At 36.6% G+C, this 144,179-nt stretch overlaps 3 protein-coding genes across 3 annotated transcripts; all 3 read left to right on the top strand.

Moving 5' to 3' along the window:
• The first annotated feature begins 61,496 nt into the window (after nt 1-61,496).
• LOC149784004 (rho GTPase-activating protein 19-like) lies at nt 61,497-71,796 on the top strand. Its single transcript, XM_089932930.1, has 12 exons — nt 61,497-61,663; nt 62,991-63,228; nt 64,186-64,275; nt 65,156-65,365; nt 65,816-66,036; nt 66,533-66,619; nt 67,133-67,264; nt 67,650-67,811; nt 68,632-68,706; nt 69,071-69,166; nt 69,841-70,143; nt 71,253-71,796. The coding sequence occupies exons 2-12, from the start codon at nt 63,006-63,008 to the stop codon at nt 71,331-71,333; spliced, it is 1,680 nt and encodes a 559-aa protein (XP_089789056.1). The 5' UTR covers nt 61,497-61,663; nt 62,991-63,005; the 3' UTR covers nt 71,334-71,796.
• Nucleotides 71,797-81,811: 10,015 nt separating this feature from the next.
• On the top strand, nt 81,812-87,460 carry LOC149784003 (rho GTPase-activating protein 19-like). The gene is made up of 9 exons (XM_089932929.1): nt 81,812-82,034; nt 82,382-82,471; nt 83,301-83,510; nt 83,959-84,179; nt 84,693-84,779; nt 85,408-85,545; nt 85,922-86,110; nt 86,895-86,969; nt 87,342-87,460. The coding sequence occupies exons 1-9, from the start codon at nt 81,812-81,814 to the stop codon at nt 87,447-87,449; spliced, it is 1,341 nt and encodes a 446-aa protein (XP_089789055.1). The 3' UTR covers nt 87,450-87,460.
• Nucleotides 87,461-123,492: 36,032 nt separating this feature from the next.
• Nucleotides 123,493-125,533, top strand: LOC149784002 (uncharacterized). Its single transcript, XM_089932928.1, has one exon. The coding sequence runs from the start codon at nt 123,551-123,553 to the stop codon at nt 125,531-125,533; it is 1,983 nt and encodes a 660-aa protein (XP_089789054.1). The 5' UTR covers nt 123,493-123,550.
• The last annotated feature ends 18,646 nt before the right edge of the window (nt 125,534-144,179 follow it).

Raw genomic sequence — 144,179 nt, 5'->3', positions numbered from 1 at the left:
CATCGACAAACAAAACCCTAAAGAAGCCTTCATGAGGGCAGGCAAAAATGTCTTGCTGCAAACGGGCAAAGACATTTTGGGCCGACGAGAGACACCTATAAATGCCCTGCACGCTACCGAGTCTGGCATTCAGCAAGGACAAGGCAGAAAGAGACGACGAATAAGAAAACACCCTTTCACCAGACTTCAAGCGAGAAAGGCCAAGAAAAGAAGAACCGTTCGAGACTTAGACGTTTTCGATTATTGAAACACAGAACAAAATGATGCACCGAGAGTCTTGCGCCTGTTCCAAGACGGAACTGGATCTGTTTGCCATGCCCCCTACCATGATGACGATGCAAGAATCCCAATGGGTGGAATTTAATCCCGTCTCCTCATTGATCGATTCCGCTCCCATCGAGTTTGAAATCAAAGGACAGCCCGAAGATTACATCGATCTGAATAGCAGTTACTTGTACTTGAAAGTCCAAGTTCTAAAAAATGATGATAAAGGAGTAGAGGACACTGACGAAATAGCTCCCGTCAACAATTTCATGCATTCCTTGTTCAGCTCAGTGGATTTGTACTTGAATAACAAACTAGTCAGCAGCAGCATGGATACTTACCCTTACCGTGCCTACTTGGAAAATCTCTTGACGTACGGAATAGATGCCAAGGATAGTCATCTCAATGCCTGTGTGCTGTGGGTAGCTGACGAAGTGGGCAAGTTCGAAAACACAGATGGAAGCAATGAAGGCTTTGAGGCAAGAGAAAACAAAATCCTAGGTAAAAAGAGTTTAGAACTGATGGATCGTTTGCATTTGGACATGTGGTTGCAAGAGAAATATTTGCTGAACGGGGTGAATGTCCGCTTGAGACTGAATCGCAGCAGTGCCGCTTTCCATTTGCAGGCTGCTGATCCTGCTAAGGCTCCTAAAAGCAAAATCCTAGAAGCCAAACTCTACGTACGACGCGTAGAAGTGTTACCCAAAGTAGGTAACGAAATCAGTCAAACGTTGAGCAGAACGACCGCCAAGTATCCCATACGACGTGTGGAAGTGAAAACGTTCACCATTCCCGCTAACCAGCAATCCATAACCGAAGATCATCTGTTTCAAGGACAGCTACCCAAGCGTTTAATCCTTGGTATGGTCTCGAATTCAGCCTTCAACGGAGCCATCAAAGAAAATCCTTTCAACTTTCAACACTTTTTAGTGAAGAAAATCGAAGTCAGTAGGGATGGCAAGACCTTGTGTACCCGACCTTTCGAACCTGACTTTAAAGAGAAGAATTACTTGAGATCGTACTTGTCCCTGTACGAAGCCGCCGGCCAGTTAGGAACCAACACCAGTCACGGCATTGAGTACGAAGATTATGCAGGAGGCTATGCTTTGTGGGCTTTCGATTTCACTCCAGACCAAGGCAGCGACGAAGGACATTTCCACCCTATAAAATCTGGCCAGATTCGTGTGGAACTTCAGTTTGCAGAAGAACTGAAACAGACAGTGAACGTCATCCTGTATGCAGAATTCGATAATACCATAGAAATCAACAGTTTGAGAGAAGTCATTCTAGATTATTAGAAGCTATGGAAGACTGTTATCCCTCTTTACCTAGTGGAGAAAGTTTGGAGATGGAATGTGAGGAAACTGTGGAAGAAGAAGTGATCATGATGAAGTCGAGATGGCCAGAACAAGAAGCCCATTTAGTCTCCTGTTTTGCCAAACACTTGGTCGACAAAATGACGGAATTGATCAAGAAAAATTGTTATGGATGTCAAAACGATCATCCCAGTCAAATTCAACACGATAAATGCCTGATGTTAAGTCAAGAAGAAAAATTGGACGAGTATCTGGACGAAGCTTGGAGTCTCATCTCGAACAAAGACGTGTTGCACCAGTGGTATAAAGACTTGCGTGAACATTCTTGTCCACCATTAACCACTCAAGAGATCCATCGTATCGAAACTCTCCTGAATCAGAGTGAGGAAACAGAACGAATAACCGTTTATTCGTCAGACATTTTCAAGCAAAAAGTCAGGATCGAATTGACGACTTATTATTACCTGTGAAGAAGAAAAAAACACACAAAACAATGGATACCTGGGAACTTTATTACCTTTTGAACCACAGTTCGTATACGTCTTCTTGGAATCCTGTCGTCTGTGCTAAAGATGAACTCCCTCATCGCAAACCTAAAGACCATCAAGCTTACGTGATCAACACGGACGACAGTCATCTCCCAGGAACCCACTGGGTAGCCGTCTACTTTCCTCAAGAAGGATGTGTGGAATATTTCGATTCGTACGGATTGCCCCCTTTGGAAGACGATATCATCGACTTTATGAGAAGAAATGCTCAAACCACCCGATTCAATAACGTGAAATTACAAGGCACAGATTCCTTGGTGTGTGGACAGTACTGTGTGTATTTTCTGCATCATCGCAGCCTGGGCTATTCCTTAGAACATTTAGTGACTCATTTCGATCCTCGTTCTTCTGCTAGAAACGATGTGAAAGTAGATCGATGGTTCTGTGACCATTATGCTTATCTTTTGTCTCAAGCTAGGAAACGTAGTGTCCATCAATGGCCTAATGATTTCCAACAGTGGAAATCACAATTTCATTCACAACGTTGTCATCCCTGTTCAAAGTAGATTGTCCATTGAGAAAAAAATGTTTGTGATTTGAATAATAATTGTTTGATGTTATAGTGTTGGATTATTGTTAAAAATGTTAGAAATTTTGTTGTTTAGTGTTAAGTGATTGTTGAATAAAAAATGTTGTGTTTTTTGAAAAATATGTCTTTGTCTTTTGTTTAGCTAGAAGAATGTTGGATTGATGCTCTTTGATTTCTTACTATCCCTCTCATGACACTCACTAAACGTTGCGGCTCGAAAACCGTGTGGGGGATGTTTTCCTTCACGTCCGCGCTTTGAATTTAAGAACGGGGGTTGTTTCAAGTCTAACCATCCATTGTCGACTCATCCTCCTACGAAGATGTGCTCCAAACTAGCTAAGCTCAACGAAGCCTACGTGAATTTGCATAGGGTCAGACACAGTCTGATACCGAAGCCAGAAGAAATAGAGAATGTGAGAATGTTAAAAATGACTGAAGACCTGATAGAAGAGCTCTTCAGAGAAGAAGTGAACAGGGAAAAAGAAGAATGGACAGAGAAGTACAGACTTCAGAAACAGCAGCAACAGCAGCAACAACAGCAATAGCAGCAGCAGCAACCTGAACCTGACAGAGGCTTTGTCGATTGCCGTATCGACACGAAAGAGTTCTTCTTCTCTTTTCGAAGAAGCAGACCTATCGCCAGAAAGTCTATCCTCAGAGGACATCGCATTCTTAGAAACTAAAAAAAGAATGCCATAGCAAAACAAAAAAACAGCCCTTTTCAGGGCTACCCAATACTCTAGAAAAGAAATAACCATCAATTTGCCAATGTGTGTAGGTAGAGTAGTGTGAAAATAAACACTAACTCTTGCTTTTAAAAATGTGAGGGTATGTGTTGGTGTGTTGGTGTGTTTGTAAGAGCTCACGTAAGTTGGTGTGGATAGTAGATTAAAATGATGTCTTTTTTGGTGTATGAGGTGTATATTTGGGGTTAGATTGGATTGCTTTGCGTATGTGGATAGTCTATTGAAGTGATTTATGAAAAAATTTAAAATAGTGATGGGTAGCATAAAAAGTGAGTGAGTGTTTCTTTTAGGTCCGCGCGTTGTTTTTTTTTTTTGGTCATGATCTAGGTAAGATGAATTTTATGTTATTAGGGGGATGTTTTCCATCACGTCCGCGCTTTCAGTATAAATTGAAACTCGTTCGGCAGTCCAGCTACCCTTGTTGATTGATCAACACAGCCAGAAGAATGACTAGCAGAATAGTGAAACTGTTAGAACTCCAGATGCACCTGGAATATGCCAGGCGCATAGTAAACGAACTATCAGCGGAGGCTATCGTAGAAGAAGCAAGAGTAAAGAAGGAAAAGGAAGAGAGAAGAGAGAGGGAAGAAGAGGAAAAGAAAAGAGAAGAGAGGATGTCGTTCAATATTCCCGAGACAGAGGATTGGGGTGTTGAAGCGAATCATCCTCCCTCTGCGCTCCCCAGAAGAAAGGTGAAAGAAGACTGGGGAAGAAGATGCGTGTGTGGCGCAAGGCCAGGACGGTGCAACCATTAGATAGGTGCATCAGGAGTTCAAAAAACAGCCCTTTTCAGGGCTACCCAATACTCCAGAAAAGAAATAACGATCAATTTGCCAATGTGTGTAGGTAGAGTAGTGTGTATATAAACACTAACTCTTTTTTATTAAAATGTGAGGGTATGAGTTTGTGTGTTTGTGTGTTTGTGTTTGTAAGTGATAAAGTAGGTTGGTGTGAATAGTAGATTATGGGTTTCTTAGCGTGTCTGAAGAGTATAGTTAGGGTTAAATTATATGAAATGAGAAAAGTAGGGGATGTTTTCCTTCACGTACGCGCGATGTTGGGTCATGATCTAGGTAAGATCAATTTTATGTTTTTTAGGGGATGTTTTCCATCACGTCCGCGCTTTCACTATAATAAGCCACCACGTTCGTCGTTCGAACCATTCTACGGAATAAGTAAACAAGAAGATGGTGGTTGCAAATGACTTGTTCAACAATTTGGTACATATATACAACTGGATAATAGATGGTATCTATGTAGTGGAGAGACTGGAAAAAGAATGGAAGATAGCAGAGTACCTGGACTACGCTAAATGTCTAAACATAGCCAAATAACTGATAGCAGGAATGATTGAAGAGGAGGAAAAAAGATTGAGAGGTATGATAAATCCCACCTATGTCAGAGTGGGAAGCCTAAAGGAAGCACCTGACAATGCAAGCAAAGTCAGGTGCTTTCTTGAAAAAATGTCACATGGGACAGAGTGCTCTTATGTGGAGAGAGGCCAGGAAAGACTGAGGAAAGGAGAGGAGTTGATGAGAAAAGTGATGGAGGTAGAAGTCAAGAAGATTAAAGAGAGATGGTATAAAGAAAGAAAAGAAGAAGAAAATAGAAAAAAAAGGGATGAATTTGAAAAACTGAACACAAACTGGATGAAAATCCAAGAGAAGTTCCGGGCCATGGGCCACCCGGACTGGTTGCCGGAAACAGAAAAGAAAAAGAAGAAAGGAATGATGGACAAAATAAGAGGATGGTGGAAGAAGTTAAGAAGTTAAAAGAAGAAGAAGAAAAAACCCAAAGGCCCTTTTCAGGGCCAGCCATATTTCTCGAAAAGAGATAGTCTTTGAATTGCCTACCCCTTTTTTAAAAAAATTTTAAAAAAAAAATCCCATGTTAAATTCCCCTTGTCCGTAGAGTGACCCACGATTTATCGCCATGTTAAATTCCCCTTGTCCGTAAAGTGGCCCACGATTTATTCCCATGTTAATTCCCCTTGTCCGTAGATTTGCCCACGATTTTTCTCCATGTTAAATTTCCATTGTCCGTAGATTTGCCCAAGGGGTTTTGTAATGCTAATTCCCATTGTCCGTAGGGTGCCCCCCTTCACTACTCACGTTCCATCTTGAATTTCTTCGGGAAAAAACTTTTCATTGATATGACTAGTGTTTATAATTCTTGGATTATTTTTGGATTTAATTCGCAATACCGTAAGTTATTTGTTTCTTCTCATTTTTCACTCTGTAATCTAGGGAAATAAATGATTGGTTAAATTTTTCAAGGCTTGTTGTCTTCACTCTTTTCTGTTATTTATTGTAGGAGCATAGATTCGTTTCAAAGGTCTGCAAGAAATACAATTATTTGGCATTAACAAGCTGTTAATGTAAGTTATACAATGACATGCATAGGCGTGCACTCAATACATACCATGTGAAACATACAATATTGATACATCTTTTCTAACAAGTGACTGAACAAAGGATGAAATACAATATATACAGGTGAAATATAAGGGATACGTACGGTATATTAGTTGTAATATTTATTGAAGGCTGATATCTATTTATAATTCGAAATTATTCAAGGAGCATGTGTTGTGATGTGATTTGGATTTTTAACGTAGCTTTAACAATTTTTCAGTCATATCGCTACGATGTCTGCAATGTGGCAGTTTATAGTGATGTCTAGCATGATGTCCCACCCAGTCACATTATCCTGACACCGGGCCGACCAGTCCTAACACTAACCTCTTAATGCTGAGCGCCAAGCGAGACAGCTGTTAATACCGTTTTGTAAGTCTTTGGTATGACTCGGCCGGGGATCGAACCCACGACCTCCCGCATCCGAGGCGGACGCTCTAACCACTAGGCCACCGGAGCGGTTATTCAAGGAGCAGAAAAGTTCAGCGTTAAAAATTGATCGACCATTAACTCCGCATGTCTGATCCAGGTGGGTAATTTTTGACATAATATTGAATATACTGTTCGTAATAATTTTTGTTAAAATTTTGTAATCCCAAGTCAATAATGAGATAGGTCTCCAAGTTTTTTATACTGCAATAATATTGGGATTCTTTGCATAATAGTGTGCTATACAATAGTTTTTGAGAATCAAAGTGTTTGATTAAAAAATTTGTATAAATTTACAAGAGTATCGCCTAAAAGTTATAAAAATGTGGCTTCTTGGCCTTTTGGGAAATGTATCAAAACGCATCTATCCTTATCCTTGGTCTTATCAGCAGCAATCAGTTTCTTAGCTTCTGAGTTTATTGGGGGCCCCGAGTGGCCGAGTGCTCTAAAGCGTTCACCGTTAGGGATCATTGTCATTTCACCTCTGTCTGCGTGGGTTCGAGTCTTGGGATCAGCCAGTGTGGGTATGTGGGAAATCTTGCTAGTAGCTTCTCGTGGGTCGGTGGTTCTATTCGGGGTTTTCCCGGGTTCTTCCTCCGCCATTTATACTGGCCGCCATGTATAGCCTATCCAATGCTGAAAAATGGCGTTAAACCCCGAAACAACCAACCAACCAAATCTGAGCTGATTACCACTGAAAATGGATGTCCGCTTCGAAATGCTTCTTTCAAATTTTGCCGACACAGGCGTGCATTATCGTACGATTCTAGTCGAAGGGAGACTATTCAGAAAAGAAACTTCACACGCCTGACAAATGCTGCGATTTTACCAGTTGATGTAAAGGGAATGTATAAAGAGGGAGATAACTCCCCTTGGTACTTTGTTCTCCGTACAAAGGGGCACGCCGCCAACATTAATGTCGGAGGCATTGAATATATTGAAAAATTGATTATTGACCTAATGGTACATTGGATGTCACTATTCATTAATGATAATATCATCAAAGAGGTCTTAGCTCCATACAGAAAATTTTAGATATCTGTCGAGGCAAGATTATTCAGTCAAAGACAAAATGGTCCAAGTTTATCATTGTGGACACTTCCGTGCTCAAGTGAAAACAGGTGACAATGTTTTCAACTCTATGGTGCATCCCTTCTTGAATTACAGAACAGCGGTAGATGCAAAAGTAAGTTTTTTTTTTACTTACCGTTAACTCGATTCAACTTTAGGAATCCTGTTCCATGCAAGAATTATACATTGTCTTCTTCACTGCACAACACATCGTATACATGCATCTCTATTTTCAAAATAGGCAAGCTATGCGGCACTAACGTCAACGCTGAAACATGAATGGCTCAAAAGGTTATACTTATTATCATAGAAGCACGGAAGTGTCCACAATGAAAAACTTCGCGAAAATCGCACGTTTCGGAGCCCGTAACTTCAGTTTGCTACAACGCAGAAAAGTCAATGATGGCTTGATGGATAGACAAATATCTCAGAAGTAAAACAAGCCATATAGTATGGTCGTGCGCCTTTAAAGACGGAAATAGCAGAAGGAAATTGAGGGTCATGGGTGGAGCGAAGTATTTGGAAGTTCCGTACCTTCTCTCTTATATATTATGATAGAGAGGGTCCTATGCCAAAATGGGTCATTTCCTTTAGATGATTGTTTTTTATCTTAACATCAAGCTCGCGTCGAGCACCTGTGATTTTACCTTGTTTGTAATTAGGATTATGTTGTATCTTGATTTTATTCTATTTAGTATGCATCACCTTTTATTCATCAAGCCAACCCCTTATTTCACCAGTCTATAAGCCGGTTATATACATTGGTTTTAACTCACCAGGAACCCACACTAGCTTGCTGCTTGCTACAACACTGCATGAAGTGGCAGTGTCCCACTTGTTCGGAGGTGCACATCTCTCTGTAAAGATATACTGTAATCAAGTCTATTCATTTTACTTGTTTACAATTGATGTTATACTAGCATAGTCTTCCATTTTCTAATTTGTCACATATATTATGCACCAATCTTTATGCTCACACTCTCCCCTTCAGTGTTTCACTCAACAACTCAGCACTGGTATCGGAAATATTCTCACGTATAATGCCTGTCACTCGTCAACAGCTAGCGCTGACCAGCTTCCTGGAAAAGCCAGTGGGGCGCCAAAATGATCATCAGAAAATACAACTAAATTCACTTTCGACCATACGTGCCTAATAAATCATAACTATGAGGCGCCGTAGCAGACAAAAGCTGGTCCAATCAGAACGTTTCCGTTGAACTTGTAATGTCATACTTTCAGAATTCAAATTTCACGTGTTGCATCAAAAACGATTGTCCTTAAAATTCCATTTTCTTGGTCGAGATTTTAGATTGTATCTGTTGAATTAGACAGTAGTGGTTGAAAATTATATTTTCTGTGTCGAGGTTTTAGATTGTGTCGTTTGAATTACACGGCAGTGATTGCAATTTCAACGTCATACGTCGAGAATTCCTAATTTACGTATTGGTTCAAAGAGTTTATATTGAAAGTTCCATTTGGTATGTTGAGCTTTTAGATTGTATTTGTTGAATTACACAGAGGTGGTTGGATATTTTATTGTACTGGTCAGAATTGCTATTTTTGTATGGTGAAATGATGTATTGGTGTTAAAAGTAACATTACACAATATCCACTTTAACAATTCAATATAATATCGAGTATTAAGATATATGATTTGTGTATTCAAATACGATGAGCATTTACATTTCATGCATTTACAGTTTGAAAGGTACCATTCACAGATCGAGAATTACTATGAATTTCTTCGCTGAGGTCGCTCTCATGAATAGACCGCATTATTTCTAAACAAGGAGGCGGCTTCTCGTTGCTGTGAAATTCTACAGACGAAATCTAAATACTCGCCATATGAAATGGAACTTTCATCACAAACAGTTACATACAACGTGTGAGTCAGGGATTCTCGATATATGATATTGAAATTTCAACCACCGCTGTGTAATTCAAAATATACGATGTAAAACGTCGACATAGGAAGCAGAACTTTACACCACCACTGTATAATTGAACATATAAAATCATAAGTCTCGATCTAGAAAATGGAACTTTAAGTACACGAAATTTTATCCAACACGTGATATTGGATACCTCGACATTCAACATCGAAACTTCATCTGCAACTTTCTCATTGGACCAGCTTTTTTCCGCCTCATACTGGCAAACAAAATAAGCAACGTCGCTTTAAATAGTAATAGCCTTCGAGTCAACCCATGCCAAAAACGTTTCGAGATTACAAAAATTGTAAAATCTAACTATATTGATCTTTTATTCCTGCAGGAAACTCACGTAGACAATAGAACGTTAGCTTAACAAAATTAAAGATATTTGAAAATGTTCTAATACACCTTGGATTTTCGTCTCGAGTCGATCTTCAGGAGTAGCTATTATTAATTAGATAATAATATTACCTTTCCTAAATTCGAAACACACTTTGACTGAAGAATAATTTACGTAGACTTGACATTTAATAATACATGTTACCGTGCGATCAATATCCATGCCCCCCATCTCTGATTCAGATGAAAGCACATATTTCACTTAGTAATATCCGTTCTTAACAGGACAACATAATTTTATTCTTGTTGGAAACATCAACGTTGTCCTTATTCCATGATTAGACTGGATTGGCTATTTAATGAACTATAGTGACACCTTTATCTGAACACTAAATTCTATAATATCAAACTTTAATCTTCTAGACTCCATTCGCAAGTTAAACCCCTCACGTAAAATGTACACTTGCTATAAGAGTACGCAAGACCCTCCTTATCTATAACTAGCCAGCCGAACTGATAGATTCTACATCTCCAAAACTGTACCAAATTTCCTCATAAATACTAGGATTGTTAGTTACACTCAATCCAACAATTATGCAATAATCTTATCTGTTGTAGTTAACTCTTCGTCAGCCTATGGTAAGGGTTACTGGAAATGAAACAACTCACAGTTAAGCCATAACATATTGCAAACAATGAATGCAGACCTTATCAAAAGAGAACTAACATGCCACGACTTTTCTTTAACATTTTGGGAGGACGTAAATAGTGAAAGTAAAGAAGAAATTAATTGATATTCTAAGAAATTTTTAAACTTAAAAAATGTTCTGAAAATAATCATTAAAGAAAGAGTACAACAAACTAAAACAGCAATATGACATAAACAATAATGTGGAAATCATCCGCTAATTACAACAACTAAGTCATGTCTATAAAGGAATAACAAAATTAAATTAATAAAGGTTTAATTATTTGGAGTAAAGCGAAATTATTAGAAAATATTGGACGCCCGAACGCCTCTGAAGCGGGAGGTCGTGGGTTCGAACCTCGGCCGAGTCATACCAAAGACTTACAAAAATGGCACTAACAGCTGCCTCGCTATGCGCTCAGCGTTAAGAGGTTAGTGTTAGGAGTAGTCGGCCTGGTGTCAGGATAATTTGAGTAGGTGGGACATCATGCTATATGTCTGTGGCATGATGGTCCAGTGCTAGACATCACTATAAACTTCCACACTGCAGACATCGAAGCGATATGACTGAAAAAAATTGTTAAAGCTACGTTAAAAATCTCAGTCACACACACACACACACACACACACACACACACACACACACACGAGCGCCCGAGTCAATTCTTTTTTCCAGTTAGAACATACCAAGTTGAATACTACAGATGGACATAACTCCAGCTCCGATATCTTAAACTGTTTTACAAATTTCTGTTATAAAATAGATACATCCAAACAAATGACGATAATCTATTTGACGCATTTCAGAGCAGTTTAGTTCGACCAACCGAAGAGGATAACCACTTTCTTATTGAGCCCAAAACGGAAATTTGGAAATCTATAAGTAAGATGGAAAACAATAAATCCCCTGGACCTGACGTGTTAATAAGAGAGTTTTACAGGCAGATTATCTTGTGAACGTGTATTCTATTTTATAACGATAATTCTCTCTCTCTCTCTCTCTCTCTCTCTCTCTCTCTCTCTCTCTCTCTCTCTATATATATATATATATATATATATATATATATATATATATATATATATATATATATATATATATATATATAACACTGTAACCGAAGTAATTTTTTCTTTTGACTGCATGATTCTGACAGTAATATAAATAAAGTCCTATATAAATTAAATAAAAAGTTCATAATTTTATGTTTTTATGTTATATATTTATTAAACATGTTATTATACATTCTATGATATTGTTTCTATCGTTTTTTTTAAATTTTATTCAATAAATTTGGACATTATTTAATTCTTGCTAAATAATTTTACAAAGGGATACAATTTCAAATTCACTCTTTTAAATACTATAGTTGTAAGAACGTAATACATATTGCATTTACTAATTAGATACTGACATACACATTAAAAAATTAACAAATTTGATTTGTAAAAGTTAATGTAAAATCTTTATTAGTCTTAGCAATTCAAAATATTATATTATAAATAAAATATATAATACATATAAAAAGTAATAAAATTATTTATCTATATTTATTCATAATGTTCTACCTTAGTTATCAGTCGAGACATGTATATGTACAATTCAGATTCATGCATTTGTATGTGTCGAAATGTAATTTATCTATACTATTTATGCACTTTGTCATTCCAATTATTCATGTAAAATTATAACAAGAACGTATTATAACGACTTTAAGCTATCACGTCATCTTGTTTAGGTCATGTTGTTTATGACTGCATTGATGACGAATGTATTTCATGACGTAAACAATACTATTGAATTCAGTTTGCTTTCAGTCACAAGAAACAATCGTGCGAAACCAGTCACTTGTTGGTGTTGTTTACTTTGTATTATTTAACAGCTCTTGAAGAGAGACGTTATTGGCCTTTTGGCAAATAACGTCCAAAGATGGTCTAATGCTATGCTATATTAGGAATGGAAGAGAAATAAGCTTACTTATGTATTCATATATTTCGCCTTATCTATTATCTTCTTCTGCTTCTCTATTTTCGTCCTGCTGCACCAATATCCCAAACACCAGCGTCTTCATTTGAACAGATTACATATCTTTAACCCTCAAATTACCGGAAATATTGAAGAGAGCATTGAATTGTGGTAATAAACGAAACCACAATACTACACTCATGTTTAATCTGTTTGTTACACGGATCAATCCATCTACTATTGTCAGGCTTGGAATGTCAGGGTATGGACAACTTTGGTGTTTCGTTTAGTACGTTGGCTTGGTGTTTTGTGTCCAACAGCATTTTGAATAGATTTTCTGGTAGATACGCTTGTATATGAATCTGAACCATTTTGGTGATGTGCCTGGCAATTTTGAAGTCTCTAGTTTAGTTGTATGAGATATCTATTAAAATGGTGAGGATGAATATTAATTGTTTAGATCAAGTTAGAGTAATTTGTAAAGATTTATTCTAGCTGTCATTGACTTTTACCTTTATTGTGAAATACGATTGGATATTCTCTATAGGTGACAAGCAGGTTTAGTCACATTCAGTCCAGAAAGCTCTTTAATATATTTCCCTGCATGTTTGGAGGAATAATATATACAGAACAATTAAAATATCTTACAAATATGATATTATGACTCAACTAAAACTTGTATATGATCTTTTAAGCTCATCCTGCGCAATCAGGACTCAGAGAATAAACTACTGTAATATGGCATATATAAATTGATGAGGCATACAAGGCTGTATCATTTTGTAAACTCATCCGCTCTTTCATTTGTTGGGTGAGATTGGTTTGTCATTATCTATGCATTTTGAAAAATACTGACATCTAAAGAGGTCTCCCAGTGTCTGTTGCTCAAACTTGAATAACCAGTGTTTACTGCTCGTATAACATCACGGATGTAAATACTATTGCTTCTTACATAATGTGCATATAAGTTCTATGTCTTAGTAGCATTTGATGTTGCTGTGGTACGTTCTGGGAATCTGGAAAACGGATTTATTATTTGACGATTATATAGACTAGTATGAGATCTTTTAGTGGATGCTTGCTGCACGCACAACAATAACTTCTTTATTTTAGACGTCGCTGACTATAAATGTAATTCTGAGCTGCAGGATTAGCTGTTTGTTGGGAAGATGCCTTTTTTGACCTATCTCATTGTTGTCTAGCTATGGATTGTTGCGTCCAATGCATGTGTGGAATTGCCATTATCAGATATGACGTATATATGTCATATCTGTGCAGTCGGTTGCCTTTTCGTAATGTTTGCGATATTGCCCAAAGAGGATGCCGTAAGTAGTGTATTTATTCTCTGGTTGTTGATGTGTTAACGCTAAGGAGTCTTGTTGAGGTTTTAGGCCTAAGGCATATTTACCTCCTTTTTAATTGTGAGCTTCTAATGACAACTGCAGAGGAGTATCCTGTTATTCATACATGTTATGTTGCAGATGATTGGGCTGCTAATGTTGATTGTGATACTGATATTGGTTGGTCTACTGGTGAGATCATACTGCGTTGTCACTGGTAGATGTTGGTATGGGTTAGGGCTGTTTCATTTGATCCATTTTTGTTTGGATTTTAGGTAGAAGCTGATTGTAATGCATTGCAACCTTTGTGGTATAATAGCAAGAGCTTTTGCTACAAACTGCATGCCTGACTTTTAAGCCATGAGGTAAAACAGACTGCACTTTGCTAATAATTGGTGAAAGGGGCTGTGCTAAGAAGATGATGCTATTATCTGGTTTCTGTTAGGGTTCTTAGATCATGGAATATTGATATCTGGTTAATGGTTTCTGTTGGCGGATTTTGCAGCATCATGAAAAATTGGTCTTCACGGATTCTAGCTGGTTGTGGGCATTGAGTTACGAGTGGTGGAGTGTGTGTGCGAGTCTATTGTCTGTTGCACTACGTTGCTGATATATATATTGGCATCATAAATTTTCTATTCAAGTGTCAGCTCAGCGACTTACATACAGATTTTAAACATCTCAGTTTCAGTGCGACATGTACATCTGTAATTTTGGCCATGTTGCTGGTTGTCCGACGTGCTAGGTTTGATTATGCAGTATATTGTAATTTCTAGGTTAATATAGTGTTCAGCAGCTCTCTGTTCTTATTATCCAGCATGAATATACGTGCTTGAATTGCTGCTAACTGTTTAACGAGAAATTTGAGAATGAAGTCTTTTTCCCTCTTGTTATCATAAAGGGTTGGAAAAATGTCCAACGGCCATATTCAGTTATGTGAGGACTGCTATCTGTACCACATAGTCTGTTGGCACATGTAGACTGCTTGATTTGATATCCTAGTTTTGGATTTTTAGCATCTTGAATGTTCCTTCCCAAAATTGTATAGATATATAGCTTGATCATATATTTTTTAAAAAATAAAACAAAAATGAAAAAAAAAATAAATAAATAAAACTTGTAGGCACAGAGTCTGCGTAATCAGTGTGAGTAATTAATAAACACTTTTGCATATTAAGTATTGGCCAAAAAGTGTCAGGCCGTGCTAGAATCCACGAGAAAACAATCGAAATTCTTTTTTTCCTCAAACGTTTTTTTTCTTCTTGCAGGAAAGCAAATAAGTTAAAACGAAAAATGTTATCTGCACTAACTTATATTAGAGCTCTGCAGGCTAAGCGTCCTTTTTAAGAGTTAAGACGAAGTCGTTTGATAAGAACTATTTGTTGAGGCATTTCGCTTTCATTGTCGATACATAAAGAGCTATTGTAAACGAAAAATGTGTGTGTGTGTGATTTGGAATGTGAACATAACTTTACATTGTTTTCCAGTCATATCGATATGCAATTTGGTGGTTTATAGTGACGTTTAGCACCGGGGAATCATACCGCACACATGTAGCATCATATTCCACCCAGACACTTTATCCTGACACCAGGCTGATCAGTCCTAACACTAACATCATAATGCCGAGCGCCAAGAGAGGCAGCTGCTACTACCATTTTTAAAAGTATTTGGTATGACTAGGCCGAGATTCGATACCACGACCTCTCGCATCCAAGGCGAATGCTCTGACCACTTAAGCCACCGGAGCGGCTTTCGAAAACTTTAATATCATTTTAAATGTCATTTATCGAATTGATTTTTCTATTCTGCCAATTGTGTTTTATTTTGCAGGTAAATATCTTATGCAATAAATGACTGTCTGGATCGGAAATTGTCTCACTGTTAGCGTTCCAGGATCGCGACTGCAAGGATGAAGCTTCGAATCCTGCCAACGGATTAGCCTAAGTCGGCTATACTCGTATGTCTTTGGGCATGGTAAAGTTTAGAAACGTCCCGACTAATTGTAGCTGCTGACATTAGGAGCAAGAACACACACACATATCTATATTTTTTATTCTACACCTTAACTTGTATGATGTATTTGCGAAGACACTATTCAGTAAACCACCGGTTCAAGAAGGACGATGACCATAGAAGAAATAAGATCAATGTATTTGAAGGTAAGTATTAAAAGCATGTAATTTGCTGCTTTCAACGTTTTCACTCATGTCTTCGCCATTATGTTCAGTAACTTGGAAAGGGGCTGAATATCTTTTATTAAAAAAATCAGTTTTTCTTTCTTCGAGATTGGAAAACTATTTTTCTATTATAATGTAATTTTTGTGAAAGACAGTCGGATATTGTCGGCATATCATTCTATTTACATTGTATCTGCCTGTGGCATACAACTCTAGTATCATACTATTACGGTAAACCGTCCTTTTTGAAAGTTAGAATGTCAGTCAAACACGATGTAGTATTTCACTTCAGGAAATAAAAACAGTACATATTACACGTATAGACGAAGGCCACAATTATCACTTCCGGATCAATACTGAAAAATGTTGCCCCAGACTATTTTCAGCGCATTGATTCTTCTCTCGTTTTGGTGTGATGCTTGACTCGAATTACATCCATTATTGTTACTTATTTAAATGAAAATGTCTATTCTCTGGTTTTGGTGTGATGCTTTGTAGAGACAATGATGCTTGCCTACAAATTAAATATTTGACCCATTGCACCTTGATTTGTTTAAAGGTAATTTTCTCCCAAAAAATGACCTTCGTCATGAGTTCATTGTTGAAGCTGTTATAGATTACAATGTGACTTATCACGATTTTGACACAATGGAAAATTCAATACGTTAAAAACAATTCTGCTCTTATCAGTATTGCAAATAAAAAAAAATAGTCTAATAATGAGAACGATCTAGCCTTCTCTAAAAATTTAGGAACTGTGCAGATTCGATTATAATGAAAACTTGGAAGTTGGCATTGACCGACCAATCGAGTATGCCCTAGTCCAATAGTAACAACAACGTCATTCAAGCGAAGAAATATTTGTGAATTCGCTGCCTTAATAGTTACTTACAGGAGAAAATATAGGTGTTGTCCTATCAGGGTTATATAATGGTTTAATATTAACGATGGCGACTGCTAAAACAAAGACTGAAGAATGGCCGTGCTATCCAGTTTGTTTAGAACAGGTCAAAATATTCAGACAGCTGTTGCGCGACCCCTCAATTTGTGGAAAGTGTTTACAGTCTCACATAACAACTGAGGATACCATGCATACGATGCTCTGGTATGTTATGTGTCCATTATGTATACATTCTGCAAGTCCCTCCATTAAGAACAGACCAACAAGTGAATGAGCGTCTTTGTTCCCGTCAACAGAAATTTACAATCATTCTTGACAGCGCCACCTCCCACTCACCCCCGGCTTTACGCGCCGGCCCCCCAGTGAGCAGTGTTACAATCAGTCTTTCCAGCTCCACCCACCCACCCCCGCGTGAGCACGGCATTTGAAAATAAAATTTTCAACACTTTTATATAATACTGAACTTAAAATGTTCTTCCATCGCAATATAATTACTTTCTGTCTGTAGATATATATTTTTTTTTAATTAAAAAATTACTAACGCGCAGGGCTCCTGAGAGCGCTGTGTAGACAGTTTGATTGACGCTTGTATCACTGAGGGTTCCTCTGTACCGGCCGAGGGGTTCTGTGTACCATGCAAAAAAGGGTATTCGTGGAGATTGTTTCCATGTACATAGGAAGCAAAATATGTCCAAGAATCATAACATTCTCAGTACGGAATGCGATGAAACTTGCCGAGGGCTGTGCTTGTTCAGAACATCATGGAGGATATAAAATAGCATTGCAAAGATCATAACGTCCTCTGCCGTGTCACATGCTTCTTCAAGGGCCAATCAATTTGTTCCAAAGTGATAGACTTAAAAAGAACTGCCTGCTCTGCTTAGTGAAAGCAAGCCAGACGAAATAATTGATGATATGAAGAAAATCGAGAACCATTTAAAGAAGTTTGTGGAAGCGAATGAAATCTTCGTTAGTAATCTTCAGCCCCACGTTAATAGGATGACCGACAAAATCAGAGAAGTAAGAAAGAAAATTAGTTAAGTTTGAGACGAATTAGAGAAGCGAGAGAAGACCTAATGAATCAGAAATATAATCTTGTTATTGGCAAAATTATTCATTCGTGCTATACGATCTCTAAAACCTTGAGGCAGAATCAATTGTATTATGTTTTGTCTAGCAATTAATTTGGGCTGGAATTTATTGCTTCTAAATATATAATTCAAGTGATTCGTCTCAGAAATTACAAAGCGTTCTTCAAAAATAACATTCTTGGAAATATAAATTTGAATTAATACTGAAATTTTAAATAACGATTTAATTACTTGATTGTATTATTATGATCCCACAAAAGATTGTTGACACAAAATCATTACAAGGGCCACCACATGTACATCAGCATTATACAGGCCACCACAGGCACATCAACAACTTCTCTTTTCCACTAATTATGTTAAGACCATAGAGTCGTGATAATGCGGCGACTAATTTCGATCAGAGTATCAGATCTGGCGATGGATTCATTGGAGTATAGGCCGTTAAATCATCCCGTCCCCCGTGATGATATTCAGTTTGGTTTAAGGTCTGTAATCACCTATTCATTAAAACACGCAAAAGTCTGCAGACACGTCTGGCTGCACACATCGGTGTACAATTTTATACACTTGCCACTATTTCTCGCGGCTGTGGAGCTCCCTTCTCCTGAAGGGTTCTTTTGATGGCATGTACGTTATATTTCCGGAACAAATCCTATGTTTGGTGACTTGTAAATCCACGTGGGATAGCACAACCCTCCTCTATCATTTGGCCATTTTAAAATTTGCGCTCGATATGGCTATTACCAATGACCGGTATGTGTCTAAAGTGTACACATATTTGTTCCGGAAATATTTGCAGGCAAGAAAATTGAACATTTTAATGAACAGGTTACATCAGGCCTACATATGGTCTATTAACGTTTCGTCGTTAAATATGTGATTAAAGAGTTCAGCGAAAAATATTGCATAACTATATAATTGAATCAATCAACGAATTGTTAATTTATAGTGAAAACCAAATTCAAAGATAGATCATCTCTCCCCCCCCCCCTCCAGCCTCGGTGCCTATAAGCTTTGATGAACTTAGAATTTTAAGGATGATTTGGTAATATGGTGGTTTTTTAATACCATGGCATTTAGATTCATCATATTACTTTAAGAAAAAAATATCTTGAGGTAAAAGAAAGAAAAACACCCTGATCTGAACTCCCATTAAATGGTCGATCCGTTATGGATCATCCAACCAATTTAATCATTACAGTGTATTTGATCCTGTGGCGTAAAACACAGCAAAATGTATACACTGTACAATATTATATCTGCTAGAACTATATATATATATATATATATATATATATATATATATATATATATATATATATATATATATATATATATATATATATATATATATTATAATAATAATAATAATAATTGCAGTATTTTTAATTATGTAGCAAAATATATTTAACAACCTCCCACCATAGCAATCAAATTTCGTTAGTGTCTTGAACTTCACCAAATTTTGATCTTTGTAATAGATAGCTTCGGAAAAACATTTGATTTTTGAATGACCTTGTTAAAGAGAATGGTTCCTAACTTGTGTTTGTTTAAATTAGATTTTCTGCTCCATGAATTTCATTAACGTGCAAAACAGATTTAATACAGACCATTGATACATTTTGTTCTGTATATTATGACATCATAGATATGCTTATGTGGGAAAAGTAAAAACAAAGCGAAATGACAAGTATTATTGTGATAATTACTTGCCTGTGGCCAGCTAAATACTTAAGTAAAGTGTAAATCATATTATTTGTATAATAAGTTTGCTAAGAATAAAGGTCCATTTTCCACATTCGCAGAGCACAAATTATTGAATAGGAAATCAGAGCCAATGCGAACTTCGCAATTCCAATGAATAGTTTAAATTAACAATTCCTCTCAAATTGTATCTGAACACAACCATTGATCTACATTCTGATCTTAAAATATAAATGATAAATGTGTTTACCAAACCCATATATATATATATATATATATATATATATATATATATATATATATATATATATATATATATATATATATATATATATATATCATCACGACTTGACACATGGCACAATAATAGTTCTGGAAATCTAATGCAAAATTTCAGTAACTCTTAAACAAATTTGGGCCTGGAATCCAAATTTTAATAAAAGTCTTGTTTACGAATTACAATCATGACAAAAGCCAGGCATGGACAACCGTCATTCAGAATCATGACAAAAGTCAGGTATGCGCAACCGTCATCCAAAATCATGACAAAAGTCAGGTATGCATAACCGTCATTCACAAACATGACAAAAGTCAGGTATGCACAAGCGTTATTCGCAATCATGATAAAAGTCAGGTACACAATATAAACTAAATATACATGATACATAATCAATAGGATTTATCATGGATGGATTGATGTTTCCACAGACTGTGTTACACACTGTGTTGCTAAGGCAGTTTAGGCATACGTGATAATGATGCCGCGTCTGCTGCTACTGATGGTTTCCTTGTTATGGTGTGTTATGACTACTTGGGTCTGCTAAAGAGAATGTTGATTTATTGAATTATGTTAATTCTGACAGTGACAGTTGACACTGTCACATCTGTGATGTCAAGAATAAAATTTGTGATTGTTAGGAAGCAACTGGAGTTTCTGATATAAAAAGTGAGGAGGATGGCAATACAACGATCTATTATTACCAGTCATTGTATATAGAACAAGCATAGCACAATGGAATAGACTATGACTTGAAAACTACATGTCCTTACATTATGACTCCCACCTACCTAGCAATATCAATGATCTGTGCTATGTTGGAATCCATGTTAATCAATGGTAGTAGTAAATGGGGTGAGATTAGCGTCAATGGGAATTAGCATTACAGAGACCCCTGGGTCAGATTAGCGTCAAGGGAAATTTAACATGGAGAAAAATCGTGGGTCAGATTAGCGTCAAGGGAAATTAACATGGAGAAAAATCGTGGGACGGTTTAGCGTCAAAGGAATTTAAACAGGGTGGGACTTTATAGCGTCAAGGGAAATTGAACATGGAATTTTTTTTTTTTAAATTTTTTTAAAAAAGGGGTAGGCAATGGAAAGGCTATCTCTTTTCGAGAAATATGGCTGGCCCTGAAAAGGGCCTTTGGGTTTTCTTCTTCTTCTTCTGCTTCTAGTTTCTTCTTTTTCTCCACCAAGTTCTTATTTTATCTCCAACACTCTTTCTCTTCTTTTCTTTCTTTTTTTTCTCCTGCTCTTCTTTCTTCTTCTCTTCCTCCTCTTCTTTCTTCCTCTTTTCATTTTCTTCTTCTTTTTCAATTTTTTCATTCCATGCTCTCATCCTTATCCTTTCCTCTTCATCCTCCTTCTCCTCCTTTATTTCTTTCAACAGATCACTGATGATTACCTTCATTTTTCGTAAATTGTTTATCTCCATCTTCACTCGATGGGGACTATAAGAATAGTGATCCTCGTTTAGGTTAACCAACATTTGCTCTATCATTCCTAAATTGTCGAGGACGCTTTGCAATTTTTCCATTTTGTCCATTTGGTTAGAAGCCATCTTCTTTTTTTATTCTTTGCAGAATGGTTTGAACGACGAATACTGTGGATTCTTATACGAAAAGCGCGGACGTGAAGGAAAACATCCCCCCTACTTTTTCATTTCATATAATAAAACCCAAACTATACTCTCCACATACGCTAAGAAACAATAAACAAAATCCATAATCTACTATCCACACAATCGTACGTGAGCGCTTACAGAACCCTAACTATACTCTTCACCTACGCTAAGAAACAATAAAGAAACCCATAATCTACTATTCACACAAACATACCTTAGCTCTTACAAGCACCAACACACAAACACATACCCTCACACTATCTTAAAAAAGAGTTAGTGTTTATATTCACACTACTCTACCTACACATTGGCAAATTGATGGTTATTTCTTTTCTAGAGTATTGGGTAGCCCTGAAAAGGGCTGTTTTTTTGTTTGGAACTTCATGGACACCTGGTTAATGGTGGCACCTTCCAGGCCTGGCGCCGCATACACATCTTATCCCCCAGTTACTTTTTACCTTTTTAGGGGAGAGAGCAGAGGCAGGATATGTCGCTTCAGAATCCCAATTTTCGCTCTCTGGGATTCTGAAATTTCTTCTTCTTCTCTCCTTTTCCTCCTCCTCCTCTTCTTTGTATCTTCTCTCCTCCTCTTTGTATCTTCTTTCCTCCTTTTCTTTGTATCTTCTTTCCTCTTCTTCTTTATATCTTCTCTCCTCCTCTTCTTTGTTTCTTCTTTCCTCCTCCTCTCTTATCCTTCCCTCCTCCACAATGGCTTCCGCGGCCAGTTCATTTAATATGCGCCTGGCATATTCCAGATGCACATGAAGTTCCAACATTTTCTCCAGTCCCGTGTTCATTATTGGTGTTGATCAATCAACAAGGGTAGCTGGACTGACGAACGAGTTTCAATTTATAGTGAAAGCGCGGACGTGAACGAAAACAGCCCCTAAAAACATAAAATTGATCTTACCTAGATCATGACCATAAAACAACGCGCCGACCTAAAAGAAACACTCACTCACTTTTTTATGCTACCCATCACTATTTTAACATTTTTTATAAATCACTTCAATAGACTATCCACATACGCAAAGCAATCCAATCTAACTCCAAATCTACACCTCAAACACCAAATAAAGACATCATTTTAATCTACTATCCACACCAACGTACTTGATCACTTACAAACACACAAACTCACAAACACATACCCTCACATTTTTTAAAAAGAGTTAGTGTTTATTTTCACACTACTCTACCTACACACATTGGCAAATCGATCGTTATTTCTTTTCTAGAGTATTTGGGTAGCCCTGAAAAGGGCTGTTTTTTTGTTTGCTATGGCATTCATTTTAGTTTCTAAGAATGCGATGTCCTCTGAGGATAGACTTTCTGGCGATAGGTCTGCTTCTTCGAAAAGAGAAGAAGAACACTTTGGTGTCGGTACGACAATCGACAAAGCCTCTGTCAGCTTCAGGTTGCTGCTGCTGTTGTTGTTGTTGCTGCTGTTGCTGCTGTCTCTGAAGTCTGTACTTCTCTGTCCATTCTTCTTTTTCCCTGTTCATTTCTTCTCTGAAGAGCTCTTCTATCAGGTCTTCAGTGATTTTTAACATTCTCACATTCTCTATTTCTTCTGGCTTCGGTATCAGACTGTGTCTGACCCTATGCAAATTCACGTAGGCTTCGTTGAGCTTAGCTAGTTTGGAGCACATCTTCGTAGGAGGATGAGTCGACAATAGATGGTTAGACTGGAAACAACCCCGGTTCTTAAAGTCAAAGCGCGGACGTGAAGGAAAACATCCCCCACACGGTTTTTGAGTCGCAACGTTTAGTGAGTGTCATGAGAGGGATAGTAAGAAATGAAAGAGCATCAATCCAACATTAGTAGTGAATGGGGTCACCCTACGTACAATGGAAATTAGCATTACAGGGACCCCTGGGTCAATCTACGTACAATGGAAATTTAACATGGCGAAAAATCGTGGGTCAATCTACGTACAAGGGGAATTTAACATGGGAATAAATCGTGGGTCACTCTACGTACAAGGGGAATTTAACATGGGATTTTTTTTTAAATTTTAAAAAAAAATTTTTTTAAAAAAAGGGGTAGGCAATGGAAAGGCTATCTCTTTTCGAGAAATATGGCTGGCCCTGAAAAGGGCCTTTGGGTTTTATGTTAATGTATTCATTAACATAAATGGCACCGCATTGGTCTTCTTCTTGTCCTTAGGCTGCGTCTTACTGTTGGTCCGTACATCAACACTCTTTTCAGGCATCCTTGTCTTTCGACGTAGATCCTACGTATCCACAGGCTGGTGTTTGTCCTGTGGACAACGGTCCACTTCGATCGGACATACATGAGCAAGTCTGTCCGAAACATCATGGAAGACACAAGGGTGGATGACTCAACTGTAGTCCACATCTTGAAGCGACGAGAACAGGTGAATCAATGCATTGAACGGCGCTTATTTATAGGCGGAGGAAGGATTGAAACGGATTGAGTTCATTTACCAATCCGAACACGCGTTACAGAATTCAGTCAGCTCGCATCCAATCCGAAGAGAGCAGTCTGTGACGTCACTTAGTCAATATAGATTCGCTAGCACTTGTGTGCAGTCAATCTATGCGACAGTGATTCAACATGACGGAAACTCAGAAAACGATCCAGTGGGGTGCACCAGCAGGGGAGACTGCCCAAGGGAACCCGGACTTACTTTCAGAAGAGGTGAATTGGGATTTTGTGGATTTTCTCTCCTCGCAAGAATTTGTTCCGGAACCTTCGTTACTTTCTTCATTACCGCAAGTGGAGAATTTTAGACAGAGACAGAAAGAAGAATTGGAGAAATTTATACAACGACAAAAGGAAGCGGAACAGACTTTTCTCCTACAGCAACAGCAACAAGAAGAAGAGGTAAGAAAAAAACAACAGCAACAACAGCAAGAAGAAGTAGCAGCAAAGAAACAAGAGGGTGAAAATCAAACGGTCACGGTACTGTTAGACATTTTAGCGGAGTTAAGAAGTCTGAAACAAATGTATCAGACTTCTTTATCACGACCGAAGAGAATACGACCTTCCCGAGCCAAACATGTCAACCCTGTGACTAAGCCTACCGTACCACCCTTAGTGATTTCAACCCAATCATCATCATCATCAACATTACGCAGTCCAGAAGTAGGCCTTGGCCGTGGCAAAGGCTTAAGGCAGTTAAAATTGATTGCTTAAACTCACCCCTACACCATGAAGAAAAAAGGCCCTTTTCAGGGCCACCCACATTTCTCGAAAAGAAATACAATTTCAATTTGCCAATAACTCAAAAAAAAACTCACCCATGTTACCCTTTTAATACGTGTCTGTGTATGAGTGCGTGAGTGTAGCTTCTTATTTTAAAATCACAACTCAAAGACACTTACCTTATATCATTCATTTATTCTTTTCTCCATTTTTTACAATCCAATTCGCAATTTATAACACAACACTTTAATGAAAAGTTCATTAATTTCTTCTTTTCTCCTTGTTTAGTCTCTCTGTTTTTTGAATTTCTTCACCGTCACACTCTTTTCCTCTTCTTCCTCCTCGCTTTCTTCCCTTCTTCTTTTTTTCTCCTGTTTCTTTTTCTTCACCTGTCTTCTTTCTTCCTCAGAAGAATCCCTCTCTTCCTCTGAAGAATCCCTCTCTTCTTCAGAAGAATTCATCTTTTCTTCTGACTCCTCTTGTTTCTTTTTTGGGCAATCTGGAGACCAATGTCCTTTTTCTTTACAATAATAACAGGTATCTTGACTTTTGTCTTTTTTATCCCCTGTTTTTTTTCTTTTTTGACGGTCTGGACACTCTGAAGACCAATGCCCTTTCTTCTGACAGATATAGCAAGTATCTTGACTTTTATCTCTAAAGGAAGGAGAGTAGTCCGTAGGCTGGTCTGAAGAGAATTTTCTAATGACCCCTCGCAAAGCTCTGACGAAACGTTCCATCTGGTCAGTCTCTTCCATCGTTGTGCTCGGCTCGAGAGTGAAATGAATAGTGAAAGGACAAGACACACACCCTTTTATATACGCTGGTCTGCTATGACTATAAAGTAGTTTATGGTGTTTGAACTTGAGTCATTTGACTTTTTGCTTTCAAGATGAAACGATCCCATTCATTCGAGAAGAAAGAAGAAGAAAGTAAGAGGCAGAAACGTGATCTATCGCCTCGTACCAGGGCTGAGATCTTGGCACAAATTCATGCCAGTGATTTTGAAGAGGACATGAGTGAACCAGAATCCGAACCCTCTAAACCAAGTTCATCAACCTTAGTTAACCCTGAAAAGTACTATTCCATTCGAGAGACGGAAAAGCGCTCCTCTAGAAAATTTAGAACCACGGCTTACAAATACACGGTGAAGTTTAAAGATTTCAAGGCTGAAGTGCCGTTAGAGAAAGCAGAAGGGTTCATCACTGAGGTGTGGGATTCTTTGCTCACTGCACTCAAGCGACAATGTCAACCCAAAGAAGACGATCGCTTGAGACTTTCCATACAACACGACGGTTTGAAATCCCCTGTTTGGATCGAGTTTAGCACCCCTGCAGAATTAACTGCTTCCAAAGTCATGGACAAGATTCAACACGTACAACAATCTAATGATCAGTTTGACATCACCGATGGTAAAGCCACACTGGACATGACCCACGTCTCTCCTCCTCAAGGGACTGGACGCAAAAAGATGTTATTGGTGGACGACCTTCGCAACACCAAAACGAGTCTCGTCCGAATTAACAACCCTCATGACCAGATGTGTTTAGCCCGTGCCATCGTGGTGGGACGAACCTATGCCAACAAGAACGACACGGTAGAATGGAAAAGAACCTGGAACACTATTCAACGTTCCGACCGAGCCAAACAACGAAACGAAGCAGAACTCCTGTTACAACAAGCCGGACTGCCCAAAGACACACCCTGTGGCATTCCCGAGATGCAAAAATTGCAAGATGTCCTAGCTCCACGATACACCTTGAAAGTGCACCCTCAAGAAATGCGCGGGCCTCTATTGTTTCGAGGCCAAGATTTTAAGGACGGAAAATACATTCACCTTTATCATCACGATGACCATTTCGATACCATTACCAGTATCACTGGATTCCTGGGATATGTTTATTATTGTGAGAAATGTGACTATGGTTATAATAATCGAGAGCAACACAAACATTGTGGATGGAAATGCTCAGGATGTTTGGCCTCTCCACCCTGTCTGAGCGAAGAACCAGTGCCTTGTTCCACTTGTCTGCGCACGTTTGTCAGCCCTACCTGTTACCAACAACATCTGAAGACGCAAGGTTCACAGAAGAAATGCGCTTGTCAACTGCTGAGATTGTGCCCCGCGTGTGGACAAGGCATACGTACCAATAGTACCAAGGCACACGTATGTTCAGGAGAAAAGAAATGTCACATTTGTCATCACATCGTGGACTTGAACCACCAATGCTACGTGCAAAAATACCAATCCTCACCAGAGAAAGAGGACGGTCACAAGAAGAAAGGCAATTTCATCTTTTTCGATTTCGAATGCATGCAAGAGACCGGCATTCACATTCCTAATTTTTGCGTGGCTCATCGAGCGTGCGAGAAGTGCATTCAAGAACCTATCTTCAGTCATTGCCCTCACTGCAGCAAGATTCCTGGAGGACGTGAAAAAATCTTTCGGGGACCGAACACGTTAGCCGATTTTGCACAATGGGTCTTAGACCCCATCGACAAGACGTGGAGCCAAGAGGACATCGAACGTTACGGAGATTGTCATCGTCATGCCACGGTGATGGCTCACAATTTCTCCGGATACGATGGACAGTTTCTTTTGAGGTACTATACGGAACAAGGCACCGAGCGTCCTAAAGTGACTTTGAACGGAGCCAAAATCATTTTCATGCAAGTGGGACAAGTACAGTTTAAAGATTCGATGAGCTATTTGGCCATGCCTTTGAGTCGAATGCCTAAAACGTTTGGAATGACAGAAATGGCTAAAGGGTACTTTCCACACTTTTTCAATACGGAAGCCAATCAACACGCCGTTCTACCCCATTTACCTGAGGCTCACTATTACGACCCCGACAACATGCGTACCGAACAACGAGAAGCTTTCTACGCTTGGTACCAGGCTCACGCCTCGGACCCTTTCGACTTTCAGGAAGAAATGCTAAAGTATTGTCGTTCCGACGTGGACATTTTACGGCGTTGCTGTGGAAAATTTCGAGAACTGTTCATGGAACACGGAGGGGTCGATCCTTTGAAAGAAGCTTGCACCATTGCCAAAGCGTGTTCCTTAGTGTATCGACAACGATTCATGCCTGAAAAGACCGTGACTGTCATCAGTCCTCAAACGACCCACTTTGTCAAACGTCAATACTCGGTCAAAGCCCTACGTTGGTTACATTACTTGTGCGACAAGGAAGACAAGTGGATTCAGCATGCCCGCAACGGAGGGGGCGAAAAGACCATCGGAACATATTCGGTCGATGGCTGGGACTTAGAAAACCCCAAGATCGTGTACGAGTTTAACGGTTGCTTATTTCACGGATGTCCCGTCTGTTACCCTGACCGTGGTACTAAAAATCAGTTTTTGCAACGAACCATGGAAGACTTGTACCAGGACACTTGTCAGCGACGCCTAAAGTTAGAACAGGAAGGATACCAAGTGGTGGAAATGTGGGAACACGAGTACGATCACCGTATGAAAACCGATCCCGAGTTTAAACGCCTCGTGGAAAGTTACCAGTTCATGGACCCGCTGAACCCGAGGGATAGTTTGTACGGAGGAAGGACCAATGCCACCTGTTTGCTGTACCAAGCCGACGAAGAGAAAGGAGAAGAAATCAAATACTTGGACGTGTGTTCGCTGTATCCCTACGTGTGCAAATATTGTCGCTTTCCTGTAGGGCACCCGCAATTGCTGACGGAACACATCGACCTGGTCAACATTCGACAATACGAAGGCTTGATCAAGTGCAAAGTTTTGCCTCCCACGAACCTCTACCATCCCGTCTTACCTCACCATTGTCAAGGCAAATTGATGTTTCCCTTGTGCCGTACTTGTGCCGAAACGTGCAACCAAGACCAGCCTTGTCAGCACAGCCAGGAAGAACGGACCTTGACGGGAACCTGGGTCAGCGTGGAATTGTTCAAAGCTCTGGACATGGGATACCAACTGTTAGAAGTGTACGAAATTTGCCACTTTCCCAAGACACAACAGTACCGCAAGGGTGACCCCACGCAGAAAGGCATTTTCGCAGACTACGTGGATGCCTTTTTGAAACTGAAGCAAGAAGCTAGCGGCTATCCTTCCTGGTGTCACACTCCCGAAGACCAAATACAATTCAAAGAGAAATATTACGAACAAGAAGGTATCACTTTAGAGCACATCGAGAAAAACGAAGGCAGGCGATCGTTTGCCAAAGTGATGTTAAATTGCTTGTGGGGTAAAATGGCACAACGACCGTGTTTACCCAAGACGGAATATTTGACAGAACCTTCCCGCTACTTCCAGATGATTCACGACAAAACCAAATACATGAAACACGTGGACATCGTTCGAGAGAATTTAATCTTGGTCAATTACGAAGAAGATCTGGACTTTGTACAAGACGACCCTTTTGGAAATGTCATCATTGCGGCTTACGTGACAGCCCATGCTCGCTTAAAATTGTACGAAGCTTTAGAACTGTTAGAAGAACGCGTCCTGTACTTTGACACGGACAGTTGCATCTACATCCATCACCCGATTCAACATCACCCTAGCATCGAAGGAGACCGTTTAGGAGCCTGGACAGACGAGCATCCCGACGACAAGATTCTAAGTTTTGTCAGTGGCGGTCCCAAAAATTACGGCTACCAATACCGTGACAAACAAGGAGAAGTGCACACGACGTGCAAAGTGAAAGGACTGACTCTGAATTATCGTACCAGTCGAGTGGTCAACTTTGGGGTATTGAAAGAAGCCTTGCAATCGGGAGAGGATGGAAACTTTAAAGTGACCACCTTTCAACCGAACAAGATTGTACGTTTACCCACTCACCACATCGTCAGTCGACCCTTGGAAAAAGTCTATCAAATCGTGTACCAGAAGCGAGTGAGACTTCCCAATCATTTCACCTTACCGTACGGTCACACCGGTATTGGTCTGTATATAAAAAAAGGAACCCTAGGCAAGACCGATAGTTCATTGTGACTACCAAGACCGAGCGAACAAGATGAATACTTTGAAAAAGACATCGTTTCAGTTTGGGGATTGTAAAAAAGTTGTATCTTCCTCTAGTGTGACTAATACTGGATGGATAAGACCCATGCATTGCGACGGAAAATGTCCGGAAGGAAACTGCGATTGTCCATGTGGTTACCATTGTAATTGCGTAACGGAGTTTGCAGACGAGTGCGATTGTGAGCCTTGCGATGGGACCGATGCTGTACCTTGTGACCTGAGCGATGCCGTAAAGCATCATGGGAACTTTAGTACCCCTACCCCTATCATGGAAAGTGATGCTGTGCGTGTCAGACCTGTGGGATGCGAAAGTGATGCTGCTCGTCCTCTTGGACATTTTACTGGGTTTCGTTTTAAAGGGGAATGTCCACCTTCACGTCTACCCCCTTACGGATGTCATCCAGCCCTGAGCAAACTCCTACCCATGTCACTCAACCCTCATCGAAACGAACCTGTGAAAGACGAATATTCGTTTCCTGTGCGTTTGTCGGAATACTGCGACTTTGAAAATCGTCTTCAATCGTTCAAAGGAAAATGGCCAAAGTATCTGGGAGGACCGACCCCCGAAGAATTAGCCAGAGCCGGATTTTTCTACTTGGGCGAAGGAGATAAAGTCAAGTGCTTCAGTTGCGGTGTGTCACTTCACCACTGGGAACCGCAAGATTCGGCCTACGTAGAACATGCTCGATGGTCACCGAATTGTCATTACTTACCCTTAGTGGGACCGAGACATTGAAGTAACTTCTTACCATAATCATCTGTTCATGGATACTTTACAAGAGAACATTCGTGCTTTGCCTGTGGAGTTGAGAGAACGCATTTATCGAGAACTGGTCAAAATACAAGTGAAACGTAAAGAACAATTGCATCCGATACGTCACCGGTGTTTGAACCACTGGTACCTTCAGGCTATACAAGGACTGATTCAATTGAAAGTGTTCCATTGGACAGACATTGATCAACGACCTCCTGGTTATAAAAAGGAATGGTTTGGTATGGACGATTCTATCTACTACATTGTAAACGTACTGCATCGAATTCCAGAGGAAGAGTTAACGAATTACCAACATCTTTCACGCAATGTCAACTTGGTGAAAGAGGAAACTTCTGAACGAATTGTAATGTGTAGATTAGTGACTCAACGATTTAAATTCGACACTGAAGTGAAACCATGTTTGTGCAAAGAGTACATTTCTTGTGTCAGACCAAAGAGGATTTAGTATGACCTATTCATGGATACTTTGCTAGAGAACATTCGTGCTTTGCCTGTGGAGTTGAGAGAACGCATTTACCGAGAGCTGGTGAAAATGCAAGTGAAACGTAAAGAACAATTGCATCCGTTACGTCACCAGATCTTTAACCACTGGTACCTGAATGGTATAAGAGAACTGATTCGTCAGAAATTCTTTCAATGGTCAGACATTGTTCAACACTTTGAGGTCGCTAATGATCGACATGTTCATAATTATGGTTACTTCGAGATTCACCTAGTGCAACGCATTGAGGAAGACAAGTTAAAGGATTACAAACATATTTTACGTGGAATCTACTTAGAGGAAGAGGAAACACCTAAACGAACTCTGACGTTTCGGTTACAGTATGCAAGATTTAGATTCCCTACTGGAGAACGAAGATCTCTGGCTAGAAAGTACGTCTATTGCATCCGAAAAAAAGAGAATATAAAAACAGGCTGCCATGCCACGGTTTATGTCACATGTCATCCAACAGATTCCGTGGAAGGAACTCAATGACCATATTCAAACCGTGGATCATTACCATCAATTATTACAAGAACTGTATCCATTCAATTTGGGACGACAAGTGGTGTGTGTCTTAGTGACTTGTTTTTTGGGATTTCGTTTACCAGCCGATTCTTTGTGGACTCTTTACGATCAGTACTTACCACCTCCATGGCCTTAAATGGTCACGAAAAACTCCTTTTGTTCAAAGCCTTGCGTTTTCATCTGGATACTTCTCGACCTCAACAGGAAAAAAAGATTCGTCAACTTTTAGCAACCCAAGACGTGTATGACGATGTGTGTGTAGCTTGTGACTTACACCCTCATTGGACAGATGTTCGTGATTGGAAAAAGGGGGGTTTTGAGGCTTGGACCCAAGAAGTGGCCCAGTATGCACAAGAGTTGTTCAAGGAAAAAAGTTACTTTTCAACCCGTGTTAGTGACGGTGCCAGAAGAACCCGTCACCGAGAACAACCACTCGCTTCAGGACAGGACTGTCATGGACATGCCTGAAAGGTCATTCCGGGAGGACACTTGTGTGACAATACCTCATGTAGAGACTGTAAGAACATTACACACTGTCCCTAGGACATCTTGGTTAACCAAAACATGTTGTACAGACACTTGTTTATATTCCACTTTGATCGCTTTGCTGTGTTTTATATTCCTGTACATCACTATTTGGGTTGTATGTATTTTTGTCTTTCGTGTTCATATTTGAAACATTCAATAAACGTGTTCTGAAAAAGTATATAAACTCTTGTCTTGTTTGTTTTTAGTGTCACAAGTGACATTTCTCACACCATGGCTACCTCTGCTGTCTCTGCTCCCTCTTCCTCTACTGTCAAAGTCATCGACGAACACTTAGATCGTGCCAGTTGGGAGGCTTTGTATCTTCGCCATCCCTTTAACATGCTCATTGCTGGACCTAGCGGTTCAGGCAAAACCGAATTCGTCAAACGTTTGATCGAACATAAACATCATTTGATCGATCGGCCCCCTCAACGGATCATGTGGTGTTACAAAGAGTGGCAATCGGCGTACAACCTCTTGCGAGAAAGTCAAGGCGATTCCATCGTGTTTGTGGAAGGCATTCCTAAAGAAGACGATGGCATCGTCTCTGACTCCCGTCTAACCCATTTGGTCATTTTCGACGACATGTTAGGAGAAGACGAAGAAGAAATTAAATTGTGGTTTACGCGCAAAGGGCATCACCGTAATGCCAGTGTCATTTACATCACCCAAAATTTGTTTCAACAAAGTAAAGCCCATCGCACCATCAGTCTCAATGCGCATTACGTGGTCTTGTTTAAAAGCCCTCGAGATAAATCGCAAGTGCAAGTCTTAGCCAAACAGTTAGGAACGCCTTGGCTGACTCAGGCGTACGACGATGCCACTCAAACTCCACACGCCTATTTACTCGTCGATTTGAAACCTACGACTCCCGAGGATTTGCGATTTCGTACCCACTTGTTTCACCACTGGTGCCAAGACGGAGGGCCTGTCCTGTACACGTCTCCGTCCTCGACTTCATTTCACTCCCCATAAAAAATCTATAAAAACCTCAGACCCTTTTTCGTCTGTCTCACACAGTGTGAACATGACGTCCCTTCAGTCACATCTTCCCGTCAAATTGATTCGTGCCTTGTATGGCATCAGTCGAGAAAAAGATCCACAAACACGAGCTCATGTCTTAGAAGCTAGTCTCAAAGAAGTCTTACGATGGTTCACGGTGACGGCACGTCAATTACTCCAAGGAATCATTCAGATTCCTCATCAAACCCAACGCTTTTTCGATCGAAACAAAGTCGCTTTGGTCCAACTGGCCGATCCCCGCATCGACACTCAAACCAAAAAACAAATCATTTTGAAACCTGGAGGGAGCGGTACTCTAGGAGGGGTCATCATTCGCTCACTCTTAAGATGGGATCCTAATGCCCCCAAAGTTATCCCCAAGACAAAAGTCCAACGAAGCCCCAAGAAGAAAAAGAAAAAGACCAGGTCCCCAAGAAGAATAACTTCTCCAGTGGCAGGACCCTCCTCTTACCAGACACCACCACCATCACCCCGGAAAAAGAAAAGAAGCCCCCAGAAAAAGAAACAGAGAAAAAGTCCCCAGAAAAAGAAAAGTCCACAGAAGAAGAAGAAAACTAGTCGCAAGAGAGGCACTTCGGCCAGGACGCAACCTTACACTCGCAAGCCACGACCTGCCACAGCGTCTCCGGCAGCCTCACGTTTGTCCACTTCTCCGTTGATGTCACCAGGAACTGAAGAGTACTTGGAGACGTTGATCACACCAAGAACTTCTCCGTTGATGACCCCCAAAAGAACTTCCCCAGTGGCAGGACCTTCCAATTTAGCGGCAGTGGCTGCTGCTCACAAAGTACCTTCTCCCAAAATCAAAGTCCATGAAAGATCGGGCATGTTACAAAGTTTACTGGATTTGTCCAAGCAAGAACTGGCTCGATTTAGTCCGTTACGTACCCCTGCACGACGTGTCATGCCTGTCCTCAAACTGATAAAACGTAAAGACAATCAGTGGCGACGAGTTCCAGTATAAAAAAGACCTGTGACCAAGTCGGGGGTATCAGTGAACTTGTAAAAGATGTCACCTCCAAGAAGCCACAAAAGAAAGAGACAAAGGCAGACGCGTCATCCGACAAAGCGCTTAGCCAAGCATCGACGTTACCCTAAAAAAAGACACAGTCGTTCCAAGAAAAAGAGGCGTCAACAAAGGGGAGGATTCCTTGGCGATTTTCGGAAAAACATTGTCACCTTTATGACAAAGCGATAGTCCCAGAAAAAAAAGATAAAAGGGTGTGCGTTAAGTCATCGACGTTAGTGTCTGTTCGGTGAATGTCCCGGAACCCACAAGCAAAAATGTCACCCTCCAGAAAACCCCAAGGAAAAAAAAGGAAAGGACTGCCACCACGTTTAGCCAAACATGGGGACCTGTTATCTGTCCTGTCCAAAGCTTCTCCACCCCTACGAAAAAAACTCATTCAAACGGCCTCCAAAGAGGTCATCGATACCGTGTGCGAATGTTGTTTGAACGTCTTGAAAGGCACGATCCCTTTGTCCAAACACCAGAAACAATGCTTAGGCAAACATCGTCACGTTCTTCGGAAAATGGTTCAAAAGAAAATTCCCATTCGTCAAAAAAAGAAGATGTTGGTCCAACGTGGAGGCATTTTACCTCTCTTGTTAGGCCCCATACTAAAAGGAGTCTTGGGAACCGTGTTGGGAGGACTGATGGGAGCAAGATAAAAAGGCCTTCGGAAGTCCCAAGATCTCAGAATTCATCCCTGATAACCCCATGGAAGGACGAAAACTAGCTTTAGTGCCTTACAAACGATGGATGGAATACCATCGGTGGCAAGAACAACGCACCCCGCATTTACCTCCCAATCCCAATTTGAGCGAAATGTCCCAGTTACAACACGAATTGCAGTCCTTGATGGATCGCCAAGATTTGTCCGAAACAGAAAAATCGCAAAAGTACGGTCAACTCTTGCAACGATTGCAACTCTTTCACCAGAAAGCTTTAGACGAAACAGCTCTACCCACTCTGAAAGATTTTAAGACCTTGATGAAAAGTCCAGCACCATCACCAGTACCAGTACCAGTACCAGTACCAGTGGTCAAGACAGAAAAAGGAGAAGAAGAAGAGGAAGGGTTTCTAACTCCACCAGAAAAAGTACGCAAGTTAACAACACCACCTACCTCCAGAATTGGATGGATTAAAAAGATGATGGCCACCCCTTCTTCATCACAAGAGAAAAAGAAAGTGAAGACAGAAGTGAAACAAGAACAGATATCCCCTGCACAGACATCCTCCTCCTCTTCGACACCTATTGCTGGTCGCACACGCAAAGCCTTGCAATCCAAGAAAATACCCCAAGAGAAAAAGAGTAGCCTCTTCCAAGAGTGGGTGCCTTATTAACACATCAACCAACACAAAAAATGGAAACAGTCTTAGCCAGCATTTACTACGATCCCTCCCATCCTGCAGGTTACGCAGGAGTTCAAAAATTGTATCGTGCTGCCAAAACTCGACTGAAAAGTCTCCGTTTACCTCAAGTGCAACGATGGTTACAAGAACAAGCTACCTACACTTTACACAAACCCATTCGACGCAAGTTTGCCAGAAGTCGCACCCGAGTGGAAGGCATCGATCATCAATGGCAAGCCGATTTAGCCGATGTCTCTCATTTGGCCAGCTACAATCGCGGCTACAAATATTTGTTTTGTGTCATCGACGTCTTTTCCAAATTTGCCTGGGTCGTGCCCTTGACTTCCAAATCGAGCAGCGAGTTAGTGCGAGCCCTGCAACGGGTGTTGAAACAAAGCGGTCGTCGCCCTCTTCGATGGCAAACGGACAAAGGCACCGAATTTCTGAACCAAGCTTTCCAAAAAGAATTAAAGAAACGTGACATTCATTTTTTTACCACCGAGAATCCCGAAACCAAAGCCAGTATCGTGGAACGTTTTCAACGTACTTTGAAAGAACGCATGTGGAAATATTTTACGCATCACCACACTCTGAAGTACATCGACATCTTACCGCACCTGGTGCAAGCGTACAACCAATCTTACCATCGAAGCATCGGACGTGCCCCGCAAGACGTGACTCCCGACAACGAAGTGCTGGTGTTCGAGCGCCTGTTCGGTACGTCCCCGACGAGGGCTGTCCCCAAGAAAAGTGGAGAGTTGACCGTGGGAGATTGGGTGCGCATTGGCAAAACCAAACGCACTTTCGACAAAGGTTACTTACCTAACTGGACGACCGAACTGTTTCGCGTCACTGGACGAGTGCATGGCCGTCATCCTGCCGTCTATAAATTGGAAGACATGAACGGAGAAGTACTCAAAGGAACGTTTTATTTGCCCGAGTTACAACGTGTCACCAAAAAAGAAGACGACGTGTACGACATCGAAAGCATTCTCGAACGCAGAACCCGTAAAGTGGGCAAACGACGTGTCAAAGAAGTCAAAGTACGTTGGAAAGGATATCCACCCAGTTTCGATTCTTGGATCGACGCTTCGCAAGTCATCGACTATAAAAAGAAGAAGTGACCATCATGCCCTTTCACACAGCAGCAGACGCAGCTACGTCGACCAGTCCTTCTTCCCCTAGTTCTTCTGTGCAAGATTTACAAAAACAACCCTTGTGGGTGTGGTGTGGAGAACGTGTGCCTAAAACGCAAATCGTATTTTTCTGCAAAATCTTCGTGGTGTATTGTGTCATCGGGGCAGCCATCGCCAATTTGAGTTTGCAACAAGGAGACAAACAATTGTGGACCATTTTATTGAGCAGTTGCATCGGTTACCTGCTTCCCAATCCCTCCCTGAAATTCTCCTCGAACGGGAACGTTGTGTCCAGTGCCAGTGCCAGTCACCACTCCAACAACCACAACCAGAACCCCATTTTGGGCGGAGACACACCTCTGACATCCACTAATATTCCCTCGGACAGCCACAGAACTCTGGAATTATGAGTCACCAAAACCAATTTTACTTAACCTTACCCAGTGACAGTTCCATGGAGGTGTTTCCCCACAACACGTTGTGCTGTTACACGGCCAAATTACCTCAGGCCATCCCCTTAGATCACGAAGCCCATTGGGAAGTGGCTTTAGTGGAAATCATTCACCCGACCCAAGTCCTCAATGTCATTCCCAATCAAAATTTTTTTAATGTGGAAGTTCATGACGAGTCATTGCAACAGGAGTTGAATAAGAAAGTCACGTATGACAATAAAATCTATAATGAGAAAACTCAAAAATGGACCTACCACTTTTTAATTCCCCCAGGTTATTATTTCAGTGGTCAACATTTGGTCAACGTCATAGCTGCCAAGTTTAATGGCGTGTTTGGGAAAGCTTTGGAGCATGCCAAAATAAGTGTCACCATGGAGTACCACAAAGTAGCTCGTCGCTTCTCGATGAGATTTGAGCGGAGTAAAATCATGTCCATTTTATTTTGTCCTGAATTGTTTGACATGTTGGGCGGAGACATGAACCTGAGAATGAGCATACTCAAGAACAACGAATTACCCATCGTTTACGACAACGAGTCTTTTAGCAAGTTATTTCGTACCCCAGTAGAACTGAACCAAGGACTGAATTTGATGTTCGTGTACTCCGATGTGGTGGAATACAACGTGGTGGGACACACCTCCGTGCCGTTACTGCGTGTCATTCCTTTCAAAGTGGATTCTGCTGCAAACGCTGACGAGGAAGGTGGAAACACTTACCACGTTCACCGCGAATTTGTCCATCCTCATTATTTGCCGGTCAGCAAGTCGTATTTGGACACGGTCAACATTACTATAAAAGGAGATTTGGGACAAAATATTCCATTCACCAAAGGAAAAGTCACGGTGAAACTCCATTTTCGAAAACGGTTCTCTCACGATTCGTAAGCAAATCATGTATCCAGTGTACCAAGGGGTTGCACGACAGCGAGGACACGGTTTAGGAGATATGTTAAAATCGGCCTTTCGTTCGGTGGCCCCGGTGTTGAAACCGATGGTGACACGCGGATTGCACGCCTTGAAAGATGCGGCACTGACGCAAGGCAAAGAATTTCTCCAAAATGTCATCATCGACAAACAAAACCCTAAAGAAGCCTTCATGAGGGCAGGCAAAAATGTCCTGTTGCAAACGGGTAAAGACATTTTAGGCCGACGAGACACACCTATAAATGCCCTGCACGCTACCGAGTCAGGCATTCAGCAAGGACAAGGCAGAAAGAGACGACGAAGAAAACACCCTTTCACCAGACTTCAAGCTAGAAAAGCCAAGAAAAGAAGAACCGTTCGAGACTTAGACGTTTTCGATTATTGAGACACAGAAAAAATGATGCACCGAGAGTCATGTGCTTGTTCCAAGACGGAACTGGATATGTTTGCCATGCCCCCCACCATGATGACGATGCAAGAATCCCAGTGGGTGGAATTTCATCCCGTCTCCTCTTTGACGGATTCCGCTCCCATCGAGTTCGAAATCAAAGGACAACCCGAAGATTACATCGATCTGAATAGCAGTTACCTGTATTTGAAAGTCAAAGTGATCAAAACTGACAACACCAATCCTGGAGCCAATGATAGGGTAGCGCCCGTCAACAATTTCATGCATTCCTTGTTCAGCGAAGTGGACTTGTACTTGAATAACAAACTGGTCAGCAGCAGCATGGATACTTACCCATATCGTGCCTACTTGGAAAATCTCTTGACGTACGGAAAAGAAGCCAAGAATACTCATCTGGATGCTTGCGTGGTATGGAAACCTGACACGGCAGGTGCAGGCACGTTTAGCGACACAGCCCTGACAGAAGATGACAATCCTCACAATGTGGGGTTTAACACACGTAGAACTAAAATTTTGCAAGGACGTAGTTTAGAACTGATGGATCGTTTGCATTTGGACATGTGGTTACAAGAAAAGTATTTACTGAACGGAGTTGATATTCGCCTGAGACTGAATCGTAGCACTGCCGCTTTCCATTTGATGGCCCATGCCAACGAATACAAAACTGTTATCCAAGAAGCCAGACTTTACGTACGCCGTGTGGAAGTGTTACCTAAAGTGGGAAACGACATCAGTCAGACGTTGAGCAGAACGACCGCCAAGTATCCCATACGACGTGTGGAAGTGAAAACGTTCACCATTCCTGTTGGACAGCGATCCATGATCGAAGATCATCTGTTCCAAGGACAGTTACCCAAGCGTTTGATCGTTGGTATCGTCAGGAATTCAGCTTTCAATGGACTTCATAACGAAAATCCTTTTGAGTTTCGACACTCTAGCGTGTCCAAAATCGAAGTCAGTCGTGACGGCAAGACCTTGTGTACACGGCCCTTTGAGCCTAACTTTGCCCAGAACAATTACTTGAGATCGTACTTGTCCCTGTACGAAGCCACCGGACAGTTAGGAACCAATACCAGTCACGGTATTACGTACGAAGATTATGCAGGAGGCTACGCTTTGTGGGCTTTCGATTTCACTCCAGACCAAGGCAGCGACGAGGGACATTTCCACCCTATAAAATCTGGCCAGATTCGTGTGGAAATTCAGTTTGCAAATCGAGACCCTGCTGATCCAACGTTGAACGTGATCCTGTATGCAGAATTTGACAATACAATAGAAATCAACAGTTTGAGAGAAGTCATTCTAGATTACTAGAAGCCATGGAAGACTGTTATCCCTCTATACCTAGTGAAGAAACTTTGGACATGAAATGTGAGGAGACCGTGGAAGGAGAATCCCAAGACAAAGACGAAGAAATTGTCATGATGAAGTCGAGATGGCCAGAACAAGAAGCCCATTTAGTTTCCTGTTTTGCCAAACACTTGGTCGAAAAAATAACGGAATTGATCAAGAAAAATTGTTATGGATGTCAAAACGATCATCCCAGTCAAATTCAACACGATAAATGCCTGATGTTGAGTCAAGAAGAAAAATTGGACGAATATCTGGACGAAGCTTGGAGTCTCATCTCGAACAAAGACGTGTTGCACCAGTGGTATAAAGACTTGCGTGAACATTCTTGTCCACCATTAACCACTCAAGAGATCCATCGTATCGAAGCTCTCCTGAATCAGAGTGAGGAAACAGAACGAATAACCGTTTATTCGTCAGACATTTTCAAGCAAAAAGTCAGGATCGAATTGACGACTTATTATTACCTGTGGTGAAGAAGAAGAAAAAAACACAAAACAATGGATACCTGGGAACTTTATTACCTTTTGAACCACAGTTCGTATACGGCTTCTTGGAATCCTGTCGTCTGTGCTAAAGATGAACTCCCTCATCGCAAACCTAAAGACCATCAAGCTTACGTGATCAACACGGACGAAAGTCATCTCCCAGGAACCCACTGGGTAGCCGTTTACTTTCCTCAAGAAGGATGTGTGGAATATTTCGATTCGTACGGATTGCCCCCTTTGGAAGACGATATCATTGACTTTATGAGAAGAAATGCTCAAACCACCCGATTCAATAACGTGAAATTACATGGCACAGATTCCTTGGTGTGTGGACAGTACTGTGTGTATTTTCTGCATCATCGCAGCCTGGGCTATTCCTTAGAACATTTAGTGACTCATTTTGATCCTCGTTCTTCTGCTAGAAACGATGTGAAAGTAGATCGATGGTTTTGTGACCATTATGCTTATCTTTTGTCTCAAGCTAGGAAACGTAGTGTCCATCAATGGCCTAATGATTTCCAACAGTGGAAATCACAGTTTCATTTACAACGTTGTCAGCCTTGTTTAAAGTAGATCGTATTTGAAGAAAAAAATGTTTGTGATTTGAAAAAAATTGTTAGATGTTATAGTGTTGGATTAATGTTAAAAAATGTTAGAGTTGTTGTTGTTTAGTGTTAAGTGATTTTTGAATAAAAATGTTGTGTTTTGAAAAAAATGCCTTTGTGGTTTGTTTAGCTATAAGAATATTGGATTGATGCTCTTTCATTTCTTACTATCCCTCTCATGAACGTTGCGGCTCGAAAACCGTGTGGGGATGTTTTCCTTCACGTCCGCGCTTTAACTTTAAGAACCGGGTTGTTCCCAGTCTAGCCATCCATTGTCGACTCATCCTCCTAAGAAGATGTGCTCCAAACTAGCTAAGCTCAACGAAGCCTACGTGAATTTGCATAGGGTCAGACACAGTCTGATACCGAAGCCAGAAGAAATAGAGAATGTGAGAATGTTAAAAATCACTGAAGACCTGATAGAAGAGCTCTTCAGAGAAGAAATGAACAAGGAGAAAGAAGAATGGACAGAGAAGTACAGACTTCAGAGACAGCAGCAACAGCAGCAACAACAACAGCAGCAGCAACAACCTGAAGCTGACAGAGGCTTTGTCGATTGTCGTATCGACACCAAAGAATTCTTCTTCTCTTTCCGAAGAAGCAGACCTATTGCCAGAAAGTCTATCCTCAGAGGACATCGCATTCTTAGAAACTAAAAAAGAATGCCATAGCAAAAAAAACAATAAAAAAACAGCCCTTTTCAGGGCTACCCCAATACTCTAGAAAAGAAGTAATGATCCATTTGCCAATGTGTGTAGGTAGAGTAGTGTGAAAATAAACACTAACTCTTTCTTAAAAATTTTGAGGGTATGTGTTGGTGTGTTAGTGTTTGTAAGTGATAAAGTAGGTTGGTGTGGATAGTAGATTAAAATGATGTTAGTTTGTTTTTTTGGGCTGCTTGAGGTGTATATTTGGGGTTAGATTGGATTGCTTTGAGTATGTGGATAGTCTATTGAAGTGATGGGTAGCATAAAAAAGTGAGCGAGTGTTTCTTTTAGGTCCGCGCGTTGTTGTTGTTTTTTTTTTTTTTTTTGGTCATGATCTAGGTAAGATGAATTTTATGTTTTTAGGGGGATGTTTTCCTTCACGTACGCGCTTTCAGTATAAATTGAAACTCGTTCGGCAGTCCAGCTACCCTTGTTGATTGATCAACACAGCCAGAAGAATGACTAGCAGAATAGTGAAACTGTTAGAACTCCAGATGCACCTGGAATATGCCAGGCGGATAGTAAACGAACTATCAGCGGAGGCTATCGTAGAAGAAGCAAGAATAAAGAAGGAAGAAGAGGAGAGAAGACAGAGGGAAGAGGAGGAAAAGAAAAGAGAAGAGATGATGTCGTTTAATATTCCTGAAACAGAGGATTGGGGTGCTGAAGCGAATCATCCTCCCTCTGCGCTCCCCAGAAGAAAGGTGAAAGAAGACTGGGGAAGAAGATGCGTGTGCGGCGCCAGGCCAGGAAGGTGCAACCATTAGATAGGTGCATCTGGAGTTTAAAAAAACAGCCCTTTTCAGGGCTACCCAATACTCTAGAAAAGAAATAACGATAGATTTGCCAATGTGTGTAGGTAGAGTAGTGTGTATATAAACACTAACTCTTTTTTAAGATAGTGTGAGGGTATGAGTTTGTGTGTTTGTGTGTTTGTGTTTGTAAGAGCTCAGGTATGTTTGTGTGAATAGTAGATTATGGGTTTCTTAGCGTATGTGAAGAGTAAAGTTAGGGTTTTATTATATGAAATGAGAAAGTAGGGGGATGTTTTCCTTCACGTACGCGCTTTGTTAGGTCATGATCTAGGTAATATCAATTTTATGTTTTTAGGGGGATGTTTTCCTTCACGTTCGCGCTTTAAGTATAAAACTAACAGTGTTTGCCATTGGAGCCCATTCTACGGAATAAGCAAACAAGAAGATGCCAGCAGCTTCAGCTTTGTACAACAACCTTATGGGAAGTTGGTATTGGATGGTGGATGGATTGAATGTAGCAGAAAGGCTTGAACAGGAATGGAGGCATGCAGTGACAAAAGACTTCGTCTCAAGACAAGTAACCAGCCTCCACTTAGCCATCGATATAGTAAAAGAAATGATAGAGGATGAGGAGAAGAGAATCAGAGGTTTAATTAACCCACCGTATGTGAAAGTGGGTAAGTTGAAAGAAGCGATAGTTTATGTGACAAGTGTAAGGTGCTTTTTAGAAGACATTGTGGAATGGACAGATTGGTCTTTTGTGAAGTGGGGCTTAGACAAGCTTAAGAAAGCGGAAGAAGTAATGAGGAATGTGCTGACCGAAGAGGTCAAGAAGATCAAAGAAAAGTGGTCAAAGGAAAGAAAAGAAGAAGAAAATAGAAAGAAAAAGGAAGAACTAGAGAAACTAAATGCAAACTGGATGAAAATCCAAGAGAAGTTCCGAGCCATGGGTCACCCGGACTGGTTGCCGGAAACAGAAAAGAAAAAGAAGAAAGGAATGATGGACAAAATAAGAGGATGGTGGAAGAAGTTAAGAAGTTAAAAGAAGAAGAAGAAAAAACCCAAAGGCCCTTTTCAGGGCCCCCATATTTCTCGAAAAGAGATAGCCTTTCCATTGCCTACCCCTTTTTTTAAAAAAATTTTTTTTTAAAATTTAAAAAAAAATCCCATGTTAAATTCCCCTTGTACGTAGAGTGACCCACGATTTATTCCCATGTTAAATTCCCCTTGTACGTAGATTGACCCACGATTTTTCGCCATGTTAAATTTCCATTGTACGTAGATTGACCCAGGGGTCCCTGTAATGCTAATTTCCATTGTACGTAGGGTGACCCCATTCACTACTAACATTCTTATAGCTAAACAAAAGACAAAGGCATTTTTTTCAAAACACAACATTTTTTATTCAAAAATCACTTAACACTAAACAACAACTCTAACATTTTTAACAATAATCCAACAGTATAACATCAAACAATTTTTTCAAAACACAACATTTTTTTATTCAAAAATCACTTAACGCTAAACAACAACAACTCTAACATTTTTTAACAATAATCCAACACTAAAAGTTTCTCCACTAGGTAAAGAGGGATAACAGTCTTCCATGGTTTCTAGTAATCTAGGATGACTTCTCTCAAACTGTTGATTTCTATCGTATTATCGAATTCTGCATACAGGATGACGTTCACCGTTTCATCAGGGTCTCGGTCTTTAAACTGAATTTCCACACGAATCTGGCCGGATTTTATAGGGGGAAATGTCCCTCGTCACTGCCTTGGTCTGGAGTGAAATCGAAAGCCCACAAAGCGTAGCCTCCTGCGTAATCCTCGTACGTAATACCGTGACTGGTATTGGTTCCTAACTGTCCGGTGGCTTCGTACAAGGACAAGTACGATCTCAAGTAATTCTTCTTTTTAAAGTCAGGTTCGAAAGGTCGGGTACACAAGGTCTTGCCATCGCGACTGACTTCGATTTTGGACACGCCAAAGTGTTGAAAGTAGAAAGGATTTTTTTCGGCAGCTCCGTTGAAGGCTGTATTCTCGACGATACCAACGATCAAACGTTTGGGTAACTGTCCTTGGAACAGATGATCTTCGATCATGGATCGCTGTCCCTTGGGAATGGTGAAGGTTTTCACTTCCACGCGTCGTATGGGATACTTGGCGGTCGTTCTGCTCAACGTCTGACTGATGTCGTTTCCCACTTTAGGTAACACTTCCACACGGCGTACGTAGAGTCTGGCTTCTTGGATTTTGGTTTTGTAACCGTCACTATCAGCCATCAAATGGAAAGCGGCACTGCTACGATTCAGTCTCAGGCGGACATCCACCCCGTTCAGCAAATACTTTTCTTGCAACCACATGTCCAAATGCAAACGATCCATCAGTTCTAAACTTGTGTCGGCTCCCGTGATTCTCTTTCTTCGTTCTACAAATCCATCATTGTTGTCTTTCTTTTCATCAGTTTCCAATATTTCAAACTTGGTAGGTTCGTCAGCTTCCCATACCACACAGGCATTGAGATGAGTGTTCTTGGCATCTATTCCGTACGTCAAGAGATTTTCCAGGTAGGCACGATAAGGGTAAGTATCCATGCTGCTACTGACCAGTTTGTTATTCAAGTACAAGTCCACTCCACTGAACAAGGAATGCATGAAATTGTTGACGGGAGCTACTGCTTCATCGTCTATAGCACCTCCAGTCTTATCTAGAATTTTGACTTTCAGGTACAAGTAACTGCTATTCAGATCGATGTAATCTTCGGGCTGTCCTTTGATTTCAAACTCGATGGGAGCGGAATCGGTCAGTGAGGAGACCGGGTGAAATTCCACCCACTGGGATTCTTGCATCGTCATCATCGTGGGGGGCATGGCAAACAGATCCAGTTCCGTCTTGGAACAAGCGCAAGATTCTCGGTGCATCATTTTTTTGGTCTCTTTTCTCAATAATCGAAAACGTCTAAGTCTCGAACGGTTCTTCTTTTCTTGGCCTTTCTCGCTTGAAGTCTGGTGAAAGGGTGTTTTCTTCGTCGTCTCTTTCTGCCTTGTCCTTGCTGAATGCCTGACTCGGTAGCGTGCAGGGCATTTATAGGTGTTTCTCGTTGGCCTAAAATGTCTTTGCCCGTTTGCAGCAAGACATTTTTGCCTGCCCTCATGAAGGCTTCTTTAGGGTTTTGTTTGTCGATGATGACATTTTGGAGAAATTCTTTGCCTTGCGTCAGTGCCGCATCTTTCAAGGCGTGCAATCCGCGTGTCACCATCGGTTTCAACACCGGGGCCACCGAACGAAAGGCCGATTTTAACATGTCTCCTAAACCGTGTCCTCGCTGTCGAGCAACCCCTCGGTACACTGGATACATGACTTACTTACGAGTCGTGAGAGAACCGTTTTCGAAAATGGAGTTTCACCGTGACTTTTCCTTTGGTGAATGGAATATTTTGTCCCAGATCTCCTTTTATAGCAATGTTGACCGTGTCCAAATACGACTTACTGACAGGCAAATAGTGAGGATGTACAAATTCGCGGTGGACGTGGTAAGTGTTTCCACCTTCCTCGTCAGTGTTCGTGGCAGAATCCACTTTGAAAGGAATGACACGCAGTAACGGTACGGAGGTGTGTCCCACCACGTTGTACTCCACCACATCGGAATACACGAACATCAAATTCAGTCCTTGGTTCAGTTCTACCGGGGCACGAAATAACTTGCTAAAAGACTCGTTGTCGTAAACGATGGGTAATTCGTTTTTCTTGAGCATGGCCTTTCTCATGTCCATGTCTCCGCCCAACATGTCAAACAATTCAGGACAAAATAAAATGGACACGATTTTACTTCGTTCAAATTTCATCAAGAAGCGACGAGCTGCTTTGTGGTACTCCATGGTGACACTTTTGTTGACATGCTCCAAAGCTTTCAGAAACACGACATTAAACCTGGAGGCTATGGTGCTGACCAAATGTTGACCACTAAAATAATAGCCTGGGGGAATGAACAAGTGATAGGTGGTGTACTTTTGTGTACGGGTTTTCTTGTTATATTTGACATTGCTATCCATCCACTGTTGCATTTGCTCGTCATGAACTTCCACATCAAAAAATTTTGATTGGGAAGGACATTGAGGACTTGGGTCGGGTGAATCATTTCTACTAAAGCCACTTCCCAATGGGCTTCGTGATCTAACTGGATGGCTTGAGGTAATTTGGCCGTGTAACAGCACAACGTGTTGTTGGGAAACACCTCCATGGAACTGTCACTGGGTAAAGTTAAGTAAAATTGGTTTTGGTGACTCATAATTCCAGAGTTCTGTGGCTGTCCGAGGGGATATTACTGGACGTCAGAGGCGTGTCTCCGTCTAAAATGGGGTTCTGATTGTGGTTGAAGTGGTGACTGGCACTGGCACTGGACACAAGGTTCCCGGGGTTCCCGTTCGAGGAGAATTTCAGGGAGGGATTAGGAAGCAGGTAACCGATGTAACTGCTCAATAAAATGGTCCACAATTGTTTGTCTCCTTGTTGCAAACTCAAATTGGCAATGGCTGCCCCGATGACACAATACACCACGAAGATTTGGCAGAAAAAGACGATTTGCGTTTTAGGCACACGTTCTCCACACCACACCCACAAGGGTTGTTTTTGTAAATCTTGCACAGAAGAACTAGGTGAAGGAGGAGTAGTCGACGTAGCTGCGTCTGTTGTGTGAAAGGGCATGATGGTCACTTCATTTTATAGTCGATGACTTGCGAAGCGTCGATCCAAGAATCAAAACTGGGTGGATATCCTTTCCAACGTACTTTGACTTCTTTGACACGTCGTTTGCCCACTTTACGGGTTCTGCGTTCGACACGTTGTAACTCGGGTAAGTAAAACGTTCCTTTGAGCACTTCTCCGTTCATGTCTTCCAATTTATAGACGGCAGGATGACGGCCATGCACTCGTCCAGTGACGCGAAACAATTCGGTCGTCCAGTTAGGTAAGTAACCTTTGTCGAAAGTGCGTTTGGTTTTGCCAATGCGCACCCAATCTCCTACGGCCAACATTCCACTTTTCTCGGGGACAGCCCTCGTCGGGGACGTACCAAACAGACGCTCAAACACCAACACTTCGTTGTCGGCAGTCACGTCTTGCGGGGCACGTCCGATGCTTCGATGGTAAGATTGGTTGTACGCTTGCACCAGGTGCGGTAAGATGTCGATGTACTTCAGAGTGTGGTGATGCGTAAAATATTTCCACATGCGTTCTTTCAAAGTGCGTTGAAAACGTTCCACGATGCTGGCTTTGGTTTCGGGATTCTCGGTGGTAAAAAAATGAATGTCACGTTTCTTTAATTCTTTTTGGAAAGCTTGGTTCAGAAATTCGGTGCCTTTGTCCGTTTGCCATCGAAGAGGGTGACGACCGCTTTGTTTCAACACCCGTTGCAGGGCTCGCACTAACTCGCTGCTCGATTTGGAAGTCAAGGGCACGACCCAGGCACATTTGGAAAAGACGTCGATGACACAAAACAAATATTTGTAGCCACGATTGTAGCTGGCCAAATGAGAGACATCGGCTAAATCGGCTTGCCATTGATGATCGATGCCTTCCACTCGGGTGCGACTTCTGGCAAACTTGCGTCGAATGGGTTTGTGTAAAGTGTAGGTAGCTTGTTCTTGTAACCATCGTTGCACTTGAGGTAAACGGAGATTTTTCAGTCGCGTTTTGGCAGCACGATACAATTTTTGAACTCCTGCGTAACCTGCAGGATGGGAGGGATCGTAGTAAATGCTGGCTAAGACTGTTTCCATTTTTTTTGTGTTGGTTGGTGTGTTAATAAGACACCCACTCTTGGAGGATGCTACTCTTTTTCTCTTGGGGTATTTTCTTGGATTGCAATGCTTTGCGTGTGCGGCCAGCAATAGGTGTCGAAGAGGAGAAGGATGTCTGACCGGGGGATATCGGTTCTTGTTTCACTTCTGTCTTCACTTCTGTCTTCACTTTCTTTTTCTCTTGTGAGGAAGAAGGGGTGGCCATCATCTTTTTAATCCATCCAATTCTGGAGGTAGGTGGTGTTGTTAACTTGCGTACTTTTTCTGGTGGAGTTTGAAACCCTTCCTCTTCTTCTCCTTTTTCTGTCTTGGTCACGGGTTCTGGTGGTACTGGTACTGGTACTGGTACTGGTGATGGTGCTGGACTTTTCATCAAGGTCTTAAAATCTTTCAGAGTGGGTAGAGCTGTTTCGTCTAAAGCTTTCTGGTGAAAGAGTTGCAGTCGTTGCAAGAGTTGACCGTACTTTTGCGATTTTTCTGTTTCGGACAAATCTTGGCGATCGTGTTGTAACTGGGACATCTCGCTCAAATTGGGATTGGGAGGTAAATGCGGGGTGTGTTGTTCTTGCCACCGATGGTATTCCATCCATCGTTTGTAAGGCACTAAAGCTAGTTTTCGTCCTTCCATGGGGTTGTCAGGGGTCGATTCTGAGATCTTGGAACTTCCGAGGCCTTTTTATCTTGCTCCCACCAGTCCTCCCAACATGGTTCCCAAGACTCCTTTCAGTATGGGGCCTAACAAGAGAGGTAAAATACCTCCACGTTGCACTAACATCTTCTTTTTTTGACGAATGAGAATTTTCTTTTGAACAATTTGGCGAAGAACGTGACGATGTTTGCCTAAGCATTGTTTCTGGTGTTTGGACAAAGGGATCGTGCCTTTCAAAACGTTCAAACAACATTCGCACACGGTATCGATGACCTCTTTGGAGGCTGTTTGAATGAGTTTTTTTCGTAGGGGTGGAGAAGCTTTGGACAGGACAGATAACATGTCCCCATGTTTGGCTAAACGTGGTGGCAGTCCTTTCCTTTTCTTTCCTTGGGGTTTTCTGGAGGGTGACATCTTTGAGTCTTCAGGAGCACCAAAAAACACTGATACCCGACTTGGTCACAGGCCTTTTTTTATACTGGAACGCGTCGCCACTGATTGTCTTTACGTCGTATTAGTTTGAGGACAGGCATGACACGTCGTGCAGGGGTACGTAACGGACTAAATCGAGCCAGTTCTTGCTTGGACAAATCCAGTAAACTTTGTAACATGCCCGATCTTTCTTGAACTTTGATTTTGGGAGAAGGTACTTTGTGAGCAGCAGCCACTGCCACTAAATTGGAAGGTCCTGCCACTGGGGAAGTTCTTTTGGGGGTCATCAACGGAGAAGTTCTTGGTGTGATCAACGTCTCCAAGTACTCTTCAGTTCTGGGTGTCATTAACGGAGAAGTGGACAAACGTGAAGCTGCCGGAGACGCAGTCACCGCCGTGGCAGGTCGTGGTTTGCGAGTGTAAGGTTGCGTCCTGGCCGAAGTGCCTCTCTTGCGACTAGTTTTCTGTGGACTTTTCTTTTTCTGGGGGCTTCTTTTCTTTTTCCGGGGTGGTGGTGGTGTCTGGTCAGAGGAGGGTCCTGCCACTGGAGAAGTTCTCCTTGGGGACCTGGTCTTTTTCTTCTTGGGGCTTCGTTGGACTTTTGTCTTGGGTATAACTTTGGGGGCATTAGGATCCCATCTTAAGAGTGAGCGAATGATGACCCCTCCTAGAGTACCGCTCCCTCCAGGTTTCAAAATGATTTGTTTTTTGGTTTGAGTGTCGATGCGGGGATCGGCCAGTTGGACCAAAGCGACTTTGTTTCGATCGAAAAAGCGTTTGGTTTGATGAGGAATCTGAATGATTCCTTGGAGTAATTGACGTGCCGTCACCGTGAACCATCGTAAGACTTCTTTGAGACTAGCTTCTAAGACACGAGCTCGTGTTTGTGGATCTTTTTCTCGACTGATGCCATACAAGGCACGAATCAATTTGACGGGAAGATGCGACTGAAGGGACGTCATGTTCGCACTGTGAGTGAGACAGACGAAAAAGAGTCTGAGGTTTTTATAGATTTTTTTATGGGGAGTGAAATGAAGTCGAGGACGGAGACGTGTACAGGACAGGCCCTCCGTCTTGGCACCAGTGGTGAAACAAGTGGGTACGAAATCGCAAATCCTCGGGAGTCGTAGGTTTCAAATCGACGAGTAAATAGGCGTGTGGAGTTTGAGTGGCATCGTCGTACGCCTGAGTCAGCCAAGGCGTTCCTAACTGTTTGGCTAAGACTTGCACTTGCGATTTATCTCGAGGGCTTTTAAACAAGACCACGTAATGCGCATTGAGACTGATGGTGCGATGGGCTTTACTTTGTTGAAACAAATTTTGGGTGATGTAAACGACACTGGCATTACGACACTGGCATTACGGTGATGCCCTTTGCGCGCAAACCACAGTTTAATTTCTTCTTCGTCTTCTCCTAACATGTCGTCGAAAATGACCAAATGGGTTAGACGGGAGTCAGAGACGATGCCGTCGTCTTCTTTAGGAATGCCTTCCACAAACACGATGGAATCGCCTTGACTTTCTCGCAAGAGGCTGTACGCCGATTGCCACTCTTTGTAACACCACACGATCCGCTGAGGGGGTCGATCGATCAAATGATGTTTATGTTCGATCAAACGTTTGACAAATTCGGTCTTGCCTGAACCACTAGGTCCAGCAATGAGCATGTTAAAGGGATGGCGAAGATACAAAGCCTCCCAACTGGCACGATCTAAGTGTTCGTCGATGACTTTGACAGTAGAGGAAGAGGGAGCAGAGACAGCAGAGGTAGCCATGGTGTGAGAAATGTCACTTGTGACACGAAAAACAAACAAGACAAGAGTTTATACACTTTTTCAGAACACGTTTATTGAATGTTTCAAACATGAATACGAAAGACAAAAATACATAAAAGCCAAAGGCTTAAGTACAAGAATAAAAGGCACATGATAACCATGAACGTGGAATAAACACAAGTGTCTGTACAACATGTTTTGGGTAAAGTTCTAACCAGTTCTATAGTAGGGGGTAAGGTCACACAAGTGTCCTCCCGAAAGGGTCTTTCAGGCCTGTCCACGACAGTCCTGTCCTGGGTGACGGGTTCTTCTGGCACCGTCACTAACACAGGTTGAAAAGTAACTTTTTTCCTTGAATAACTCTCGTGCATACTGGGCCACCTCTTGTGTCCAAGCCTCAAAACCCTGGTCTCGGTGATGTCCAACATTTGACTCCTAACCAATCTGGTTTCTTCTTCGTCAACGACATGGTAAGTTACTTCAATGAACAATGAACTATCGATCTTGCCTAGGGTTCCTTTTTATATACAGACCAATACTGACGTGACCATACGGTAAGGTGAAGTGATTGGGAAGTCGCACTCGCTTCTGGTATACAATTTGATAGACTTTTTCCAAGGGTCGACTGACGATGTGGTGAGTGGGTAAACGTACAATCTTGTTCGGTTGATAGGTGGTCACTTTAAAGTTTGCATCCTCTCCCGATTGCAAGGCTTCTTTCAATACCCCAAAGTTCACCACTCGACTGGTACGATGATTCAGAGTCAGTCCTTTCACTTTGCACGTCGTGTGCACTTCTCCTTGTTTGTCCCGGTATTCGTAGCCGTAATTTTTGGGACCACCACTGACGAAACTTAGAATCTTGTCGTCGGGATGTTCGTCTGTCCAGGCTCCTAAACGGTCTCCTTCGATGTCAGGGTGCTGTTGAATCGGGTGATGGATGTAAATGCAACTGTCCGTGTCAAAGTACAGGACGCGTTCTTCTAACAGTTCTAAAGCTTCGTACAATTTTAAGCGAGCATGAGCTGTCACGTAAGCCGCAATGATGACATTTCCAAAAGGGTCGTCTTGTACAAAGTCCAGATCTTCTTCGTAATTGACCAAGATCAAATCCTCTCGAACGACGTCCACGTGTTTCATGTATTTGGTTTTGTCGTGAATCATCTGGAAGTAGCGGGAAGGTTCTGTCAAATATTCCGTCTTGGATAAACACGGTCGTTGTGCCATTTTACCCCACAAGCAATTTAGCATCACTTTGGCAAACGATCGCCTGCCTTCGTTTTTTTCGATGTGGTCTAAAGAGATGCCTTCTTGTGCATAGTATTTCTCTTTGAATTGTATTTGGTCTTCGGGAGTGTGACACCAGGAAGCTTCTTGTTTCAGTTTCAAAAAGGCATCCACGTAGTCGGCGAAAATGCCTTTCTGAGTAGGGTCACCCTTGTGGTACTGTTGTGTCTTGGGAAAGTGGCAAATTTCGTACACTTCTAACAGTTGGTATCCCATGTCCAGAGCTTTGAACAATTCCACGCTGACCCAGGTTCCCGTCAAGGCACGTTCTTCCTGGCTGTGATGGCAAGGTTGGTCCTGGTTGCACGTTTCGGCACAAGTACGGCACAAGGGAAACATCAGTTTGCCTTGACAATGGTGAGGTAAGACGGGATGGTATAGGTTCGTGGGAGGCAAAACTTTACACTTGATCAAGCCTTCGTATTGTCGAATGTTTTTCAGGTCGATGTGTTCCGTCAACAATTGCGGGTGCCCTACAGGAAAGCGACAATATTTGCACACGTAGGGATACAGCGAACACACGTCCAAGTATTTGATTTCTTCTCCTTTCTCTTCGTCGGCTTGGTACAGCAAACAGGTGGCATTGGTCCTTCCTCCGTACAAACTATCCCTCGGGTTCAGCGGGTCCATGAACTGGTAACTTTCCACGAGGCGTTTAAACTCGGGATCGGTTTTCAAACGGTGATCGTACTCGTGTTCCCACATTTCCACCACTTGGTGTCCTTGCTGTTCTAACTTTAGGCGTCGCTGACAAGTGTCCTGGTACAAGTCTTCCATGGTTCGTTGCAAAAACTGATTTTTAGTGCCACGGTCAGGGTAACAGACGGGACATCCGTGAAATAAGCAACCGTTAAACTCGTACACGATCTTGGGGTTTTCTAAGTCCCAGCCATCTACCGAATACGTTCCGATGGTCTTTTCGCCTCCTCCGTTGCGGGCATGCTGAATCCATTTGTCTTCCTTGTCGCACAAGTAATGTAACCAACGTAGGGCTTTGACCGAGTATTGACGCTTGACATAGTGGGTCGTTTGAGGACTGATGACAGTCACGGTGTTTTCAGGCATGACTCGTTGGCGGTACACTAAGGAACACGCTTTGGCAATGGTGCAAGCTTCTTTCAAAGGATCGACCCCTCCGTGTTCCATGAACAGTTCTCGAAATTTTCCACAGCAACGTCGTAAAATGTCCACGTCGGAACGACAATACTTTAACATTTCTTCCTGAAAGTCGAAGGGGTCAGAGGCATGAGCCTGGTACCAAGCGTAGAAAGCTTCTCGTTGTTCGGTACGCATGTTGTCGGGGTCGTAATAGTGAGCCTCAGGTAAATGGGGTAGAACGGCATGTTGATTGGCTTCCGTATTGAAAAAGTGTGGAAAGTACCCTTTAGCCATTTCTGTCATTCCAAACGTTTTAAGCATTCGACTCAAAGGCATGGCCAAGTAACTCATCGAATCTTTAAACTGTACTTGTCCCACTTGCATGAAAATGATTTTGGCTCCGTTCAAAGTCACTTTAGGACGTTCGGTGCCTTGTTCCGTATAGTATCTGAGAAGAAACTGTCCATCGTATCCGGAGAAAATGTGAGCCATCACCGTGGCATGACGATGACAATCTCCGTAACGTTCGATGTCCTCTTGGCTCCACGTCTTGTCGATGGGGTCTAAGACCCATTGGGCAAAATCGGCTAACGTGTTTGGTCCCCGAAAGATTTTTTCACGCCCTCCGGGAATCTTGCTGCAGTGAGGGCAATGACTGAAGATAGGTTCTTGAATGCACTTCTCGCACGCTCGATGAGCCACGCAGAAATTAGGAATGTGAATGCCAGTCTCTTGCATGCATTCGAAATCGAAAAAGATGAAATTGCCTTTCTTCTTGTGACCGTCCTCTTTCTCTGGTGGGGGTTGGTATTTTTGCACGTAGCATTGGTGTTCCATGTCCACGATGCGGTGACAAATGTGACATTTTTTTTTCCTGAACATACGTGTGCCTTGGTACTATTGGTACGTATGCCTTGTCCACACGTAGGGCACAATCTCAAGAGTTGACAAGCACATTTCTGCTGTGAACCTTGCGTCTTCAGATGTTGTTGGTAACAGGTAGGACTGACAAACGTGCGCAAACAAGTCGAACAAGTCACTGGTCCTTCGCTCAGACAGGGTGGAGAGGCCAAACATCCTGGGCATTTCATTCCACAATGCTTGTGTTGCTCTCGATTGTTATAACCATAGTCACATTTCTCACAATAATAACTGTATCCCAGGAATCCAGTGATACTGGTAATGGTATCGAAATGGTCATCGTGATGATAGACATGAATGTATTTTCCGTCCTTAAAATCTTGGCCTCGAAACAACAGAGTTCCACGCATTTCTTGAGGGTGCACTTTCAAGGTGTAGCGTGGAGCTAGGGCATCTTGCAATTTTTGCATCTCAGGAATGCCACAGGGTGTGTCTTTGGACAGTCCGGCTTGTTGTAACAGGAGTTCTGCTTCGTTTCGTTGTTTGGCTCGGTCAGATTGTTGAATAGTTTTCCAGGTTCTTTTCCATTCTACCGTGTCGTTCTTGTTGGCATAGGTTCGTCCCACCACGATGGCACGGGCTAAACACATCTGATCTTGAGGGTTGTTAATTCGGACGAGACTCTTTTTGGTGTTGCGAAGGTCGTCCACCAATAACATCTTTTTGCATCCAGTTCCTTGAGGAGGAGAGACGTGGGCCATTTTCAGTGTGGCTTTACCATCGGTGATGTCAAACTGGTCATTAGATTGTTGCACCTGTTGTATCTTGTCCATGACTTTGGAAGGGGTCAGTTCTGCGGGTCTGCTAAACTCGATCCACACAGGGGATTTCAAACCGTCGTGATCTATGGATAGTGTCAAGCGATCGTCTTCTTTGGCTTGACATTGTCGCTTGAGTGCGGTGAGCAAAGAATCCCACATCTCGGTGATAAACCCTTCTGCTTTCTCCAAGGGTACGTCGGCCTTGAAATCTTTAAACTTCACCGTGTAGGTGTAAGCCGTGGTTCTAAATTTTCTAGAGGAGCGCTTTTCCGTCTCTCGAATGGAATAGTACTTTTCAGGGTTGACTAAGGGTGGTGAACTTGGTTTAGAGGGTTCGGATTCTGGTTCACTCATGTCCTCTTCAAAATCACTGGCATGAATTTGTGCCAAGATTTCAGCCCTGGTACGAGGCGATAGATCACGTTTCTGCCTCTTACTTTCTTCTTCTTCTTCTTTCTTCTCGAATGAATGGGATCGTTTCATCTTGAGTGCAAAACGTCAAATGACTCAAGTTTAAACACCATAGACTAATTTATAGTCTTGGCAAACCAGTGTATATAAAAAGGGTGTGTGTCTTGTCCTTTCACTATTCATTTCACTCTCAAGCCGAGCACAACGATGGAAGAGACTACCCAGATGGAACGTTTCGTCAGAGCTTTGCGAGGGGTCATTAGAAAATTCTCTTCAGACCAGCCGACGGACTACTCTCCTTCCTTTCGAGATAAAAGTCAAGATACTTGCTATATCTGTCAGAAGAAAGGGCATTGGTCTTCAGAGTGTCCAGACCGTCAAAAAAGAAAAAAAAACAGGGGCTAAAAAAGACAAAAGTCAAGATACCTGTTATTATTGTAAAGAAAAAGGACATTGGTCTCCAGATTGCCCAAAAAAGAAACAAGAGGAGTCAGAAGAAAAGAAGGATTCTTCAGAAGAAGAGAGGGATTCTTCGGAAGAAGAGAGGGATTCTTCGAAAGAAGAGAGGGATTCTTCAGAGGAAGAAGAGGAAGAAAGAAGACAATTCTATTTAAAAGAGGCAAAGAAACAGGAGAAGAAAAGAAGAAGGGAAGAAAATGAGGAAAAAACGGTGAAGAAATTAAAAAAACAGAGAGACTAAATAATGAGAAAGAATAAGTGTACGAACTTTTTAAAGTGTTCTGTGGTGAATTGTGAATTGGATTGTAAAAAATGGATAAAAGAATACATGAATGATATAAGGTAAGTGTCTTTGAGTTTTGATTTTAAAATAAGAAGCTAAACTCAAGCACTCATACACAGACACGTACTATAAGGGTAAAATGGGTGGGGTTTATTTTTGAGTTATTGGCAAATTGAAATTGTATTTCTTTTCGAGAAATGTGGGTGGCCCTGAAAAGGGCCTTTTTTCTTTATGGTGTAGGAGTTAGTTTAACCAATCAACTTTAACTGCCTTAAGCCTTTGCCACGGCCAAGGCCTACTTCTGATGATTGGGTTGAAATCACTAAGGGTGGTACGACAGGCTTAGTCACAGGGTTGGCGTGTTTAGCTCGGGAAGGTCGTATTCTATTCGGTCGTGATAAAGAAGTCTGATACATTTGTTTCAGACTTCTTAACTCCGCTAAAATGTCCAACAGTACCGTAGCCGTTTGATTTTCACCCTCTTGTTTCTTTGCTGCTACTTCTTCTTGCTGTTGTTGCTGTTGTTTGTTTCTTACCTCTTCTTGTTGCTGTTGCTGTTGCTGTAGGAGAAAAGCTTGTTCCGCTTCCTTTTGTCGTTGCATAAATTTCTCCAATTCTTCTTTCTGTCTCTGTCTAAAATTCTCCACTTGCGGTAATGAAGAAGGTAACGAAGGTTCCGGAACAAATTCTTGCGAGGTAAGAAAATCCACAAAATCCCAATGTACCTCTTCTGAAAGTAAGTCCGGGTTCCCTTGGGCAGTCTCCCCTGCTGGTGCACCCCAATGGATCGTTTTCTGAGTTTCCGTCATGTTGAATCACTGTCGCATAGATTGACTGCACACAAGCGCTAACGAATCTATATAGACCACGTGACGTCACAGACTGCTCTCTTCGGATTGGATGCGAGCTGACTGAATTTTGTAACGCGTGTTCGGATTGGTGAATGAATTCAATCCGTTTCAATCCTTCCTGTACCTATAAATAAGCGCAGTTCACTGCATTGATTCACCTATTCTCGTCGCTTCAAGATGTGGACCACTGTTGAGTCATCCACGCTTGTGTCTTCCATGATGTTTAGGACGGACATGCTCATGTATGTCAGGTCCAAGTGGACTGTTGTTGATAGGACAGATACTAGTCAATGGATGAGGAGAGTTTACATAGAAAGACAAGGATGTCTCAAGAGGGTACTTGTGTATGGACCGGCAGTTAGAAGGAGTTTAAGAAGAAGAAGAAGAAGATGTGACAGATGCCATCTATGTTAATATTAATATTAACATAAACCCAAAGGCCCTTTTCAGGGCCAGCCATATTTCTCGAAAAGAGATAGCCTTTCCATTGCCTACCCCTTTTTTAAAAAAATTTAAAAAAAAAAAAAAATCCCATGTTCAATTTCCCTTGACGCTATAAAGTCCCACCCTGTTTAAATTCCTTTGACGCTAAACCGTCCCACGATTTTTCTCCATGTTAATTTCCCTTGACGCTAATCTGACCCACGATTTTTCTCCATGTTAAATTTCCCTTGACGCTAATCTGACCCAGGGGTCTCTGTAATGCTAATTCCCATTGACGCTAATCTAACCCCATTTACTACTAATTGTTGATTGACAGATGCAGTCCATAGCCCATGGGTCAAATGAATAAATTAGATTTACAGCTGAGCATAATTGGTTTTGTATAAATCATGTTTGTTACCATATCATAACAACAAAATTGGTAACATTTCACAATCTGTAAGACACACATAGGAGTAAAGAATAATATGTCCATTCCGGAGGTTCAGTTCTAGAAAATTCATGGTAATCCTCCAAGTAGTTTTAGAGGAATAGACAAAACAAACTTGTTCAACAGGACAGACTTGCGAAAGACCATCCCATAAGCTCTTCTGGTCTTTGTCCAGTAAAGTTATTACAATGGATACCATTTATGGCAGTGTCAGACATTTAAGTGGGTACCACATAAGGTGGCGCTATACAGTTTCGCATTTTGCATAGGTTAGGATTTTAAAGAAAAAGAATGTCCCCGGCTTTCCTCACTGGTTATACTGGCTATTTAAAAAAGACCTTGTATATCTTAGGTATAATGCAAAGAACCTTTAATTCCCTTTATTTTGGTGTATGATTGATGGGTGTACTATGGGTTATAGAGTATACAGCTTGGCCTTACTTCAAATGTGCACCTTTCAAAAAAGTGCTAGCTCTACTTGGCCATTTTCACTTCCTGAACTTCAGAGGTATATTGTATAAAAAAGAGCCGATAACTTTTTTTACATTTTATATATTTGGTAATTCATTCATTGCACTTTCAGAAGCTGGTATTGTCTAGTCTGGCAAAATTCATTTTCCCTATTTTAATAGCTGCTATGTATAGTGTACTTTAGACTAATTCAGACTGATTTTTTAACACAAGGGAGCAGTCATTTTAGTTAGCAGTGTTCTTAAATCATGTAAAAGTTCCAAAAGTACAATATCCAAAAGAAATATCATCCACATTACATTAATGTAGCATAGAGGTATGCAAACATTCTCTCCACTGTGCATGTTTTAAATGCAAACTACTTCACCTTACATACGTCACTCTCTCAAAAGTACATATTATCTGGTGAGCGCCACCTAAATTTATTTCAGATGCAAAATGAAAATTAAATATAAATCGATAATAAAATAAACAGCAAGAATTTTTGTATGGAGGATGAGAAGCGAAAGTTTACCTCGGATCTGATACAGGCGCGTTATGTATTTGTACAGTCGACGTTTACACTTGCTGTCCTAACCGTGTACATGGAAAATATCACGAACGTTTAGTAGCTATGTGACTAGAGCCATACTAAGTTAATCTTTAACCTGTTTTATACATGTGGGTGAAAAGGGTGGGGGATTATCGAAAATATTCTCTTTATTATTACAATATTTAATCTGAGGCTGAAATCTGTTTGTTTTTTTTTTTACTCTAAATTTTTGCCGTTTATGATCAATGGAAATTAATGAAAGTGCAGCATGTCAGGGGAGACAACTTATCTGGCAGTTTCCAATATTTTAAAGAGTTGTGTCCCTTATGCTGCCTATTATACGGCGACTTCATGAAATATATATATATATATATATATATATATATATATATATATATATATATATATATATATATACATATACATACATACAATAATAAAATTTGATCATGAACAGCCGTTACATTGTGTTGTCAATATCATAACTTTTTTAAGGGAATTTTTATTATCATTTTTACAAAGAAAAAGAAACTTACTAATTTATTATCACTTTAACAACAACAACAATAACAAGAACAGCAAAAATAAAATTAATAAGTGAGAATAGTTGCGTTGCGTTCACACCTGTTTGCACCTTAGCAATAACTTTTTTTTTTTAATTTTTTTTTTTTTTTTTTTGCAGTAATCTGATTTGGCGCTAACCGACAAATGGGGTAGAGATGTATGCTGACACACCTGCAATATCCCGCTTTAATCCAAGCGTGCTCCCAAATTTTTGTAGTTAGTCAGAGGAAAAAATCTCAAAGGGTAGCATGCCTATTGTGCAACGAAAGATATTTTCTTCATTGCTACAGTATAGAAGCTTTAATTTTTTTAAATTATTTAACTACGTTATTTACTCTCCTACAAGTCGACGTTTATTTATACTAAAAATTAAATTCATCACGCATATTAAATTCGTGTTAAAAGCACAACAAACAATTTGGTAAATATAGTATTTATATTGGAAATTCTATGTTTTACGTAAAAATAAAAAAATTAATAAAACATTGTTACGTTGTCATGCTACTATTCACATCCAGAAATACATATGCGGTATGAACTGCTTTTTATCTTTTGTATTACGGTATTTATTACTAAATACTTATTGCGATATTTATTTGGATTTGAATGATTTGAAAATATTCCATTAAATATTACTCACCACAAAGTGACGTGTCCATCAACGTTGTTTATCCGTGGGTGTTTACTAATAACTATATTGATATTATTTTATTGCAAATCCGAAGAACCTGTATTTGTAAATTATGTTCTGTGATATGCAATATAAACACCAATTTTGTTTGATGCAATTAAAGTATTGTTTTGAATTTACCTTTTTCATAAGCCAGATCTAATACAGTATTTGTCTGTCTGTCTGTCTCTCTCTCTCTCTCTCTCTCTATCCATCCAAGTCTGTCCGTCCGTCTGTTTGTCTAATTTAGCTTATTCCAAATTAAGTTATATAAAGGGGTCTCAGTACCAATGGAAAGTTCAGAGGCCAATATGTACCTACATTTTTAAAGGTTTCCTTTCTACACCGGTCGACGATAACAATTAGAAACCAGTTTAATAATGTGTTATATTTTCCCTGGCTTTCATGCATTTCTGCAGAAAATGCAGTTAAAGTGGTATTATGAGGAATAAACCTTTTTGTTTATTACTCATTTGATGTGAAATAGTAAAGGCATATTTTCAAACACATTACATTTTCATATAAGCAAATCAATCAATAGCCATATTGTATGTTATAATCTATAGTTAAGGTCATTGGTTATAAATTGTGATCCTCCCTGTTAAGAAATAGTAATATTTATTTATCAGATAGTTCTGTTTCGTGCAAGAAAGAAATCTTAAAAGCAAGCTGTCTTTTTTGTTTTTGATGTTTATGGTCAAAATCACAGAGTAATATGACTTTAAATTTGGGTATCCACCATACATTTGGTTTCATAATGACACATTTCTTGCCAGAGGTGGACCAATATTATTGACGTATTTAACGACTCAGTGGTCTACGTTTGTTTCTACCCCCCACCCCCTCCAACGCCGGTGTTTGATGTTTATAAAATCTAATTTCTGAATATACAAGCATTCAAGCTATTCCTAAATTGGAACTCCTGAATATTACAGTATAATTATTACAGTATTAGATTGTCGAGATTCCCGTTAGTGGTGTTTACCTGTATGACAATGCTCGGTCTCACCTTGATGTTAATAAGTTAATATAGCCGTGCTCATAGTCAACTAAATATATCATGGATTTATTTTAATTATCAGGTTTATAAATAATATTTCTTGAAATAAAAATAGTAATAATAATAAAGAATTTAAATATCCAGTGTAAAGTGTTGACTGATAAGCAATTCCAATGTCAATTAAATTCTCAATTATATATATATATATATATATATATATATATATATATATATATATATATATATATATATATATATATATTTCGATGATGCAAATCCGTAGTTTTAATTTACGGTTCCAGGTACACCAACAAGCTTGTTTTCATTTACGGTCTATTGGTTTAGCTTTGAACAATCACGAAGCAGCTCTGTTTTAGCAAGTAATTAGGACTCCCCCGCTTACCTTAGACGTCACCAGCTTTGTTTTAACCAAGCCGTAGCCTTTGTCTAGGATACATTGTTGTGACATTGTAAGTGTCAAACCTTTTACTTAAACAAGGAATGGCCAAGCTCTTAAGTTTTTCCATCACTCAAATCAGTGAGTTCAGTTCAACAGGGAATGAATATTTAAGGGGTTAGTCTGTGTGCATTTCGTTATTCCTTGCTCTGGACAGCTTCGTGTCTGCATGTCTTGTCGTTATTACATGCTGTGAAAAGTTAGTTACATATACCTGTGTTAAATACATTGAAAAACTTTATTCAGAAATAGGAGGACAGCCTATTGACATCTTATTTGAGGCAGAGAGAAACATTGCATACTTGAAAGCTATTTCTTCCCCATGTAAGTACTGATTTATTTATTTATTCAAACTTATATTTCAATTAATTTATTGATACTTATCTTTTAATTAATTTCTTGACACTTATCATTCAATTAATTTTTTGAAACCTATTCAGTCTATTTATTTCTTTATTCAAATCAATTTTTTTATTTACTTATTTTTAAAAAGATTTATTCATTAAAACTTATCTTTCAATTAATTCATTGAAACTTATTCAATTCATTTATTGAAACTTTTCTTTCAATTCATTTATTTATTTATTTATTTATTCAAACATATCTTTCAATTAATTTATTGACACTTATCTTTCAAATAATTTATTGAAACCTATTTTTATTTATTTACTTATTTATTTATTTAATTATTTATATATTTATTTAAACTTACTTTTCAATTTATTTGCTTATTTATTCAAACATGTATCATTTATTTATTTATTGAAACTTGAAATTTTTCAATTTATTTATTCAAATGTCTATTTCAATTTATTTATTTGTTTATTTTTCAAACTTAATTTTCAATTATATATTCAAACTTTTTCTAAATTTATTTATTTAGTCAAACTTATTTCTAAATTTATTTATTTATTCAAACATATTTCGCAGTTTATTTATTTATTCAAACTTAGTTTTAAATTTATTTATTTGAACCTATTTTTAATATTTATTTTTTCACAACTTAATTAATTACAGTCAATTTATTTATTTATTAGAAATATAATATTTATATGTGATCAAGATGAATATATTCAGTGCCCCTTTTTGTCATGCTGCTTTTGAGAATGGATGATTTCATATTAAATTATATGTATTTATCATGGATCATTTCATAGTAAACTGTTGATTTTTATGACATATTGATTTCAATTTTGGAACTATATTAACAGCTTATGAGGCTTTTTCTTCATTCTTCATACAATTCTCTATTTTTTTTCTTCTTCTATCTTTGTTGTTTCATTTGTATCCAGTCCCTTCTCACCTCTGTCCATGTTGGCTCATGTCTTAGCTCAGTTTATGTGTATATGTGAAAGCTGCCAGTAGTTTCATGTGGGTTGGTGGTTTGTACCAGGGTTTTCTATAGTTTTTCCTCCGCCGATCATATTGGCAACCATATATATCCTATCTTGTGCTGAGCATTGCCATTAAAGCCACAAACAACAACATTAATCAGACCAATACACAAATACTCCATGACAATGTTATTCCATGGTACCAAAATTTTCGAAAAGTATGTCAAGTCCTTTGTAAATATTTTTCTGGGACCTGAATTATCATGTTCAAAATTCGAAAGTACAATCTTCCACTAATTTGTTAATATTTTTTTTAGATTTCAGCCAGTAACATGTCTTTATCAAACCTTTGGTGCCACCAGATGGAGGTGGAGAGGAATGTCAATCACCCACAGAACTGTCTATCTGAGAAACTGGAGACATTTTGCAAAATGCACCTATCCTTTCTTCTAGACCACACTGAGAAAGAAATTGAGGGACTCTTTGGTGACAGTTCCTCCAAACACAAGGATCCCATAAAGAAAAAGTTATCCACACCCTTTTCCAAGAAAAAAGGTACAGTTTTTATATATGGTGCTCATAAGTGAATTCGTTTCCATGATTTGAAATAAGCATGATTGCTTTTGTGAAACTCAAAATGTTGGGATCATCGCATACTGTTATCTGTATGCTGTATCTTATTACCTTGGTGTTCTAGTGTTTTATTACCTTGATGTTATGGAGTCTCATTACCTTGATGTTATGGAGACTCATTACCTTGATGTCATGGTGTCTCATTACCTTGATGTTATGGTGTCTCATTACCTTGATGCTCTAGTGTTTTGTTACCTTGATGTTCTAGTGTTTTATTACCTTGGTGTTCTAATGTATTATTTCCTTGATGTTATGGTGTCTCATTACCCTGATGTTCTAGTGTTTTATTACCTTGATGTTCTAGTGTCTTCTTACCTCAGTGTTATAGTGTCTTCCTACCTTGGTGTTCTAGTGTCTTCTTACCTTGACGTTATGGTGTCTCATTACCTTGCAGTATGAGTGTCTTATTACCTTGCATTTCTAGTGTCTTATTACCTTGGTGTTCTAGTGTTTTATTACCTTGGTGTTCTAGTGTTTTATTACCTTGGTGTTCTAGTGTCTTATTACCTTGGTGTTCCAGTCCCTTATTACCTTGGTGGTCTAATGGAATGAACTCGGTGAGAGATTAGATGTAAGATGACAAATTGTAACCATAATCTTTATTTCTCTCTCATATTAATTTTACAGTTTTAATTATAATTATTTGATGGCTTTTTAAATACTCATTTATTTATTATGTTATGGAAGTAAGTGTATGGATAGTATTTCCAACATGTTTCTATAATGACCCGCTATATGACTTTAATTTGAATGCTATATTTAACAAAAATTATTTACAGTCAGCTTTTATGTTGAAAATATGCTAAATATTATGATTCAGATAAATGAATGATGCTAAAATAGTGTGATTCATAGAGTTTCTGTTTGTATTATTCACAGAATCCCCACCACAGATGGTTAACAGATTCCTGTCTCACGACCAGGTTGCAAAGATTTTTCAGTTGTCAGAGTTCTTACAGCGACCAGAAAGTAAGTTAAAAGTTGTCGTATTTCAAAGCATCTCTTATGATCCTTACGGATTATTTTTGGTTGTGCATTTCTGTGACATAATGATACAAATGTATCATTAGGGTTAATTAAAAACAATGATACAATGTATCATTAAGATTAATTAAAAACATGTATTGTTTCTGTCAGGGTTTAGTTAGAGCGCACACTTGTTTTTATACAGTATTATCTCTGACAGTGTTTGGTAAGGCAGTACAACAATTTACACAGGAAGTCCAAAACTAGACCTACTCACAGGATGTAAGGCTTATGAGACAGAGACAGTAACATTTTGGGATGGGCATGTATAGTGAACTGATTTATTATAACAGGCTGATTAAGTTAGAAAGTTTTATTATACTGGTTTGAAAGTGCATAATTTTGCCAATACTTTAAAGCTATATTATTTGCATTTTATTTTTTCTTCCATAAAAGCCTTTTTCACATTTGAAGTCAGAACAATGCAGGTTAAGTATTAAGACTGATTGGAATTATTGAAGTCGGCTCTACCATTCAATTCAGACTGTTGTGATTTCACACCAACCAGCTACTGTTCGTGCATATACATCAATATCTATTCTCTAGGGTTCTATCCTGGGTTATTTCATGCATGAATGGACATTTACTCATGATGCATGCAATTTAGAAAAGAAGTTCACTAGGAAAAAATTGCCACAATATTAGATCAACAAATAAAGCAACACAGTCTTCTACAGTTCTAAAGTTAAACTGTTACCATAAAACAGTTTAAACAATTAAGACCAAATTTTTCCAAAATAATTATATATAATGCTTAATATAAAGTGCAAATCTTTCTCTTTATCAAACCTTTTGTAAAATTATACAATAATACTAATTTCAGATATCAGAACGGAGGGTCTATTCAGAAAAACTGGTTATGTGGCACGTCAGCGACTTCTGAAGGAATGGGTGAATCAGGGTGCCAATCTTCATCTGGATGATGGAACATTTTCTCCACATGATTGTGCCAGTGTGCTGAAGAGTTGCATCGGAGAACTTACAGAGCCACTTCTGACAGAAAAACATTTTGAAGCCCACTGCCAGATTGCTGGTAAGTTTCCAATAGTTTCATGGTAAACAATATACAACACATATCATGATATTGTTGTCAAGTATCCCATAGGTTTTACGGTAAATGATGACAATACATTGTATGAGATAAGACTATTGTAAATTTAGGTACTCATGCTAAACATACAGCTAAGTTTGCAAACAATATGATAGGCTATAAGATTATAAATTAATTTTATATTTGCATTGAATTAATACATTCATAACTGTCAAAGAATTGTTTTAATTTGGAAGCAACAGGTCTAAATATTGTTCTAACAGCTGACATGGCTCATAAACAGTAAACAAAACAAGCCATTACTTTGATAGCTCCTGTATGACATTTTTCCAACACCATTTCATTAGTTTAGACACATCTGAAATGCATAAGCATAACTATACAAGGGGAGACAACTCATTAATTTAAAATTTTTACATTTCACTTTTTCAGATATGAGTAACATTGTGAGACCAGGTGAAGACAGCTCCAAGGTGAAGGACAAGCAGATAAAAGCACTTCAACTGCTGTTTATCCTGATCCCACGTCAAAATGCCGTTGTTCTTGAATGTTTGCTTGACCTTCTACATAAAGTCAGCAATGTATCGGAGAATCTGATGACTGCACACTCTCTTGGAATGATCTTTGCTCCAAGCTTGATCTGTCCAAAGAAGGTAAAAAGCACACTGAATGAACATCCATTTTTAGTTAAAATACCTATTTTCATTATCTGTCATAAATGTTTAGATTAAATTGTTTATTTGATTGCAAAATTTATCTATAGAAGATATCTCTCAGTAAAAAAACAATTGATGCTTAAAAATACAAAACAATGAGATCACAGGTAGCAAACATGTTTCAGGACAACACAAATTAAAAATGTATTGTGGTATTATACTTTGAATTGGAAAGGAGAATTATGTGAATAAACACAAAACAGCAGAACATAAATGATAAAATAATAAGAAAATTTGCTTGCTATGAGTGAATAACATATGGGTGAAACACTTTACCATTTATGAAAATACTTTTTCACCCGCCTACATTTTGTCTTTTATTTTAAATTTCCACAAATTGTATGCTTGAATTGTACTAAATGGGACAAGCGAGTGAGTGACCAAATTCAACATTGAAATCAAAACTGATGAAAAACTTGATTTTCTTTTTCAGTTGTCTCCCTTGGAGTTTTATTCCAGGTCAGAGATATTCAGCAAAGCTATCTCTTTCATGATAGAGAACAAACCATTTCTATTCAAGGTATGTAGTATAAATTTATTATTCACTCAAACTTGAATTACAGTTTATCGTAATTGTAAATCCAATTAAACCATGCCATTATTTTCTTTAAAACTTTCATAAATAGGTTTTTATTATAATTTTATTATATTTATATGAATTATGTTTTATGTCCAGCAACATTATTTACAAGTGATTTCATTACATAAGCATTGAAGGTGGTGCTTCATTTTGCATTATTTTTAAATTGCATTCTACCAGTCGAGCTTTCATAAGAAAGGAAGACAAAATTATTGAATCATCTTTCCCTTTTCATAAGTTTAATATTGTTTTATTGTTGGGCACATTGAATGATCATTTTGTAGATTGTGCTGGTCCATCCCAAAATAATTATGTAAATTGCTGGGGGTTGTTGTCATTTTTTTCTTCTTCTTGTCATACCTCCTTGCTGGTTTGACAGTAGTGGTAGAGATCACTATGTTGTTGTAAAGTCAGACATTTTAATTGATATAATTTACTTTTTATTATCTATAGATTCCAAGAGAGCTTGCAGTGGATGTGGAAAATGTTTGGCAAGAAATGGATGAGCCCAATAACTCGTATATGTTTACAGAGGTGTCTGTTCCAAAACACACAAATGTCCATCTCAATATACAGAAAGCAAAGGTATTAATAAACATTGGATCCACCATTTAATAATTTGACAGCTAAGCTTATTCGTATGAATATGATCTTTTTTTCCTATTGCTAAAGCAGCAATGATCATGTTGTTGGGTCTTTTATTTATCGACTTATCTGCATTGTTTGATTGGCATATTTTGACTATTTTGACTATTCCAGTGGTCTTGGCTGATCAAAAGCACAGTTATTATTATTATTATTATTATTATTATTATTATAATTTTATTGTAAGTCTTTGGTCTTGAAATATTTCATAACCAAAGGCAAGAAATCTTTGCTAGGTGAGGAGGTTTACTGGTATGAGTTAAAACAATAATTATGTTTAAACTTTTGCAATATATTAATTAGTATATTTTGTTTAAAATTTCAGCATGTTGGTTCTACTTCTGCACACACAGTTATCAGATTTGGAGAGAGGAAATCCTCAGATGAATTGGAGTCCTCACAAGAGACCCAAGTGGCACAGGAACATCTGTATGCTCACTTACAAGTCATGCCTAGATCTTCCAAGAAAACAATATTGCTCAAACAGGTTGGTTTTCATTAAGATATATGTAAAATGGTAAATATTGAGTGTGCTTGAAGATATATCAATGAGGTTGTTGTTGATTTCAAGTTTTACACCATTTCTTAGCACAAAATGGTAGTCAGTATAACTGGTGGAAATAATAACCTGGAAAACCACAGTAACAACGAACTTCTCACAAGAAGCTACTAGCAGTTTTCTCACATACTCACATTGGCTGAGCAAGAGACTGGAACCCACGTGGACAATGGTTAGATGGCTGTGATCAACACAGGTGGACACTTTAGATTACTTGACAGCCTGGGACCCCTCTTGAAAAAGGTCAATCTTGCAATAAAAGAAAAATATGCTGTGCTGAAATCTTTTTTTTTAAAATGAGTCTATTCAAGTGTGCATAAGATACAACTTAGTCTTGAGATATCTTGAAAAGGAAATTTTACCAGTCAGTGCAGAATAGTTGCATGATATAAATATGATTGTTTTGTCCAAATGGATGACCATATTTATTCAATACATGTAAAGATCTATGAGTGATATGAAATAATTCATTAATTAATGGATGACCATATGTGTTCATTAAGTTTTAATTGCTATAGCTAATATTACTACCAGTTTAATTTTGGGACTATAGTAGTAAAGGTTCAAAATAATAGTGCCATCATCAAAATTAGAAATAAACATTTAATTGGGCATCTAAAATCAGAATGTTGTAAAATTAGAAAATTAATACTTCTTGTTAAAATGGAGAGACACATCACTACACAATGTATTTCAACATGTGTATGTTTAATTCTTTAAATAATTGATTTTTATATCTTAATTTCAGTTAAACTGTGCAAATAGGTATTCTGCTAGCAGGAGAAAGCACTCTAGAAGTCGTTCATTTGGAGAGTCTCTAAAGGTAAAAACCAATTCATCCTAGTTACCTTACTGCATGCTATAAGATCCACTGTCTTCGTCTTTAATTTAATTTGGTTGTAGTATTGAGGGAAATAAATTATAAATCCTGCACCTTACAGTATTTAAATATGAAACCTTACAATCTCATTATTTCAATTTTTTTTTAACCAGCTACATTGGACGCATCAAATATATACACACACAAACATGTCCAGACACACAAACACACAAAGCATGTTCATGAGTTTACATTGGGGAAAAGCTAACTAGAATCAGTAAAACTAAAGTAATGAAACCCATTATATCAATCACCAAGTTAAGTCTCAATGTCAAAATCTAATACCGATGCATTTTTTGTTTCACAGAAACATTTTCCTCTGCTGAATAAACGTAAACACCACAACGCCTTCAGTGATGATGTGGAATCCTGTGGCATGGGTCTCAGCTGGGACAACAAAATGGTATGTTCTTAAAATCAAAATGATGGCATCAACCACAGCAATTTCAATTCGTTTAAGAGAAGAGAAAACAATAACATACTGACAACACAGACCAGAACCATGTTTATTTCTACAATAAATTGTTCCGTGATTAAAGAACACCCAAATTCTAGACAGTATTTTCAGATTTTATACAAATTGAAATATCAGGCCTGGTTCATCAAATCATTAATTTTAAAAGCTATAAACCTCAAAAAAGGAAATTAAACATCAGCAGAAGTACATGTAGCATATGCATTTTGTTTTTATTTAAAAATTCAAACGGGGAATTAAAGTTCTTATTTAATGTGTTTCATACCAATGTCATGTATAGACAATGTTTTCCATAACAGTGAGATAGATAGGTAGATTTATATATAGATACTGTTTGTTCTGTGATGTTTGGCTTGCCTGGCATGGTATTGGGAGGGGGGAGAAAGCTCTACTATATGCACTTTGCATGCCTGCCGTGGAATATTTGATTTACTTTTTTAAGATTAAAAATTATAGGATTAGAGTTGCTGATGTATCAATTGCATATTTGATTCAATTTACTTGAACTAGTTATGGTATTGAGGGAATAGTGATGAAGTGAGAAAATGACAAAACCTATACACATATCACAATGTGATGAAACATTTCCTATTCCATTACAGACTGACACCCCTGCAGCTGTTCCATTTGCTGAGCTCAAACCTTGTGCACAAATACCACAGACCCCCAAGGAATCAAATGTAACCAATGCATTTTGGCAAGCCAAGAGGCAAAATGTTGAAAAAGACTGTAAGAAGGACTCCAGCACTGACCAGTCAATAAAGCTCATCTCTGGTCAGAAGGAAGAATACCACATTTCCAAAGTTGCACTGAGAAAGAAGGTCCGTCTCATTGCACCACAGAAACCCACAGCTGTTATATCACCAAACATAGAATCCTTTAGAAGGCCTACACAATTGACACAGGTAGACTGAATTAGTTTTTCAATCCGTTTTGTCTTTATCTAAATCATATTTTTAATGTGTACTTCAAGCCGCTTTGCAATGCTGTAATTTACCCTTCTGTTTTGGTTTCATTAATCCATCCTACAAGGCACCATCCTCCATCATGGAATGTACCTGCACAAGGCATTTTATCTCTAATGCTTTGCATTACTTAACCATAGGATGTGCCTGGACCGGGCATTATACTCCAATTGTATCAGCATCATATAACCACAGCATGTGCCTGGACAGGGCATTATACTCCAATTGTTTCAGCATTATGTAACCATGGCATGTGCCTGTACTGGGCATTATACTCCAACTGTTTGAGCATTATATAACCATGGCATGTGCCTGGACAAGGGATTATATCCCAATTGCTTTGGTATTATATAACCATAGCATGTGCCTGGGCAAGGCATTATATAACCATGGCATGTACATGGACAAGGCATTATATAACCATGGCATGTACTAGGACAAGGCATTATATAACCATGGCATGTACATGGACAAGGCATTATATTACCATGGCATGTACTGGGACAAGGCATTAAGAGGCATTCCAAATATTTTGATGAAACTTGTTCTGAACATTAACATTGATCTGGATATAACTTTTATGGGTTTTGTCTCATGAATGTCTTTACAGATGAGCTATGGCCTTGCCAATTAAATCCACATCTGCTTTTTGGTATTAATATTTTGATCTAGAATTACTTGTTCTTATTACCATTAGTATCTACTTGATTTTGGAAACAATTTGGTGCATGTGTGTGATTTAGATGTTTAGCATAGCTTTAAAAGATCTTTCAAGCATATTGAAAAATATCTGCAGTGTGGCAGTTTATAGTGATGTCTAGCACTGGGATATAATTTACACATTTTAAAACTCTTAATACCTCAAGGTTATTATTATTATACATTATTGTAATAGTTAATCTGTCCTAATTACTTTTGAGAAAAATTGTTTTCATGATTTTCACACCTTGTTTTCATTTTCAGACAGGTGAAGCAGTTTCTTCTCTTAATGGTTTAATTTCAAATATACATTTAGCACTTTTTATTTGAGGGTATTTTTTGTTTTACAGGTGGCCAAGATGGAACCTAGATCCAGGACTCCCATAATATTATTGAACTCTCCCAAAAAATATTTTGAAACTGATCTATGATGGCCTGTTGAACAACAATCAGGAAGAGTAATGGCATGAACACTGGCAATCCAGGCAAGTGTAACTAAACAATAATGGTATGAACAATGGCAATCCAGACAAGTGTAACTAAACAATGATGGCCTGTACAGTGACAATCCAGACAAGTGTAACTAAACAATGATGGCATGAACAATGGCAATCCAGACAAGTGTAACTAAACAATGATGGCCTGTACAATGACAATCCAGACAAGTGTAACTAAACAATAATGGGATGAACAATGGCAATCCAGACAAGTGTAACTAAACAATGATGGCCTGTACAATGACAGTCCAGACAAGTTTAACTAAACAATGGTGGCCTATACAGTGACAATCCAGACAAGTTTAACTAAACAATGATGGCCTATACAATGACAATCCAGTCTGTGGTGGCATGTGATGTTAGGACCAGTGACAATAGTTTTTTTTATATGTTTTTCTGCTATAGTACTATAGTGTTAAAATATATCTATTGCTGTAAGTAAGAGTTGATATTATAGAAATGTATGTATATATGAACAGTTACCTTTTTTCCATAAAAACATGGAAGCAATAACAAAGGATTATTAAATTTTGTTGCAAAGTTAAGGATGTCTTGACTTTTATTAATCTGGATTTAATTCACAGTATTTTGAGAACCTCATATATTTTCATTTCTGAAACTTGCAAAATATCCTTCTATGTTATGTTTCGCATAGTGTGTTGGCTATATTTCTTTCTGTTACTTAGTTTATGATCATTATTATGAGTGTATGCTCTTAAAATAAATAACATGAAAAGAGTGTTAAGCAACAAGTGTTCTAAAATTCAACAACTTATTTATTTTCATAAAACACAATGTGAAAATGAAAAAACAAACGTACAGAATTACATATTAAATCCCACCCAATATACTAAAATACAGAGACACATCATAATAATTTTAAAGTAATGAATAAACTTGAGTAGAAATCCAATGCTAAAGTGTTGCTGTCCCTGTGACAGCCTGTATTGTGTTGTTGTACCAAAAGTCTTTTCCTGAAATACAGTAATATAATTTCAGGTTTAATCCCAACGAATGTCTCTGTGTTTATGAGCACTCTGTATTTCCAGAGAAATTAATCTCTGAATTAAAAAACATTTTTCCATTTACAAAATTGCATAGCCTTCTACTTGACTTCAGGTCACAATTACCATTTTCCAAAAACAAACCATTACATAATAGAAAAGAACCTTCTAGAAACTTCATAATATTTACATAATAAAATGCTAGTTATTATTAGAAAGTCTGTTACTAAAATTATAATATGCAGCTTGAACAATGTCAGGTACACCAGGTAAATTGTAGGGGAATCCCAATATATTAGACACAGGCCCTAATAAACATATTTACTTATATTAATAATGACCATGAGACTTAGAGAATATATTAGCTATATATTAGTTGTTTGCAGATAACAATAAAGAAGAAAAATATAACATAATTCAGGTTAAGCAGAAAATAAACTTGAGTCGAACAATGTTACATTGCAAATGCATATATTGAAATTTAAAAAAATATAAAATACTAACTAACAAGCAAAATGCAAGTTAAATATACATAATACTTTTTATTTAAAAAAAGATTTATGCAATAAATATTTCTTCTAACTATTAATAAAATATACATGTGATAAAAATTACAATAGATGAAATCACACGAATGACACAAAGTATATATGAAACAGTAAAATATTTGTATGCATGTGAAAGTGCATCTGCTATCAATTGTCGTCTCCCTTAACATGTCTAATGTCAATATTGTACCCATGCAACCTCAGCATCTACCTTTTTAATCTGAATTCTTTTTTATCTTGCAAATTAAATGTAGGTGGTTGTGATAGCTGAGCTAATGTAGACTTCAAAGTGTTGCAATGCCTATATCGAAGCAAAATGTTACTTCACAACAGTGGAATACTTTCTCTGGTGCTTATTTAATTTCTTTGAAAGGTTGCACGCTGGATGATCATCTAAATAATTTACTGATTGAATCAAAATTGCTCCAACCCCAACATCACTTTCATCAACAGACATTTTAACTTACTGTCTGAAATTTGGAGCTGTATGAATTGAGGCATGGCCTTTAATTTATCAAAAGACCCCTTACCTTTTTCAGACCAAAGAAACATTTTTTGGGGGCTCAAAATATTTGTCAGGGGTTCGGTTTAGGAATGATGGAAAAATGGAATTCGGAATTATCCTTGACCTTAGCATCTATAGTTTTAACTTTTGCATTTCCCACCATATATCCTAGACGTGTAAAATAAGCACGACAAAAAACACAGGTTGAGATAAATTAATTGTCAAATCTGCATAAGTAAATGTGTCAAAGAATTGTCTGAGTTATCTCTAGGCCATCTTTCCAGGTATTGTTGTAGATGACATTGATATAAGCATTGCCAGATGTAATCATGTTTATTAAACGTTGAAAAGGGCACGACGAAGCGGCATCACTTTATATTGATAGAGTCCATCTTGGAGTCACGACTGCCGAAATTTCCTTTGCCTTTTTTGATAGTGGAATTAATCAGAGTACTTTCATAATGTCAACATTGGTGTATTAAATCCAGAATCAATGCGAACTTCGTAATTCCAATGAATAGTTTAAAGTAATAACTACTCTTAAATTGTATCTGAACATAACCATTGATATACAATCTGATCTTAATATATGAATAAAAAATAGGTTTACCAAACCCTCTTAACTCATGACGCAATAACAGTTCTGGGAAGCTAAAACAAACTTTCTCTAACTATTAAACAAAGTTGGACCTGGAATCCAAATTCTAATAAACGTCTTGTTTACGAATTGCAAGCAAGCCAAAAGTCAGGTATGCAAAACCGTCATTCACAATCATGACAAAAGTCAGGTATGCACAACCGTCATTGACAAACATGACAAAAGTCAGATGTGCATAACCGTCATTCACGATCATGACAAAAGTCAGGTATGCACAACCGTCATTCACAAACATGACAAAAGTCAGGTATGCACAACCGTCAGTCACAATCATGATAAAAGGCACGTACGCAATATAAAATAAATATACATGATACATAATCAATATGATTTATCATAGATGGATTGATGTTTCCACAGACTGTGTTGCACACTGTTGCTAAGGCAGTTTAGGGATACGTGATTACAGGTGATAAATGATGCCGCTTCTGTTGCTGCTGCTGATGGTTTCCTTGTTATGGTGTTTTATGCCTACTTGGGTCTGCTAAAGAGGATGTTGATTTAATGAATTATTTTAATTCTGACAGTGACAGTTGACACTTTCACATGTGTGATGTTAAGAATAAAATGTGTGATTGTTAGGAAGCAACTGGTGTTTCTGATATAAAAAGTGAGGAGGATGACAATACAATGATTTATTACCAGTCATTATATATAGATCCAGCATAGCACAATGGAATATGACTTAAACCATACATGTACTTTCATTATGACCCCTACCTACTTAGCAATATCAATGATCTGTGCTACGTTGGAATTCATGCTAATCAATGGTTTATTGACAGATGCAACCCGTAGCCGATGGGTCAAATGAATAAATTAGATTTACAGCTGAGCATAATTGGTTTTGTATAAATCATTTTTGTTACCATATCAGAACAACAAAATTGGTAACATTTCACAATCTGTAAGACACACAGCGGAGTAAAGAATATGTCCATTCCGGAAGTACAGTTCTAAAAAATTAATTTTAAGATGCTCTCTGCAGTTGTCATATTGGATGTGAGATTGGCAGCATTTTCGTTTTGACTCTACTAACATCATTATAAATCTCCTGGTCAAAGCCCCATGTCAATATAGCTTCCATTATTTTCGTTCGTGCGGAGTTGCCATAACAAAACTTTTAAGGGGGTTATTGTGGGTGTTAAATCATCATCAATAGCTTATGTCGCGGCCCCATATTGGACATCTGAGTGGCACATTTTCATTAGGATAAGCCATATCATGGTGTGCGTGTGTGTGTATGTGTGTGTGTGTGTGTGTGTGTGTGGATTAAATTTCATGATAATCCTCCAAGTAGTTTTAGAGGAATAGACAAAACAAACTTGTTCAACAGGACTGACTTGCGAAAGACCATCCCATAAGCTCTTCTGGTCTTTGACCAGTAAGGCTATTACAATGGATACCATTTATGACAGTGTCAGACATTTAAGTGGGTACCACATACATTTATTTAAGATGCCAAATGAAAATTAGATATAAAGCGAGAAACCGAATAAACAGCAGGAATTAGTTGTTTTGTTTATGGTGGATGAGACGCGAAAGTTTACCTCGGATCTGATACAGATGCGTACCGATTTAAACAATGGAAACCTTTAATGTGATAAAAAGTGCAAGGAACTTAGTCAATTTATTCACTGATTTATAGTTTCTAACCTGACTCTGAGTAGAGTGGCCCTAACACCTTATCTTATGCGCGTTTCATGCTTAACAGAAGTTTTCAGTGCAATAGACGGACATTCTCTGATCCATTTCCAGTTTCTGGACAAGTTCACTTTCAGCAAAGGGGTGTATCACGACTGCAGATGTACATACATAAGTCATCTGCTTCCGATATTTACAGTGTCGAATCAAGCAAAGGAAAATGGCAACTACGCTTTTCATGTGGATTTAGCAAGCGGTTTAATTTCTATGTTCATGTATGCAGAGGGATATAATTCCAAACTCTCAACGTTATGTAATTTACGCAATTATTCAGCATTTGCCGAACAGGATGAACAACGTCATTATGTTGTCTGATGGAAATAAACTAGCCTATAGTGTAGGCAATATGGCGCCGTGTTAGTATAGGAAGTCCGTTAATCATGAAATGGTGCGATGACGCCAGGATCCGTGCCATTCTGGTCACAGTCGGGTTAGAAATTATAAATCAATGATTAAATTGACTGAGTTCTGTGCACCTTTTCTGTGCACATTAAACGTTCTCGTTTTGAAATCGGTAGAGGGTAGAAACAAACTGGTTATCAGACTACAGAGTCATACTCAATTAATCTTTCCCTGTTTTATGCATGTGGGAGAAAAGGGTGGGGGATTATGGAAAAATATTCTCTTTATTATTACAATACTTAATCTTAGGCTGAAATGTGCTTCTTTACTTGAAATACTTGCTGCTTATGATCACTGGAAAATTAATGAAAGTGCAACAGGTCGGGGGAGACAACATATATAGCAGTTTCCAATATTTTAAAGAGTTTTGTCCCTTATGCTGCCTATTATACGGCGGCTTCATGAAGAGCTGTGTGGTATCTAACATGTTCGGCCGATGAACTCACATAAATTCATAAAACGGACAGCTTTGGTCTGGGAAAGTGCGCGTGTTTTATCCTTAGAAACTGTAAGAGCTATAGTTTTGGAAAGTGTGAGAGTTTCGTTTGTGAAACGTGTGAGAATTTTAGTCTTGAAAAGTGGGATATTTAATGAGAAATGTAAACATACAATGATAAAAAATTTATGGAATGAAATAAGTGAGATCTAGGGAGAGAAATATTTTTATCCAAAGATAATTACAATTTACACGAGTAAAAGCGTGATATGTGAATTGAAAATGGACCAGTTCAACCAAAAAATTGAATAGGATACTAAATATGGCGAGAAAACGTCACGAATCGTAACCCAAACCAAGACGAAGATCTGAAATGTACACTCACGTCAAAAGCAACGTTATTTACATTTGTAAAAATGGTACCTGCAATCGAATATTCTCAAAGGAAATTAAATAAGTCTTGCATAGACAATCAGTTCAAGCTCGTAGAAGCATATCCCAGATAAAATATACAGAGAAAAAAATGTAACACCTATTTTATCATCTGGATCAATTACAACTTATTGCAAAATAATTCGATAACAAATATTAAATGAATTAAAGAAGTAACATACACCTGCTGAGACCTATTTTAGGTGCTTTTTTGAGGACATGTTGTAAAAATGGCTGTTACATGTTGCTATTCGGACCCAAAGGATTTAGGTTTCATACGTTCCGGAGTCTCGTGACTTCTGAACTGGCTTGCCGGTAGCAGGTTACCATCCCAGAATTCAACCAGTTTCTAATATTAATTACAAATTAAATTATAATATATTTTCCAGTCCACCAACAAAATTCAAGAGAAAGAAAATTATATATTCACAGGAATATAGCAGCAAAATGAATTGAACAATATTATTATACAAATAATCAACCTAAATCATAATTTTCTTTCGGAAAAGTTTGATCATGAGCAGCCGTTACATTATGTTGTCAATATCAAAACTTTTTTGTTAGGAATTTTAATTATCATTTTTACAACAACAACAAAAGCAAAAGAAACTTACAAAAAAAGTGACAATAGTTGCTTTCACACCTGTTTGCACGGTAGCAATATAAAGGATTTTTTAAAAATTATTACATGAATCTGATTTGGCGCTAACCGACAAATGGAGTGGAAATGTATGCTGACACCTGCAATATCCCGCTTTAATCCAAACGCGCTCCCAAATTTTTGCAATTAGCCGGAGGAAAAAAAAAGTCTCAAAGGGTAGCATGCCGGTTGTGCAACGAAGGATATTTTCTTCATTGCTACAGTATAGAAACTTTATTTTCTAGTTGTTTAACTACCATATTTACTCGCCTACAAGTCGACGTTTATTTATACTAGATATTAAATTCATCACGCAGAGTAAATTCGTGTTAAAAACACAACAAACAATTTGGTAAATATAGTAACATTATTGGAAATTATATGTTTAACGTAAAAATAAAAAAGTAAAAACATTGTTACGTTGTCATGCTACTATTCACATACAGAAATACATATACGGTAAGAACTGTTTTGTATATTTTGTATTACGCTATTTTTTACTTAATACCTATAGCTATATTTATTTGGATTTTAATAATTTTAAAATATTACATTAAATATTACTCACCACAAAGTGACGTGTCCATCAACATTGCTTATCCGTGTGTATTTACTAATAACTATATTGATTCCATTTTATTGCAAATCCGAAGAACCCGTATTTGTAAATTATATTCTGTGATATGCAATATAAACACCAATTTTGTTTGATGCAATTAAAGTATTGTTTTGAATTTACCTTTTTCATAAGCCAGATCTAATATTGTATTTGTCTGTCTGTCTATCTATCTATCTATCTATCTAGTAGTCCGTTAGTCTGTCCGTCCGTCTGTTTTTCTAATGTAGCATATTCCAAAATTAAATTATATAAAGGGGTCTCAGTACCAGTGGAAAGTTCAGAGGCCAATATGTTCTTACATTATTTAAGGTATCCTTTCTACACTGATCAAAGATAACAATTTGAAACCAGTCATGTCTATGCACAACTTACAGAAAATTTTCATTTAATGGCATGCATAACTTTCAACACATTAAACAAAGAGGCATATTTCTGAAGCTCAACGCATTGGGGCTTGTTTTAACTTGGGTACGTTTTGACCGGCTTGCTCCAAGTACACCACATATACAACGACTCATAGAAAAACCGATACGCACCGAAACACTAAAACACATTGTAAACACCGAAGCACACTTCAGTTATATCGTAAAACTTTTACGAAATGATTTGCCTTGTAAACTCTAAGTCAAGCTGTTTCAAAAAACCCGAGAGAGAGAGAGAGAGAGAGAGAGAGAGGAAGTTTCGTATCATTAGATGTATTAGAATAATTCAAAATTGTATTAATGTGTTATACTTTCCCTGAATGTTATGCATATCTGCAGAAAATGGAGTTAAAATGGTACTATGAAGGAATAAACATTTTCTTTTACTCTTTTAATGTGAAATAGATAGTAAAGACATATTTTCAAACACATTACGTTTTCATATAAGCAAATCAATCAATAACCATATATTTCATAATCTAAAGTTACGGTCATTGGTTATGAATTGTGATCCTTCCTGTTAAGAAATAATAAATATTTATTTATCATATAGTTCTGCTTCGTACAAGAAAGAAATCTTAAAAGCAGGCCGTCTTTTTTTAATGTTTAAGGTAAATATTACAGAGTGCCATGACTTTAATTTTGGTATCCACATTAGATTTCGATTCATAATGAGATATTTCGTGCAAGAATTGGACCATTGTTATTGAGATATTGAATGATTCATTCGTCCGTTTTCATCTCCCCCCCCCCCACGGTGTCCGCTGTTTATAAAATCTAATTTCTGAATAACACAAGCATTCAAGTTACTCCTAAATTGGAACTCCTGAATATAACAGTATAATGATTACAATATTAAATTGTTGAGATTCCCATAACTGGTGTTTACCTGTATGCCAATCTCGGTCTCACCTTGATGTTAATAAGTTAATATAGCCGTGCTAATAGTCAACTAAATATATAATGGATTTATTTTAATTATCTGGTTTATAAATAATATTTCTTGAAATAAAATTAGTAATAATAATATATGTATGTATGTATGTATGTATGTATGTATCCGTAGTTTTAATTTACGGTTCCAGGTACACTAACAAGCTTGTTTTCATTTACGGTCTATTGGTTTAGCTTTGAACAATCACGAAGCAACTCTGTTCGGGCAAGCGATTATGACTCCCCCGCTTACCTTAGACATCCCCAGCTTTGTTTTAACCAAGCCGTAGCCTTTGTCTAGGATACATTGTTGTGACATTGTAAGTGTCAAACCTTTTACTTAAACAAGGAATGGCCAAGCTCTTAAGTTTTTCCATCACTCAAATCAGTGAGTTCAGTTCAACAGGGAATGAATATTTAAGGGGTTAGTCTGTGTGCATTTCGTTATTCCTTGCTCTGGACAGCTTCGTGTCTGCAGGTCTTGTCGTTATTCCATGCTGGGAAAAATTAATTGTATACACCTGTGTTGAATACATTGAAAAACTTTTATTCAGATATTGGAGGACAGCCCATTGAGATATTATCTGAAGCAGAGAGAAACACTGCATACTTGAAAGCTATTTCTTCCCAATGTAAGTACTGATTTATTTATTTATTCAAACTTATTTTGCAATTAATTTATTGCGAATTATCTTTCAATTAAAATATTGAAACTTATATTTCAATTAATTTCTTGACATTATCTTTCAATCAGTTTATTGAAACCGATTTCAGTTTATTTATTTATTTATTCAAACAGGTTTTTTTTAAATACTTATTTTGAACAAACATTTATTTATTAAAACTTCTTTCAATTAATTAATTGAAACTATCTTTTTCAATTGATTTATTGAAACTTATCTTTCAATTAAGTTTTAAATCTTATCTTGCAATTCATTTATTGAAACTTTTCTTTGAATTCTGTTATTGACATTTATCTATCCATTAATTTATTTAAACGTATTTTTATTTATTTATTTATCTAATTATTTGTGTATTTTTTTAAACTTACTTTTCAATTTATTTGCTTATTTATTCAAATATGTATAATGTATTTGTTTATTGAAACATATTTTTCAATTTATTTATTTGTTTATTTTTCAAACTTGACTTTCAATTATTTATATAGTCAAACGTTTTTATAAACTTATTTATTTATTGAAACTTATTTTTAAATTTATTTATTTATTCAAATATTTTTCAATTTATTTATTTATTCAAACTTATTTTTAAATTTATTTATTCATTTATTTGAAGCTATTTTTAATATTTATTTTTTGACTGCTTAATTAATTATTCAGTCAATTATGTTTACTATAAAACAATAAGATATTATTGTATGATGTATACAGGTGATATATAACCAATTTTCCACATTCTTTTTTTTTGCAAATCGTGTTTAATTTGTAACAAAATAGCTCTATTTTTAATATCATATTCTGATCACAAATTGTGATCATATGCTGGACATAAAACATTTTTTACTGGAAATAATTATTCAGTGAATACACATCCGCAATAATGGACGGTCAGCTCATTCTTGAATGACAGCACACATAACAGTAAACTGAGCCTATGTCAAGGGAAATAATAAAATATCAGGGGAGGTAATAGAGTTGCTAGTTTCAGATAATTAACTCTTCGTTTACTGTAGAAGTAAATTTCCAAAATTTGGCAGCAATGACTTTTATTGTGTTTGCAACTTGTACAAAAGTCCTAAAATATTTACTCAGTGATGGTTTCCTTCTTTTTTGCCCTTTAAATGTGTGCCCTGTTGAGGCAACCCAAGCAAGTGTCTCATTATCAACTTTTATTCCTTAAAATCAATCCCTGATAATATTCATTAGTGTATATACATGACATCATTTTTCGAAATTTCCAGCTTTGATCATTCTTGTAATTAATTAAACTTTTCTGGCAGTAGGAATAAATTCAAGATTTTGTTTATCTCTCTTTAACATCTTCCAGAAAGGAAATGAATTTTTCTGGGACCTGAATTATCATGTATGCAGTTCTAAAGTACAATCTTCCTCTAATGTTTTTATATTTTTTTAGATTTCAGCCAGTAACATGTCCTTATCAAACCTTTGGTGCCACCAGATGGAGGCGGAGAGGAATGTCAATCATTCACGGAATTGTCTATCTGAGAAGCTGGAGACATTTTGCAAAATGCACCTATCCTTTCTTCTAGACCACACTGAGAAAGAAATTGAGGGACTCTTTGGTGACAGTTCCTCCAAACACAAGGATCCCATAAAGAAAAAGTTATCCACACCCTTTTCCAAGAAAAAAGGTACAGTTTTTATATATGGTTCTCATAAGTGAATTTGTTTCCATGACTTGAAAAACTCAGAATGATTGGATCATTTCATACTGTTATCTGCATGTTAATTATCATTATTTGATGGTGTTTTAAATACATATTTTTTTAATTATGTTATTGCAGTTATTGTATGGATAGTATTTCCAACATGTTTCTATAATGACAAGCTATATGACTTTAATTTGAATGCTATATTTAACAAAAAGTATTTACAGTCAGGTTTTATGTTGAAAATATGCTAAATATTTTATGATTCAGATAAATGAATGATGCTAAAATGGTGTGATTTATAGAGTTTCTATTTGTACTATTTACAGAATCCCCACAACAGATGGTTAGCAAATTCCTGTCTCATGACCAGGTTGCAAAGATTTTTCAGTTATCAGAGTTTTTACAGCGACCAGAAAGTAAGTTAAACATTTTCATATTTCAAGTCATCTCTTATTATCCTTATGGATTTTTTTGGCTGTGCATTTCTGTGACATAATGATAGAAATATATCATTAGGGTTAATTAAAAACATGTATTATATCTGATAGGGTTTAGTTAGAGAGTACAATCTTTTTATACACTATTATCTCTGATAGGGTTTAGTTAGGCAGTACAAGAATTTACATAGTAAATCCAAAACTAGACCTACTCACAGGAAGAAAGGTTTATGATAGGTTATACAGAGACAGTAACATTTTGGGATGTACATGTATAGTGAACTGAAGAAATATAACAGGCTGGTTAGGTTAGAAAGTTTTATTATGCTGGTTTGAAAGTGCATAAAGCTATATTATTTGCATTTTATTTTTTCTTCCATAAAAGCCTTTTTCACATTTGAAGTCAGAACCATGCAGGTTAAGTATTAAGATTGATCAGAATTATTGCAGTGGGCTCTACCATTCAATTCTGACTGTTGTGATTTCACACCAAACTAGCTACTGTTCATATGTATACATTAATATCAGTTCTCTAGGGCTCTATCCTGGGTTATTTCATGCATGAATGGACATTTACTCATGATGCATGCAAATTTAAAAAAGAAATTCACAAAGAAAAAATTGCATGATTAGACAACTAAAGCAACACACAGTCTTTTCCTGCTTTAAAGTTAAACTTTTACCATAAAACAGTTTAAATAATTAAGACCAAATTTTGCCAAAATAATTACTTATATGCTTAATACAAAGTGCAAACATGTCTCTTTATCAAACCTTTTGTAAAATTATACAATAATACTAATTTCAGATATCAGAACGGAGGGTCTATTCAGGAAAACTGGTTATGTGGCACGTCAGCGACTTCTGAAGGAATGGGTGAATCAGGGTGCCAATCTTCATCTGGATGATGGAACTTTTTCTCCACACGATTGTGCCAGTGTGCTGAAGAGCTGCATCGGAGAACTTACAGAGCCACTTTTGACAGAAAAACATTTTGAAGCCCACTGCCAGATTGCTGGTAAGTTTCCAATAGTTTTCTTGGGAAACAATATACAACACATATCATGATATTGTTGGCAAGTATCCCATAGTTTTCACAGTAAATGATGACAATACATTGTATGAGATAAGACTATTGTAAATTTAGGTGCTCATACTAAAAATGCTACTAATTTTGCAAACAATATCAGATGCAATAAGAATATGAATTAATATATTTGGATTGAATTAATACATTCAAAACTGTCAAAGAATTGTTTTAATTTGGAAGCAACAGGTTAAAATATTGTTCTAACAGCCAACATGGCTCATAAACAGTAAACAAAACAAGTCATTACATTAATAGCTCCTGTATCAATTTTTTCCAACACCATTTCATTAGTTTAGACACAGGTGAAATGCATAAGCATAATCATACAAGGGAAGACAACTCATTAATTTCAAATTTTTTAATTTCACTGTTTCAGATATGAGTAACAATGTGGCACCAGGTGAAGACAGATCCAAGGTGAAGGACAAGCAGATAAAGGCACTTCAGCTGCTGTTTCTCCTGATCCCACGTCAAAACGCCGTTGTTCTCGAATGTTTGCTTGACCTTCTACATAAAGTCAGCAATGTATCAGAGAATCTGATGACTACACACTCTCTTGGAATGATCTTTGCTCCAAGCTTGATCTGTCCAAAGAAGGTAAAAGCACACTGAATGAATATCCATTTTCAGTTAAAATACCTAGTTCATTATTTGTCATAAATGTTTAGATTAAATTGTTTATTTGATTGCAAAATGTATCTATAGAAGATATCTCTCAGTAAAAAAACAAGTAATACTTAAACATCATACAAAACAATGAGATCACAGGTGGCAAACATGTTTCAGGTCAACTCAAGTTCCAAACGTATTGTGAATGGGAAAGGAGAATTATGTGAATAAACACAAAACAGCGGAACATAAATGGAGTCCAATTCATAAAATAACAAGAAATTTGCTTGCTACGAGTGAATAACAGATATATTCCATCACATGGGTGAAAACCTTTACCATTCATGAAAATACCTTTTCACCCACCCACCCACATTTTGTCTTTTTTTTAAAAGTTTCCAAAAAGTTTATGCTTGAATTGTACTTAAATTGGACAGGCGAGTGTGTGACCAATTCTACATTGAAATCAAAACTGATGAATAACTTTATTTTCTTTTTCAGTTGTCTCCCTTGGAGTTTTTTTCCATGTCAGAGCTTATCAGCAAAGCTATCTCTTTCATGATAGAGAACAAACCATTTCTATTCAAGGTATGTAGTATAAATTTATTATTCACTGGATTACTTTAACATAATTGATTCTCTGAAATCCTCAAAGTTGAATTACAGTTTATTGTAATTGTAAATCCAATTAAACCATGCCGTTATTTTGTTTAAAGCTTTCATAAATGTTTTTATTATAATTTTATCATAAATATGTTTTAACATTTCTTATGCCAAATTTAATTTATTTTAATTTTAATTTTTAATTTTTTTTTAAAATTTAATTTTTTTTATAAAGAATTATGTTTTATGTCCAGCAACATTATTTACAGTGATTCTTTATCCAAGCACTGAAGGCGATGCTTTCATTTTGTAATATGACTAAATTGCATTCTACCAGCTGAGCTTTCATAAGAAAAGAAGACAAAAAATGATTGAGTCATCTTTCGTTTTCATAAGTTTAATATTGTTTTATTGTTGGGCACATTGAATGATCATTTTGTAGATTGTGTTGGTCCATCCCAAATTAATTATGTAAATTGCTGGGGGTTGTTGTCATTTTTTTCTTCTTCTTGTCGTGCCTCCTTGCTTGTTCGACAGTCATGGTATGGAGATCACTATATTGTTGTAAAGTCAGACATTTTAATTGATATAATTTACTTTTTATTATCTATAGATTCCAAGAGAGCTTGCAGTGGATGTGGAAAATGTTTGTCAAGAAATGGATGAGCCCAATAACCCTTATATGTTTACGGAGGTGTCTGTTCCAAAACACACAAATGTCCATTTCAACATACAGAAAGCAAAGGTATTAATAAACATTAGATCCACCATTGAATAATTTGACAGCTAAGTTTATTCATATGAATATTATCATTTTTCCTATTGCTAAAGCAGCAATGATCATGTTGTTGGGTCTTCTATTTATCGACTGATCTGAATTGTTTGATTGGTATATTTAGGTATTACCAGCAGTGGTCATGGCATGCATTGTTTGATTGGCATATTTTGAGTATTCCAGTTGTCTTAGTTTATCAAAAGCACAGTTATTATTATTATTATTATTATTTTATGGTACATCTTTGATCTTGAAATATTTCATTACCAATGCCAAGATATCTTTGCTGGGTGTCGAGGTTTACTGGTAAGGGTTTAAACAATAATTATGTTCAAACTTTTGTGATATATTAATTAGTATATTTTGTTTCAAATTTCAGCATGTTGGTTCTACTTCCGCACACACAGTTATCAGATTTGGAGAGGGGAAATCCTCAGATGAATTGGAGTCCCCACAAGAGACCCAAGTTGCACAGGAACATCTCTATACTCACTTACAAGTCATGCCTAAAACTTCCAAGAAAACAATATTGCTCAAACAGGTTGGTTTTCATTAAGAGATATGCAAAATGGAAATATTGAGTGTGCTTGAAGATATGTCAATGAGGTTGTTGTTGATTTCAAGTTTAACACCATTTCTTAGCACAAAATATAACTGGTGGAAATAATAACCTGGAAAACCACAGTAACAACGAACTTCTCACAAGAAGCTACTAGCAGTTTTCTCACATACTCACATTGGCTGAGCAAGAGACTGGAACCCACGTGGACAATGGTTAGATGGCTGTGATCAGCACAGGTGGACACTTTAGACTACTCGACAGACTGGGACCCCTCTCAAAAAGGAATGAAAGAAAAATTTTCTGCTCTGAAATCTTTGTTTTAAGATTCTATTCAAGTGTGCATAAGATACAACTTAGTCTTGAGATATCATGAAAAGGAAATTTTACCAGTCAGTGCAGAATAGTTGCATGATATAAATATGAGTGTTTTGTCCAAATGGATGACCAGATTTATTCAATATATTTAAAGATCTATGAGCTATATGAAATAATGCATTAATTAATGGATGACCATATGTGTTCATTAAGTTTTATAGCTAATATTACTACCAATTTAATTTTGGGACTATAGTAGTAAAGGTTCAAAATAATAGTACCATCATCAAAATTAGAAATAAGCATTTAATTGGGCGTCTAAAATCAGAATGTTGTAAAATTAGAAAATTAATACTTGTTAAAATGGAGAGACACATCACTACACAATGTACTTCAACATGTGAATGTTTCATTCTTTAAATAATTGATTTTTATATCTTAATTTCAGTTAAACTGTGCAAATAGGTATTCTGCAAGCAGGAGAAAGCACTCTAGAAGTCGTTCATTTGGAGAGTCTCTAAAGGTAAAAACCAATTCATCCTAGTTACCTTACTGCATGCTATAAGATCCACTGTCTTTATCTTTAATTTTATTTGGTTGTAGTATTGAGGAAAATAAATTATAAATCCTGCACCTTACAGTATTTAAATATGGAACCTTACAATCTAATTTCAATGTTTTTTAACCAGCTACATTGGACCCATCAAATATATACACACACAAACATGTCCAGACAAACAAACACACAAAGCATGTTCATGAGTTTACATTTGGGAGAAGCTAACAAGAATCACTAAAACTAAAGTAATGAAACCCATTATATCAATCACCAAGTTAAGTCTCAATGTAACATGCTATGTCAAAATCTAATACCGATGCATTTTTTGTTTCACAGAAACATTTTCCTCTGCTGAATAAACGTAAACACCACAACGCCTTCAGTGATGATGTGGAATCATGTGGCATGGGTCTCAGCTGGGACAACAAAAAGGTATGTTCTTAAATTCAAAATGATGGCATCAACCACAGCAATTTCAATTCGGTTAAGAGAAGAGAAAAGAATAACATACTGACAACACAGACCAGAACCATGTTTATTTTTACAATAAATTGTTCCGTGATTAAAGAACACCCAAATTCTGGACAGTATTTTCAGATTTTTATACAAATTGAAATATCAGGCCTGGTTCATCAAATCATTAATTTCAAAAGCTATAAACCTCAAAAAAGGAAATTAAACATCAGCAGAAGTAAATGTAACATACGCATTTTGTTTTTATTTAAATTAGAGCAGGGAATTAAAGTTCTTATTTAATGTTTTTCATATCAATGTCATATATAGACATTTTTTTCCATAACAGTGATAGAGGTAGATAGATAGGTAGATATATATATAGATACCGTTTGTTCTGTGATATTTGGCTTGCCTGGCGTGGTATGGGGAGGGGAGAAAAAGCTCTACAATATGCACTTTGCATGCCTGCCATGGAATATTTTATATTCTATTTAAGATTGAAAATAATAGGATTGGAGTTGCTGATATATCAATTGCATATTTGATTCAATTTTCTTAAACTAGTTATGGTATTGAGGGAATAGTGATGAAGTGAGAAAATGACAAAACCTATACACATACTGACTACTGCATATCACAATGTAATGAAACATTTCCTATTCCATTACAGACTGACATGCCTGCAGCTGTTCCATTTGCTGAGTTCAAAACTTGTGCACAAATACCACAGACCCCCAAGGAATCAAATGCAACCAATGCATTTTGGCAAGCCAAGAGGCAACATGTTGAAAAAGACTGTAAGAAGGACTCCAACACTGACCAGTCAATAATGCTCATCTCTGGTCAGAAGGAAGAATACCACATTTCCAAAGTTGCATTGAGGAAGAAGGTCTGCCTCATTGCACCACAGAAACCCACAGCTGTTATATCACCAAACATAGAATTCATTAGAAGGCCTACACAATTGACACAGGTAGATTGAATTAGTTTCTCAATCAGTTTTGTCTTTTTCTAAATCATATTTTTAAGGTGTAATTCAAGCAGCTTTGCAATGCTGTAATTTATCCTTCTGTTTTGGTTTCATTAATCCATCCTACAAGGCACCATCCTCCATCATGGAATGTACCTGCACAAGGCATTTTATCTCTAATGCTTTGCATTACTTAACCATAGCATGTGCCTGGACAGGGTATCATACTCCAATTGTGTCAGCATTATATAACCATGGCAAGTGCCTGGACAGGGCATTATACTCCAATTGTTTCAGCATTATATAACCATGGCATGTGCCTGGACAGGGCATTATACTCCAGCTGTGTCAGCATCATATGACTATAGCATGTGCCTGGACAGGGCATTATACTCCAACTGTTTGAGCATTATATAACCATGGCATGTGCATGGATAGGACATTATATTCTAATTGTTTAAGTATTATATAATCATAGCATATGCCTGTACCAGGCATTATACTCCAATTGTTTATGCATTATATAACGATGTCCTGTACCTGGAGAAGGCAGTATATCCCAATTGCTTCATCATTATATAACCATGGCATGTACATGGACAAGGCATTATATAACCATGGCATATACATGGACAAGGCATTATATAACCATGGCATGTACTGGGACAAGGCATTCCAAATATTTTGATGAAACTTGTTTTGAACATTGACATTGATCTAGGTATAACTTTTATGGGTTTTGTCTCATGTAGGTCTTTACAGATGAGCTACGGCATTGTCAATTAAATTCACATCTGCCTTTTGGTATTACTATTTTTGTCTAGAATTACCTGTTATTTTTACCATTAGTATCTATGTGGTGTATGTGCGTGATTTAGATTTTTAGCATAGCTTTAAAAAATCTTTCAATCATATTGCTATGATATCTGCAGTGTGGTAGTTTATATTGATGTCTAGCACTGGGGTATCATTTACACATTTTAAAACTCTTAATACCTGAAGGTTATTATTATTATTATACATTATTGTAAGAGTTAATCTGTCCTAATTACTTTTGTGAACAAGTGTTTTCTTGATTTTCCTACCTTATTTTCATTTTCAGACAGGAGAAGCAATTTCTTCTCTTAATTATTTAATTTCAAATTTACACTTAGTAATGTTTATTTGATGGTATTTCTTTCATACCTCTGGCATGTACATTTTCTTTAACTGTAGAACACATAATCATTAGATGGCTCATAATCAACCTTTCCTTTATTGTTTTACAGGTGGCCAAGATGGAACCTAGATCCAGGACTCCCATAATGTTATTGAACTCTCCCAACAAATATTTTGAAACCGATCTATGATGGCCTGTTGAACAACAATCAGGAGGAGTAATGGCATGAACAATGACAATCCAGGCAAGTTTAACTAAACAATGGTGGCATGAACAATGGCAATCCAGACAAGTTTAACTAAACAATGGTGGCCTGTACAATGACACTCCAGACAAGTTTAACTAAACAATGGTGGCCTGTACAATGACAATCCAATCTGTGGTGGCATGTGATGTTAGGACCAGTCACATGATCTTTTTATGTTTTTTTCTGCTATAGTGCTATAGTGTATTTGGATTTAAAATACACCTATCCCTGTAAATAAGAGTTGATATTATAGAAATTTATGTATATATTGACATTTACCTTTGTTCCATAAAAACATGGAAGCAATAACAGAAGATTATTAAATTTTGTTGCAAAGTTAAGGATGTCTTGACTTTTATTAATCTGCATTTAATTCACAGTATTTTGAGAAAATCATATTTTCATTTCTGAAACTTACAAGACATTATTTGTTATGTTTTACATAGTGTGTTGGTTTTATTACTTTCAGATACTTAGTTTATGATCATTATTATGAGTTTATGCTCTTAAAATAAATAACATGAAAAGAGTGTTAAGCAACAAGCTTTCTAAAATTCAACAACTTATTTATTTTCCTAAAACACAATGTGAAAATGAAAAAACAAACATACAGAATTACATATTGAATCCCACCCAAAATACTAAAATACAGACACACATCATAATAATTTTAAAGTAATGAATAAACTTGAGTAGAAATCCAATGCTGAAGTGTTGATGTGCCTGTGACAGCCTGTATTGTGTTGTTATACCAACAGTCTTTTATTGAAACACAGTAATATAATTGCAGGTTTGAATTCACTATAAATCTCAATGAATGTCTCTGTCCAAGAATATTTTTGTTTTATGAGCACTTTGCATTTCCAGAGAAATTAATCGCTGAATTAAATAATCTGAAGAATTAAAGTCCAGTCCGAATGAAAACTGAACACAGCAATAATACAAATTGATTCTGCTAGATCTTAAATATTAATAAACAATCTTTCCATTCACAAAATTATATAGCCTTCTACTTGACTTCAGGTCACAATTGACATTTTCCAAAAACATACCATTACCTAATCGAAAATAACCTTCTAGAAACTTCATAATAGTTACATAATATAATGTTAGTTATTATTAGAAAGTCTGTCCTTAAAATTATAATATGTAATTTGAACAATGTCAGGTACACCAGGTAAATTGTAGGGGAATCCCAATATATTAGACACAGACCCTAATAAACATATTTACTTCTATTCATAATGACCATGATAATAAACCCATACACATAGAGAAAACATTAGCTATATAATGAGGCCCCGAGCGACCGAGTGGTCTAAAGCGCCCTCCGTTACGGATCACTGCCATCCCACCTATGTCTGCGCCGGTTCGAGTCTCGGATTCAGCCAATGTGGGTATGTGAGAAAGCTTGCCAGTAGCTTCTCGTGGGTCGATGGTTCTTCCTCCACCATTAATACTGGCCGCCATGTATAGCCTATCGTGTTCTGAAGAATGGTGTTAAACACCACAAGAACAACAACAAAGCTATATATTAGTTGTTTACATAAGACAATGAAAAAGAAAATAGTTCAGGTCAAGTAGAAAATAAACCTGAATCAAACAATGTTACATTGCAATTGTTAATATAGAAGTTTTAAAAAAATAAAAATGACTAACTAACAAGTAAAATGCAAATTAAATATACATAATACTTCTTATAAAGAAAAAAAGATTTATGCAATAAAGATTTCTTCTAACTATTAATAAAATATACATGTGATAAAAATTACAATAGATGAAATCACACGAATGACACAAAGTATATATGAAACAGTTAAATATTTTTATGCATTTCAGAGTGCATCTGCTATCAGATTATCAACTCCCTTAGCATGTCTAATGTCAATATTGTAGTCATGCAACTTCAAAATCTACCTTTTCAATCTGATTCCTGTTTTTGTATCTTGCAAATTAAACTTAGGTGATTGTGAATGCTGAGCTAATGTAGACTTCAAAGTGTCTCAATGCCAATATCGAAGCAAAGCGTTACTGCACAACAGTGGAATAATTTCTCTGGTGCTTATTTAATTATTTTGAAAAGTTGCACGCTGGATGATCATCTCATTAATGTACTTATTGAAACAATACAGCTCCAACCCCAACCGAATATCACTTGCATCAACATAACATTTAACTCCAACCCCAACCGAATATCACTTGCATCAACATAACATTTAACTCCAACCCCAACCGAATATCACTTGCACCAACATAACATTTAACTCCAACCCCAACCGAATATCACTTGCCTCAACACATATTTTAACTTACTGTCTGAAATTCGGAGCTGAAAGAACTGATGCATGGCCTTTAACTTATCAAATGCCCCCTTACCTTTTTCAGACCAAAGAAACTTGTTTTTTTGGGGCTCAAAATATTTATCAGGGGTTCAGGAATAATGTAAAAATCGGAACAAAGTTTCTGATAGATTCCAAACATACCCCAAAATCAAATCAGTTGCTTTGTTACTGATTGGCAAATGGAATTCGGAATAATCCTTGACCATAGCATCTATAGTTTTAACTTGTCCATATCCCATCATGTGTTCTAGATATGTAACATAAGCACGACAAAACTCAGGTTGGGATAAATTAAGTGTCAAATTTGCATAAGTAAAATTGTCAAAGAATTTTCTGAGTTATTTCTAGGCCATCCTTCCAGGTATTGTTGTAGATGATGACATTGATATAAGCAATCCCAGATGTAATCATGTTCATTAAACGTTGAAAAGGGCAAGCGGAAGCGGAATCAGTTTATATTGATAAAGTCCATGTTGTCGTCACGAATATCGAAATTTCACTTTCCCTTTCTGATGGTGGAAGTAGTCAGAATCCTTTCACAAGGTCAACGTTGGTGGCGTACCTTATGTTTACAATTTTATCAAAGCAGTCACCGATTCTCGGAAAAGAAACCAAATCTGATTTAGTAACACTGTTTGCCTTGTTATAGTCATTACACATGTGGAACGTATTATCTGGTTGCAGGACAAGGATACATGATAAAGTCCCGTCCATTCTAATCAGTTATATTAAATCATTCTTCAGCAATTTCTTTCCTCAAACATTCCTGATTGAGATGGTTCATCCTGTACGGATGCTGTTTCACAGTTGTAGAATAAATTATTTCAATGTCATGGTAGCTTTTAATTTGTTCGTGTAGGAACATCTGGATACAAGTGCTCATATTTGATGTAGAGCTGTTTTATGTCGTTCTTTTCTTGTTGCTGCAGGTGTAAATGTTTCTGGTCAAGATTATTCAAAAAAAAACTTTATCAAATCTTTTACAATTGTTTTAGTTTTACTATTCTTTAAATGAATTATCTCTAGGAATCTTTTAGACGCACACAAGTTATAGTGAGCCAGTACTGGTTGCCTGTTGTTCTTTTGTTCCTAAGATGATTCGATCTGTTAGCCAGTGGGTGTGTCACGTTTTAGCGTGACAATCGGGCAGGATGTGTTATCTCCAAATAGATCTAAAATATCTTCACTCAGGAATGGTCAGATAATAATAATAATCATAAAAACAATAACAACAACAAGAACTGTACTTTTAATATAATCTTTCATGCGAAGTCATACAAATAAAGTTTGACAAATCTGCCCACTGCTTCAAAGTTAAATGCTGTATTCCTTCTTTCCACATTTTAGGCACAAGAAGGGGATACAGTCAAAGATGACTATTTAGTAAACAGTTACCAATATGCAAAATAATGAAAAGTCCCTTAAATCAAATTCAAATTTATTCATATGATACGTTCAGAAAAAGGTTTAAAAATTCTGCACATCAATTCAAGGAAATAAATGATGGATTGATGAAATTTACCAAATGTGCAAATAAACAATAAACAAAGCTTGATTCTAATGAGAATGCTGGAATGTCAAAGCAAGAGAAAACTTTGAATGTAAGTCCCGAGGACGAATAACATTTATCTCAACTAATCTTGGCCAATAATGATGACTACGTTGATGGTAATGATGATAATGATGATATGATCTGACCGAAATAGCATTTGAAATAGATCTTGGAGGTTGAAAGTTTGATTAGTTCTAACTGGAATATAACTCAAAATGAAATTCGCTGTGAAAATGAGAGGATAATTTACATACGAATTAAAAGGCCGAAAATGCGTTGCCTATTAACGCGAATAAATTGAAATAACACGCCATATGAGTTCACACCGACTGATATTAATGTGAAAGTGTGATGATGATTTCTAGCACAACTATATTTAGACGCCTTTGCTATATTAATAACGATCGTCCGATATAGCAAGAGACCGAAATTTGATGACCATTAACGCGAAATAAAATTGCCAGAGAAAACAGAATGAGAAAGCAAAAAAATCTCCAATATCAACATAGCATGGATGAACTGAAAAATTTTAATAAGCATAGAACAACTCGGACATGCCATGTACTAAAAGTCAGTAGCATCTGTGAAAGAAATCAAACATAAAGCCTTATATTATTGATAGTTAGCGAGGTCCAGTAGCTGACATTTAGCAACAAAGAGGCATGGCATTATAGAGAAGCTCGGTTCAATAGCTGACATTTAGCAACAAAGAGGCATGGTATTATAGAGAAGCTCGGTCCAATAGCTGACATTTAGCAACAAAGAGGCATGGTATTATAGAGAAGCTCGGTTCAATAGCTGACATTTAGCAACAAAGAGGCATGGTATTATAGAGAAGCTCGGTTCAATAGCTGACATTTAGCAACAAAGAGGCATGGTATTATAGAGAAGCTCGCTTCAACAGAATTGACAGCAAAGACAAGATGAGATTCCAAAATGAAGACTAAAATATTAAAGACTGAAAATATATAATGTATTATGAAGACAACAACAGCGTAAAGCCGAAAACAATGCTTCAGCTAGAACATAGTCCAATAATGTTTGAATGGGCGGCATCATTTGAGAATGCAGTTAACAAGTACAAATATTTCAATGAAAATCCTTTTATAGCTTTTACTCAGATTTAATAACACACTAGGAAATAAAAACAATAGAAACTACTTTAAAAATAAATTCAGTACTTATTCAAACAATAGTTATTCCCACTAAAAGAGGTAAATGTACAAGAAACATAGAATATATCATGCAACTTATTTTAAAGCTTCTAGAAATACAATTTTTAAGACCTTCATAATATATATATATATATATATATATATATATATATATATATATATATATATATATATATATAGTTCTAACTGGAATATAACTCAAAATGAAATTCGATGTGAAAATGAGAGGATAATTTACATATGAATTAAAAGGCCGAAAATGCGTTGCCTATTAACGCAAATAAATTGATTTTAATGATTCTTCATCATCATCATCATCTTTTTCTTTTTCTTATTATTATAATTATTTTTATTACTATTATTATTCTGAAATCAGTTTTAATTTCTCCAAAAAAAATATCCACTGCGCCAATAACATATAACACAATATACCATTACGTTAGGATAATAATTACATGGACGTTTAGAGATGAAAAATTCTCGACAAAGTTGAAATGCTTTTGTTTATGTGCATTATCTTTGTGGAGTTTTGGAATAATGGCACGACAAACTACAAGCTTGACTCGAAACAATGTTTCAGTGTTATCGCTGTAGCTCATGAGAGTCAACGTAGAATTAATGACAGACTGGATATGTTCCAGATATATGCGTGCGGAATGTAAACAAGGTAGAAGTAGCACAACACCGCATATATATGTTGAAGTTAATCACGATTATAATGTAGATGATAACGGGACAATTATAATTATTTATGAATATGAGAAGCCCAAACCAATGTCCTGCAATATGTGCCTAGTCACTGCTAATTTATTTAAATGGGGTATATGTTAACGCGTGATTAAGTGTTTTAGACAGGCAGCTTGTCAACAAGTTACGTGTGCGAAAGGAAGTATATTACATAATACAGTGGTAGTTGTGATATCTTAAAACTTGACAACACTATAGAAAAATCGAATGATTTACATGATAGCAATTTCAAAAGAGTCATGGCTCACATCTTACAATGGAATAGAATACAGTTTTGAAACAAACGCTACAATGCATTCGACAAGATTTTTAGCGACAGAATTAAGTGAGGATGAAAACAATTTCCACAGATGTTTAAAAGATATTAATTTCCCTGGAAGAGCAATAACTCGTTAGGAGTTGTTATTAACAACCTCTTTGGGAATGATGTGCAGTGTTAAGTCTATGGAAATAATTGATTTAAAAATTAAATTACAGCGGATTGAATTAAACTACAACAAACTAAAAGAACAAAATAGGGAATAAGAAGTATACAATAAACAACCGAAAATAATAAACATAAAAGAAAAACAGTAACAGTTCACCTTAGGGCCAATACGAGTTTGCGATGTATCGGTGATGAAATTAAAAACTGGTCAAATGAGATTATATAACGCATGAACTTATATAACATTAACACATAGGCAAAACCACTATGTTTAACATTCCAGAAATGAATACCACATTTTATCAAAGACGAAATAACTGGCACGCTTATTAATGAGTTTTGCAGACCAAACTAAAAAATCTTTTTGATTAAGACTGATCGTGATCAAAATTATCTAAAATTTGATATTTAGAAGAAATTGTTTATTCGTCCAAGAAGAAAAGTGTACATAAATTTATGCAGGATATATGATAAATTTTAAACAGAAATGTTAATGATAAAATAACTAATGAAGCACTAAGTGTTCGGTCACTAGACATCGCAAATTTAGTAAATAAAACCTGAAAAAGCAGCGAAGGATGTACGGAAATATTCAATGGGCTGTCAATGGCCTTACATATCATTAGTAAAGAACTTAATGTAGATAAAATATTTAATGAGACGTGAGATGGAAATCAACTAAGAATGAGTGTGATGATAAAATATTTATCAAAAACTTATTTGATGTGAGTCTGCTGAAATCGTAACAGCAAACATTTTTTCACAAATTTAGAACATTTCATAGTCTGCCAAGTTTAGTGTTATAAACATATATATATATATCGATTTAGAAAAAATACAGAAGATGAATCAATGTTATGCTTTCAATAGAGAGACAGAAAAAAATCAACTAATTAAAAATTGTTGAAATGGCAAAAAATCGTTTAGCACAATAACATTACTAAAACGAGGAGTGAACTAATTTAGCAGCAGGAGCTACCTAGAAGGTAGTCTTAGAACGGTAGAATATATCCAAATCGAATTATATGTTAATAATAATTGAGTTCTTTAAAGATCTCTTTGGTCATACTAGCTTCAAGAAAGTGCGGTTTAGAACTTTCTAGGTCATTGGTATATAAATCTTTCTCCGTCGCCAGGACAATTTAGTCGGGATATGGAGGACTCTCATAGGCTTTGGCTGAAAGAAAACATTCCTGGTCACAAGAAACGAAAGAGAGAAAATGAGTAAGGAAATGAATTAAACCCTCCCTTCCTTGAAAGAATAAATTGTAATCGAAAATGAATATAAAAGAAATCAAATACTATGGAAACACATCATTAAATAAATCTGTATATAGACATTACAATAAGAACACAAGAAATAAGACAGAAAAATTGTCATTTTCTGCCTATTTATCTGAAAACGCAACCATATAGGCGCTCATAGACTTGGCAGAAACTCTTAGGGGACCAAAGTATGGATACATCTAATGTAATCCACAGTACATTTATTTAAAAAATAGATTGCTAAGGATGCATCTTATGGCGATGTTAGATTAACATTAACATTTTGAATTGTACATAATTCTTTGGTGCCCCTTATAGACAATGAACCATTCCAAGAAACAAATTACCCTCAGTATTTTTTGCATCCATAAGGCGATTCATTAACATACGAATAAGTGGGCCAGTGCAACTGTCTCTTTATCGTGGGAAAATGGCAACATAATGTTTCACTTGCATTGGCTGTTTGAAACACATGACCATGTATACAGGACAATATTGGCTCTAAACCGTGTGATAATGTTGCCGATACGTTTGAAACCTATGGAGCAAAAACGCACATGATAACTGGTTTAAATATGGGGAATATAGATGATTAAGATACGTTTCTGAGCCAGATTTTGGACAAAGTAGAAAACAAAACGTTATCTCTTACCAATGATGTAGACTGCTTACATTTATCTCAGATAGGCACTACTTTCAATGATGTTGCAAACACGAATAACTTATGGAAACAAGAGATGTTTTGATCCGAGTGGAAAAATAAAGTCATGACGTAGAGATTGCCAGAACAAGAACACCACTTGGTAATTTATTTTGTTAATGACCTGACTGAAATAATTGCGGGTCTCAGTAGGGAACATTGTTATGGCTGTCAAAAAGATCAGCATAGTCAGACACATCACCACAGATGCACAAAGATCTGTCAAGTAGAACAGTATGAAAAGTATCTGGAAGATGTACGAACTCTCGTCTCCAAGGAGAAAAGTTTCCGAAATTGGTAAAAGGACTTGATTTACCATTCATTAACGCCATCGAGTTCTCTTAAGACCAAATTATCGCAGCTCTCGAGCAAAAGAGTACAGAGAAGAACAGTAACTCGTGCGCTTGATTGAAATAACTTTTCGAAGGTGAAGTTAGTTGTGAAATCATGACTTATAACTAACTGTCAAAAACAAAGATAAAATGGATGTCTTGGAATTTAATTATCTTCTGACTAAAAACGCGGTACAAAGATTCATGGAATACTGTGGTACGTGCTAAACGTTTACATCGAAAACAAAAAGAGGTTAAAACCTATTGCATAAAGACGACAGTCGTTGACCAGAATCTCACTGTGTAGCCGTCTGCTCTCCTAACGATCTCAATGTGGACTAATTTAACTCCTATGGATTGTCACCTCCATTCGACTTTATTGGAAGCAATTCTATGTCGTCTCAGTTCAATAATGTAAGATTACAAGGACAAAATTCCATCGTGTGCGGAAAATAATGTGTGTATTTAATTCATAAAAGCAGTCCAGTCTTTGGTTTCCAACGGACCTTGAGTAATTTGTTTTGACCGTGAGTATTTAAAAATGATTACAAACTAGAAAGATGGTTTTGTGAACGCTATGGCTATTTATTTTCTTTAGCACAGAGACGTGTATCTATGATCAAATGACAGTGCCTTAAATCAGTGTAAGTCACAATTGACTTCACAACGTTACTAACCTTGTAAATACATTAATGTTTAATGCGCTTTTGATATTTTCACATAGAGAGGACGGCACGTGTTCCAATCCTCCCTCCTCATAGTTAATATTTAATTTAGCGGTGCTGATTAAAAATGATAATTTAGGTAAATATTCTATTGGTTTGCGTTAAACATGACATTTTATTTTGGTCATGTTCTTTCACACTTTCTAACTCGATCTTGGTCATGCTTTCTTTCAAGTCTGCGTGCATGACAAGTAAAATAAAAGAAACACCCCCCACAAAACGCTCGCGATCAGTTAATACTCGTACTACTACCACTTTGACAATAATCCCAAACCCCACCCCCGTATTACTAAAATAAACAATGGAAAAATGGAAAGCACTGGAAATAAAATATGCAATGGAAATTATTTCTTGTGATTTACATTTTTGTAATCATCAGATGCATACATATCTGGTGATACTGCACGATAGAAAATATAATTAATTTTTAAAACTGATGTTAATAACTACATGAAACATGTGCACATTTAGTATGCAAATGGAAATGATCGCTCACGAAAAAATGTTCATTACCGAATGTTTGACATTGGACAGCTTTAGTGCAATGGAAACAAAGTATGCAGTGGAAATGATTTATTTTGTTTTTGCGTCAGGCCGGTCACTGTCAAATGAAGCCCAATTACTTTAAATTATGCCATTTTTAAAACAAGTCTGTAAGTCTAAATATATAAAATTTAGAAATATTTATAAATATTATTAATGATTAAAAATAAATTGTAAAGAATAGCAATTTACTTAAGTTTGAAATGCTAATATTGCATGCAGATATCTGTTGTGGGGCTGTCAGGTAACATTCATATGAATTATGTTACATTATGTTTTTAATTATTAAATTGTAAGTTTTCATTTAATTAATAATATAAAAAAGTAATAAAGTATTTATCCATATTTTGAGATAAAAACCGATAAATAAAATTTACTATCTTCTTATTTTCTGTTGTACAGCAGGTCGGTCACATATAAGCAAAAGGTTCTTTGAGTAAAGTTTCACTATTATTTAAAGTACGTATTCATTGTTTATGCTTAGATGCCATCTTATCACGAGAATTCATATTTAGTTCAAATAGTCAAGAAAAAGTGTTATTATACGACTTTTTTTATTTTCATTGCTTATTTTGTTTTCGTTGCATTGTATACTTCCATGCGTATTTTAGTCATACCACCACCCCACCATAAAATAAAAACCACGGCTGCTTGTTGAAGGAGAATTTTCACTATTCATTATCAAGGGTATAGGCTCATTCATTCTTTGTGATTTGTGTTAGGCTTTGACAAAAAGTGAGGGATGGGAAGAAGGGACTTTGCTGTGGTTATACTAAAGAAAACGTTTAAAAGTTTCATTTGCATGGCCATTTTTCTCAAAGCAATAATCGAAAATAAACAATCGCATATGGCACTGAGACTACATTTCTTATCAGCTCCGTTCGTTGCCTACTATTCTTAGAAGAGAGCATGAAGAAATGTATGGTAGTTCCAATTCCACGACATAAACAAAAGGTGGTGTCAACAAGCTGAACGCAAATAACCGCTTTTAATAAACTTACATTTGAGATTATGTCGTAATCTAGTGTGGATAATATCTAGGATTCGATGAATAAAAACAAGACATTTTACTTGATACGAATTTTGGATATAAAGCAGCAGAAGACATGTTACACTGAGTATCCCGTACGAGATTATTCCACAAGGCTAACGTAAAAGATGATATGGTAGAATTTAGCCCGAAATTGCAAATGACCGTATTATTTTAACCTCGAAGATTATAGTGTGTTTGTTCAGACACGGGGGAGGGGGGGGGTTGTAGTAATTCAGTGAGATAGTCCGGAATTTATCTCGTTTAAATGTCGTAGAGTATTTAAATGTTTTTCCCCACCCTGTTTCAAAATAGAGAAATTGCTTAATAGTGGATTTACGAAATCCTGTAACAATTCGTGTCGCTTCAAGCTGTAGTTTTTCCCCAATTTGTCTGAATCGACTAACGTTCATCCATCCCAGACTACACAGCATATTCCAAGATGGACCTCATACAAGCTGTATAACAGTTCTGATAACATTTGCCTGTTAAGTTTGTATTTTAGTTTTCAAAGTTGGCTATTTAAGAAGATTCTGTTTTTAAAATGCTATGAATGTGACACGTCCATTTGACATTTCTGACAGTAATAACTCTAGATGGCGATGGGAATCCACATACTTAAGATCAATATTTCCAAAAAACAAGGTCAGTAATATTTGTTACGTTTATATTAGTGACAAACATTCCCACGGCTGTTTCCTCTAGATTCAGCTTCAAGAGCCATTGCTCGGACCGATTATGAACGTTTATTAGATCATTATTCATGACAAGCTCTATTTGTGCAGAATAAGGGAAGAATAATGCAGACATAAGTGATATGCAAAAAGACAGTATAGAGAGCCCACACCATCGGAAATACAGTTTACTGTTATTTGTATCTTCAATTTCATCGAATACATTTTAAAAAGGCCAACTTTAAGTGATGCAGTGTATAATAATTGTCGATTCGCGGCTAAGTCCTGTTACATTATTGCACGAAAAATGACTTTAGACTCTCATATACTGTATTGCAAATAAATAAAAGAAAAAGGAGATATATACGTACATTTATATCGAGATTTGTTTAAAACGAATTACCGACAAGGAAAATATATTTAAAAGATACACATAATAGTAGTAGTTTCGACATTATCTTTTCGGACGTCACTTGTTACTTGTTTCGGTTTGCTTTGTTTTTGTACTAATCTGCTTGCTTGTCTTTCCTGCAATCATTCCTTTGACCGTGTCAAGAGACATATTTAAGAAGAAACATTGTACACTTTTTACTGGTGAATGATGGAATTATTAACTATTAAGTTTGCTTCTAAGGATATATATATATATATATATATATATATATATATATATATATATATATATATATATATATATATATATATTGATTTTTTTCTCACTTTAAACTTATGCTACTAAATATATTTAATATCAAAACATCCTTATGTTTTTTAATAACTATGTCACGTTGTTGGAAAAGTTGCCGATGCTTCATGTATACATATCTTCTTATAGTTAATTCGTAGTTAAAAACACCTTGGATAATGTGAATACGTATTGTGTAAGATTACGACTATATATCAGATTCCGGACAGAAACAAACTACATGTCTGTTGTTTAACCATTATGCAAAGACACATCCGTGGTAAATTGAAAATGAATTCTATAAAAATACGACGAAGTAGAGACTCCGATGTTTGTTTTGCAGTCTGTCAGTGATGGCACGACCGACTTGAAAGCAATTTTAGGCTTTGGGAAAACGGAAACCAGGGAGTGCCAAGTAAGTATTAAATTAATCAAGGTAGTTTTCAAAGAGACCGGACCGTATCCAATCAAACTGAGAAATTCAAATCTAGGACGGAGTATAATCAAGCAACCGTTTTTGTTCGAACTAAATCAATTTTTAAATCAGTACATACGGGAACTTGGTCAGGGGCGGATCATAGAAAAGTTGTGAGTCATTATACTGTACTCCGAGCACCCTGAGTTGTGCACTCGTTAATGTAGGGAAGGGAATCATAGTTGGAATTCTAGGTTTGGATTTGCGAACAAAATTTTCTTGAGGTAGCTTTCCCAGTGGGTATTAGAGTAGATATCCAAGGATCGGAGACGACGGAAGAAACGTGGAGACCACTTGGTACGCGTTTATAGTGACGTCAGCATTTTGTGTGGAGGTGCAGTGCCGGTAGAAGTACGTGATAGAGAGCACCGGACGTGTCGGAAGAACGGATCCGAAAGTAATAAGTGATCACATTGTCATGGGTACCGGAAGTATCAAAGAGCAACAAGAGGCAGACATTAATTGAGAGATGAATAACAGAGGCAACACTGAAAGGAAACACTTTCACCTAAGACCTTTAATTTCGTATGATGAACTAATAATTGGCTAATGTTAATATGTCATTTATTGTATTTGCTCGAATAAGAAGTACGATTGGGAAATATGTCGATGAAATTATTGAAAAACATTTGCTATATTTTAGTAAATTGTTAAAGTTTGCACCTTGAGTTAATTATATCTAGACCGTAGGCAGTGCTGAATGGGGGCTCAGCTCAGAGCTATTTCAATTTTAAGTGTCCACCTTTCTCCGGTATTATAATTTTGTTTAAACGCAAAGTTTCTAAGAGTTCTAATCTAATAAATTGAAGACTTTGGGCTTTAGAAATCAGATTATGATTCACGGACGGATAATACATTTGATAGGCTGATGATTTCTAACACGAAGGAATGTATTCGAGATATAGGAAATATCAGTCAATACGACGAAACAAAAACAAACTCCAACGTTGACAAAACATCCATGAACAGACGGAAAATAAATAAATTAAGAACTAGATAGATCCAAGCATCTAATATCAAAATAATCGACTGCGTATATAAATAAAAGTCAACGAATAGAAAGTTTTAGATCTTTACAGTGCAGTAAGGCCCACTATAAATGTTTGTTAGATAAACAAATAAGCAATACATTTGGAGGACTGAACGCATAAGCAGAGAACATCTTCAAACACAACAAGAAAAACGAACGTAACGGAAACAAAAAAAGGACGAGAAGACAAAAAAAAAAAAAAAAAAAAAAAAATGGTTCAGCTAGGACAAACAATTAAGATTGAAAGGACATCATCTTTGAGAAATGTAGTTAATAAGTACACAGCACTTGTTGAAAATTAACATGGCTACTGAGTATTCTTTGAACCACATGGAAAGAAACTGATCAGTAGGAACACTTTACTAAGAATACAATTGATCAACTGATCCTAACAGTCAGGGTGGCACTATCGTCCTCATTAAAGGTGATAAATACAGTTTTGAGGGACCAAAACTATTTTATTATGTAACTAATTTTAAAGAGGTCCTAGACATAATCGATACGATTTCTTACTCGATAACTGATGAATGATATTCCTACTCAGTGTAATTCAAGGATGAAATATCTTTAAAGCTTTATGCTAATCCAGATAAATAAGCATAATGCAAAAATACATATGTATGTGAAAACAGATTAACTGAGCCAAAACTATTACGTTGTACCATAGGCATTGCTCCCAATAAGATTATATAGCTATTTTGTTTGAGATATTTTAAACCACAGTTACAGGTTCCATTCTATTTTAACGTTAACTCGCTTTTAAATGTATAATGGTATCTGTTTGGATGCTAAATACTCTTATGGCGATTTAATTCATAAAAAGTATAGTTTCTAATAAAGTATTTTACGATTCTTTGAGCGAACTCTCAAAACTTGCTTACAAAGTGCAAAATATATGTATTAACAGAGGAAGACATGACATATTTTATGTAAAGAACACGTTATCTCGGCAATTAAAGTATAGCGCGTAATAAAGTTGGATGACAATAAAGTAAACGCTTACAAAGTCATTGGGGAAGATCACTTGAAAATTATGTACCTGGGCCTGTTCGTATAGAGTGAATGTTTAAATTATAAATATAAAATATATCCGAATCTTCATTCACACATTTTAGGCCTGGTAGAGTCACCACCTTATCAAGAAACTAGTTAGAAAGTTCCCGAGCATGGACTAATGATCATACAAAACGAATATGTGAAGGATAAATCACTCAACAAAGGTTGTATAGGTATTATATTCATTAAGGACAATAAATAACATTTAAATGGACATTTATTTTGTACATAATTCCAGGAGTTTAAGAATAAAATGTCATCGAAAAGGTTGAGAAGTTTTAATTAATTTTGTAACATACCTTCGAGGACTTTAGAAATGAACGCAAGAAAGAGTATAAACTTGGCGAAATGAGTGATTTCAGCGCTCCGGGTTAACTCATTACACTAATCTGAAATTATCAAGAGTTGACTTAGAACTGTTAACAGACTATGATATGTTTCCCATAATTGAGAGTATAAACAAAGTGAAATTTGCACGAATAATATATGGATGATAACGACAAATATTAAAATTACTAGTTAATATGACAATTCTTTATCAATGTTCTGCGGCATTTACCTTGATAGTAACACGTTATGTGAATGGGTCATATCTTAATATATGATATTTAACATGTTTATATTTGTTCTCAAACTTGTCATATCTGCAACTAAAATATAGCGAACAATAAAGTTGGAAGGCAAAAACGTTAAATAAGTTCTTGGTCAAGATCACTTGAAAAGTATTTGCATGGACCCTGCTAGCTACGAGTGTAATTTAAGTTATACATATAAAATACAAACCACTCTTCATTCACACTCTTTGGTCTTGTATAAGAGTCAGCACTTTACAGAAACCAGCTAGAAAACTCTTGAGGATGAGGTAATGATCGTAGCGAGCGATTATGAAAAGCATAATTCATTCAGCACAGAATTCATTGTTATTAGATTCATGAAAAAGGACAATACGTAACGCTAAAGGGACTTTTATTTTATACAGAATGTCCAAATCCTTAATAATGAAAAGTCTTCTAAATGGTGATTTAATTGATAGTGTGAGATATTGGAATTCAGAAATTAATGCATCAAAGATTACAACCTTGCCCCAATTCCTTATTTCAGTGCTATGGGTTAAATCAGCACACTACTGTCTAGATAACTAGAGATGAATTTCAGTTGTTAACAGAGGATAACATGGTCCTTATAATTCAAGGTGAGATAGGTACAACAGTTAAATTAGCACATTACCGCATAGGTATGAAAAGGTAATCCATGAATAATATGTGGTTGACAAAAAACAAATTACTGGTGAATATGACAATTCTATACTGATGTCCTGCAGCATGCTCCTCCAGAGTAACAATTTATATGAATATGCTAATATATGCATATGAATGGGTCATATGTTAATATATGCATATGAATGGATCATATGTTAATATATGCATATGAATGGATCATATCTTAATACATGTATATGAATGGATCATATGTTAATATATGCATATGAATGGATCATATGTTAATATATGCATATGAATGGATCATATCTTAATACATGTATATGAATGGGTCATATGTTAATATATGCATATGAATGGATCATATCTTAATATATGCATATGACTGGATCATATGTTAATACATGCATATGAATGGATCATATCTTAATACATGCTCATGAATGGATCATATCTTAATATATGTATATCAATGGATCATATCTTAATATATGTATACGAATGGATCATATGTTAATACATGTATACGAATGGATCATATGTTAATATATGTATATGAATGGATCATATGTTAGTATATGCATACGAATGGATCATATGGTAATATATGTATATGAATGGATCATATGTTAATATATGCATATTAATGGATCATATCATAATATATGTATATGAATGGAACATATGTTAATATATGCATATGAATGGATCATATGTTAATATATGCATATGAATGGATCATATGTTAATATATGTATATGAATCGATCATAATATATGTATATGAATGGATCATATGTTAATATATGTATATGAATGGATCATATGTTAATATATGCATATGAATGGGTCATATGTTAATATATGCATATGAATGGATCATATCTTAATATATGCATATGACTGGATCATATGTTAATACATGCATATGAATGGATCATATCTTAATACATGCTCATGAATGGATCATATCTTAATATATGTATATCAACGGATCATATCTTAATATATGTATACGAATGGATCATATGTTAATACATGTATACGAATGGATCATATGTTAATATATGTATATGAATGGATGATATGTTAGTATATGCATACGAATGGATCATATGGTAATATATGTATATGAATGGATCATATGTTAATATATGCATATTAATGGATCATATCATAATGTATGTATATGAATGGAACATATGTTAATATATGCATATGAATGGATCATATGTTAATATATGCATATGAATGGATCATATGTTAATATATGTATATGAATCGATCATAATATATGTATATGAATGGACCATATGTTAATATATGTATATGAATGGATCATATTTTAATATATGCATATGAATGGATCATATCTTAATATATGCATATGAATGGGTCATATGTTAATACATGTATATGAATGGATCATATGTTAATACACGTATATGAATGGATCATATCTTAATATATGCATATGAATGGATCATATGTTGATATATGTATATGAATGGATCATAATATATGCATATGAATGGATCATAATATATGTATTTGAATGGATCATATGTTAATATATGTATATGAATAGATCATATCTTAATACATATATATGAATGGATCATATGTTAATATATGCATATGAATGGATCATATGTTAGTATATGTATATGAATGGATCATATGTTAATATATGCATATGAATGGATCATATGTTAATATATGTATATGAATGGATCATATCTTAATATATGTATATGAATGGTCCATATGTTAATATATGTATATGAATGGATCATATGTTAATATATGCATATGGATGAATCATATGCTAGTATATGTATATGAATGGATCAGATCTTAATATATGCATATGAATGGATCATATGTTGATATATGTATATGAATGGATCATAATATATGCATATGAATGGATCATAATATATGTATTTGAATGGATCATATGTTAATATATGCATATGAATGGGTCCTATCTAAATAGATGTATATAAATGGATCATAATATATGTTTATGGATGGATCATAATATATGTTTATGGATGGATCATATGTTAATACATCAGAGTTAAGAGCTTGACATGAGTATTTTATTAACAAGTTAGATGCGTACAATAAAATTTCTTAAATTCACCAAATGACAATGATACTGGTTTTATTTTCGAACTTAATTTCACTACTGAAATCTGAATATATCGATTGAATTAAGATTTGAAACTAAACAGATCATAAGGCTTTCACTTCTTTAAACAGCAATCGTGGTTAAATTCGTATATTGAACTAAAAACAAGGTTGTAACAAAATAATAAAAAAAGAAATAAAAAAGAAATCCAGAAACATTCTCAGGGAAGAAACCAAAAATTAAAATATGCTTAGACAAAAGAGAATTTTCTCCCGGTGCCTAAGGACTCCATACTTCAATAGTAGAACAATAATGGATGATGAAATGATCTGATTAGTACGAAAAACAATAATAGAAATTGAACCAAACCAATTTGCACATGTACAGAGATAGACATATAACAATAATTGGTTTACAAAACTCTTATACAACAAACGAAATTCTTCTACAACAGATTGAGACGCACATTAAGAGAGCAACACATAAGTAGACAAACAACTAAAACCGCAGAAAACGTCAAATTGCTATATCGAGCACGGTCCAGAGCTCTCTTATGCTATCCTAATACCAAGAAATTCTGCTATATCCATACCTAGGTCACACACACACACACACACACACACACACACACACACCAAGCTTTACCTGTCATAATTTACTTTCGATTTTCTTTCGAAGAGAATTAGGTCGAAGTGTGGGGCACTCTCAAAGATTATGCTTGTCGCAAACCATGCCTAATTACTTATCACTGGAAACCATAAAAGACAAGTACGGGAGTAAAACTGAATGAGATTCTCTGAAATAAATAAAATTAACCCCCACAATAACCAATTATAACGGTGAATGATTAATGAACGTAATGGAGCTGAAAATGAATATTCTTCAGTCATCACTAAAAGACGCAATTTGTACAAACCAGTTTAAACCGATCCTTAAAGTATTTGATTTATTTGTGCAGATTCTATATAATTAATCTCTGACTAAAGAAGGATGTCCATGGATGAAATAAGGTCAATATTTGCCGTTTGAATATGTTTCAGTAGCATGGAAACTGTAAAGAAAGATTAATTTACTGATTTTAAATACATATAAATATCGCACACTGCATATGGTGTCATGCCAGATATGGGGATATATTTGTCTCCCTAAACACAGTAATGCACAGTAATGGACAGTAATGGGCTGTAATGGACAGTAATGAACAGTAATGGGCTGTAACAGACAGTAATGGAGAGTAATGGAGAGTAATGAACAGTAATGGGGACAAAAATAGAATACTGCGAAAGAAATTATAGTAATGTACATTAAATATTTTAATTTTTATTGTACGGACCTAAATAATAACACAGAGTTGCATAGTTATGGAACATAATAAATGTATCATTGTATTTCTGTCTTCATTTAAGAGACTCCATTTAAGTGTTCGTTTTTTCAGAAATTTTAGTAAAAACATAGTGAACTGATTTCTATTGTAGGACTAATGGCTGAAACATTTCAATTGCATAAACACCTAAAACTAGTATAGTGTGCTTTCATTAAATGCCGCATTCACACCTGTTGCACGTGTTTTTGATGTCTGTGATGTCCACTTTAGCTGCACTTAGAATCCAGTAAGTTGAGCAGGCAGTGTATGGCCTAACATAATTATCGTTTAACGACATACTGTGAGATATAATGGTCAATGAACATTAATAGAATTGAATAGAGGTATCAACTATATTATTTGTTACAGATTTGAATTGATATATGAACAATAGTGTTTGTTACCAACTTAGCGATAATGTTTAAACAGTGATTTTTAATGTAAATAATTGGCATCAAGATGAATAAGAATGAAAAGGCTCCAATAGACATATGTTCCTTATAAAAGAAGGTTGCAGTCAAACCTAAAAAAAACCAAAAAAAACAAAAACAAAAACAAAAAAACAAAAAACAACAGTTTTCTATTCACCGTATTAAAATTTTCAATTTTGTGGACGTTTGTGATATCTTGGATATTATCAAAATGGTAAAAGGAAAGAGCAAAATACAGTTTCCTTGCGGTGACTGTAAGAAAGCTTGTGAGTCGGGCTGTCGTTTATGTGATGTATGTCAGCTTTTGAATTGCTTATATATTGTTTAGTTTCCATTTAACAATCTTTAATGTATATCATTATTATTATATTATCCCTGCAAATTCTTTGAGCTGTCTGTCAATCATTCATTTGAATATGCAGACCTCCTGTTACCTGTGTTTTCACACTAAATAGTATCTACATAAAATACATAATTGCCAATAAAATGTGTCAGTTGTTGCCATTTATAATAAACACAGTGTTTCAATAATATGCTTTCAGATGTTAAAAGGAAAGATGAAAGAAGCGATTAGAACTATAAATAACATGTTCCCAAGGATATATATGTCCTGTTTGTGTAATGTTAACACCATCACATGTAAAAACTACTTAATAACAGTACATTTCTTAAATTAAGTTAAACTTGGTAAAGTAGATGTTTTTCAGTATTAATTGCATTTTGTCATTAGCTTTATTATCTGATTGATTATTGTATGTCACTGATCGCAAAGTGATAATTTTTAGTCTTTAAATTAGCATTCTATCTTTCCGTCTTCTAACTGAGTCTTTGATAAGAAAATTTGACCAATTCGATGTTATTTCTTGCCCATTGTATGCCAGTATGTATTTTGAAAATGGTCAATGTAATGTGGTAAAATCAATTTAAAAGAAGAAAATGTACGGAATGTCATAATAACATTTTGTGTGATGAATTCCATTACCTCGATAATACATGCTCTCTCTCTCTCTCTCTCTCTCTCTCTCGTAATGATATTCATACATCTCAGCAACTTTATTGTCAGATGATACATGATAAGCATATCAGGTATTTTACTGTAGTAATGTATTATGCTGTTTCTGTATTTTTTGGCAAATCATCCATGTTTTAATGACTCAAGCCTTATGATGTCGGTAATATGCTCCCTAGAATTATTGTTGAATTGTTGTTTTCAATCAGGCCGTTAAATAAATCATATTTTATATTTCTGATAGAGTATTATATTTGAACTCCCAAAATTATCCGCTGGAAATATTACAAGAAAAGATTATCTATCTTCTCGTTTTTTCTTTCTGTATATATATATATATATATATATATATATATATATATATATATATATATTATGTATATTATTTTCAACATACTCGATTCTTTTAAAGGCCCACATCACAAATTACTTTTTTTATGTTTATGTCAAATCTTAAACCATCTGATATATCTAAATTAGATACACCCACCACCTTCCTAGAACTAATTGGATTAGCATCATAAAATAAAGTTATTATTATTATTATTATTATTTTACATACATATAACGTTAATAGTTTACCCATGTCAATTTGTGACTGCCGGCAGTTTGCATCTATACATTTTGATTCAGGTATGTGATTCTTGGTTCCACTCTACTTTCTTGTTGGGAGGGGGGGGGGGGCACCAGACAGATCCCCCCCCCCCTTTTCCAAAACAAATATTTAAAAAGTATTTTATATTTGCGTGTTACCCCCTCAGATATGTTGTATGTTCTATTTAAACAGAATTTTGTATCAAAAATTTAAATTTAAATTTTTGATGGGATATTTGTTTTTCCCTGGTGTTATCTATAGGGTCGTTCGTCCGAGCCTGGTTTAATTCATCTTACTCGAAGTCCCTTCCCTTGAAAATTTTGTGACCTTTGCTAGAGGTCGCCTAAGTCTCACTGCTTGCTATGTGTATTAGTGCTATATTGTGTGTATGGTATATTTTCTGTGTGTTTGAGACAGCAAGTATAAATCAAGTTTTTTCCCAGTTGTCTTGTTTCAATTCTTTGGATTTAGAATCCATTTTAATATATTTTATGTTATTTTTCGTTAATTTATTTTCAATTTAGAATTTTGGCGATCGGAACGGTGCAGTATATTAGGTTATGAAAAAAATTCTATTGTTTTATTCGAGTGTTAATCTGTGTCGTTCCTCGCAAAAAGTGCTAGAATTAGAAATAGATGGCCTGTGCTCGATTCAAGATCCACACTTCTTTATTGTCATTGTATTTCTCCTGAATCGAATTAGGCCTCTTTTTATTATTTTATTAAATTATTTCTTCAAAAAAAACCCCAAAAATGTTTGTATAACTACAAGATTGTAGATTTGTCGACCATACAGTACGGGAGCTGCATGGTTTGAGATAACGAAGGGGTCAGAGGGTTATTTACTATGTAGTATTCTCTGTTTGTATTTGTGTTTTTGTTTTGTCTGTTTATGTTCTTATATGAGGTGTTTTTTCCAAGACTCTTTCATAGGCCTGTCCACTTCGCGTAGCGCCATGTGACGTAGCCCCATGATGCCATCGCCTTGTACTTTCCCCATATAGATTCCCTGTGGATTCCCTGTAGTTTCGTATTTTTAGATTTAGTAGATTTTCAAATTATGTATACGAGTTTTAGTACACACAAATTTTTTTATATATAATTTTTAAGACTAGAAATTTGGTCCTGTTGCTTGGTGGGGCTCATGTCTGGGTCGGGGAATGAGTTGGAGGCTCTGGCCTGCGCACTGACAGTGTCACACCCCTAATGGGTAGCCAATCAAAGCTCTCCCTCCCATTCCCCTCCCCTTTATGTTTCTTTCTCTCCCCCAAATACCAATTTCTTAACAAGTTATTTCATACATATCTACCTATCACTATTATTTGCCCACAGGCCCTCAATGTTCCAACAATGTAATCTGTAATTTTATAAAGTGTATTTTTGTCAAATTTCCCATCTAAAACTAAAATGTTTTCTCTTTTGTAATTGTTCTTTTTGCATATTTACCCTATTAACTTTAGTCTTTCTTCTTATCTTTTTTCACATTGCGTCATGGTATGGTACTTACTGAAAGGGGCATTTTTACATAGTGGACATTTTGGCATACTCTGATCATGTGCCGTCTCACTGCCACCTCTCCTGTCAACCATGCATTGTGCATGTATTTGAAGCAGAGGCTTTGAATTTTAAGTGATCCTAATTTGTTCCAGTGCCCCCATGCTCTTTCCCAATTTACCCCTAAATTTTCACGTTCTACTTTACTCCTACTTTTTTTTTTGTTGTATCTTCTCTTATCCATTGATATGTATATTTTCCATCCTTTTCCCATAAGTCTGTTTTATCACGATATTTAATTAGTAATTCTTTAATATGCCTGAACTTTCTAGGTATTTCTAATTTTTTTTATTAATTTATTATTTTGATATATTTCCCTCCTATTCCTCATCGTAAAACCGTACCAGTATATATATATATATATATATATATATATATATATATATATATATATATATATCCCTTCCCACGGTAGGTTGGGTTCAGATTTTAGCATATTTAATTAAAATGGGATTAGGTAATGCTAATCCCCCCCTTCTCTCGCTCTATATAACGTTTCTTTATTTATGTAGTGGGTTTTATAGTCCCATATATAATTAACAATATAATTATCAATTTTGTTAAAGTGGCATTTTATATTTCTGTAGATTTTAAAATACAGTAACTCTTTAGTGAATCCATTATGTGTTTCTTGTATAAATAGAATGTCGTTATTGGTTTCATTACATAATTTAATTAGTTTATCCCTATTAATCCCATTTACATTTATAGATGAAAAACGGAAGGTTTTTCCTTCCATTTTTATTTTCCTTCCAGGCTACCGCATTTCGGTTATACAGTGATTATTATTTAAAATATAGTTATGAATGTATAGTAATGATGTAAATTAATTTGATAATTTATTTGTTTTTGTTTGAGGGGGCACTGGATCCCCCCCCCCCCCGTATTACTATATGCTGGAGTAACTTCCTCCGTTGTATTCTCTTCTGTCCTGTCTATACTCGTTTGATCTGTGGTATTTTCTGTGTACATTTCCGTTTCATTTTCGTGTTCCGTCAGTTTTGAGTCAGTTTCATTTTCCGTTCCTGTCTCAATGTCGTTTTCACTGTATTCTTTATCTCTGTCACTGTCTATTTCGCTCAGGTCTTCACTGTCACTTTCTTGTTCCTGTCTCAATTTTTTCTCCCCCCCCCCCGATCTTATCGTTCTTGATTTCATAAATTGACTGCGGACTTTCTCGTTCTGTGTCACTATTTCCTCTCTCTTTGGATGAACCCGACCTAGTGAGAGCTTTCATTTTTTCAGTCTCAGTTTTGGTAAGGGAGTAGAGGTCAGGTGATTCATGCTCACTTCTGACTCCTCACCTTCCGTTTTTCCCTTTTCGACTCCCAGGGAGTTTTCCTCCCCTTGTAGGTGAGAAAACCTATTAGTTAGTGTAATTGGGTTTGCCTTGTAGGGAGTTTTTAGTTTCCCTGTTTCATTGGGACTTAAGATTTTCTCCTATTCTGGAGTTGGTGAATAGTCACTTATTTCTGTTACGTCTATTTCTGGAAAGTTCATGAGTTCGTTGTTTACTGAGATATCAGTTTTGTCCCCCCTCCCCCCCCCGTTTCTTATTTCCTGTATTAATCTACTTGGTTGTGTGTTAAAGTCACTGTTGGGTATTGGTTGATTGCTAGCTACTTTGCTAGCGTAAGGTGTTGTTGTTGTTTGTACCTGCTGGTTTGTGCACCCGTTGGGATTATGCCCTGTTGACATTAGAGCACTTCCTGTAGTTCTCGCACCCCCGGAACCAACTTTTCAGTCTAAATCCCATTACATAAAAGAATGTCGGAATTTTTTGGGCATCTTCTTTTGCCACAGTGAGGATTCGTACACCTGTCTTAACATTCCCGAATCCCCATACTGTGGCCATTTTTGCATTCTTAACTTTGGTTTTTAGTTTCCACTCAACTTTGTTTATAACTTCTATGGTCTCGACTTCCAGAGGGAGGCCTGATATGGAGATATCTATTGTCTTGGCCTCTATCTTTCTGGTTAGAGGTTCAGTTTTGTATATATTTGCCTTATTTCCCTTCATTTCAATTTCGGCCGCCTCTATCAAGGGGGTGTCGAAGTCCTTAGGATAAATGATGTACTTGTTATAGCCTGCATTCTGCAGGCCATCTACTTTGTCTATATCAATCCCCATTACCTTAAGGGCAGTCAGAACTTCAGCTTGCCTAGGCGCGCTAGCTACATTTCCAAAATCTACCGTTTGCTTGGTTCCCCCCGACGGTACAAGGTTAGGCAAGATTTCTGTTTCTAATTCTATTTGCACTGAGATAATTTCACCTGTAAGACAGCTACTAATTCACTAGGTAATTACTCACAAATGCGGTGAGTACTATTCTAGATTTTGTGCAGTTGGATCTGCACACACCTCAAATACAAAAATAAGTTCACAATCCAACGGGAATAGGTAAACATTAATGAAAATGCCTTGAAATTTTAAAAATTGAAACAAATTAAGGTTCCCAATTGGGACAAAAAGAAACAAAAAAACAAATGAAACCAAAGGAAAAGGAATGTTGGATCTAGTGCAATTGCTCTAGGTAAAAAGTGTAATACCTTTCTGTAGGTGAGTTATCATCAGTTGGTATTCCAATTTTGCCTCACAGCGCACAAAAAGTACGTCTGCTCACCTCGACGACCCGTACATTCCACTCTATGTGCGAAGTGATAACAAGCAAAGACTTTAGAGACCTGGTCTTCCATTGATGAGGGATACATCTGTTGTCAGTGTCGTTCGCTAGGAGACAAATGTGATTACTTGATGGATATCACACGACTTCAAAAAGTAATGAATTATTTTATAAGGATTTAATTGTTTATTTTCTAGGCTATTTGATAAGTTTCTCCCAAACATTTATAATGGTCCTATCATTAGACTTGTAATTATATAACCTCAATTTCTTGCAACTTTTCAGGAGACCAAATATATTTTTGATTGTAATGATCTGTAATTTTAGGAATCTGTAAAGTTCCTGAGACTTATTGAAATTTTGTTTTTAGTCTATGTGTTTACTTAGTTAAATATAGTTATATGTGTACATGTCTTGTATTTATTACTGCGGAATACATGTTGGACTGTTTCATTTTAATCAATATATATATACTGTTTAAAAATGATAAAATTACCAGTATATTAGATATCTGGTTGACATGAACTAACTCATTTTTATTGGTACATTTATTAAATTTCATTTTGATTTTTAAATAAATATCCTCTCAGAACATTCGTGGTAGAAAACCTATGTTTGAAATATATATTCTACAAAGTTATAAATGTTTATCATATTATATTTTTATTTTTTTCATTATAACAGGCTGCTAAGATTGGACTTGAAAAACTCAAAGCTTCAGTTGAGCGGGAGGCTTTGTTGAGTGATGAAAGGTACTGTTCTTGCAAATACGCTGAACTGAGCGGGAGGCTTTGTTGAGTGATGAAAGGTACTGTTCTTGCGATTACGCTGAACTGAGCGGGAGGCTTTGTTGAGTGATGAAAGGTACTGTTCTTGCGAATACGCTGAACACCCCAGTCTACCAGTTGATGCAATTGCTGCTGACATCTTGTTCCGGTACCATGCTGAGAAAGGAATACCATTAAGAACAACTGGGGACGGAGACTGTCTTTTCAGCGCCGTCTCAATCATTTTGTGCGGTAATGAATCCAAGTCCATTGAACTGCGATACAAGACAACTGTAATGATGGTGCTTGAAGAGTCGGCGATTTTAGGGCATCCAAATAGATCAAGTATTCAGTTATTATCGCTAGATTATTCGGATGCAGCATTAAACTGCGCTCAGATTGGGAACTTTTCCTCGGCGTGGACTATGATTGCCCTTGCCATGGTTACAAAGCGTCCTTTACGTTGTGTTTATCCAGCTGTAAAAGGGACAAAGGACTTGGCATTTAGGGCCCTAAATACAACCTTCATCCATGCAGCAGAAGGATTGATGATTTCAGTGATGTGGAGCAATGTAACCAAACCAGCTAACGTTCTTTTAGGAAAAAAATGAAAAACATGAACCCCTAACCATTTCGTGGCATTGGTTGAAAATAACGTCAATGACATGCCATCAATAACCAGACCATCAGTGAACCATCAATCAGTAACCCGACCATCAGTCCCAGGACCGTCAGTGAACCTTCATCCGTCAGTGAACCACCAATCAACAACCTGACCATCAATACTGAAACTGTCAGTGAACCACTAACCGTCAGAGAACCACCAATCATTAAGCCGACCGTCAATGAACCTCCAGTCAGTAACCCAACCGTTACTGGCCCTCAAAGTAAAGTCACAGCCTCAACTAGTATCCTAGCCATCAATGACTATCCCAGTAATTACACACCTGAACGTGACGTTAGCAACGTGACGTTAGCATGGAAACGTCCACACCTAAGCGTCAATCAGATGACGGTGACTGGCAGACTCCGAAACGTCTTCGTTGCTCCTTGTGGTCATTCAAGAATAATGATTCCACATACGTAAATTGTTCGAACAGATATACCAGCCTAATTGACAAAGATGACGCCTATGACCTCGCACTGGAATCAATAAAGCCAAACAAGGTCTGTAGGGAAAAGGTTTCTGTAACAAATAATGAATCAGCATCAATAGTTGGAAATTCTGGTAAGGTTACTGTTGCTGGGCCTCTCAGTGGGATTTTGAAGAATGAGAAGTTTATGGACATAACAGAAATACTGAGAATTTTAAACCTAAATGAATATCATAGTGCACTACCACGTGTACCGCCTGGCATAAAAGAAAATGTGTTCTTTATAGTTGACAATACACTAAATGAGGAAAGAACGAAAACGGGTAAGAGGAGAGAGTTTTGGGACGAATGTGGCACGTGGGTGAAAGGTACTTCTCCCACAAATTACTTTGTTACACTAAACGAGAAACTGGTCAGCGTTATAAAGAGAGACGGACAATATTGCACTGAGAAACAATTAAACGGTGTGCGCGTCTACTGTCCACTTGAACCACAACCAGATGCTTCTGACATGTTAGTTGTGCTCGGGCATATAGCAAGCACAAGAACTCACTAACATACAAGCGACGTGTAACTTGGATAGGAAATGTGCCACACTCTATGACACTATCTAAATTTGTCTCGATTATGGAGTATGTTGGTGTATTTCCCGGGAGGACAATTCATGGAAATACATTAAAACCAGAATTACACGAAGAATACATAAGAACTACACAACGCGTACAAGTTGTGGCTGAAAGTATGGTAAAACAGGATTCCGCAAAAAATGTGTACGACAAAATAAACCACGGAGAAGATGTTTATGACATTCCCAGAAATATCAAGGTTGTCCAAAACATTAAACACAGACAAACAAGACAAGAACGTCAACCGGCCAAAGACGTTTACAACAGAAATCTGGCCGACCACATTCTTAATGTAGAAAGTAAAGTTTATTCTCAGCACCCTTTCATTAGAGTTGTCCGATACGTTGATTCTGGTCCGTCCATCATACTGTACACTGACGCACAGATACAGGATATTAAACGATTCTGTTGTACGATGGATGGAACGGTATTAGGTGTGGACAAAACATTTAATCTTGGAGAAATGTACTTAACATCAACAGTTTTCAAAAACAGCACTTTTACGAACCGATGTCGGAGAGTCTCCTATTTTTTTCGGTCCCTCTTTTCTACATGGTAAATCTGTCTTTGAAACTTACAATGCTTTCTTCTCACAAATTGCCAGTCATTTCACAGATGAAGAAATAGAAAACATGGTTGTCGGCTCAGATGACGAAACTGCGATTCGTAAAAGTTTAAAGCGGTCATTCCCTGGAGCGACACAGATTGTTTATACACTTCACTTGAAGAAAAAAGGTTCGGCGTCAACGTGCAAGATAGAAAATCATTTGTAAACACCCTTTTCGGTGACGAAGGAATTGCACAAGCCGATAATTATGTAGTATTAGAAGATAGAATAAAACATGCAACAAATGTCATTTGGAGAAAAGCGTCGGGTTTCCAGCCATACTTCGAAAAGCGAATGCTACCAATACTGAAAGACCATGTTAACTATCCTGTCAGGGTAACAAATGTTGACGCCCACTGGACAAATCATAATGCAGAGTCTGCGAATAATATCATGAAGATTGGATCCAACTGGAAGCAAAAAAATATATCCGATCTGATAGACGTACTACAATTGATTGTCAGTTCCCAGTATAAAGACGAGGCAATTTCAAGCTGGCATCCAATTATATGCATCACAGAGTTTCTATTGAGGTGTGGTGTCAAGAAACAGAAACTGAACGAGAAGCAATATTTACAAAGTTTCTCAAAGACAAGGGTACAAATAAGTTAACAGTAAGGTCGACACATGTGCGGTAGCTCATGGTGTCACCCCCATGGTCCTCCTTCCGTAACAGACCATACAGAATCCTTAGTAATGTCATTTTGGTGTCATCCCCTCTGATGGTGTCACCCGGTGCAGTCCACACCCCCCCCCTCCCGCCGTATCCCCCTAGCGACGCCACCGCTGTGCCTGCTAGTCATGTATTTAACTATGATCGGTTATCCGCTTATGAAATCCGACTAGACCGAGCAGTGTGTGCTCTGTAAAATTTGCAATGTTTCATTTTGGTGTCACCTCTCTGAGATGGTGTCACCCGGTGCGGTCCGCACCCCCCGCACCCCCCCCCCCAGCGACGCCACCGCATATATATATATATATATATATATATATATATATATATATATATATATGGTATCACGGTACCAATTGTTTTTCCATATACCTCAATGCTAATGTTTTGTGAAATAAATATACTTTCTGTCCTACTTTGGCATGCATGTCACACGCTGTCATATAGAACAATGCTAGATTGTCAATTTGACAATGACATAACCAGGTACTCCATTGCATTTAAGAGAGATAACTCTACTGGAACTAGACAGGGGTAAGAGTTATCTAGTCACAACAAGCACATTTTCAGTCATGTGTACCATATTTTAAAAAAATCATAAAAAATACAAAATATGATCTAGATAGAAATTAACACAAACTCACATGTTGCCAAGAGGCTCAACTTTTTTTTAAGCCAAACAGAAAGTACAAGTCTTACATAATGCACCAATCACAGCTAGTTTTGTTCTTTAATTCTGAATACAATGTTCCATACACCTTAAGCTCCGCCCACCTGGACTTGCGCAATTGGTACCTTTATACCTATAGCAAACCTTAATTTTTCCAATAATCTGTGAAATAGTTCGGGACTGTATAAGTAACAAATATACTTAGTCTCACTTGTGAAAAACAATTTGATGAGGTACTAACCTATGTCTTATATGAATGTGTATAGAAATGTCATTGAGCTGTTTGAACTATTGTTTTCATACTTTTGCTTCACCATCAAAATCATCTTTTGAAATAAAATGAATTCTTTCAACTATGAGTTGTATCTTATTCATATCAGCAATTATTGAACTTCACATAGGTGATATGGGATAAATCACATTATATCATATTATGTAATAACTAGGTCAAAGGTCAATGTACCAAATAGTATGCACCTGTCCTACTTCAAAATGTACAATTCACCTAAAAGAAAGGAATTTATATTTGTTTGGTAGGTGCAGAACTTAACATCAGAGACAGGTGGACATGACCCAATCTTATTATAAAGTATAAGCTTTGACCACTTTACACTATCTACAGATACAAGAGGTCACTAACCACCAGTCCTCACACAAAGGTCCACCTACCCATCCTCTTTGTAACACAAATAGTAAGCTTTCCTCCTTTGTAATGTGAATAAAATTGTTTCACTAAGCCAGTCAGTCACCAAATATAGTAAATCGCAGCTTCTAAGTGGTTATGTTTGGATTGGGAGGTGAAATTAGGGGAATAAAATACAGAAAAATGCCAAATATAAACACTAAGTATAGCACATCAAATGGAGTTAAAAACAGGAGGAAAGTGTTTATCTAAAAGGGAGAGGTAGCTTATGATAAAGGAATTAAAGGTGGCAAAATCAGCAATGCGAAAAATGAGAAGTGAAAGTTTGATGACCTTACCTTGGACAAATATATGGGGCAGGGCCCAACAGGTCCAAGGACAGCCCAAAGGCAACTGTGCTATAACATCCCTTACAGGACCCAAATTTCAAGTGAAGTTGTGTTCATTTCCATCTAATATAAAAGGGTGAATAATTTAGATAATATAGATACATATAAAGTATATTTCTTCTACATAAGAATTTAATAATAATTGGCATAAGATAGAGAGAAACTTATCTCAGAGCCAAGCAGAACATACCTTATCAGTTTTCAAACTTGTAAACTTTACTGTGAGAAATTATTAAATTGCTTCTACTTACATTTGCATCAAGATTGAGGGCTAATATAATACTTCACAAATCTTCTCTTTATTTTCATAATCAGTCACTGAAAATGTGAGATTTTATTTCCTTGAAATGTTATGACTGGTGTAAGGGAGATAACTGAATGATATACATAAGGTGTGGTAACCTTGAATACATTATCCATGTAATATAGATGAGTTCATCAACAACCTGTATTAACTTCATTGCAATTAAATTATCTCAAAATACATTACTGACAAAGTGAGAACCTAACATTTAGACTCCTATGTTTAGTGGAGACCTCAAGAGTCATGTAATTTTAATTTCTAAGATGACGCAGCTCTTTCATATCACATAGTTCATATTTTCTACAATGCCGGCATGTAGAGTGCAGCCTTCCATAACCATGCAGATATCATCTCATGCCAATTTGGATTCTTGCGATGGGATGCAAAGTTTCAAGAACAGTGTGGATTTGAATGGAATGAATACGCACTGTGTGACTAAAATGGTTATCATTCTGTAATGTTGGACCAAACATGGAAATTCCACAGGAGCAGCTTGACAGAAAGAAATAGGATTAATTGAAAGTCAATAGTAGATTATAATTGGGCTTATACAAGTGCCAATGGGAAATGCTGACTTAAGGAAACTGTTCTTGTTTGTTGGTATTCACTGCTACTTCAACAAAAGGGAATGCAAGAGAACTGAACTAACTACATGAACAATTTCAAAGCAGGAGAGTGTAAAAAAAAAAGGGACAATTAGAGCAGGACAATTCAAATCAAAATGGGAAGGAATACCAAATCCTTAATAACTTACCTAAAAATTACTCATGCCAGAACATCCCACATGGTACAAGTGATCTATCTACAAGTGTACTTAGAATGTTCTCTATCCTGGTTTATGGCATGCCTTACAAGAACAAGATAGTTGTTTTTGTACACATGATTTTTCATCTTTTGCAGGTACAATAGCCAATATTTGGCCAAAATCAACTATATTATGTTTACATAACTTATTTTGTTGCATGCATTCCAATCTAGGAGGTAACAGCACATACATAAAGGCATCAGGTAACACAAGTCTATATCTATCATAGCTATAGTTATCAAAAGTCCCCATCCAAAGCCATCTTGTGCTATTTTCTAAAGATTTCATACATTTTATTCTTAAAGAACTTTCAATATTTGACCAAAGGTGTTCAGCATACATTTGTTTTCCTACATCAAACTAGTATAGTTCATAAATGCCGCCCACATGTATGCGTTTCTATGGAAACACTGTGAGGCTATTCTTTCCTTTAGGTATCACGGTACCAATTGTTTTTCCATATACCTCAATGCTAATGTTTTGTGAAATAAATATACTTTCTGTCCTACTTTGGCATGCATGTCACACGCTGTCATATAGAACAATGCTAGATTGTCAATTTGACAATGACATAACCAGGTACTCCATTGCATTTAAGAGAGATAACTCTACTGGAACTAGACAGGGGTAAGAGTTATCTAGTCACAACAAGCACATTTTCAGTCATGTGTACCATATTTTAAAAAAATCATAAAAAATACAAAATATGATCTAGATAGAAATTAACACAAACTCACATGTTGCCAAGAGGCTCAACTTTTTTTTAAGCCAAACAGAAAGTACAAGTCTTACATAATGCACCAATCACAGCTAGTTTTGTTCTTTAATTCTGAATACAATGTTCCATACACCTTAAGCTCCGCCCACCTGGACTTGCGCAATTGGTACCGTTATACCATATACATAGAGAGAGAGAGAGAGAGAGAGAGAGAGAGAGAGTTTTGGCAATATTTTAATTAAAGCGTATTATGTGCACTAATAAAACAATATCACAACCACATTTGTTATTTATGATTTATGCATTTAAGTCCGTACAATAAAAATTATAATATTTAATGTACATTACTATAATTTATATCGCAATATTCTATTTAGTCCCCATTACTGTCCATTACATCCCATTACTGTCCATTACTGTGTTTAGGGAGACCCGGATATATCGGCATCGAATGGCATGCCTGTGTAGGAAGAACCACATCATAAATATGTAGAATCCCAATCGAATATAACAAAATTCGATTCAGCCACAGTGTGGACCCGACTGGAAGGAAAAGTCGGAATAGATAAAACAGGTGACATTCGTATCGGTACTGGCAAATCGAGCATGCCCATGTACCAGAAGTATTAATATTATGCTAACAAAGATGTATCTGTATATCTGTCGTCAGTATAGTTGGATATATGAAAACATCTAGTAGGCTCTTATAAAGTTTTATTGTTAAAGATGGCTACTGCTAAATTAGAGACTGAAGATGGGCCTTGCTGTCCAATTTGTTTGGAAAAGTTCAACATACCTAGACAGATGCCTTGCGCCCACACCTTTTGTGAGAAGTGTTTACAGTCTCACATAACAACTGAGTCTAAAAAGCATACGAACCTGAGATACGTGAATTGTCCAGTATGTAGAAATTCTGCAAGTCCCTCCGTACAGGACAGGCCGACAAGTGAATGGGCGTCTTTATTTCCAGTCAGTACAGTCTTACAATCAGTCGTATCAGCGAAATCGAAAGTAGATCGTATGTGTGACGTATGTAACAATGAAGATGAATTGGTTCCGGCTGAAGGGTTTTGTGTATTATGCAAACAAGCCATGTGCGGAGATTGTTTGAAAGTACATGGGAAGCTAACAATGTCAAAAGACCATGCCACTCTTAGTATGGAAGAATTAACTTCTAACCCTGAAAATGTGTTGAAACTTGCAGAGGGCTTTGCCTGTTCTGACCATCATGGAGAAGATATAAAATATTACTGCAAAGATCACAAGGTTCCCTGTTGCGGTACGTGCTTCTTCCATGGCCATAAAATTTGCTCTGATGTGATAGACTTGAAAGAAGAATTCCCGGCTCTGCTACTTGAACATAAGCCACATGAAATAATTGCGGATTTGAAGAAAATCGAAATACATCTAAATAAATTTATGGAGATGAACGAAGCCAGTGTTAATAATCTTGAAGCCCAAGTTAACAGCTTGACTGTCCAAATCAGAGATATGAGAAAGAAAATTAATTCAGTTCTAGACGAGTTAGAAAAAATAGTAAAGACAGAGGGAAACATAATATACAAGGAAGAGGTTATAAGAAAACAGGATGAAAATCATGAGTGCTTGTCACTAATTCATGCTGTGAGAAATTCTCAATATCTCCTTGAAGCAGTACATAAATATGGGAGTAAATTACAAAAATTTCTGATGGCAGAAAAAATTAAGTCACAGTTATGTTTCTATTGCAATCTGGCAGAAGAAAAGTACAAGAAAATTGACACTTTAAAAGTAGAAATGGAGTTCTTTCCTCTGATACAATCCATGTTGTCCATCTCATTGTCTGAAGTGGGGAAGGTTGCAACTACACCCATCTCAAAAAGTCTAGCCCTATCATGTATGCAGTTGCAAATGCCAATGAAAGACTGTCAGCTTGAGAGTGTTGATGTAATTGATCCTAAAGTCCCTCACCATCTTGTGCCATGCTATTCAAGTGTCACATTTCTCCCTGGAGACAGGGTGATGCTTGCTGATTCTAACAATAACCAATGTATCCTACTAAGTTCTTCATATCAGTTTATCACAAGTCTTAAACTAACAAACGAACCATTGAAGATCTGTGTACTGAATGACCGGGAGGTGGCAGTGTCACTGTTAAAGCAGAATGAAATTCAGATCCTGTCAGTGGTGGGTGACGTCATCAGGCCAATCAGAACGATTGCAACCAAATACAAATGTAATGGAATAGCAGCAGCTGGGAATGGGGAGATGGTTGTGAATGGTTTCACTGATAGTAATAAGAGTCAATGGAGCCTGATTAACATGAGAGGAGATGTAAAGTATACGCATCAGTATGACTGTGCACATAACAATATGGACACCTGCATAGCTCTTAATAACAGGGAAACGCGAGTGTATGTTACAATGCCCAATATGAATTCACTTGTATGTTTTGAAATGGATGGTGGGAAGCAGTTCACCTACAGTCCTGACAATCTTAAACTCCCCAAAGGAGTAGCTGTGGACAGATATGACAACATCTGTGTTCTTGGATGGGGGTCTAACAACATTCACCAGCTGTCTCCAGATGGGTCTGTCCTACAGGTCATAACTTCAGGAGTGCCAAAATATCCATTGGTGATTTGCATTCACAAGAGTAAGGATATCGTAATCATCACAAGTTATTCAGATAAAACAAAACTACATATTTGTCAGTTGAAATCAGTTTAGTGGATTATGAAACTAAAATGCACATAGAACTTCTTTGGTAAAACAATCCATTTTAAAATGTATATAAATGCTGAGCAAATGTTACATTTAATAGGCATAGTTGTACTTCCTTTCATACAATGCATGTTTGAGGTTCATATGCTGTCATGGTGTTTGCACATAGCTTGCAGTGATGCTGACGCTGATATTATTATTCTTAATCTTATTTTTCTTATTGATAGGTTATTCAGAACAATCTGGTCCGAAAATGAAAATTTGATATAGTAAAGTTGTTTAAATGACAAAAGAATCGACTCAACAGATTTTTATAAATAAATCTGACAAATATTTGCATATAATAAATTACATTATTATATAACAGGCAATTTTATCTTCGACCCGAGCAATTTCTCTGTTTTGCTCTTGGGGCACTAGAGATGTCCTAAATCACCAATGGTAATTAAACTGTTCAGATGGCATTATTTTCAAGTGGACAATCAAATCTTACCATTGAAATGTTGAAATGCTTATTCAGTTGTCTGTTGAGGTCATGTGCAGAGGTCAGCAGTTGCAATGTATTTTAGAGGTTAAATTTTCAACAGAATGACTCAGTTTCTGAACCATGAATCTTGAAGAAATACAAAACTTTAACATCATATCGATGAATTTGTAATAGCAACATCATATCAATGAATTTGTAATAGCAACATCATATCAATGAATTTGTAGTAGCAAAAGAACAGCAATGCAGAGAAATTAGACTAAAGCTCTCTACAAGTGTTTCCAGTCCTGGAGACTAATGTTTCTGAATATCTGAATAATGCAGATATATGTTTCCTAACAGTTAATAACTCTAGTTGCCAATAAAGGAATTTTATATAAACATAAATTATGAGCATTCTCCATGGGAAAAATTTAGAAGATTGAGTAAAAATTATGAGGTAAAAGGAATTAATTATACCTACCATACATAAAAAGATATACTACTGCAAAGTTATATTGGTTTTACATGAATGTAAATACCATGAACGCTTAGAATGCATATACGTGCACAATATACAGACTCTTAAGACAAACAAGCATCATATATAAACTAAGGATATTTAATGGCAATTAAAGTGAACACAATTTACATGCATAATATGTCTATATATATATATATATATATATATATATATATATATATATATATATATAATTTTTCTTTTTTATTTCTTGTTGTATTTTCTTAAATATGATGAACATTAAATTGGTAGACTTTTACTTTGTGAATACATCACTTACATGTTTAATAATGATGCTGTTTGTTATTAATATTATTATTGGTAGATTATTCACAACAACCTTGTCTGATGGGTTAATATATAATTTTAAGCAACTTTAGTGAATGAAATAGAAGCTTGAACGATATAATTTTCCTTTGTACATCATATGTCATTTAGCAAAAACATGCATATAGAAAATTACATAAAATGTAATATTGACCTGTCTGTAAAACTGAAACAAAGACTTTGAATTATTTGCAGCATGTGATAAACAAGTGGCCTAGTGGTTAGAGCATCCACCTTGGATGCAGGAGGACATGGGTTCGATCCCTGGCTAAGCCATACCAAAGACGTATAAAAATGGTACTAACAGCTGCCTTACTTGGCACTCGGTATTAAGAGGTAGTAGTGTTAGGATTGGTCGTCCTGGTGTCAGGAAAATGTGACTGGGTGGGACATGATGCCATATGTCTGTGACATGATGTCCCAGTGCTAGACATCACTGTAAACTGCCACACTGCAGACATCGTAGTGATATGACTGAAAAATTGTTAAAGCTACGTTAAAAATCCAAATCACACACAATCACACAAACTCAAACCACCCTGAAGGCCGTATGAGGGCATTTTCGATGGCTCAAGGGATGTACCAAGTTTGTTATTTCTCATGACACCTTGTGACACCAATCATTTTGCGGGCCACAGGATTAGGCTTGGTGGGCGACATGGTGTGCTTGAGACACATGTAAAAGACTATAATAGTGAGGGATTGAATAGAATGTCCATTGTACATAGGATCACAATCAGCTGTAAATGTTTCACATCCGAGATTTAATTTAAGGGAAAATATACAAGACCGAAATATATAAGGTCAAAACTGGTTGCATAAGCCACATTCTTTTAAACCATCCATGAGTGGCACAATACCACCTTACCTACACAATTTTGTCCATATGGGGGTCGACACTCTAATGTTGGTTTATTGTTCTGAAGCTTAGCTTTGAGGTCTTTTTCCCCACACCTTTTTGTCAAGTGTATATATATTGCCAACTTATATTTTTTTAATTCTCATGTTATAATCTTACATTCAAGTCTGGGTGAGTGCAAATCAGTTTTGGCTGCTTCACAAAATCATTTTGGGACACACTATAGACTTTCAGACATATTCAAACTATGGACTTTCAGACACATGAACACACTATGGACTTTCAGACATAAATGCACTCTGGACTTTCAGAAGTATACACACTACGGACTTATGGACTTTCAGACAAATGGACACAGTGAGCAACAAATCAAGGTGCCTGCTTCTGCTATGGACCAGATATATGTGTGTCTGACTGCTATGGGCTAGGCATGTGTGTCCTATATTTGGGTGACACCATACCATCTCATAGCGAACAGCAAAGTGATATGCCGTCTTCTGCTATGGATCAGGTATATGTGTCCTATGTATGTGAGTCCTTGTTACAGTTTATTCTATATGAAGGAAGCCACTTCCTCAAAGATGATTTAATAATATAATATTCCAAAGGTTTTTTGTGGAGTTCAGTTCTGTGTACATGTGGTTAGATAGCAGCAAGACAGTATGCCTCCTTTTGCTATTGTAAGATGGACACAATGCTACAAATGCTCAGTTTGTGCTAAAAATGCTCAGTTTGTGCTAAAAATGCTCAGTTTGTTTACTATTGTGCACAATTTCTTGTTTATAAATTCAGAAGGATGACTGCCTAACATATTTCATGACCCTAAGAGTCAGTTACATGCACATCTATTCTTCACTGTGAACAAAAATGAACAATAAATGAAAAAAGGAAGAAAGTTAGTAGGAAGCAGTGCTATTTTTAAGAGTTACTTTTATCCAACTGTGTGTGATTTGGATTTTTATCATAGCTGTAACAATTTTTCAGTTATATCACCACGATGTTGTCATTGTGACAGTTTATCATTGTGTCTTGCACTGGGGCATCATGTTGCAGATTGCAGATATGTGGCATCATGTCCCACTCATTCACATTATCCTGACACCAGGCCAATTAGTCCTAACATTAATCTCTTGATCCTGAGTGCCAAACAAGACAGCTGCTTGTGCCACTTTTATAAGTCTTTGGTATGACTTGACCGAGGTTCAAACCCACGACCTCCCACATCCAAGGCAGATGCTCTAACCACTTAAGCCACCGGAGCGGTCGTATCTATTTATGTATGTATGCAGATATTTAAGGAAATCTAAAGATATTTTCCTGATATCATCTGTAAAGCCTTCAAGTGATAGCTTTATGAGGAACTTCCATGTGTTTTTTTTTTTTTTAACTCTTTACATCCTATGGATTATACGAAGACTACAATGCACAGCAGTTATGCTTTTATATTATATTAGTGGCATGTTATTATTAATTTTTCCCGATTGTAATTTTATCTCTAAAATTATAGTCTTAAAGTTCTGTAAGACAATATCAACAATAAGACTGAAAAAATATTACATTTTTATTTACTTCTATCAGAGAGAAATGATCCTGACACAGACATAAAAGTGGCTCAAACACTCTCACTGAACAGCAGGTCACAATGACCCAGTTTTGCTGTGCAAACACTCTTCAGCTTGATATGCAACAATGTTTGATGTTAACAGTTATGTTAATACAGGGATTGAAGCTAAGAAAGACTGAGTGATTAACACAGACAATGATGAATAAATACATTATATCCTTATCAGGTAAAAAAGAAAATGAAGTTAACAAAATTTGTACTGCCAGCAAGGTTAGAAAGACTGATTATTCATTATTGGTGAAAGTGGGTGGTTTAGTTGTAATTGGGCAATATTTGGCATTCATGCCATATAAAGCCAAGTAGGTGGTTTATTTGTAGTTGGGTAATTTTTGGCATTCAGTCTTTCTAGTCCTATAACTAGCTAATGGGAGCCCTTGATGGCAAAGTGGTCTAAAGCGCTCACTTTTCAGTGCCATCTCACCTCTGTCCATGTCGGATCCATTCTATAGCTCAGCCCATGTGAGCATGTGAGAAAGTTTGCCAGTAGTGTCTTGTGGCTTGGTGATATTAACAGGGTTATCTCAAGTTCTTCTTCCATTGGCTATACTGGCCACCATGAATAGCCTCTCATGCACTGAAATATGGCATTGAACCTCAAACAACTACGACTATTACTAGTATACCCCTGTGTGCAGGAGACTTTATTTTTGTCGAATCCACCTTTGAATTTAAAATTCATTAACAGTGACTCTAGGAATTCGTGCACTGAAAAATGACATTCAACCCCAAGCCTCTACAACTATTGCTTGAATACTGTTGTGTGCATGAGACTTTTGTACAGCTTTGGCCTTTGATATACTAGCTAATGACATTCAGACTGAGCTTAATCTAAAATCTATTAACATTGACCTTACTTTAGGAATTTAGAGCTTGGACAGACAGATGGACACACAGGCACCAAAATGATTGCTCTATCAAGCTTCTGCCAAGGATGGACAACAAATGGTCAACAAGCATTTTAACTTGACTTCCAAATGAATATATTCATATACAGAAAAAATGAGTTTAATGAACTCCAGTTTGATGCAGTGTGAATACATGTATTTTTATTGACATGGACTTTGATAAACTTCACATCTTTCTCTTACATTCTTAAAAATTCCTTCCCCTTAATAATGGCTTGTAACTGTGTTGTCATCATTTTACTTCTTCCGATCTCCCAATAATGATAGTAATAATGGTAAGACCTACGTCCCCATGACCTTTATTTTCTTTAAATTAAATTTTGTTTCAACATTTAAACACTTTATAAAACAACAAAAAACTACACATATAGCACCAAGAATTTTGTTTGAAATAATATAGTTAATCAGATCATGCCAATGCAGATTATTTGAATCTTCTATCATATTAACTTCCAATCACAAATTAATAAAAATTCAATTATCAGCAAGATTCATTGTCTTCCACAAGAAAATCAAAACTAAAATAGAATGTTGTGTACCCTTGATACTGTACTACAGTAATTAGTGTAATCAATAGTGGTTTCGGGGCAGTCTCTGATTTCACAGACACACGTACACACTCACACACCTACACATTTCTGTGGAAAAGGTATAAGCTATGATAGACGACCAACCAAAAAGCTTAGTTTAAACCAGGTTATTTTTTGAGAAACTCAAATAGAAAGTCAAATACAATACAAATATTTAATTGGGGAATTCAGTAGAAAGCATAAGCTTATTAGCACTGTCTCCCCAACTGTAAGAAGAAAGAAAATATAACATCAAGGATCTCCATGCAGGTACCAATGGTTGTACAGAAAATATGCATACTTACATGCAAGGCATACCAATGAATAAGAACTAATTAGTTGCAACTCAAATGGTTGTGAGTTGAGTAAATTAAGTACATCTCTTAGTTGTCCTAATATAATGTTGCATAGCGAAAGATATTAGTGTGTTGTTTTCTATAGTTAAACAGTTTGAACTACATTTTAAAAAACAATCAACTAGATATACCAAATCAGTTGCAAAAATAAACTTTGTGATCTACCAGATAAGGTGAACACAAAACAAGTGCTAAAGTAAATCTCATACAGGTCATGTAGGCATTCAAAACTATATCAGCAACAAGTGTCTTTTATTAGATTGTGACTTTGCATACATTTAAATGGCAATTATTCACTTAATGTTGATTCTCATGTAACCATAAACCTTTCAAATTTCATTATTTACATGCCTTGAGACTTACATAAGACAAAATCAATGTTAAACTATGTGGAGAGTTTTTGAACGTGGTCAGTCTAAAGGTGTGTGTGATTTGGATTTTTAACGTAGCTTTAACAATTTTTCAGTCATGTCGCTACAATGTCTGCAGTGTGGCAGTTTATAGTCATGCCTAGCACTGGGGAATCATGCCGCAGACATGTAGCATGATGCCCCACCTAGTCACATTATCCTGACACCAGCCCGACCAGTCCTAACAGTAACCTCTTAATGCTGAGCGCCTAGCGAGGCAGCTGTTAGTACCATTTTTGTAAGTCTTTGGCATGACTTGCCCAGGGATCGAACCCATGACCTCCCGCATCCGAGGCAGATGCTCTAACTTCTACACTACCAAAGTGGTCTAATCTAAAGGCGTGATCCAATAATAACTGGATCAAATGTCACATGCTATGTTGAAATGTCACAACGAAATCAATATATATTGAAAACAAATGTGCACTATCCTGTTATTTGTAATGACTGCCCAATTCTCTTGTCGTGACCCAGTTTAGTAGATTGGAAACTTCCATAGGATCAGTAATTGTCATCTTGAAGGTTTTTAAATGACATTTCAGAAGCGGAGCATTCAACAATAAGGATTGAATTGACTTTGGTTAAACTATTTTGGAATTAAGTTTTAGAACAACAATTGATATTTAATTTGAATATATTTGCATTGCATATATTACTATATAGGCATAAACCTTAATTGCAATTAAAAGAGTAGCCATTGTCTTATTTGTAAACACACAGACACAATCACCAAAATATATACACACCCAAAACAAAAAAAAATCAATATACATACACACACAAAGAAAAATAAACCATACATCAATATACATATACAAATACATTATACAGCCACAAAAATACATGAAACAACAGATGAGAAGCAAGTTTCATTCAGACTTCTACAACCACATTACTCGATACATCAAAATACTATTAAACATTTTGTTACACTTTACAAACTATGCTAACCGTAATATGGACTTCTGATGACTTATTTCCTTTGAAACCAATGTTAGTACTCTGGACTATTGATTTGCAGTCCCATAATGGAGGGTCTTTCTGATGGTGTGCTGTAACTATGCCAATGTTGTTGCAGACAGACCTAAAGTTTCAAATGGTGTTGCTAAATGTTTTGGAGTTGTCTCCCTTAAGGTCAATATTGCCACTGTAAGTGCCTGGTACAGACTGTAAGGTTGACTTCTATGACAATGATATGCTGAATGTCAGCATTAACCATTTACAATTTTTCTACAAATCCAAATTGAGAAGAAAAAAGTAAGTAATTTATGGTTAATAATCAATACAAATATTGCATGACAGAACAGTTTTGCTTTCTTCAATAAATGACAGATTATTAGAACAGAAAAAGTGTTCTTTAGAACTTGAAATAGACAATATATGTATATTAGGTAAACTCAAAGTTATGAAAGTGCACCATTTTACCGACATAACATACCACTAAAATTCGTTTACAAGAGACGCAAGATTTCTAGATTTGAAATTTTTTCTTCATAGTCAATGAGACATTCAGTACTTGATCCCTGAGTTCTCTTGTTTTTAAAGTGGCTGCTTACTTGATGCCAATCATGCCCCTCAGCCCCTCCCCCCTTCCTATTAGCAGTGATAGTGGAGGGAGTAAACCTCATCCTTCAGCATCTCTGGAAGAGTAGTTGTCTCTCAAATCATTTTTGATGCACCCTGTAAGATAGAAAAAAGATATAATTGTAGGCTAACAATATATAAGGTCTAGATAAAAAGGTTCCATAAATTCTGAGCCATGTTATGTAAGATTTAAAAAGACGAGATCCAAGAATTATTAGAATTTTATTGTGATTATTTTTCTTGCATTTTAATTTGTAGATAGCTTTTCCATGATGTCACAATAGACATGAGTCACTTGAAAGGGATTTACTGATTAGCAATTACTATAGTTACTATGATTCTTCTTGACTTTTCATTGGCTGATATGTATTTCTTGACTTTTCATTGGCTGATACATATTTCTTGACTTTTCACTGGCTGATACATATTTCTTGACATTTCATTGGCTGATACATATTTCTTGACTTTTCATTGGCTGATACCTATTTCTTGACTTTTCATTTTGCAAAAATATATACTCATCCTTGACATGATTGCAAATGCTATAACATCTGGCCAGATGGATACTTTGAATGATATATGTCTATTCTGTGGCATATACGTTAGCATGCAGAAACTTACAGGGCATGTGTAACTCTGGACAGTGATGGACAATTGACCACAAAGTCCTTGCCTGCAGCCATTTAGCTCTAGGTCTTTAAAAGGCAAATCTTTCATAATGTTGATAAAAGATTGAATATTATATCATTCTAAATATTTTGTGGTCAAAGACTATTATATCATCCATACTGTTTGGTGGTAAAATATTATGTATAACACTATTCATATTGTTTGGTGGTAAAATATTATGTATAACACCATTCATACTGTTTGGTGGTAAAATATTATTATATATAACACCATTCATACTGTTTGGTGGTAAAATATTATGTATAACACCATTCATACTGTTTGGTGGTAAAATATTATGTATAACACCATTCATACTGTTTGGTGGTAAAATATTATGTATAACACCATTCATACTGTTTGGTGGTAAAATATTATGTATAACACCATTCATACTGTTTGGTGGTAAAATATTATTATATATAACACCATTCATACTGTTTGGTGGTAAAATATTATGTATAACACCATTCATACTGTTTGGTGGTAAAATATTATGTATAACACCATTCATACTGTTTGGTGGTAAAATATTATGTATAACACCATTCATAATGTTTTGTGGTAAAATATTATGTATGACACTATTCATACTGTTTGGTGGTAAAATATTATGTATAACACCATTCATACTGTTTTGTGGTAAAATATTATGTATAACACCATTCATAATGTTTTGTGGTAAAATATTATGTATAACACCATTCATAATGTTTTGTGGTAAAATATTATGTATGACACCATTCATACTGTTTGGTGGTAAAATATTATGTATGACACTATTCATACTGTTTTGTGGTAAAATATTATGTATAACACCATTCATACTGTTTGGTGGTAAAATATTATGTATAACACCATTCATACTGTTTGGTGGTAAAATATTATGTATAACACTATTCATACTGTTTAGTGGTAAAATATTATGTATGACACCATTCATACTGTTTGGTGGTAAAATATTATGTATAACACCATTCATACTGTTTGGTGGTAAAATATTATGTATAACACTATTCATACTGTTTGGTGGTAAAATATTATGTATGACACTATTCATACTGTTTGGTGGTAAAATATTATGTATAACACCATTCATACTGTTTGGTGGTAAAATATTATGTATAACACCATTCATACTGTTTTGTGGTAAAATATTATGTATAACACCATTCATAATGTTTTGTGGTAAAATATTATGTATAACACCATTCATACTGTTTGGTGGTAAAATATTATGTATGACACTATTCATACTGTTTTGTGGTAAAATATTATGTATAACACCATTCATACTGTTTGGTGGTAAAATATTATGTATAACACCATTCATACTGTTTGGTGGTAAAATATTATGTATAACACTATTCATACTGTTTGGTGGTAAAATATTATGTATAACACTATTCATACTGTTTGGTGGTAAAATATTATGTATAACACCATTCATACTGTTTGGTGGTAAAATATTATGTATAACACCATTCATAATGTTTTGTGGTAAAATATTATGTATAACACCATTCATACTGTTTGGTGGTAAAATATTATGTATGACACCATTCATACTGTTTGGTGGTAAAATATTATGTATAACACCATTCATACTGTTTGGTGGTAAAATATTATGTATAACACCATTCATACTGTTTGGTGGTAAAATATTATGTATAACACCATTCATACTGTTTGGTGGTAAAATATTATGTATAACACCATTCATACTGTTCGGTGGTAAAATATTATGTATAACACCATTCATAATGTTTTGTGGTAAAATATTATGTATAACACCATTCATAATGTTTTGTGGTAAAATATTATGTATAACACCATTCATAATGTTTTGTGGTAAAATATTATGTATGACACTATTCATACTGTTTGGTGGTAAAATATTATGTATGACACTATTCATACTGTTTGGTGGTAAAATATTATGTATAACACCATTCATACTGTTTGGTGGTAAAATATTATGTATAACACCATTCATACTGTTTTGTGGTAAAATATTATGTATAACACCATTCATACTGTTTGGTGGTAAAATATTATGTATAACACTATTCATACTGTTTGGTGGTAAAATATTATGTATAACACTATTCATACTGTTTGGTGGTAAAATATTATGTATAACACCATTCATACTGTTTGGTGGTAAAATATTATGTATAACACCATTCATACTGTTTAGTGGTAAAATATTATGTATAACACCATTCATAATGTTTGGTGGTAAAATATTATGTATAACACGATTCATAATGTTTGGTGGTAAAATATTATGTATAACACTATTCATACTGTTTGGTGGTAAAGGATGATGTATTATGCGATTCATAATGTTTTGTGGTAAAAGATGGTGTATTATACCATTCATAATGTTTGGTGGTAAAAGATGGTGTATTATATACGATGCATAATGTTTAGTGGTAAAAGATGGTGTATTATATACGATGCAAAATGTTTAGTGGTAAAAGGTGGTGTATTATACCTATCATGATATTTGGTGGTAAAGCATGTCGTATTGCACAGGTTATAATATACATGTAAACAAATATTTCTTATTCCCGTCATTGTAACATTCTTAGCCTTATATCTACTGCTTATATCCTGATATTAAAAACATCTTCTAAGCCTGGTGTCTTTATGTGGTTTTTAAATAGCAACACCTCCTCAATTATTTTTGTCATAGTGACTGTTATCTTTGATACCAAAGTTAAAAAGGTTACTTCCTCACAGTATGTGCAAGCTAACTGGTAAATTTTGTCATGGTTGTGGTAAAGAACCTAAAGCAGAGTGGAAATCATTACACTGTCACACTGACTCTCAGTTTCTTTAGGTTTCTTCATTGCCCTAAAAGTAAGCTATCAATAATGTCTTAAGTACACAGTCTGGAACTTGGGATACAAAAATTATCTCTCCTCTTTGAGTCACTGTGAAACTGACCTCTAATCAACTGGTCTTCAAATCAATATTTTTTTAACCTAAAATGAAAGCCGTCTACAAACTTTCATCAAAGTAAATAGTGTACAAGTATATTTATCATACAGAACGTTTTACTTTGACCAATTGTGGTCTTTACCTTTGACCTACATGCATGTAGTTTGCAGACATCAATTGACTTTGATTTAGCTACTGTAAATAGCAAATCTTCATTGAAATATGGTAAATAAACTGAACTGTTTGAAATAAATGGTAACGTAGTTACACAATATATATACATATTTCACACCTTGTCCATCAAAATTCCATTGAAGATTGTTGTATAAATTCCTCATAAAGTGCTTAACAGCAAATTTAGTGATAATGCACTTCGACTTTTTGCGGCAGTCAAGCAAGCCGGGTGATCTACCAGTTTTGGTCATGCCATGATGTAAGAGGGAACATGCCTGCGGTTGGGAAGAAGTTGTGCTACAAACTTAATCACACAATGTTGTCATTTATGAACAAAGCCTGGGAAAACACTGGCAGGAACCACCCTCCCCCAAAAAAACCCAAAGGCACACAAGTCCAATAAATCAGAGGCAATCATGTAACTTCATATACAGCTTTTGTATGGTATGTCATGTCATTTATTTCAATCTGTATATAGTACCTATTTTTCCCATACAAATATGTGCCTTCATTCACATAAAAGACTCGAAAAACGACCGTCAATTTTGATTTGTTTTAGTTAAATTTTACATCATGCTAAATTATCATTCTGAAGAATTGTTGTTGTAGGGTTTAACGCCATTTTTCAGCACACAATAGGCTATACATGGCGGCCAGTATTAATGGTTAAGGAAGAACCAGGGTAAACCCCGGAAAGAACCACCGACCCACGAGAAGCTACTGGCAAACTTTCTCACATACCCACATTAGCCAAATCAGGGACTCGAACCCATGCAGACAGAGGTGAGATGGCAGTGATCCGTAACGGAGAGCGCTTTAGACCAGTCGACCACTCGGGGCACCCTGAAGAAACGTCATATGTACAAGCTAAACATTAAACATATTGTATATTACTCCTCTATCCCATTCATAGATGAACATCCATACAGTTGATGAATGACAATGATGATGCATCTTATTGTTCATATGATCATACCGTGATTTCCCATGCAATAGTGATGGTTTATTTCGATAACAACTTTCTTGACTCAGAGTAATGTCAAACTGCAACTGTAAAAGTCAATAGCGAGTGATAATTTTTGCCTCCGAATATTGTTTTGACAATTAATGTGTAGATCACTCAAACATCATGAAGGAATAAACTTTGTTACATGTATATCTATATTACAATTAAATTTAAAAAATAAAATTATTATTTTAATTTATATCAGTATGAGCTCTTACATGACTCGTGTGACTTGTACTATAGTTGTAAAACTGAACACTTGAAAACAAGTTGAGGATTTCCAAGCTTCTCAAAAACAAAGCAAGGCTCTTATCAAAAGAAATTAAAATAATATAACTGTATTTGATGCCCTGATCTGTGAACAATTAATTGCTATCACCCAAACAGTCAGCACATTATGCAAAAATCTAAATTTGAGGAAGAAATTTGAGATAATCACTTAAATATGACCGGAAATGTTGACATTTTCTAACTGAATAACAACTAAATCATAACAACAGCCTGGGGTGTGTGTACCAAAATAATAACAAAGTAAGAATCCCAGTGTGGAATTCTGGATATTTTGTAACTTGAATAAAAACCAAGTTGGGGTCCCAACCTGAAAATGTTGACAAATATTCTGTAACCTGAATAATAGCTAAGTCACGATCCAAGCCTGGACATTTTGACATTTCCTAATTAAATAATAATTAATTAGTGTCTTTAAAGTTCCTTGAATTTCTAATATGAGGTTTTGGTCATGTTATGATGCAGAGTTTCCAGTCTCAATAACGAATATATATTCCAAAAACATGCATTGGGGAAAACAATTAGATCTAGCAGTAAATGTACACTTTCATTGGGGGGAAATTCAATCAGGTCACACTGTTTACAATACATTTATTCAACAATACTATCAATTCATGATAGTTTTAATTTCCTGTTTACAAGACATAATTGAGTCAGCCATAAATAGTTCAGATTTTACAATATTATATCTGATTTTGAGTTTGAGCTCAAGTTTTACTTCCTAAAAAGCTTTCTGAAGACAGAACCAGAGCACCACTTTCATGGGACTTCAAGAACACGGAACTGGAATATGACTGACTTACGGTGCAGAATTGCATAATTAATTGTGCTGGATTCAGACCTGCCAACCTGGATGATACCGTCTCAGTAAGACAGCTGATTTGTTTCCACAAGTTTGACTAGTTTTCAGTAAGGTGTAACAAAATATCATAAACTGCCACTGTAAATTTGGGAAACATATTTAAAAGTTCCATATTTGAAACATGCAGCATCGGTAAACATTATGTTCATCTGAAAAGTTTGTAAAGTACACTTAGACCTTATTTACCACTACTACAATTGCACAAACTTCAGTTCCAAACACAATGTAGCTCAATGGTTTATTACTATCTCTCAACTTGACATAATTCTTTGAATTTGTTTCACATTTCACATGATGATGGCAATCATATCGCCCATGACAAGACATACCCAAATTGACACGGGATGTCCGATAAATGAAATTGTGTCCCTTCCTGCTTTTATTCACAAGAATCTCAATATTCATTTTTATTCTTCTATGCTGATTACTAACACTTGCCTAATTTCCATTTCATCTTCAACATGCTGACCCAGAACACAATTTTACTATATAGTCTCTACATTTGTTTACACAGTAACACAAGCAAAAGCCAATTCCAAATGACTGACTGTCAAAAATGCACAAAACTTAAAGTTTAAATGTAATTTTGCTAATCAAGATAAACACTTCAAATAAACTGTAATTAGTTTTTAGTCATAACACCAATTTGGAAATTACTAGAAATTAAACTTGACTTTTAAACTTTCCAAGAAAATTCAAATAGAAAACTGATACATTAAAAACTGAAGTTGACAAATTTTATTCTATTGCAAAGTTTCTCCATTCTTTTATTATGAACATCAATGGTTTTTCTAATCAGGTGTGAAGCAATTAAACCAGTCATTAAAAGGTAACACCTGAAATCTAAATATGTTAGCTAGGGATACAACCCCCCCCCCAAGGACATGATATCATTTCCTCGCATGAAGGGGAGGACCCCTCAGATGTTAGGCTTCCAGTAGCATTGAAGAGTTGGTGGAATTCTTTGACACCAAGGTAGCATGCCTGTTCCTAGTTATATAAGTGAGAGAGAGAGAATACTCCTTGTATTTTACATGCAGTTATTGTAACTGAAACCATGAAAGGGTACAAGAAGAGGAAGACAACATTTTTTAAACCTGGAAATATTCCACATAACAAAGAAATATTCCACATAACAAAGGAGTCAGATATTTGAATGATGATACTCTACCAAGTTCCAGTGCTGCATCTGTTCCAGTCACCAAAAGAATGGATGCGGACAAGTTCTCTCTCATATCAGTGAGAAAGCCAAGAAATAGGGGTCTCCATTCAGTTCAGGCACCAGACTGTAATGGCACACCTGGGCCTGCAAAAATTCTACGACCATCAGCCAAAGCAAAACCTGGACCTGAAAGAGACAGAATTGAATGAGCATGATGGGATACATATCATCTGCATGAAAAGAAAATTTGAAATGTGGAATAATATCATTCATCACCATGGTAATCAAGTCAACATATGTCAGAGACTAGAGTTCCTAATGGCTAATGAAATAAAATGGGGACTTGCTTGGAAGCATACTATGATGTATAAAAACTGCAGCTTTAAGTCACCAGAGTATAAGTTGTATGATGAGATAAAAACAAATAGACCTGGGCCAAATCCTGCTGCTGTAAATATGATGTTTCAAGCTGGACTGCAAGATACACCAGTGGGCAACACCAAGGCTAGATACTTGCTTGCAGCTACTGACCTAGCAGAACATCTATGCAAAGAGCCTCCAACTTTGGAGCAACACTACTGTGGAGCTAAATGAAATGGATATAACAGACAAGCTGAAACTAGTCAGACAGGTTAATGTCATGGGTGGTGTTCAGTATCCTGAGCAAATAAATCTTGCTTTTGATGCAAGATACATATGACATTAGCTTTGGACATGAAAAGAAACCTGATCAAAGATCATCACAAGCTGTTGGAATTGCCTGTGAAACTGTTACAGACAAGCAATACATTGTGGGGACTACAGTAGAGAACAAGCTGTGTTGGACTGGAGCATGGCAGAAGGGGAAAGATATTGATGTGCAATGTCCAGGAGGTAACTTAATGTTGACTGCACAGCAAATCTGTCACCAGTTGCACCACATTCAGAGTATGAAATGGCAAGAGAAATGGGAAACAAGTTTGTGCTGCAAGAGATTCTCATTAGACATGCAACAACAAATGGAGATGCACAGGCTGCTGCTGGCTTCCAAAATGCTTACACCATTCTGCATCCAATGTGGAAAATAGAAAGACTGTCGGATCCCATCCATTTGGGTAATTTACAGTTCAAATGGTGTAATTCTGAAATATTTAGTAAAACATGTTTCCAGGAATAAGAACAAGAGAAGGACCTAGCAGAACATCTATGCAAAGAGCCTCCAACTTTGGAGCAACACTACTGTGGAGCTAAATGAAATGGATATAACAGACAAGCTGAAACTAGTCAGACAGGTTAATGTCATGGGTGGTGTTCAGTATCCTGAGCAAATAAATCTTGCTTTTGATGCAAGATACATATGACATTAGCTTTGGACATGAAAAGAAACCTGATCAAAGTTCATCGCAAGCTGTTGGAATTGCCTGTGAAACTGTTACAGACAAGCAATACATTGTGGGGACTACAGTAGAGAACAAGCTGTGTTGGACTGGAGCATGGCAGAAGGGGAAAGATATTGATGTGCAATGTCCAGGAGGTAACTTAATGTTGACTGCACAGCAAATCTGTCACCAGTTGCACCACATTCAGAGTATGAAATGGCAAGAGAAATGGGAAACAAGTTTGTGCTGCAAGAGATTCTCATTAGACATGCAACAACAAATGGAGATGCACAGGCTGCTGCTGGCTTCCAAAATGCTTACACCATTCTGCATCCAATGTGGAAAGTAGAAAGACTGTCGGATCCCATCCATTTGGGTAATTTACAGTTCAAACGGTGTAATTCTGAAATATTTAGTAAAAACATGTTTCCAGGAATAAGAACAAGAGAAGGGAAAAGGCTCAAACAGAAAATTGTCAGCCAAGACATTAAAGCACGTTGCAGTTTAATCTTCAAACAACTGATGGAGGACAATAGTGGTAATGTTACAAAACTTAAATGTCAACTTCCTCAAGTATTGGATGCCACTCTGCGCTGTTATTCAGGGGATTGCTCAAAATGTCGGCATTATTCAAAGGTGTATGGGGCAAGAAGTACTAACAGTTGGTGGATATGATTAGCATACCTGGGCCCTCATCAAATGACTCATCTCAACATGACAGAAAATGATAATAACATCCTGCTAAAAGTTCTGAAAATAAAACTCTCCTGTGATGTTGTAGAAAGACTGCTACAAACACACAGAAATGTGAGGCAGTGAACAGATCAATCAGTGTTTCATTACCTAAAAATGTTAACTATTCCAGAAACTTTGAGGCAAGAGTGCATTCAGCAATACACAGACTCAATAACAGCCTGGGATCATCACTGAAAATAAAAGTAACACAATTGGGAGGTAAACTTTCAACAAAGACTCTGAGATCACTGGAGACAATGGATAAAGACTGCACTTACCATCAGTCGTATCATAAGTGTCCACAAACCAGGTAACATATTCTATTAAGACAAGGAAATATGATACAGGCCCATCTAAGGTACAGGACTCAGCAATAGGAAGTCTGACTACTGCAAAGGACTGCTAGACTCCAAGGGCAATCACTCCTATGCACAGCTTTAGCGGGAGCCAATGGACACTGCAGACAGAAAAGATTATCTTAATTCCATGAGCAAAATTACACCATGAAGAACACATGGTATAGAAAAGAAAACTGTAGTGGGGAAATCCGCAGGTAACAACACATGTTATGTGCAGTTGTGTTACTTACAACCGCCTGATAAGAACTATGGAGAGGTCAAAACACTTTCCTCAGAATATGAAGACACAAAAACAAGAAATCAAAAAACAAAATAAATAAATCTTGAAAAATTATAAAATAAAATAAGATGAAATGACTTACTAGCTGAAGGAAGGAAGGAAGTTATTAAAGACAGCACTGTCATACCAGCATGGTCTAGTAAATTAAAGACCACACTCTTTCTTCTCTCCTTCTTACTCAACACATCCATCCATCCATGCATGTTAGACATGATTCAATATGGATGTGGGTGAGTGTATTAGACATATCATGATACCTGTAATATTACATATCACAATTTCAACTTTATCATGCAATCTTAATTTGTAATTAATGCCAGTCTGTGGGCATGCTTTTCCTTTCATATGTTTGTCTCAGGATTCCTATATCACAATAGGCCATATTATCTATTGGATGTTAAATTTCCTGTCCATGTTCTGCAATCACTAGTATATGTATGTGCTGGCACAGAATTTAAAGATATTTTTGCTGACAGGCTTTGAAAAAATCCTTCATTGCAACTTGTATATGGTGTAGAAATTGCAGCTAATAATAATGAGTTTCATCTCCAACAGATACCATTTCTGTGAATTTATGGGGGAAAAATTCATTTTTAATTTTGTTTAAATTTTTTTTTTTTAAATTACATTTTTAAGATTCAAATTATATATTTTCTAATTTTTACAGTCAATATGAACAAGATGTGAAAATTGCATGTGTCTATCATTAATAATAAACATTTATACCAATTTAAAGTTTAATCAATACTGCCCTGGCAGGACCTAGAACACAATTAATTTTACTATTTATTCTCTACATTTGTTTATCAGCACTGAATTTTCCAGTGTATGGTGAAGTTCTTGTCATAGGTTTACTGGCATTTTTTGAGAGGCTGGACTGTAAACAAAGCAACATGCAGTGGAACATATAATGGCTCCAATAAGGTGTACAATTCGAACATAAGCATACAATTAGCATAAAATTGCATTAAACACTTTCACAAGCATAGCAAATACTGTCATCATTTTAAAACCATTGTGTGTATTTATATATGAAATATGATTATAAATAATTCCTCATTTCCAATGCAGACTTTTTTCCATGTTGGTATTTGGTTTGACAATTTTTTTTAAAAATCCCTCTCGAATCCTTTCATAATAATGATAATATGCATCACATGTGCCCCAAGCACCATGGCAAAATCATT

The sequence above is a fragment of the Sinohyriopsis cumingii genome, chromosome 14 (genome assembly GCF_028554795.1).
Source record: "Sinohyriopsis cumingii isolate HCF-2022 chromosome 14, ASM2855479v2, whole genome shotgun sequence".
NCBI classification, from domain to species: domain Eukaryota; kingdom Metazoa; phylum Mollusca; class Bivalvia; order Unionida; family Unionidae; genus Sinohyriopsis; species Sinohyriopsis cumingii.
The sequence above is the reverse complement of the archived record's forward strand: the minus strand, read 5'-3'. Positions and strand labels throughout refer to the sequence as shown.

Excerpts from the sequence above, each read along its gene's own strand:
- LOC149784003 (XM_089932929.1), top strand. The coding sequence starts at position 81,812 with ATGTCCTTATCAAACCTTTGGTGCCACCAGATGGAGGCGGAGAGGAAT. Across the intron at positions 82,472-83,300 it reads GTTTTTACAGCGACCAGAAA|ATATCAGAACGGAGGGTCTA; the intron begins GTAAGTTAAACA and ends TACTAATTTCAG. Across the intron at positions 83,511-83,958 it reads AGCCCACTGCCAGATTGCTG|ATATGAGTAACAATGTGGCA; the intron begins GTAAGTTTCCAA and ends TCACTGTTTCAG.
- LOC149784002 (XM_089932928.1), top strand. The coding sequence starts at position 123,551 with ATGGCTACTGCTAAATTAGAGACTGAAGATGGGCCTTGCTGTCCAATT.
- LOC149784004 (XM_089932930.1), top strand. The coding sequence starts at position 63,006 with ATGTCTTTATCAAACCTTTGGTGCCACCAGATGGAGGTGGAGAGGAAT. Across the intron at positions 65,366-65,815 it reads AGCCCACTGCCAGATTGCTG|ATATGAGTAACATTGTGAGA; the intron begins GTAAGTTTCCAA and ends TCACTTTTTCAG. Across the intron at positions 70,144-71,252 it reads GGCCTACACAATTGACACAG|GTGGCCAAGATGGAACCTAG; the intron begins GTAGACTGAATT and ends TTTGTTTTACAG.